The following is a 144,179-nucleotide window of genomic DNA, read 5'->3' as shown; positions in this document are numbered from 1 at the left end:
CATTTATATTGTACCTTCTAAATGCATTGTATATTTAAATAGGGTCTATTATTGTATCATCATTATGATTTTTAATCGAAGTTTGATTGATTGAAATTCATTTTCTTGCTTCTTGTCATTTGATCTGCCAGGCTTAAATTTTGTGTGCTTTTTACTCCTTGCTTGTTAAGTGTTTGGTTAATTCTGAGCATATCAAAGGCTGCCCTAGCTGCAGATAATGTATTGTACTCTGCCCTTAAGATTAGTCTTTTTTTTTTTTCTATTGTAGGGGTTCTATTCCTAAAGACCTGCTCTTGGAGAGTTTGGATTTCAGATTTTAACTGCAGTCTTTTCTGGTGTTCATTATGAGTCCCCTTAAAAAGGCCTTGAAATCATTCCACTTGATTCCTGCTATTGTTGTAAAATACTTATCTCTCTCTTTCGCCACATACCTAACAACATTTTCTTCTAGTAGCCAGTTCAGATTCTTATTCCATCTACCCATCCACATAAATCAGATAGCATGGTCCATGATCCAATATTGGTACGCTGCCATAAAATCAGTCTTGTTTTTTTGGAAACCAGCGTTGCTGAGGCTAAAAAGTTGTCTATGCATGAGTACGTCTGCAACTGCTGTAGTGGCAGGCAAGGCCAGTTTATCCATATACTGGACTGGGCAAGTGCCCAGGGGCACTAACCATTGGCTGGGCACTCTTTTCGTGGTTCTTGATGCTTTAGCAGTATTGTTGTTGTGGCATTCATGCCAATAAAGCAGATTTGAATAGAATTGAATTAATAAACCTTTAGATTCTTGCCTGTAGACTGATAAGTGTTGTGTTTACAAATGAGCAAAAAATCCAGATTTCTTCAAATTGTTATTGCCAATGGGAATTTAAATTTAAATGTCAGGCAATGTTTTCCTCACGGAAATTATATTTTTTTACAAGCTAGCTATCTCCCTCTGTCAACCACAATCTGCCTCCTCTGTCAATAAACTCTATTAAACTCTGTTTAATGACAGGTGTTAAAAGCCTTAGGTAACGTTAGGTCAGAGAGAGACTGAGACAGAGAGACAGACAGACAGGATCCGTGATAGCGCAGAGTCACCAGCTGGATTGTGCACCCACGGTCAATAGTATTAGTAGGTGTATAGGTAAACAAACAAACAACATCCATTACGACCATTATTCATTGTATTATTAGATTTGTGGGAAGTTATTACAGTAAAGATGTTCACTTCCCCACAAACTTAATAAATCCCTGCAAACGTTATAGTTATTACATTTGTGGGAAATTGCATGTTATAGGACAGCAGATCAGTAAAAAAAATTGTTCACTTTGGTGTGAACGATTTTGGCGGCCATTTTTCAAGATGGCCGCCATTGCTATTCAATGTTTATTACATCAATTATTCAAACAGTGATCCAAGCATAAAATTATACATACAAATACTCTCTAAAGGACATTTTAATGGAAGAAGACCCTTGTCCCTCAAAAATTCAAGATAGCTGATATTTTTAAAGTTGGCCACCGTTCCTGTCGAATATTAATTATTCCAATTGTTCAAATGGTGATGCAGGCATAAAATTAGGCAGAAATACTCTTCAAGGAACACTGTTTTGGAAAAAGGTGTGTGCCACTCAAAAATTCAAGATGGACATCATTTCTGTCAAATAGTCATAATGTCTGCTTTGTCTGTCTCCTCTCCTTTGACCTGTCCAGCTTAGTTAAACTTGACAGGTCAAAGGAGAGGAGGCAGACAGAGCAGACATTATGACTATAAAATCCCCGCCGGCACATCTCTCACGTTCATTTGAGTACTCAAGCCTCTCCATCACGGCAAGGTGCAGTCCACAGAGAGGAAGGGCCAGTAAAACTTCAGGATGGAAACCATTTTTCAAGATGGCTGCCATTCCTGTTCTGTGTTCATTGCCACTGTTTCCAGATAGTCATACAGAAAATATGCCACAGATACTCTGTTAACTCCACTTTTTGGAAAAATTGGATGGCCAATAAAAAAATCAAGATGGAGACCTTTTCCAAGATGGCCGTCATTTTGGTAGTATGTACACTGATGCACAAATGCATGTTAGTAGCATTGTAGCCATTAGAATATTTTTGCTAACTTTTTTATTCACATTTGCAATTACACAGTTCTGTGCAAGTGAAACCCAATCTAAAACATTTGCATCTTCCACGGCACTCTGATTTGCTGCCACACTTGGCTAGTTGTTCATAACTTTGTGCAACTGGTGCATTTGCTGTCCCTAAGCTTTTTCCATCCCCAGTCAGTAGGACTCTCTTCTTCTGGCTGACACTGGGTGGCTTGACCCTATATGCAGCCTGCCTGATATGCAGCACATTTATTGTGTTGAACCAGAGCTGCTCTTGTTGGAGGAATGGCTTCATATGGATTCAGCTTTCAGGCAAACATGTCAAGTCTAGCCTTATCTACACTAACAGCTGTGCTTGATCGACCATACAGCAGGACCACAAACTTCTCAAGGATCTCCAGGTCACTGTCAGTAAGAACAGGAGGGTATTGACTTAGTTTGCTGAAAATGAGAGAGGCCTCCCAGGTTTGCCAGGCAGTCTTTTTGCCTATGTTGTGAAAGGCTGATACAGTATCACAACCTGTAAAGGCGTGAAAGAATAGAATGCCTTTAGTCTTAACCTGCCCAATAACATGGTACAGGTCAAGAACACCAATCCACCAAACAGTCAGTGTGTAATAGTTGTCTCTTAGTCCTCTTTGTTTACTAATCTGGCTTCTTCTTTGATCTTGTTTATGAACTTCTGTGCCTCTGTCAGTTTGTTAAATGTGTGTGTCTACTCTCTGTAAGTTACCATCAGTTTGGCCATTATTATTATGCCATGTCTGAATCCCATGTTCCCTAGCTACACTGCAACAGCATTCAAAATCCCATCAAGTCTGCCTGCAAAAACTTTTGACCATAACTGTATGTAGATGTAAAACAGGATTGAAGAATGTGGATCTGGGAGGAATTTGAGCCTAGGTGGTCTAGGACCAGAGCCACAGGACTCTCCTCCTATCCTCAATGGAGACCTGGCAAAGGACAGGCCACAACAAACAAAGAGCAGCACAGCATTTACACCAATAAGCCTTACCCCCGTTCACACATATGGGCTAAGGCATGGGCGTTGCAACTGGCTGCCATTTACTTTGAATTCAACCCCCAAATAACATCCTTGTGTTGTCCACTGAAACTCAAGTTGTGCCTTAACATTCAAGGATCAAAAGTCCTGCAGAAGTGGAAAAGAGGATCAAACATCACTTAAAAACAACAACCAAAAACGCTTGAATGACAACCAATCGCAACCAATTTGCTATTCTCACAAACGTGTATTTCTATCATGTAGCTTAAATGAGCTTATTCACTGAAGCACATCAATCAGAGCTTAATATGTGTTCAGTGCCAAGCTTGCCTGCAATCTTCTGGCTTATTTGAATCGAGAGAAAGCTTGAAGAGTGCTCAATGTCCTCTGACTCTAACAAAGACCTGACTTTGCATTTAAAAAAAAAAAAAAAAGATTCTTGTGATGTCACCATCTTAATTTAATAAATGTTTGATTGATGTGTGCAGTGGTGTCCTCCATGTCGAGCCTTACTGCCTGAACTGAGGAAAGCTTCAATCCAGTTGGCAGGGCAGATAAAGTTTGGTACTCTGGACTGTACCATCCACCACAACCTCTGCTCTATGGTAAGCACATACATATTTGGCCTGTATTATTAATAATACTACAGCCCTGACAGGTTAATCATTTGTCTGTCTCTATTTCTTAGTATAATATTCAGGCTTATCCTACCACAGTGATCTTTAATGGTTCCTCTGTTCATGAATATGAAGGACAACATTCGGCTGATGGCATCCTGGATTTCATACAGGTACTACTACATACCAATTACATACTCTAACACGCTACAGCTGTTGCTTTTGCTTGCCAGGAATCTCTCTCAAAGAAAAATCACCGTTCTGACACTGTCACAAAAATGGTTTCAGCTAAATATGGTCACATCCACAGGTATTTGTGCTCATGCACACCTAAAATTTCACGGTGGAGAAAATGTCTATTAACTAGATGAATGAAATTCGGTAGACATGTGTGTCACACCAAGATTTACAAAAAAGTATCTCTTGGCACCATGACCTAAACCCGACAGGAAGTCAGCCATTTCAAACAAAGTTCTTATTTCTGGCAATTTGCACGTGTTGTACTTAACCAAACTTCTTGTAGGGTTTTTACCCAGATGACTTGAAATTTTGTCAGGGTATTCTTAAAGGTCAAACGTTATCAAAAGTTGGGGGTTTTTTTTGTTTTTTTTACAGCCTGGTTTGGCAAATTTTGAGGCAACACCAAGAAACAGGACGTTGTTGTAACTCATGCATACTTTATGTTTCACTTAGAAAGCAAAATCTCCTGACACTACTGCTCATGGGACTATTATCTTAACTGTCCACAGATTGAACTAACCACTTAATCACCAGGCGTTGATTATTTTGTGCCCTGTAACAGTACAGAAACCTTCTTTGCCTTAGAAATTTGGGGTTTCAACCATGAGCTATACAGTCACTGTCCCCATATAGCTAACCGTAGCTCACATGTTGCCAAACACCAAGCACCTTAGTCCAGCTAGCCACCTAACATAGCCAAGTCTGCTTTCCCTTTGGTTACACAGGAGTTTACAATATTTGAAAATGTACAAAACTTGGCACAAATGTCAGCAGTAGCAAAACGTGATTCTCATTATGGGAAAAATGGTTGAATATTGCCCCCTACAAAACATTTATGAAGTAGCCCTCAAATTTTGGCAGGTGCATAGAATACCTCAAGACATAAAAAAAGAGCAAATGCATAGACCCAAGAGGAAGTCAGCCATTTAGATTTTAGTGGGGAAATGAGTGCCATTTACAGGCATCATAGTTAATGAAGTCCTCACGGTCTGATCAACCTGAAATTTGGTTGCCCTTTTTGAATGGAAAGTCATCAACAAAACATGTGGGAGCTGAGCACCTCTAAAGGTGTGATCCTACAATCACTCCTGGTTGCATTAACACCTATTCAATTACCTCTCTCTCTGTCTCTACAGGATCTGGTCCATCCATCTGTGGTGGTCCTGGATCCGCCTAGCTTCACTGAGAGAGTTAAAGGTAAAACAACTTATTCCAGCACCAGGTACAGTGTGGCCCTGGTTTTAATTGGCAGGTTGGGGGCTGGTTGCACAAAGAAAGATGTAGAAGTCATTGGGTTGCTCAAAGCAGTCTAGTTCTTAAACTAACAGCTCTATTCTTGAGAAGGATTTATTCACCAGGTAATCAGGTAAAACCAAGTTTTCTCAAACTGAAAAATGTGTTTTACCAATCAACCAGTCATGCTGTTTCTCACTATAAGCACTTCAGCAGTAAATTGGAATTCTACAGTTACAGAAAATCTTTCTAAATGTTGTGAACAGAGCGACACGGCATGAATTCCAGTATTTTTAAATATTTGAGTGCAGTCTCTAAATGTACCCTGCTCACTCACAGTAAATATCACAGCTCTTAGTTAACAAAAAGTCTGGAAGAGTGTTGGATGAATTTAAATGACACAGTCTTCATTTTTGTATGACTAATCTTGCCGAGTTTAAGAGTTCAACTAAAAGGAAACAAGGAACTACAACTACTACTAAGTTTGTTTCTTGGTTGCAGGTCGAGATGAAGGGCAGATCTGGGCAGTTGATTTCTATGCTCCATGGTGCGGTCCCTGTCAGGCTCTGATGCCAGAGTGGAGACGTATGGCCAGGGTACAAAACATCAAACACAATTCATCTACACACACCCATATTTAACAGATATAACATATAAACTGTTCAAAGACATGTTCCAGTAGCTTGCCAAAACATTGCCAAGCAGTAGCTCTCCGAACCTAATCTTACCATTTATCATTGAGCAGGTGCAATTATATCCAAATACACTGGCAAGCTTTTCAAGCATTTGCAACCATCAGTCTGTGTTGAAGGCAGGCAGTTCTATGTTTTCAATGTTAAAATCCATTCTACCACATATAGTCTTTCCTTTTATCTTCCTTGTTTTTATGCTGCAAATCAGCACACAAACAACAATCGCGTGTCACACTTCCTCTCATCTTGAACTCAGAAATTCTCTGAGATTAAAGGGATATTCCAGTGTAAATTTAATCCATGGTCTAACACACTGTGACACAAAGTATGCTTTATTCCGTTCTTTTTCCCTGTCAGCTCTTGATAATAACTGTTATAAACTGTATATATACATATATACATATACGTATGTGTGTATATTTATATATACTAGTGCATTGCCCGTAGGAAGCATCTATTCCTATAGATAAGTGGGAGGTTAAGTACGGTAGCTTTTTCATGGATTGCCAAATGAGGCTGTGTTTGAAGGTGGGACGTCAGGGATAGAAGTAGCTGTTTTTTGTCTACTTTTGATTATACCATTATTTTTCACCTTAAAAACTACTTACCTTGCCTTGTTTGGTGTCATTATTTTCAGCACAACCTCACGTGTGACTGTACAGTTATTTTTTCATTTTGACATACCTTATTAACACTATGGACCTAAAATCACAAAATAACATAAAATCAGTATAGGAAAAAGTTAGATTTTTTACTGTGAAAACCAAAAAAATATGTTTAATGAACCAAATGCATTAGTTATAGTGCAAATATAAATTGTTGTTTGCTAAATTTGTGCATAAGTTTTTGAAATTTACAAAGTTATATGTAACTATTTACATTTAAATGCAGGAAGTGCCTCAGGCTCAGGGCTCCTCAGCTCATTCCTGCCTGTTCCACATTCAGCAGTCTCCTCCTTGTTTTGACTCACAACACAAAAAAAAACAACTACACTACACACTAAACACACTATACTAAACACTATATAACATACTATATACGTATATACATACACACACACACACACACACACACACACGTACAGTGCTCAGCGTAAATGAGTACACCCCCTTTGAAAAGTAATATTTTAAACACAAAAATTATTTCCAAAATGTTGACAGGACTAAGTTTCATTTAACATCTGTTTAACTTATGACATGAAAGTAAGGTTAATAATATAACTTTCAGATATAAATAAACATACATTTTCAGTTTCACTTGAAGTAGTGTAAGGCTAAGTTTTAGAATAAAAATGTCTAATTTAACAATAATCAACCACAGTTGAGTCTAATTATTCATTACACAGGTGTCCAGCAGACAGTTGAATATAAAAGGGTGCAGAAAACCCCTTCCCATTTCATGTTGTTAGCAATGGCACCACATGGAAGAGAAATGTCTCAAGACCTGAGAAAGAAAACAATTTATTTACACTGCAAAGGTGAAGGCTACAAGAAGGTCAGCAAAGCTTTACTTATCAGTCAGAATACTGTAGCAAAAGTGGTACAAAAACTTAAAAAAGATGGAACTGCAACCATCTCACAGAGATGTCCAGGTCATCCATGGAAGTTAACACCTCGACAGGAGCGTCTTCTGATGACAAGGGTCGAAGAAAATCAACATGCAAGTTCTCTGCAGTTATCCAAAGAAAGTAGAAAGCCAAACTGGGGTGACTATTTCCCGTGACACAATACGGCTTACACTGAAGAGGAATGACACGCATGGGTGCCGTCCCCGACAGAAGCCTCTCCTAAAGCCCAGGTACAAAAAAGATGAAGACTACCTCATACTCTATACTTTGGAGTCATGAGACCAAGATGAATATTTTTGGAACTGATGACTTCAAAACTGTATGGTGTCGCAACGGTGAGGAATACAAAGAAAAATGCATGATGCCTACAGTGAAACATGGTGGTGGCAGTGTCCTTATGTGGGGTTGCATGAGTGCTGCTTGTGTCAGGGAGCTGCGTTTCATTGATGGCATCATGAATTCACAGATGTATTGCTCTATACTGAAAGAAAAGATGCTACCATCACTCCATGCCCTTTTCCAACATGACAATGATCATAAACACACATCTAAGGCCACTATTGGATTTCTGAAGAAGAACAGGGTGAGAGTGATTCAGTGGCCAGGTGTGTCTCCTGATCTGAACCCGATTGAACACCTATGGGGAATTCTGAAGAGACAAGTTGAGCATCACTCTCCATCCAGCATCCAGTCTAGCATCATCAAAGTAGTTTTCAAGGAGGAGGTCTACGACTCACTAAATAATGAGCACTCGCGGAGATGTTTACTGTTTCAACAAAAAGGATTTGAATTTATTTACATAAACAGAAATATTTTCCGGGTTGACTTCAATCAATGAGCAAATATAATAATAAATGTAATATAATAAAAAATGTAATTTAGCAGTTGATAAAGTGTTTCAGTCCTCATTCCTTCAACACAAAAAGCAGACAAAAGACCAAACCAGCTGTCCTCTGATCACAGGAGGAAGATGGCCTGACTAGGAGGAGGGACCCTTGCAACAAAAAAAAATCATAATGAATAATAGTTCATGCGCAATATACATCTTGAATAGTCATCATTATTATTATCATTTTTTTTATACCATTACCATATACCATTTTCCAAATTATAATTATAATTATAATTAATGCAAAGTTTCAATAGGCTCCAACAACGTATATATGTATATAATAATCAGAAATCCTTTAATGTCCCGCAGACGGGGAAATTTGTTAATTATGTATGTATGTATGTATGTATGTATGTGTACATGTATATATGTATGTGTGTATATATGTGTTTATGTATATATGTATGTGTGTATATATGTGTTTATGTATATATGTATGTGTGTATATATGTGTTTATGTATATATGTATGTGTGTATATATGTGTTTATGTATATATGTATGTGTGTATATATGTGTTTATGTATATATGTATGTGTGTATATATGTGTTTATGTATATATGTATGTGTGTATATATGTATGTGTGTATATATGTATATAGATGTGTATATATAGATGTATCAGTGTTGTTTTTGTCGACGATGACGAAATTATTTCGTTGACGCCCCTTTTTTCATGACGATAACGAGACAGTGACGAAATAAACATGGCTCTTTGATGACTAAAACATGATGAGACGTGTGTGAGTTGTCGTTGACGAGACAAGAATGGACGTAAATGTTAGTGGGTGGTCTGTCAGATGTTCAAAATGCATGGCATTTCTGCTGTCTTGGTTGTCCGCTTGTAGTTGCAAGTGATAAAATGCATCACATTCTGCAAGAACCCAGTTCTAAACTCCAATGGGGTGCAACGTAAAGCTCTTATTTTGAAGACAAATTCGTTGTCACTGTTCACTGCCCAACTCCAACACATTGCAACACATTGTGAGCTTGTAGATCTTATGTACTTATTGACCTAAATTAATTTGTTAAAAGACTATACTTCTTTAGTTTTTTTTTAACTAAAACTGCCTAAAACTAGACTAAAACCTGTTTAAGTTTTCGTCTACTAGAACTGGACTAAAACTATCACATATAGAACTGACTAAATGGGGGGGTTCTTACTCAGTGACACAGTGTTTTAGACCATGGATTAAATTTACACCTGAACATCCCTTTAATGTCCCAAATTTACGAGAAAAAAAAATCTTATATTTTAGTTATTTTTATTTTCTTTGGCAAGGAACCACATCACTTCTCTTTGCAGGGTTGGCGCAACCTCATCACACAATTGATGCTGCTTTTTGCTGTATGTAATGCTCATAATTATCATTATATCAAAAGTGTCCTGACTTTATAGGTACAGTGTGTAATATGTAGTGGCATCTAGCCGAACAGACGTTTAGCTGTTTAGATCTATGTACAGAGTGGCTCCCCCTCCACTGATGTCCCATGTTGTACCACTATGTTGTTACTGTAGCTCAGAACAGACGAACCTGGCACAAGCAAGGGTCTTTTGCCTTTTTAAATTTAGTGGGTGGCCACTGGAAATGCATTGATTTGAGCATACCGTAGCCTCAGTTTTTGCCTCTCAGACAGCTGGTTGTAATGTAGTGTTTGCATGACTGAATTTACTGTTGCAGTAAGACAACATAACTAACAAAGATATTTAGGGCTGAGAGTGTGCCAAAGACAGTCAAAAGTCCATATTTTAAATCTGTTCCTTGTCCATGAGGGCCACCGTAACCCTTCTCCAACGTCTTAAGAAAGGGAGGTGTGAGCAAGGGAGCCTTGCATTCTAGAAATTCACTGCTAAATGCTGTTAAATTGATATCACACACTGTACCTTTAAACAAATTGCCTATACCAATGACCAACGTTGTAGTTCCTGTTGCACAAAAGCCTTTCCCAAGTCAGTATGTTGTTTTCTTGAGGATTGGCTTAATTCAACTCAAGAAGTGTTTGCCTATTTCTAGAAGAAACACAGTTTGAGGTTTAGCTTGTTATTACTGCTTTTTTGCGGTTTTATCTTTGTATAGTGACAAGCTAAGATTGGAAGCAAGCATTCTACAAGGTGGGCTATTGGGGACTCCTTGCACAGGGTGTAACTTGTATAACCTGTGTGTGTCTTTCTTTCTGTCTTATCCAGTTGCTGTCAGGTCAGATCCTGGTTGGTTCAGTTGACTGTCAGCAGTTTCAGTCATTCTGTCAGAGTCAGAATGTGAGGGCGTACCCTGAAATCCGCCTGTACCTTGGCAATACCTGGCAGTCAGATCGTTACATGTATGTAAAATACTCATTCTGCATGTACATACATTTTTACACACTGTAGGCAAAACAAAATGTTATTTAGGCACCATTAGAATCAAAAATGTTTTTTTCTAAACATCAGATTTTTGTCTTAAAATGGCTATGATATATTAATATTATTATTTTCTCTTGTAGTGAGGTTATCTCTTTATCAATCACCTGATTGTCAAGCTCTGCTCAGCTGTCCTTTTTTCAGTTGGTAGGGATAATAAACAAACAGTAAATATTGGACTTGGTTTCATCATGTGAGGACAAACACCCCTTGAAATGAATGATGATGTTGCTCTACAACTGTGTTATAAAGCAACTGCTTACGAGCAATGTCACTATCAGCTTAAACAGTGCGTTGATTATATGTTGTGTCTCACTCTCGTCAAAGTGGCTGAAAAATCTAATATGCAGGTTTAAGTGTTCAGGTGGAATTATAAAGCTCAGATATGTTGTGGAGTTCCTTAGTGACATGTGCTTGTCTAGCTCCTTTCAATTAGTGTATTGCTTTTGCTATCTGCTTTGGTGGGTCATTGGTACATGATGAATTACTGGTACTGGTGCTATAAGTAGCCACAGCCGTACGTAATGGTTGTGCCTAATGACAGCCGTTCTAATGCTGTTGGACAACCTTGTAGACTAGGGCTGGGCGATAAATCGGTAAAATCAATTAATTTGAGTTTGTGGTCTAGGGCAATTTTAAAAAAATGAAAAACAATTTTCTTTTTAACTTAGTCTGCCACCATTCCCCATGGGCTGCTGAAGTTCATAGTGGGCTCCGCCCTCCCCCCACATTGACTTTCCACAGAGAAACAAACACAACAACATGGCAGCAAGCCAAGAGTTCGTTTTTAAAAAGCCACTGTCTCGTCACTAGTTTTGTTCTGTAGCGTCAAACCTGGAACAAACCACAGTCCTCAGTCTCAAGACAGCGGACTGACCCATTTATTTCAGCATCTCATACAGATGCATGCATCACAGTGGGACACTTGTTGTTCACTACGAGATGTACAAGACTATGGCAGCCCACAAACACCCGCTATAAAGCAGCCAGTATTAGTTGAATCATTTAATCATTGTGTCCTGTATTAAAAGAAAGGGGCTCAGTGGACAGCTGTTACAGATGCGGTCACATTGCATATTGCTAAAGATAGGGTGCCCATATATACAGTAGGAAGTTCATCTACACGCTGAAAACTTTTGACCCCAGGTTTGAGTTACAAAGCCACAACGGGGCATGCCTCAAGCCAGAGGGATGAGACAGGTTCGTGTTCCTGACCAAACATGTTAAAAAGACAGCAAGCACACGCCTCATGTCCTGTACATCACCAACATGTCATGTTTACTATGCAATGCATGCAGATGTTTAATTTAGTTTACATATCGTCAGGGATACAAAATGTTGTTTGTGAACAAAAGGTAGATGAAACACAATGGGTTAAATTGCTCTGTATCTTCTGCACCATTCTTTTCCCTGACAGATCTAATAAGTTATGGTGTGGCACTAGTATAAATATGCAAAAGATATTTAATGATAGGCTTTCTACACCCATTTGTGGATAATTGTGGGAGTGGAATGGAACCCTGTGCTCATGCATGCAGTTCCACAACGAATGTGAATTGTGAAACAGAAGTAGGCATTTGCATAGCTTTATAAATCCGATGAGAAGAATACATATGCATATTTCTGTCTTTGTGCATACACACAGTTTAAGCCATGAGTTTATACACAGTTTTATGAATCTGGATCCAGGTCTTTCTGAAAAGATAGCTGCTACTGTATCTAAAGGTTTGTTTGATCCTGTTCATCTATTTCTCTGTCTCTACAGGAGATACAATGGTTGGCACAGAGATGCCCATTCACTGAGAGCGTGGGCACTGAGGTCAGACACAGTCAGAGTTTTCTGTTCTTCTAGTGTCAGAATAATCAGTGATTGGGTAAATGTGTAGTCCATTTGATGTGTGTATGTGTATGCCTTGTTTGTACAGCTCTTTGCCCAGAGTGTCTGTGGACCTGACTCCAGAGTCCTATCGGTCTCAGGTTCTATCAGGCCAGGATCACTGGATTTTGGATTTTTACGCCCCGTGGTGTGGACCCTGTCAACACTTTGCCCCAGAGTTTGAAGTCCTAGCTCGGGTGAGTTTATTTTTTGTAATGAATCTTTTATCTGGTAACTTCTATGGTTCCTGTCAGTCACAGCCCAGTAGAGGTGACATTCATATTAAAACAGACTTTCCAGTATGAAGGTATTATTGGTGCAAAAGATTTGAGCACCTGCAACAGTGGAATTTGTAGTTGTGTATCAGTGATTGTGTATGTGTATCAGTAAATGTGTGGTCACATACACATGAATTGTGTACTGATTTTTTTCTCTTGACAAATACAACACAATACTTACACAAATTCTTAATTACAGGTGCACAAATCCTATTTTACAAGTCACAGATTAAAAACCTGACACGCTCAAGTTTTTGCTTCAATTGTTGTAGTATATTTGGTGCAAAACATTTGTGTACCTGTATCAGACAATGTGAACTTGTGGACGAAATTAGAATATGTGCAAATCTGAATGTGAACTTGTGCTATAAATGTTCAATGTATGTAAAACAATTTCTCACAAAAATATGTGTGTTATTTTAAAACACAAAAACAAAGCGATAAGTACAAGTGCGCAAATCTTCCCCACGAGTCACAGATTCTGTTTCCTTCAACTACAAGTCACAAATTGCGCCCTCCACTGACATATATGGTGCAAAACTATCTGTGCATTCAGTCTATGGTGCAAAAGGTGGGTGCTGATTTGAGTTCATTGATCCCACAGCCAATCAGAGGAGAGGGGCTTTTGTCCCACAGCCAATCAGAGGAGAGGGTGGATTCAGCACATGGTAAACTATCAGCAGCAGAGACAGCATCTTCTGCTCGCTAGCAGGCTAACAACTGGTCAGCAGTGGGCCTCGCTTGCACTGTTTTGTAAAAGTGGACATGTCAGCTGGCAAACTTCAAGCAAACATGACAATTTGTGTTTCTATACTTTAGCGCCTGTCTTAGTAGTGAGCAGTTATTACAGCAACTACCTACTGCGGTCAAGCCAGCCGTAGTTCGCGTTAGCTTGGTCAAATCAGCCGCACATAGTTTTCTAGTGCGCGAATCTACTAACATTTATGGTAATCGTAATGAAACTGCTCTGAAAAGCTGCTAGTAGTGACTGTGGGGCAGACTGCAGTCTCACAGTCAGACCCATGAAAATGACAATACTTTTACAGTAATTATTCCCGGTAATAAACTGAAGGTATTACAAAGTTATGCGTCTCAATGTCAAAGTAAGGCACAACATGGGGGGGGGGGGGAGGGGGGGAGTTTCCATAAGCAGTTCAAAATTCATATACTGCTGGACTTAGTACTTACTAGACTACCTGCATGCATAATATGAAGTATTTTTACTGTATACTGTTCGAGTAATCCTGTGTCAAAATACTTGAGAGGACAAGATTAAGGATATTTCACCCAACTTTGACATGGAATACTGAGCTTATTTTCCATAAGTAGTCCAAGATTCATACACTACTGAACTTAGTACTTCCTAGACAATGTGCATGAATAATATAAAGTACTTTTACAGTGTACTTTTCGAGTAATCATGTGTCAAAATCCATTAAGGAAAGCAGGTAAAGCAGGGGAATGAGGACACAGATGAGGTCAGATTTATTATCTGACTGTTATGACACATGATGTTAAATAAATCATACAGAGAGTTAATCTGGAAAGGAAACTGTGAACCTGCTTTCTCCCATCCCTGAAACCCATGGACAGCAAGTCATTAAAAATGTACACTGCACTTCTATCATGTTGAGAAATAAAAGCTAATGATTTCATAGTGATAGATTTACAACATTATTTAAAAGTAAATGTTATTATCAGTATAATCATTACAAAACCTGCCCTCTCTCTATGTCTTTTTTGTCTGTTTTCTCAAACTTGAATTTTAGGGTTCTGCACAAACCCCTGATAAAAACTGCTAGAGCTACTCTCCGAGTTTGGGGGCACAGCTCCCAATGCTCCAATAATCACTGGGACCTTTTTGGTCTTCACCTTCAACATCAGTTGAAGTTGTTCCTTCAACTCCTGGTACTTCCTGATCTTTTTGTGCTCCATCTTCCTGATGAAACTGTCAGTGAAGATTGGCACATCTATCTTAATTGTTCTCTTCTGCTCCTAGTCAACCACAGTCAACATGTGCTGGCTGATGGTCAGCTCATTTCTCAAGTTGTATCCATGGCCTTATATGCTGGAGGTGTTGTTATGACTGGAAAAAGACCTACTCATGAATCCAAGTTTCAGAATTGCACACTGTTGGGGGAAATACTCCAATCTTGTGCTTAACAGAGAGTAATATGGTTACCGCAGTCTAATGATACTTGGTTACAAGTACATTTCTGCATCAAATTTGGGTGGAAAGACTTATTCTTGTTCTCTGTTAAGGATTTTGACAAAGGATTACTTAAAGAGTACACAGTAAAAGTACTTCATACTAGTTATTCACGTAGTCTAGGAAGTACTAAGTCCAGCAGTATATGAATATTACTGCTACTACTTATGGAAACGTTTTATTTTTTTTTTTCCTCATGTTATCCTTTACTTTGAAATCCAGATGCATACCTTTGTGATACCTTTAGTTTATTACCAGGAATAATTACTGTAAAAGTATTGTAACTTTCATGGGTCTGACTGTGAGACTGCTGTCTGCCCCACAGTCACTACCAGCAGCTCTTCAGTGCGGTTTCATTACGATTACCGTAAATGTTAGTAGATTCGCGCACTAGCAAACAATGTGCTGCTGATGTGATCAAGCTAACGCGAACCACGGCTGGCTTGACCGCAGTAGGTAGTTGCTGTAATAACTGCTCATTACTAAGACAGGCGCTAAAGTATAGAAACACAAATTGTGTTTGCTAGAAGCTTCCCAGCTGACATGTCCACTTTTACAAAACGTTGCAAGCGAGACCCACCACTGAACAGTTGTTAACCTGCTAGCTAGCAGAAGATGCTGTCTCTGCTGCTGTTAGTTTAGCATGTGCTGAATCCACCCTCTCCTCTGATTGGCTACAGGACAAAAGCCCCTCACCTCTGATTGGCTGTGGGATCAGTCGATCTCAGATCAGCACCCACCTTTTGCACCATAGACTGAATGCACAGATAGTTTCACATCACATATCTCAGTGCAGGGCGCGATTGGTGATTTGTAGTTGAAGCAAACAGAATCTGTAACTCATGGGGAAGATTTGTGCGCTTGTACTTGGCGATTTGTGTTTGTGTTTTAAAAGAACACATGTATTTTTGTGAGAAACATGATTTGTGTTGGTTTTTTAAAAGAACACATTACATTGAACATTTATTGCGATTTGCACATGTTCTAATTTTGTCCACAAGTTCACAAATAAAGAATTTGTGAAAGTGTTGTGTTGTATTTGTCGAGAGAAAAAAAATCTGAACGATATATTGTTACCGTACCTATATCTAGATATGAACATTCAAGATATTAATATCGAAAAAGAAACAATATAAACGATATAGATTTCGCCGCTCGCCCTGCATGTACAGCTCTGGTAGTCACAACAACATTTTTACGATTGCCCTTGAATGCACTGCTAAGGTCAGCCAACTACAAACCTCATTTCATGCTTGCTGTGGATCGACAGCTGAAGCCAACAAATGACAAACATGAGGGTGGGAGTGAGGGAGACAGAGATGCACACACACACACACACACACACACACACACACACAGTGTTTCCAACTTGGCAACTTTCTCGCTAGATTTAGAGACTTTTCAGACCCTCTTAGTGACTTTATTTCTAAAAAAGCGACTAGTGACAAATTTAGTGACTTATCCAGATCATCAGGGGAAAGATGAGAAATATATTATATTGTAATTCTCTGCTGCTCAGAGTCATCACAGTCCACGGCTCCTCTGCAGCAGCGCCGGGGTCTCTCCCCTCCCGAGCGGCTGTGCAGGCGGCAGGCCGGTGTGTTGGGGGCTGGCTGGGGCAGCAGGAGCGACACCGCGGCCCCTCTGCCGTTTACTCTGTTGATCCGTTAATTCTCTGACTTCTCTCTAGATTCCACTGGTACTTTACCGATAACCTGAAGCTGCTGAGTCTCGATCTTCACTTTCACTCTTCTCTCCAGATTAAGATGTCATCGTTCATCTTGTAAAAATGCGCATAGTTTGTTTGATCTTCTCCCTCCCTTTACTGTTGTTACTTCAAATATATTTGTCTCTGTAGAGAGTTTGTGATAATTTGGTAATGATTTCTCTATCAACCATTTGTATATGGCTTAAAATAATCTCTTTATTTTTCTGAAAAATGCTTGGTTTTTACCGAACCCGTAGTCATATTGTATCATATCGATATCAAGATATCTGGCATGAATATCGAGATATGAAATTTTGTCTATATCGTTCGGCCCTACCACACATTTACTGATACACATACACTATCACTGTACACAACTACAAATTCCACTGTTACAGGTGCTCAAACCTTTTGCACCAATAATACCTTCATTTTCCAGCAGCCATATGCTGTGACATGAAACACAAATGTACATGCTCTTTCCCTTATGTATTAAAAAGGATGTCCTTTGTGCAACTGACAGATTCTTAAAGGGGAGGTTCGAGCAGGGAAGGTGGACTGCCAGGCTCATCATCAGACCTGTCAATCAGCTGGAATCAGTGCCTACCCTACCGTCAGATTCTACCCATACCTGGAAACGGGGAGGGTGAGGACACTACCATTCTGATAAAGAGCTTAACCAATCAAAACTTAATTCTAAAGTAATTTTACTAGAACATGATGTAGCATTCACTACTTAAGTGAAATATTATTAGGCAGTCATTAACACATTAACAGGGGCACCGCCTCTATTGATGAATTCATCAGTTTATTAATTAATTAGGAGAAAGTTATCACATCAATTCAATCAGTCCTACACCCAAACTGTTTCAGTTCTGATTATATTGATGTCTACCTCTGCTATAAAAGAAAATGCACAGAAACAAGAACTGAGGGACTGACCACAGCGGAGACACACAGCATGTGCTCTTCGGTTTTGTTGCATTCAATGGCAAAGTGCAGATGTGGGATGCATGGAGCAAGAGCGTTTACAAAAGTCAAAAACTGGACTTAAGAAAAAGGGAAGATTACAAAATTATAGACTATTCAGCAAGTGGTGGGTGTTTAAGATTGTGTATGTTCTGTATACAATATTTGTTTTTTGTTATCCCAAACATGGCTGAAAATAGTCATTAAGTCTCCTTAATAACAAATAGTGGCTTCACAATCAATGTAGACACTTTATAAAGACTGGTGTGTAAATATTCTTGATCTGAAGAAAATTCTGAGGCTTTAAATTTTTTAATAAACAAACCTATAATCAACTCATTTCAATTTCAGGCGTAAAAAACTGATAAGTTAAGTCACACACACTTCCAGCTTAAGCCCTTTCCTTTCCGAGTACAAATGCAGATACAGATCATTTTGTAGTTGCTCGTTGCTACTGAACATGGGTGCACTGTCTAAAGCTGTATATGTTGTGTGTGTGTGTGTTGACAGCATGAACACAGTGGGGAACCTCTAAATAGCCGGGATGCTAACGTAATCGCTGACACCATCAGACAACGACTACAGCAGCTGTCAACGCGGTTTCACAACAAACAAAAGGCAACTCGCAGTTCACCTCAAGTTTAAATGCTGTAAAATGAACCAAAGTGTGACTTCTGTCTTTTTCATTGCAGGATGAACTTTGATGATCTTTCAGTGGTGATGGGAGAAAGACCTGTAATCTGATAGGTCAAGGATGGGCAGAAGTGGATTTGACTGGTCCAGCACAAACATCAGTCAGTTAACACTCCTTGAAAAGTAACAAACAGACTGACTGTTACCTGCTGTGCTAAATGTGCTAAATACTTCTGCCTTGTTTTATTTGTTTGGATTTTGTCTTCATTGGTTGTATTTACTCTATGACGTAAAACTGTGAGACACTGTATACTGGATATGTAATTGAACCACACACACACAGGTGTGTGTAAAAACTGGTGAACACAATAAAAAATGTATTTCTATTAAGATTTTGAGTCACATCAGTTTTACAAACTTGACAGCAGTATTTACCATTTTGGGGTTTAGGTTGGTTGGTCAGGCAACTAGCATTAGCTAGCATACTGCTGTTGGCAGGACCTTACCGCACTCAATCTCACCTAGAGTTCTTGCTGACTTCTTTAACTTTCTGAAATTGTTTTTTTTCTCAACACAATGCATAACTATAGCAAGCTGTTGCACCACACTAATCTTTAGTCTGCTTCTCTTTTTTTTCCCACTCATGGATTTTGCCTGGTTTTGTGGCAGAGTGTCATATGTGCAAAATGTGGGGCACATTTCATGTTTTTGTTTTATTTTTGTTTGGTAAGGTTGGCAGTTGTACAACACCCTAAATGGTTTGTATTAGGTGATGTGATTGACTGTGAAATGTGTAGGTTTTGGATAACTCTCTTATGCTGGAGTATAAATGGGCCTAAGATAGGGTTAATTTGGTAAGGTTTATTAGTTAGAATGTTAATGATCACATAACTCTGCTAGAAGGAAGAAATGTTTGTCCTATCTTAGATCAAGCAGATGTGGCCCTGTTACAGGAGACACATCTGGTGGATACATAAATAGCTAAATTTAAGATAGGATACGTGGGACAGGTATATCATAGCTCATATACTAGCAATAAATGTGGGATTGCAATACTTGGACATAAAAATTAAAATTTTGTCATGTTGAAACAACATAAGGATAATGAAGGGAGGATAGTATGTGTTGAGGCTAAAATAATGGAGTTAAGGTTAATATATGTAATATATATGCCCCAAATAAAGAAGAGCCAGCCTAAGGTTAATAAAATGATGGGCGATTATAACCAGGTACAAGATGGGGTTTTGGATAAAATGTACTTCACAAGTAGTGTACCGAGAGACAGAAGAGCCATACATCTGATGATGAGAGACTTGGGCCTGATGGATATTTGGAGGCTAGTACATCCCAGAGATAGAGAATATACGTTTTATTCAAATATGCATAAAAGTCATAGCCGCTCTCTGATATCCAAAGACCTGGTAGAAGGAACGGTAGACTGCTCAATTGGACCCATTGCATTAATGGATCATGCTAATGTGCAATGGGGAGTAAATTTGGGGTCAGATATTATTGAATCTAATAGATGGAGGATTAATGTGTCATTGCTTCAGGATGAAACCTTTACCAATTTATTAGGGGAATATCTTAAAATGTGTTTGACATTAACATTGGATCAACTGAGAGATTAGGTTCAGTGTGGGAGGCCTCTAAGGCTTATGTAAGAGGCGAAAAAAGACAGTAAAAAAACAAGTGCTGGGATTAGAATTCCAGCTGAAGGATACAGAAAAGGAACTGGCAAATAATCATACTGATGACCATCTGAGAAGAGTATGTGAATTAAAATTCCAGTTAAATGAGTTACACATTAAAAAGGTAGAATATGCTTTGTTTAGAATGAAAAGTAACTTATAAGAGTAGGGAAAAAACCAGTAAAATACTGGCTAGGCAATTTAAAAAAAAAGTTGCCAGCTTTAGAATACCGGCAATTAAAAATACAAATGGGGAAATAGGGGCAAGTACAAAGGACATTAATGGAGTGTTCAAAGACTTTTATGTGAAGCTTTATAAATCAGGGCCCATATTCACAAAGAATGTCTATTGATACGCATCCAATAGTGTTGAGCATTACAGACAGCAGCATTATATATGGCACAAAACAGGCAACCATTCATTGCACAACTTTGTGGTAGGCATATTCATATGTAGTGGGACACATGTTGCCTTGCCCAAATTCAGAGATCACAAACATATTGCTAATCGAAAGTCATATCCTCTTTCTATTAAAAGACTAAGAGTCCTGGGCCCATATTCACAAAGAATCTTAAGGCTAAAAGTAGCTCGTAACAGGCGAATTCAGGAGCAGCTCCTAAAAATAATGGGCGTGTCAGTCGTAACTTTAGGACTCCTAATTTTTGAAAATAAGCGTTATTCACAAAACATAAGCCTAAAAGTAGCATCTAAGTCTGGGAGACCTTAGAAGTAGTCCAGAGGACTCCTAACTCGCTAAGATCTAGTCACAGCCGAATGTTTTGGAGACGTTGAATGACAGGGAATTATTAAAACGATGTCGGATGGACCGCAAAGGGATTGAAGGTGTGGTTGAAACAATCCAGTAACACAGGAGTTAAAACGTTTGTCAACGCTCCGGTATTTGGTTACAGGGAAAATGCAGCTCTTCGCACGGGACTAGTATTACCTAGGTTTGGTGCGGCGCATTCGCACAGGATAAGCAAAGTCTGTGTATTAAGTCTAATTTACTGACATTATCCGCCGGGTTGATCGCACCGGAGCCCTTGCTGGAGCAGCACAACAGTTAGATATGGATATGTTTAATATAATAACTGGAGCCTGTTGAAAGATGGAAAAATGTTCCTTACCGCATGCTGCCATGCTTGTAATCCATCTAGTCATCTTTCGAGATTTCGGTCTTCTGATGAGCCTCCTGAATTTGCACCCAAAATGCTGTCAAAAGTTTCATTTACAATTCCCATCGCAGCCTCGATAATTCTCGACCAGGAAAAAGGCGGAAAAAAAGGTGTGGAAAACACAAAACAATCTTAAGAAAAACAAAAAAACGACCCAAAATCACAGAGATGTCGATTCGCATGGGGACTAATGTTTTAATTACTCTAATCCCGAAGAAAGACAGAGACGCTATGGACCCGGGGAGCTATAGACCCATAAATTTGATAGATGTTGATGGCAAAATTCTTACCAAAGTGCTTGCCACAAGAATAGAAAGATCTATGCCATATATACATGCAGACCAAGTGGGTTTTGTTAAAGAGCGCTCTTCATTAGATAATGTTAGGCGGTTATTACATCTTGAGTCGTGATGTGGGTACGCCCACTGCAACGCTCTCGTTGGATGCAGAAAAAGCGTATGACAGAGTGGTACTGGCTTACCTTTTGTACACATTAAGAGTGTTTTGGAGTGGACTTCATAAAATGGATAAAGATTATTTACTTGTCCCCAAAGTCATCTGTTCTAACTAATGGCCTGAAATCTCCCCTTTTTGGCCTCATGAGAGGCCAGAAACAGGGGGATCCACTGAGCCCGCTGCTCTTCACCACATTTCTAGAACCATTAGCTATAGCTCGAAGAGCAGATACAGGTATTAAATGGGTGTGGGGTGGTGGGACAGAACAAAAGTTGTTTTTATATGCAGGGGATATTTTGCTGCTTATTTCAGACCTGGCTAAGTCTATCCCCATAATCCTAAATAAGATTGAAACCTTTTCTCGAATATTTGGATAGAAATTTAATTCCTGTATCGAGGTCTTGCTCTCAGTCAGAGATCTGTAACTTTAAATTTAGATGGATTCCGGTGGCTGACCTGTTTGAAATAACAGAAATTAATCTAATGCCATACTTCAAGAGATGAAAAATAATTTTGAAAGATGGAAGATTAATCTCTCCCTGTGGGGTAAAATTAATACTATTAAGATGGTGATAGCACCACAATTTAATTATATATCAGTGATGCTGCCAGTAATTATTCTTAGCGGCATATACAAACAATAAAATCAAATGAGAAAAAGATTATTTGTGGAATGGGAAAAAAAACCTCTGTACTACTAGGGAAAATGGGGGCTTGGCCCTTCCAAATGTAGAAATATATAATTTAGCTTTGGCTAAGCTGGTGAGGCACTGGGCTAACTACGATTCTCAACCGGATTGGATAAAGATAGAAATGGCCACGGTGGCTCCCTCCAGACTCATACAGGCTCGCTCTCAGATTAAGGTGGTGGTGGGGGGAGGGGGGAATCCCATTCTGAAGCACTCTCAGTGGGTGTGGTCTGAGGTACATAGGTTGATGGGTAAATCACAATACAAGCAGGGGTATTCTTCTGTGTGGGATAACCCACGTATCATGATAGGTAAACACTCATTTTGTTGGGATCCATGGCAGAGGAGTGGTACGTATATGTGTGATTGGTGACTTAAATAAGGATGCAGTTTTTCAGTCATATCAGGAGGTGGTGGACCAATTTCTTTTGGAGGGAGGGGGTGAATTTTGGAAATGTCTACAACTAAGGAGCAGTGTGCGAAGTACAATGCATAGGGCTTCAGTATTCTACAAAAAAGATTATGGAATTACAAAGTGTGAATACTGAGAATCTTAGACTAGTATGGCAAAGAGATTTAGATTGTGAAATTAGTAAGGAGAAATGGCATAATATAGTTTCCAGGGTTGATTGGGCCACTAGGGATATTAGAAGTAAATATACCAATTACAAAATTATATGTAGATACTACTACACTCCTATGAAGCTTTTTAGAATGGGCTTAGTAGAAGACAAAAGGTGTTGGAAGTGTAAGAGAGAAAATGGCACATTTTTACATGCCATTTTGGAATGTCCTGTGGTATTTCCCCTCTGGAAAGATGTATTGCGGAAACTGGGAGATTGGTTGGGACAAAGGATACCCAAGTCTCCACTGTTCTGCCTCCTGGGAGATAGCACACTTTTGCCACAAGGAGTCAACAAATGACAGCATGCGCTAATAACTGTAGGCCTCATCACTGCAGCAAGGCTTATACTGAGGAACTGGAAGAGCACCTGTACGCTGGAGCTTGCGGATTGGACTAAACTGATGAAGGAGACTGCATGATATGAATATTTGATTGCCAGGAAGAACAATGCTAAAGGGAAGTTTCATTTAGTGTGGGACTATTTCTTTTTATATATATTAAGGGCCTGGTACATTAAGGATATGTTGAAACTCATCGCAGCTGTTATGATCACAAACAATACAGTGGTGTAGAGGGGTGTTGTCCTTTAAGTTTTGTTTCAACTGCCTTTTGTGTTTTGCCTTTTCTTTTTGATGTCTTTTATAAGTTATTTGTATTATCTGAAAGAAAACGAATAACTGTATGATCTGCCTCTCCAGATCATACAGTTGGGTCCGGAAATATTGGGACAGTGACACAATTTTCATAATTGTGGACCTGTACCACGATCACGGTGGATTTGAAAAGAAATAATCAAATGAAATTGAGTTGCAGACCTTCAGCTTTAATTTCAGGGTGTTTGCTTTAAATTTGGAGAAAGGGTTTAGGAATTGCAAAAAAAAAAAAAAAATCATACATAGTCCTCTCATTTCAAGGGACCATGACGAGGACTGCCTGAAGCCTGCAACCCATGGACATCACCAACCACTGGGTTTTCTCCTTTGTGATGCTTTGCCAGGAATTGACTGCAGCTGTCTTCAGAAGTTTGATTGCAGGTCTTTCTGCCTTAAATTGTTGTCTTAAGCGAGTGGAATGCATGCTCGATCAGACTGAGATCAGGTGATTGACTCAGCCGGTGTAGAATAGTCCACTTCTTTGCCATGAAAAACTTCTGGGTAGCTTTCATGGTATGTTCACTGGATCACTATACATCTGTGCTGTGAAGCACTGGCCAATCATCTTTGCTGAATTTGGCTGAATATGAGCAGACAGAATGTTCATGTAGACTTCAGAATTCATGTGGCTGCTTCCGTCTTCTGTCACATCATCAATGAACACTAGTGACCCAGTGCCATTGGAAGCAATGCATGCCAATGCCATTGCACTGCCTCCATCATGTTTTATAGGTGATGTGGTGTGCTTCGGATCATGAAGGGCTCCAAGCCTCCTTCATTTTGTTCTTTTCCGATCATTTTGGTACAAGTTGATCTTAGTTGCATCCATCCAAAGAATGGTGTTCCAGAAATGGTTTGGCTTTTTTAGATGTGTTCTGGCAAACTGTTATCTGGCCTTTTCTAATCTTGAGGCTTGTGAATGGTTTGCACCCTGTGGTGAGCCCTCTTTATTTGCTCTTGTGAAGTCTTCTCTTCATGGTAGACTTGTATAATGACACACCTACTTCCTGGAGAGTTGTCCTCACTTCACTAGATGTCGTGAATGGGCTCTTCTTTACTATGGAAAGGATCGTGCATTCGTCAATTGCTGTTGTTTTCCATGGATGCCTGAGCCTTTTTGTATTGCCAAGCTCACCAGTGCATCCCTTTTTTCTCAGGGTGCACCAAGCTGTTGATTTGGCCACTCCTAATGTTTCTGCTATGTCTCTGATGGATTTTTTTCCCCACAGCCTAAGGATGATCTGTTTAACTTGCATTGAGAGCTCCTTTGACCCCATGTAGTGGATTCCCATACAGGGCCAAAATTATGAAAATTGTGTCACTGTCCAAATATATCCAAACCTAACTGTATAAGAGTTGAAGGGAGCAGTGGGCGCATCTGGGTCTAATTTCAGATCTGAGCCAGTGCCTTGCTCAAGAGCAGTGACTGGAGAGTTAACATAATTTGCATGATTGATGGTGGGGAACACCAGAGTAACTGGAGGAAACCCCAGAAAGCATGGGGGAAAACATGTATACTCCACACAGCTCCACTCCCTTTCCCATTGGAATTTGAAAACCCACCATATTGCTATGAGAGAAGGCAACAGGATCCAATGAGAAGTTTCAGTGTTCAACATATAGGGCTCTATCTTAACGATCTGAAACGCAAGTATCAAATGCAAAACGCAAGTAGCTTTGTGGGTGGATCTCAGGCGCTGTTGCTATTATGCTGGCGGGATAAATGACTCTTGTGCCCGACACAAATCTAAAATGGGTTGGTCTGAAGTAGCTACATTACTCACAGGTGTGGTTTGGGCAAACCGTGCAATAAACCAATCAGAGCGTCATCTCACATTCCCTTTAAAAGCAGGCGCGCTTGTTCCACAGAAGATTGCTATTATAATGGCGGATTTGCCAGGCACACGCCAGGAGCGGTTCACAGCCAAGGAGACCTTAAAAAATCTTAAATTTGACAATCTCAATTTTAGGCCTTAAAATACATCTTAGATACATCCATGTTTATTATATTTTTGAGATTCACAGTTAGCTTCATGTGTTCGTCTGTCTGAAGTATCCAGGAACATAAGTGGTGTTTTACCAACAACACAGTCGGACTTGATCGGCGTACACTTCGCCGATTCTAGTGAGTCTTCGACTTCTGACTCTGCAAGAGGACCCTCAAATTGGGCACACTCAGTGTGAAAGCGCTGGTGCCACACACAAAATTGGAATAACACCAGTTAGCTTATAAAAGTCTCCCACAAAGTCACAAAATCACACCCCTGTACGACTTCGTCACCAGTTCCCGGTCCAGGTTCAATCCAGTTCTGCTTGACTTGAACTCTGCACTGCCTCTGCCGTCTCACAGTCAAGCGACATTCAATCCATCTTTGGCCTAGCTCCGATGTTGAAAGCGAAGATGTTTTGGATTTTGAACACTGTGTGTGTGTGTGTGTGTGTGTGTGTGTATGTATGTATGTTATAGTTAACTAAAATAAACTAAATTCCTAGATAAAAACTATACTTAAACTACTTAAATCATTTGTTAAACTAATTAAAACTAAACTGATATAAAAGAACAAACTGAATAACTAAATTAAAATAAAAACATGAACATTTTAAAACTATGATAACTCTGACACACACTCACTCACTCCATTCTTCATTGTTTGAGCTGCTCTGTGAATGGCAATAAATATTGTTATTTGTTTAAGTATTCCTGGGACCACATTTTTCCTTACTTTTTTATACTGTAGGTCTTGAATTTAGTTCAAAATGGTCTTAAAAGGGTCTTAGAAAGTCTTGAAGTCTTAAATCAAATCAAATCGAATCAAATCAAATCAACTTCATTTATAGAGCACTTTTCATACACGCGTGTGCAGCACTAAGTGCTTTACACAAGAATGAAAGAACAATAATAAAGAATACTACATACACGCACACAGACCTGCAAACTCTTACTACTGGCAATAGGGAGACATGGCAAGGCACTTAGGATTGAGAAAGCGTCACCTCTGGGACCATCCACACTGGGAGGCGTCACAGGCTGTGCCAGAGGGGCCCCATCCCTGGGGAAACTCTGGAGTTAAACCTTAAAAACTAAAAATTATAAAATAGGATGAAAACCCTAACAAAAGATAAGTTAAAAGGATAAATATATAAAAGATAATAAATAATGTAAAATAGTACCGAAGATGAATAAAACAGAGAAAATTATTTAAGATTAAAATCATCTTATAAAACAAGATAGAAGCAACAACATAAAATACCACATAAGAACTGAATAAGAATTTAAAATATTAGTTAAAAGCCTGATTAAAAAGGTGTGTCTTTAACCTTCCCTTAAAAATATCAACAGTCTCTGCAGACCTGAGGCTCTCCGGCAGGCTGTTCCACAAGTGGGGGCCATAGTGGCTAAATGCCGCCTCACCGTGGGTTTTAGTTCTTGGTTTTGGTATGGATAAAAGTCCATCAGGGTCCGCGAGGGTTGATATGGTAAAAGCAGGTCCGATAAGTATGAGGGCGCAAGGCCTTTAAGACATTAAAAAAACAGTAAATGAACCTTAAAATTGATCCTGAAGCAGACAGGGAGCCAATGTAGCGACTCTCAAACTGGTGTAATATGCTCCCGCCCTCTGGTCCTCGTCAGCATGCATGCAGCTGAGTTTTGTAATAATTGGTGATTTAGAATTGTCTTTTTGGGAAGACCAGAGAGCAGGGCATTACAATAATCTAAGCGACAGGAAATAAAAGCATGCATTAGCACGCTTGGCCTGGGAGAGAAACGGGCGGACTCTAGCTATGTCCTTAAGATGATCTTCGTCATATTTCTGATATGTGGAATAAAATTCAGCTCAGAATCAAAAATCACGCCCAGATTTTTTATGGATTGTGTTGGTTTAAGATTTTGTAGTTTCAATAAAAGTTTCTCTCTCTGGCCTTCAGGACCTATAACTAAGACCTCGGTTATGTCCTGACAATTGACCCTTGGGGAACCCCACATCCAATTTCACGGTATCCATACTTACATAAAAACGTTGGTCTGTGAGATAGGAACAAAACCAGTTGAGGACAGATGGCTGAGTCTGTTTAATAAAGTGTGATGGTCTACTGTGATCCAGTAGAACCAACATTGTGAGCTTTTTGTTCTAAATTCCATCTGATGTCATTTAAAATCTTTAAAAGTGCTGTCTAGGTACTGTGGTTTCTCCTAAAACCAGACTGATGTTTCTCTAAGATGTTATTTCTGTTTGAACAATCATTAACTTAAAAAATAGTTTTTCTAAAATTTTTACGGGTCGGTAGTTATTAAAAATGTTGCTCTTCTTAAGAAGGGGCTTCACCACCGCTGTTTTGAAGGCGGTGGGAAAGACACCCGTCTGAAGAGAGCAGTTCATGATGTTTAAAAACTGTTCCACAAAGAATCCATAAAACCATTTTAAGAGTGATGTGAGAATTGGATCTAAAAGGCAGGTTGTTGAGTTTACTTGGGAGGATACTCAAACAAGTGTCAACCAGGGCAAAACTCTCCAGTGTTTCTTCTGGCAAGGATAACAGTTCAGGTGTGTTAACAGATAAAATAAAAGCATTATTGTAGGTTTTGAGTTATTGACGTAAAATCTCAGAGTGAACTGTCAATTTACTTTTCCTCCATCTTCTCTCAGCACTCCTGCATTTTCTTCTCAGTTCATTGATTTCATCCTTTTTTCTCCATGGGGGTGTAGGTTTTATTTTTAGTGTTTTTGTTAAAAGTGGAGCTACTGATTCCAGGCAAAATTTCAGCAGGAGTGCTCTGTAAAATCCCCATGAAATTTGCAGCCACTTCAGAAGTTAGATAGCACCTCCTCACTGTTCTCACCAGGGCCTCATCTTGGTTAAAACTGGTGATGTTAAAAAATACACAGTAGTGGTCAGACACAGCCAGGTCGGCCACAGAGGACACACTGATGGACAGGCCATGGGTTATGACAAGGTCCAGGTTGTGTCCTCTGTTGTGTGTCGGCTGCATGACTTACTGCTTAAAATCAAGACAATTCAAAAGATTTGAAAACTCTCTGGATATTGGAGCTGAGGTAACTTCAACATGTAGACTAAAATCATCAGTTATTAAAATCCTGCTAGAAGAGGTGTGGATAATTGATAACAGTTCAGAAAATTCAGTGATAAAGGAAGTAGAGTGATGGGGTGGTCTGTATACATTAATGCAGAGAATCGGTAGAAGCCTTTGTAATTTAAATAGTCCAGCGTATGGAGTGATGGGGGCTTAATCCAAATGTGACAGCCATCAATAGCACCAACAGCTTTATTGAGGATGGGTGTCCCAGAAAGTTGACCAAATCCATGACCCACAGTGTCCAGATTTGCCGGGCTTGGAAAGGATATTGCTCTATACAAATTGTCCCAAATAACCTGGGCAACCTTGTGGACAATTCTATGGATGGTGGATCTAGGAATATTAAAAACCTGTGACACCACGCAGTAAGACAGACCATGGGCAAGCCAGTAAACATATATCAGAATTTCCAGCTCATGGCCCCAGCCATGGTGCTGTTCTCTCCCCAGCAGATGCTGCAGGGCATACATGGCATTCCTACTCAATCTGAAGTCCTGTATGAGTTCCAACTCCACGTCAAACCACAGGTGCAGGATGGGCACAATCCTGTCCAACCTACAGTGAGTTAGTGGACGGCCGCTCTGGAGCACAATAGGCAACAAAGCATTTAGACATAAACATAAGCATAGAATAAAAAAAAAAACAATGACAGCTTTTATCGTTATTTATGTGCATGCATCTTGAGAATTATACATGTGGCAGCCAAAGTGCAAGTTGAATAACATTCCCTAAAATCAATAGGGGATGGGGGCTTTACAGGGAAAGATTGTTAAACACAGGTAAGCTTCATGTGTGAGGTGGACTGTTCTTCTGTTTGTTTGTTTAGTTTCTCCTCGTGTCACACCCTAATGACCTAAAAGCTCTACCATGCCTGACATAATTAACAATACAGTACTAATGAGTTGTCATTTTTTCGAAACAAGCAACAGCTAGCCTATGGCTAATGTTAACTGACCAACACAGAATCATAATTAACGAGTCGACATACCTCAAACAGATTAATCAGGGCAAAATAGCAGTGAAGGCATCTGTGGTTTTGCACATTTCTTCTCCGTTGGTTAACCAGACGAAGAAAGACCATCAGCACCCACACAATAGGTGAGACAGCTGCTGGAGCCGGCATTTCCAAACCTGAACAAAAACTTGATAAAAACCCACCACAGGTTGTGGCTCTGACGTTGTCGCTATGTGTGACGTATGCAAACATGTTGCTATGATAAGTGTTGTCCCAATTTGTAGGGATCTCCTACACTTCTGACTTCATCGTTGAGGGGCGTCTCACTTTGGAGGGCACTTGAAACCAAGTGCTAGTGTTAAGTGAGGAGAAATGGGACTGGGCCATTGTCTAAAATCACATCATTCATTAAAAAAGGTCTGTTTAAAAGAAAGTGAACATCAAAAAGTGCCATGTTGAAGGTGACAGGTGGCTTGCTGACTGGAGAGGTCGATTGTTCTGTGAGCGGTCTGAGGTTATTAACGTTCACAGAGTGGGTATTGCAGTGTCTGATGTGCTGATGGAGTGTAATGATTACGGGGATGGGTGAAGTGTTGGTGAGACTATGAGGTCCAAGTCCGGTGTTGTGGTTATGGTGGTCAGAGGTGGAACTGAATGAATAGGAGCAAGGACCTGGGGGACATCAATCAGTGGTGTACAGAGCAGCTGGTGCGGGTTTGGGAAGATTAGCATGCTATACGCCGTGTGCTAGGTTGGCTGACAGCATGCGGGCCCCAGCTCTGTTCAGGTGAAGCCCGTCTGGCCCAAAAAGATATCGCCTTTCCCAGAACACATCAAAGTTATTTCTGAAGCCAATATGGTGTGAGTTGCAGGCCGAGGAGAGCCAGGTGTTGAGGCTGAGCAGCCTGCTGAAGCTGCCTATCCCTCTGCCGCAGTTAGGGTTGGGGCTGGAGATAAAAACAGTCACCTGGGACTGTGAGACCGTGTTAAAAAGGTGTGAGAAGTCTCGTTTTAAAAGTTCGGACTGTTGCCTGGTGATGTTGTTTGCACCTGCGTGGATGATGATCCTTTTTGTCTGTGGATGCGAGCTCAGGATGTCGGGTATTTCCCCGTTATGTCCGTAACGGTGGCTCCGGGTGGCTCTACTGAATTAAATGGAAGTTTCAACATCAACTTTTCAAGAAAATCTGGATTTATAGTGAGTTGGCATGGATGACCCATGTGCAAAATTTCATGAGGTTTGGAGCATGTTAATCTCTCAAAAATTCATTTGAGAGTATAAGTACTTACATTACAATAGCGCCTTTGCATCAGTTAGTTTTCATGCCATAATAATAAAATAGTTGGGGAAAGGGGGATATTTCTCTGATCTCACCTTGAATCTCAGTTAAACGACAAACTGCAAGCAGGATTGCTTTGCGTTTGGGGCCAAACGTGGTCTAATATGCAACTTACAGAATGTGATGTAGGAATTTCAGGCCACATACGCTGATATTGGGCCTAAGAGCAAAGTAGGAGATGTGGTCAATGGTTAAAGTCTAAAAAAAAATTTTTGCAAATGGATTTCTCAGAGAGGGACAAGGATGTGCAGTTTTAGAAGAAGTACTAAGATGTTTTGGGAAGCAAAAGTAAATCATAAAAATGCTCACTTACAAAAGAAATTTCTGCATTCAAATACTCACTGAATACATAAGTATTTGCATCAAAGTATCCTAAGGATACCAAAAGCAAAAGTGCAGAATTGAGCAAGTGTGAATAATATGAAACATTTGCTAACGGCATATGTGTGCACACTTCTGTACCACTTTACACACTTCTCCATTTTCATTTGTTCTTGTATGTCTTCTTATAAAATTAAAAAAGTGCAGAATTGACCATTTTAGAAAAACTAGTGCAGTGCCCGTAGGAAGTATGTATTCCTATAGAAAAGTGGGAGGTTAAGTAGCTTTTTCATGGATGGCCAAATGAGGCTGTGTTTGAAGGTGGGACATCAGGGATATTTAGATTTGTTGTGAAATCCGATATTCCGTACTTGGCCGTTTTTGATTATGTTTGATTTTGCCATTATATTTCTAAAAACTATTTACTTGGTGTCATTATTTTCAGCACAACCTCACATAGGACTGTACAGTTATTTTTTTTATTTTGACATACTATATTAACACAATGGACCTTAAATCACACACACACAAAAAATGTTCACTGTGAAAACCACAAATATGTTTAACAAACCATTTTTTATTACTTATAATGCAAATATAAATTGTTGTTTGCTAAATATGTGCATACATTAAAAAATGATAACAAAGGTACATGTAACTATTTACATTTAAATGCAGGCAATGCTCAGGTCTGCCTGAGCTCCTTCCAGCTGAATGAGGAGCTGCACTACCTGCTCCACATTCAGCATCTCCTCATTGTTTTGACTCATTAAACAAAAACGACTCCACTACACACTAAACACACTACATAACACACTAACTACTAGGGATGGATATCATTAGGATTTTATCGATACCGATACTTATCGATAGGATTGGGGTTAGGGTTAGGGGATGTAATTTGAGTTGAAAAAAATAGAGACTTAACAAGATGTCAAAAGATTCAACCTTTTATTACCACAAAGTAATAATAAAGCTTCAACAGAACAGAAACTATGCAATTACAAATACTCCTGAATACATAACCAGGCCCAGGGCCAGATATAAAAAATCTGGTGGATGCCGGAACATGATGCAGCAAGTCAGCTGAATTTAGCACCCAGCAGACAGGAAGTCAAGCACAGAAATAACCATATAACATCCGGTTACATTTCAAAATAAAACAGTCCGTGTTGACACCAGCACACAAATCTCAAAAAAGAGACAAACACAAGTTCTTCTAATGTCCTTCGGTTGGGAACACACCCTGTTGTTGTTTCTAACACACATAAGTATAACTGCGGTCGCGAATGATTATGTGATTATCGCGGAAACTCCTCGGCCTCGACAGCAGCTGTCTGCCCTAACGTTACTGCAGTATCAAAACCAACGGTGGGGTTAAGCAGACGGCAGACAGCGGACGGCGGCGCAAAGCCGGATCGGAGCAGTAATGCAGAGTATCCAGTGGAAATTCGGGGTAAGCAACATCACCAAACACTTGGAGCGCGTGCATAGCATGAAGCTAAAGGAGTGCGTTGTGTTTGATTGCTGTAACAAAGCCGGTAAACTTAGCAGCCCGGCTAGACTGCAGAGCCGAAGCAGCGGCACCCTGTTTCATTTCTGTAAAGTCAAGTCACAGAGTTTGTTGTTCAATTTATAGTCATTACGGTTGGGTAGACGTTCAAAAATCACCCATGTCAAAAATCGGTTAAAAATAATAAATAATAAAAGTAATAAAACAGATAACAGTACCTTTTGTCCAGAATCTTAACAGTACCCTGGTACCGACCCAATAAGGAGCCGGTACCAAACAGTACCGTTCCACGGTATACATCCCTACTAACTACACACTCCAAACAAGTCAAATGTCACTAATCTCTCAACTCTCAATATTTCTGGCTGTCTCTACACCCACCATCGTTGCCTGTCACTCATCCGCCTCCATCCCTCCCACAACTTCCCCTTCCTCAACAGCCAAACTTGCTGCTTGGACACTTTTATGACAAAAGCCTGTTTTTACCGTTTTCGCGAAAAAGCGTAGTGGACATTATTTACCCTAAGTCTGGTTTTGGACCTGCCGTTGCGTCCATTGACTCGGGAGGTGGGCCATGTGGGGTAACGGCTAGCAGCTAGCTACACACGAACATCCACAAATTCCAATTCCATTTTGTTGTCCGCGCGTCTCCGGATCTCCTCAGACCGGAACAGACTCAGTCCGGACTTGTTTAGTCTCATTAATCCCAGGCCCGGATTAAGGTGGATCTGGGCCCCGGGGCAAGGAGTTTGCAAGGCCCCCGCCCCGAGCCCAACCACCCAAGCGCCCCCCCCCCCCCCGAGCCCAACCACCCATCATCTACCAACTCATCAAAGTTCAGCTGTTGCACAAACTGTGATTCAATTGCAAGAAGAGAGAGGGAGTTCAGACGATTTTGGGTCATTTTCATCCGGAGCTCATTTTGGAGAATGACCGTTCCCCTTCACAGTTTGTAATGGGCAGAGTCAAGAACAGTCGAAGTGCAATGTAAAGACTTGGAAAAGTGGACTGCAAATCCAAATTTACCACAGTCTTTAGCATTGTATTTGGGCATCTTCGTTCTTCTGGAATGAATGATTTGAATTGAACAAGTTCATCTGCCAGGCTCGTGGTCAGATCAGTGGGATATGCTGCAGCACACCTTTGATTGGCATACCCCAGGGGCCCTCTGGTTGCCGTACCGCATGGCCCAGGGGCCCTCTGCTTGCCATATCCCGTGGCCCAGGGGCCCTTTGATTGCCGTGGCCCAGGGGCCCTCTAGTCACTGTACCGTACGGCCCAGAAGCCCTTTGATTGCTGTTTCCCGTGGCCCAGGGGCCCTCTGGTTGCCATATCCCGTGGTTCAGGGGCCCTTTGATTGCCGTCCCCCGTGGCCCAGGGGCCATCTGATTGCCGTCCCCCCTCTGGTTGCTGTACCACATGACCCTGGGGCCCTCTGGTTCCTATGTCCTGTGGCCGAGGGCCCTCTGACTGCTGCCACTGCCCCCCCTCCCATTTCAGTTCACCCTTCTCTCTCGGTTCTCTCTGTACTTATGCCATATAACATAGACTAAAGAGGTACAACTAAAGTAGATCCTAAAGAATAGAGGCCTCTGATATCGCAATCGGCATCGGCATCGGCATCTGCATTGTTGTTGGGCCCCCCTGGGCCCCCTGGAGCCACGGGCCCCGGGGCGCCCGCCCCACTTGCCCGGTCGGTAATACGGCCATGATTAATCCGCAACAGTCAGTTTAGATGCACAGAGTGTGACCGAGCCGCTGGCAAAATCCCGTTCCAGCTTGCACTGCTGCAGGTATAAATCCACTTGTTTCGTAAAGTATGTGGTGGGTTTGAGCTCTGGTGCGCACGTGACTGTGGTGGCTCAAGTGGACAGTCCTTGCAGAATTGGTAAAGCATTTATGTAATAATTTATTAATGGTATCATTACAGTCCAAACAAATACAACGTGGCACACCCTTGAACCACGCAGCAGCCATGTTGAAACTCTCAGGTCAGTCTGATCCTGATCTGCAGAGATATGAGGAACACACAGATTCCAAGCTTTTATAGATAGATAGGTATTAGTATGATAATACATCATGGTTCAAAAGTTGATTGGCATTTTTCATTCATAATGTGATCCTGCAGAGTAAATAGTAACCTCAATTGTGAAGTGTAGTAGAGTAAAAACTGCAATAATTGTCTCCAAAGTGTAGTGTAGTGGAAGTAATGTAGCAGGAAATGTTAATATGAAAGTACCTTAAAGTGATTACCTGAGGAAAAAGATTTCCATGTGTAACCTTCATGAATGTTCTGAGTACACAGGGGCTTCAATGAAGAGGGTGCAATAACCAGTGTGGGTCATACATGGCATTTATTTTATTAGAACGAAAACTCTAAGAACACAGGCAAGGAGAGACAAGAGGACAGACAGTCATACTATGGCTGGGACACCAACCACTCACTGCTAGGACACTGGGAGTATACTAAGTATTCAAAAAGAAATATAAACCCAACACACTTCAAATAAAAACACCACATTTTATTATATATATATATATATATATATATATATATATATATATATATATATATATATATATATATATATATATATATATATATATATATATATATATATATATATATATATATATAACTGATATGATACTAAAGCACAAGAAGTTTCAAAGCTGTATATAAGTTTGGCAGACCCACAATTAAAAAATGCTACCATGAGTATAAAACAGTGTTAAAAGTCCGTCCTACCAGGGCCACAGGGAATCAAACAGTCACAGCCCTGGCATGCACAGAGGACTTAAAAGAGTGACTGCTGCAATCACACCTGCTGCCAATCAGTCCCTCCTCCAATTCCTGTCCCTTGATTGGTCTCTGCTCTTTGGGTCCAAGTGACCTCCTGCTACACGTCTTACAACATGTCTGAAGGAAGGAAGATAGTCCAAACCACAGGTACTGAGTATTTTTAAGTATTTACAAATCAATTTGGAATCTCAGGTTTAAAGAGCCTTAAGTCAAACTGTATGAACTGCATAAAGACAATTAATATTTGTTTGAATCGCTGTTACATTTTAAAACAAGTCTCCAGCTACTTAATTTGTTTAGCAGAATGCTGCAATGCTGTTTTGCTGTGAAGATCCAGAAATGTTTTATGGACTATGGAATTTCTCCTTTATATGTATAGGAGGAGGTTAGATGATTACAACCGAATTTTAATTTAAAAAAAAAACGAAAAAAAAACACAAGTGCTGAAATAAACACAATTAACCCATACAAACAACACATCAAACAAAAAAAATAAAAAATCTAAGGGTTGGATAGTTGTACAATGTTATAGTTGTTACATTGTGTTTCCAGTTGAACCAGCAGTGGACACTGTTGCTCCTCTGTTCACTCATTCCTTTGGGAGTGAGTTCAGCAGGCAACAGGAAACACGTGAACATATTGTCAGAATGCTGGCTGGTGAAGGTGTGAGTCAATATTGAGAGCATTAAAGTGTTATTATACTGCTGGAAAATGAAATTGGAAATGGTTGCTCAGCTTATTACTGTGAAGACAGAGCTTGTGTGTTGCTGAGAAAAAGTTTGAATGTGTTTGAAAAAAGTTTAAAACAGAAACAGGCGGAAGTTCAAGCCATTGTTCAAGTCCGGGAACTGCCCACTTATTGGTTCTATTTGTGTGTGTGTGTGTGTGTGTGTGTGTGTGTGTGTGTGTGTTCAGCACACAGATGTGGACTCAAGCTCACTTGCACCTGAGTGGAAGTCAAATTATGTTTGAGTATTTGACTATATTTCCATTGATGGTTATTTAAATAGTGGGTGGCAATTCACACACAATCAGCCTAAGAACCTGAATCTGTTCGTAACTGAAATATTCTGAAAAAAGGTTGACAGACAGACAGAAAGCGGAAAACTGTGACTAAGTCTGGTGTAGTGTTCTGGCTGTCAATATCTGATATTTAAAAGTGTTGGAGAGGGTTTTTTTTATTGAGAGGAAATTAAGAAATAAATAAAAAAAGAGAGAGACTTAAAAGTGGGGCCACATGCTGACATATGCTCAACTCATCATGCTTAATTTACTACAGCATTTGGGAAGCCTGTAGTTGATTTTTATTATATAAATGTTTTATTTTACCAACATGTGATAGCAGGGACACTGTCATTCAAAACTAGCCTGCTACATTACTAACGATCAATGTAACTATAGCTGAAAAAGATACAAGTACAATAACGATAGAAACTATTCATCCCTGAACACCATGCAGTTCATGTAGGCTTCATGATGCAGCTGAATGATGTCTAAAGTCTTGAACAGCAATATTCTGCTCCTCTCTACAAGAAACTGTCAAAGACAGCTTCAGGACACACAACATGACAAATATGTCATTTTCTGCTGCATGGAATCTCTCAGTCAACATAGAAAAAGATCAAGTAAAATAACTTGGTAGTTAAACAGCCATTATTGCCCTACAGTTTTCTCTCAGACGGTGCTTTGCTGTCAGTTTCTGCAGCTTCTCATGTAGTGTACACACACAATTCTCTCTCTCTCTCTATCTCATCAGAATTTCCCTATCAATATTATCTGCAACCTTGTTTCAAGTGATTAAACTGTTAAAAACATTAAATAGCCTACAGCATCTTCACTTTAATAATCAGTGTTTATCATAGGAGCAGACAGCTGCCGCTGATGTATTGGGCCTCACAGTAACGTTAGTAGTCATGAGTTGTAGAGTTTCTTCAGTCTGCTGAGCGTCTACAGCCAGAGAAGGAGAAAGCAGACCGGTGGGTTAACGTTACACTAAAAGCTAATCAGCCTTCACCTCAACGTGCTTCCCTGCAATAAAACTGGACTGAATTGAGTTTATTAGGTTTTTACTCTCTCACTCACACACACAGACTATTTCCATAGCGAGTAATTAACAGGCTCGTCTGGAGGGACTGCGAATGAGCAGAGCTGCCACTTATATTTATATAACGTTAACGGGCTCACAGTGATGTTACTAGTAGTTGTGAGTTGTAGAGGACTGGGATGTTTATTACAATTTCGGGAGAGTCTGCTGCCTTAGCGTACCTTCGGAACCAAGCCCCCAGGAACAGCGCTGAGCTATGAAGCCAGTTTTACGTGGAGGCTAAACTTTTTCTGCTCTCGGCTGTATGTGTGAGCACTGTGCATGCACAGCTTTCACTACTGATTGGCTGTTACCCCCTGTAACCAATCAGATGGTGCTGTGGGTGGGACAATGCTGGAGACAGAGTAGGGGCTGCAGACAGAGAGGGTCAGCCAAAATAACCCAGTTTTAAATTGATCTCTTATCAGCCGTTGGATTAAAAAAAAGGCTGATGTCGATATGCGTCAAAATGCAGGATATCGGCGCCGATAATCGGTCGATCCCTACTCCTGTCTAATCACTGAGAACAACAACGTACGTCACCAAGCATCAGATATGTGCAGAAAAATTTCATATTAAATAAAAACTATCATAATCAAATTAGACCTTAATCCTAAGTGTTCAAATCTTAACTAATACTATGCAAACTTCCAAAAACAACATTTTCACCTGATTTGGCTCTTACATTTCCGGCCCCTAATTAGAAGGCAAGCAGACTGACAATAACTTAAACAACAAATAGAGTCAAATATATTTTTCAATGGTAAGTATTAAAATTGTTAATTTCATGCAAACGAGTATTGTTAGTAAATGCAAACAGAAAAACTATCACTATCTTCATCATAAATATTAATGTTCAAGTGTCTGTCTCACAAATAAGACACTTATTTACTACTTATCAACAGGTATTTCTAGAATGTTCGGCATGGATATGAGTCCTCGTTGTTAAATAATCCTGGTAGCAGGATGGGCTGTTTCTTCATCAAAAGCAAGTGATTACGAGTCAAAGCTTCAAGATCTGAGAGATCATCTGTCGATGTGGTCAGTGGTCTGTCATTTAAGATCTGCATACAAAGCGACGTACTGCATTCAGGCAGCAGACAGGTCTTTCATTTTCTGCTCTTGTGCCTCGCCTTTAACTTTTCTGCAGGTTACACATCTGAAGAAACTGTCACACCATTGAGTTTGCTGAGGGAATCCAATATCTCTGACGCAGCTGTGAGAACATATAGTTCCTCCCACAATGTCCAATCTTTTCATGAATATCTTGCAGAATCAATGTTGTGACGTGAGTTCTTTGGGATTATGACTGGGTGCTTTGCTCTGGCATTGCTGATGCACAGATACAGCCTCCTACTCTTATTACTCCATCTTGAATCCTTGGATCAAGCTTTGACAAATGACTACTCCTCTTCACACTGCTGCCTTTCTGTAGCATAAAGGATGAATTTGATAATCTCCATCTCTGCTTTCATCAAGTCTTCCACAGTTACACTTCTTTTCGCTGCTTACTTGTCATAGTGTTTCCTCTAATCCACCATCTTCCTTTCACCGTTGAAATCTGCTTGTGAGTGTGTTTTCTGCTTCTTGCTACGTTGAAGAAGCAAGTCCTTGAGCCAGAGAAACCATGCCACTGCTCTTTTCAACTGAAACCAGCTTGAGTAGTGATTGATCAGCTTGTTAACAGGATTTGTAACTTCAGCTGCCTGAGTGAGATACACCTTCACTGAATGTCTCACCTTGCTGTCTTCTACCTCAATTTTCACTTTATCAGGTCTGTCCGGTCACTTACACTCTGGACCTTTAAGGAACACTGGACCATGAAACCAGCTTTGGTTTCTCATGAACTTGGTAGGCATAAGCCGCCTGGATGCACAGTCAGCTGGATTAACTGAGGTGCTGACATATCTCCATTGCTGAGGCGTTGTTGTCTCTCTGATGGTGGCAATACAGTTTGCAACAAAGGTCTTGAAGCGAAGTGTCTCATTTTCATTGTACTTCAACACAGTCGTGCTGTCAGTCCAAAATATTGAATCAAGCAAGTCCATCTGAAGTTCTCTTTTTAACAGCTTGTCCATATCCACAGCTACTACTGCTGCAGTCAACTCCATGCTTGGAATAGTGGTCTGTTTCAGTGGGGCAACACGTGATTTTCCCATCATGAAAGCACAATGAACGCGTCCATCTTTATTTGTCAGCCTCAAGTAAGAAACTGTTCCGTAACCATTTTCACTTGCATCAGCAAAGTGATGAAGCTGTGTTGTAGCAACAAGTCCAAAATCCTCTGGTTTTACACATCTGTCGACACTCAGCTCTGACAGCTGATGTAGCTCTTGTAGCCACATATTCCATCTTCGGCCAAGCAGTGGTGGAATGTCGTCACCCCATGCAAGCCCTTCTCTACACAGTTGTTGCATGAGCATCTTGTCACGGACAATATTCCTGGTCTTGTAACTGGTTTGTCTTTCAGATTGATCCTGAACTTGAATAAGTCAGACTCAACACACCACAGCACTCCTAAAGCCTGTTCCACAGGAAGTGAGTCATGAATAAGATCCAGGTCTCTCACCTCTTTGGCTCTCTCACAATCTGGGACAGAAGCAAGCAACACCCGGCTGTTGCTAGTCCACTTTGTCAGGTGAAATCCTCCACTAGCACATAGTTTTGTAAGATTTTCACACAAAGTGATGATCCTCCTGTGACATCTCTGATTTATCATCACAGTTGCGTTCGGGAAAGTCATGATTATATTGCTGTATGAGTAGTTGTTCCACATTCTCAACGGCAATTCTGTTGACTACAGCACACAGCTGTGTGTTGTCATCCACTGTGGTGTCACTTGGCTCCTTGAGTGGTCCATTCAAAATCCATCCAACGGCAGTTTTTACTGCATATGGTCCATTGTTCTGGCTATGGATCACTCTCCATGGCTCTAAAACTTTAAGCTCTTTGGTTCCTATGAGAAGTTCCACTTCTGTAGTGGCACTCCGTTTCTTCTAGTTCTTTTTGTACCACTTTGCAGCCAGTCTAACAACCAGTATTTGAATAACGCGAGTGATACCAGTTCTTCTTTTTAAAGGTTTACTTAAAAACACAAAAATATACGGTACATATGCTCGGTACGCTCGGTCAAAAAACTGTGTTGCTTCCAACGTCTCTAGCTGCATCTGACCTTACGTGCATGCAATAACAAAAATGACGTATTGACGTACGTTACTGTTGGAAGCCAAAATACTTTTCACAGTAAAAGTTCTTTACATTTTTAACATTAAATTAGGCATTTTAGAAAATAAAATCATTATGAATTCTTATGAAATTATCTTCACTGTATTTTCACATTTTTAATTAAATTATTATTACACATGAATTAACCCTTAATTGGCTCTTACATTACCCGGCCCCTAATTGGGTAGGCTGGAGGACTAAGCAATTACAAACTTAAAACATTGAGAGCCAAACTATTCAAATTTCAAATGTCCATAAGGATCAATTTGTCTTCCTTGTTAGTCTTCCAACGTAGCTTCCTTCAGCAGGCATAACTTATTTACAGGCCTTTCCAAAGTGCTGGTTCTGGTCTTCAGTTTCACTCTTCGCACCGTGCCACTGGAGTCCGGCAACGTTTCGACAATCTTCCCCATGACCCAGGAGTTGCGGGGGGAAGAGCTATCCACCAGAAGCACTACGTCTCCTGTCATAAAGTTTCTTCTGGGCTTCAGCCATTTCTGGCGCTCTTGAAGAAGTGGAAGATATTCGCGCGTCCATCGAGTCCAGAATAAATCTGCAAGATATTGGACTTGCTTCCATCTTCTTCTTGTGTATATGTCATCTTTGCAGAAGACGCCTGGAGGCATGAGTGGCTGAGACTTCAGAAGCAATAAGTGATTGGGTGTTAAAGGCTCAATGTCGTTCACGTCATCTGAGACACTCGTGAGTGGCCTGCCATTGATTATACTTTCGACTTCACACATTACTGTATGAAGACAGTCATCGTTCATTGCTTGTTCTTTCAATAGGGAATTAAGGATTCTTCGCACACTGTGAATTTGTCTTTCCCAAACCCCTCCCTGGTGGGAGGCAGCTGGGCTGTTGAATATCCACTTTATTCCCTTTGGTTGCAGGAATCTGTCAATCTTGTCATTATCCAGCTGCTGGATGGCTTCCCTTAGCTCTCTTTCAGCTGCCACAAAATTTGTCCCGTTGTCCGATCTCATGATGGTGACTTGGCCTCTCCTGCATATGAAACGACGAATCGCGTTAATGCAGGAGTCCGCGTCGAGGCTGTCGGCAACTTCAATGTGCACGGCTCGGAGAGTGAGGCAAGTGAACATTACCCCATATCTCTTGACAGTACCCCGGCCCCGTTTAACGTCAAACGGGCCGAAGTAGTCAACGCCGGTGTTCGTGAAAGGTGGCTAGTCTGGGAGGAGGCGATCCTCAGGCAGGTTCGCCATCTTCTGCTCACCAGCCTTTCCAGTCATCCTACGGCACACTGTGCAATTATTGATGATCTTCCTGATTGCAGAATTGGCTTGTGGAATCCAATATCTGCTTCTTAGCTTTGCCAACACATAATTGCGTCCACAGTGGCCTGTTCTTTGGTGTATGTCTCTTAAGATCAAGGTGGCAACTTTGCTGTGTTTAGAAAGAATTGCTGGATGTTTAGCAGTTTCTGGCATAGCGGATTTGTTGAGTCTTCCACCAACCCTCAAAATGCCAACTTGAAGGATCGGATCTAGCTTAAACAGCGCACTACCGCGACTGAGCTGTGTGCCATTCCGCAAGACTCTGATTTCTTCTTCAAAATGCCGTCTTTGAATGAACTTTATTATTTCTGACTCAGCATTGTCCAGATCATCCAAGGTAAGTGATTTCTTTTCTGTCGTGGCTTTGAATTTCCTCATGTGTTGCTCTAACTTTACTCTTTGCCTTTCAGGATCCTTTTCAGCTTGCTTGATTGTTCTCCATGCCTCTTTGCTTTCTTCCTTTTGCTTCCACAGAGCATCCTTTACCTTTACAATCCAAGCCACTGATCGTTTCAGCTTATTCCAGTCTGAGTAATAGCTGATCAGCTGGTTCATTGGTTCCATACTTTCTTCAACTTTGACAGCGTTAACAGCGACTGTGTTCTTGACCTCTGGGTCGTCCTCAAGGCTTTCCTTCCTTCGCACAGGCTGTTCGGGCCAATCCTTTTCATTCAGAAGAAAATCTGGTCCACTTGTCCATGTTCCTTCTTGGACCAAGCTCTTCGCCTTCAGGCCTCTGCTGGCTTGATCTGCAGGATTTTCATTTGTTCGGACGTACTTCCATTGCGATGGCTTGGTTGCTTCTCGGATCAAGGAAATCCTGTTAGCAACAAACGTTTTGAAACGTGCAGTGTCGCTGTCGATGTATCTGAGCACCGTAGTGCTGTCTGTCCAGAAGACAGATGGTTGCAGTGGAACCTGAAGCTCTTGATGCAACATCTTGTCTACCTTTACAGCTACAACTGCTGCAGTCAACTCAAGTCTAGGGATTGTGACTCTCTTGAGTGGAGCCACTCTTGATTTCCCCATCAGGAAAGCACAATGCTTCTCGCCTTGATCATTTTCCACCAGTAGATAAGACACAGTGCCGTATGCATTCTCTGACGCATCCGAAAAGTGATGCAACTGTGCCGCAGTCGTGCATCCAAACTTGGTGTGTTTCACACATCTACTCACATGGAAGTTGGAGAGATGAGTAACATCTTCGAGCCATCTGCTCCAATCTTCAGCATACTTTCCATCAATGTGTTCATCCCATCCAAGATGGTCTTTGCAGAGATCCCTCAACAAAAGCTTAGCAGGCAAGATGACCGGAGCCAGAAAGCCAAGAGGGTCGTAGATGGAATTGACGATTGACAGGATGCCTCTTCTGGTCATCGGCTTGTCTTGCAGCTTTATCTTGTAAGTGAAAGTATCCCTTTCTGTGTCCCACTGTACACCGAGTGTTCTCTCTACGGGTAGAGTATCGTGTCGTAAATCCAGGTCTTTGACTTCACTGGCTCTGTGCTCAACAGGGATTGACAGTAACACCTTTCTGCTATTGCTCATCCACTTTGTTAAGGTGAACCCTCCTCTGCTGCACAAAGCTCGAAGATCATTGACTAATGTCACAGCATCATCCTCTGTAGCTACACTTCGCAGGCAGTCGTCAACATAAAAATTGCACAAGACCGTCTGGACGGCATCTGGAGATGCAACGTCTTTGTGATCCTCTGCCGTTCTTCTCAATGCGTAGGAGGCCACACTTGGAGAAGAAGTGGCTCCGAAAAGGTGCACTGTCATCCGGAATTCCTCCATGGGTTCATCCAATCGGCCGTTGGGCCACCAAAGAAAGCGGAGTAAGTCTGCATCATATTCTGGCACATTCACTTGATAGAACATTGACTCAATGTCTGCCATTACTGCTACAGGCTCCTCTCGAAATCTCAAAAGGACACCAACTAACGTGTTAGTCAGGTCGGGTCCCTGGAGCAACTCACTATTCAGACACCTATCCTGGTATGAGGATGTGCAGTCAAATACCACCCGCAACTTTCGTTTCTTCGGGTGGTAGACACCATGGTGTGGTATGTAGAACACCCTGTTGTCATCTCTGTTCAGTTGGTGTGTCGGAACCTGGACAGCGTAGCCCTTGCCAATGATGGTTTCCATGAATCCCTTGTAATCTTCAAAGAATTCAGGATTCTTCTTAAACTTCCTGAGCAAACATGCTACACGCTGCTCCGCCACACAACGGTTATTTGGCATTTGGAGCTTCTCATTCCTGAGTGGCAATCCAATGCTGTAATGTCCGTTCTCAAAAATTGTCGTCTTTTCCACAGACCTCAAAAATTGTTTATCTTCCTGAGACATCTCTTCCTTGTCGTCATAGTTGCGCTCAGGAAAATCAGCATTGTACTGTTGAACCAGTAGCTTCTCAATTTCCATCAAAGAGATTCTGTTTACCGACAAATGAGTCGGTTCATTCTCTGTATCATTCAGATCTTTTCTTATAGGTCCGTTCACAACCCATCCAATGGCGGTCTTGACTGCATAAGGACCTCCAGCTTGACCATTAATGATGTGCCAGGGCTCCTTTGCTCTTGAACAGTTAGCTCCAATAAGTAGGCCTATATCAGCTTCTATCTCTGGCAACCTCACTTCATGAAGGTAAGGCCACTTTTGAATATCTGACTGTTTGGGTATGTTCCCAGCATGAACAGGTATGCTGCTGTGAGTAAACACCTTAGGCAAATCAATGTACATGGTGTCTTCTAGCCCGCACACTTCCAAGTCTGATATCACAAAACTGTTCATGAGCTTTCGTTCTCCTGGTTTATCTTGGCCCATGGTGCTAAGAAGTATACTTGTGGGTTTCCCCTTCACGTTCAATTTCTTTTGCAGGTCTTCGGTGCAGAACGTTGCAGTGCTTCCCGGGTCCAGAAAGGCGTATGTTTCAATATGCTTGTCACTATTCTTCGACTTGATCTTTATTGGAACTATCGACAACACACATTCAGCTTCTCCGGCCCCCGTAAGACCACAAGACTCTTGTGTGATGGGAACTTCCGCACTTGACACTTCTTTGGCTTGAGCACCTTCTTTCCGTTCTGGTGAGACAGAATCTTCATTCTTCACTTTGTGCAGAATGTCAGGGTGCTTTAGCGCACATTCTTTACACTCTAATTTTCGTTTGCAGAATTTGCTGAGATGGCCAGGAACCAAGCATCCAAAACATAGGCCCTTTAATTTCAGAAATTCTACTCGTTCCTTATGTGGTTGACCTTTGATCTTACTGCATGAAGCAAGCGTGTGTGACTGCTGGCAGTATAGACATGGCTTGTCAAAGGCATTCACTGCTTTACCAGAGTTAGCAGGCTTGGCTTGCGTTTCCTGAGGTGCTTTGCCTTCGGCTACAACATTGGTTGCAAAACTGCTTCCACGAACCTCTTTCTTTGTCGATGGCTTTTCTTTTTGGTTCATCTTTCCAGCTGGGATTGAGTGGTTGTCTGATATATTACCAAAAAGCGGATCCATTGCTATCTTAGCTTGGCGGTCTATGAAGTTCACCAAATCAGCAAACCTTGCTCTTCTGCCTCTTCTCTCTTTGAGCTCGAAAGCTTCGGCACGCCAACGTTCCTTCATTTTGTAAGGCAGTTTGGATATCACTGTCCGTAGATTGGTAGGATTATCCATCTCTTCTAGATAGTCAATGTCTTCCATTGAGTTGCGACATCCTATCAGAAACATTGAGTAAGCGTTTAACGCCTTCGCATCATCTGCCTTCACTTGCGGCCACTTGAGTGCTTTATCGATGTAGGCGCTAGCAATCCGTAGCTCATCTCCGTAATGCTTATGAAGAAGTCGCTTTGCCTCTCGATAGCCCTTGCTTGGTGTCATATGAGCACAGCTACGAACCAGTTCTTGAGGCTCTCCATCCGTAAACTGTTCCAAGAAGTACAATTTATCTTGATCATTATCTGTCTTTTGTTCAATTGCATGCTCGAATGCTCGCATGAAGGACTTGTACTGGAGCGCATCACCCTTGAACACGGAAATGTCCCTTGTTGGTAGCTGGGAAAGCTGCTGTTGCTTTACAAGTAGCTCTGTAATAACATTCTGCCTTTGCATGACTGTCAAGATGTCATCACCTGTCTGAGCTCTAGGACCTTGATTGAAGACTTGTGGTGGCTGTTGTGGCATTCGTGAGCGCTGCACTTGTCTTGGCTCATGAACATTCACCTTAGCGGGCTGCAGTAGCGTCATGCTAGCTCTTTCTTTCTTTATGTCCCCACTTTGTGATTTCTGCATTGACACATAGCTACTTCTGCCATCCTCAGACCTTTCATACTCTTTAAGCACTCTCAGCTTTGCTTGGCTTTCAGCTAATGCAGTCTCCAGCACTAACTCTTCTTTTTCCGCTTTAATTCTAACTGCCTCAAACTCAAGCCTTTGCTTTTTCTTCAGCGCTGCTGCGCGTTCGAGCAGAGCTGCATGTTCTGCCTCCTGACGAGCAAGCGTGGATGACGCACGTGAACCGGCTGAGCTGCTCACATGAGATACACCTGAGCGAGCCTTTGCACCATTGCTGACCCCTATCTGTGAAACACTGTCACTGGGTAAAACAGCCTCTTCTTCCTCAATCACATTATCCTTTTCTAGTGGCGATGTTTCTTTCCCCACGGAATCATGCGCATCTGCAGCCCATCTTTTAACTGTCTTCATGAAGTCTTCTATTTGTGCCATTTTTGGTTCAAACCAATTATCGTGGTCATGCATCTTTTCTTCTTCAGACAACAGATTGCCAACTTCAGTATGAAGTCTATCAAACTCACTTAGAGATTGTACAAAATCACCCTCCATCATATCCTTGACACTTGTTACATTTTGGGCGTCACTCATCATTGCCTCTATTTCCTTCATTTGGCTGGTTAATGTGCCTAAAGTTCGTCTCCTCAACGCTATGAACCGTTGTAATCTCTCCTCCACACCCTTCTCAGTTAGCTTGCGTAATCTTCCCTGCTCCACTCTATCCTCTCCACATGTCTTTTCACTGTCTTCAGCCATCTTATAAGTCGTGGAGTTAATGCTCACGTTGCCAGCACAAAGTTTAAAGCACTTACTTCAAAGTTGCCTTTCTTAACAAACTGAGTGCAAACAAACTTTCCATAATTACAAAGGACTCCACATTGACCGAATCCAATCTTGTTACTTGCACATGTGTTCTCACAGGGAATTCAGCTCGCTATCTCGAACATGCGGTTACGTTTTACTTTCGTTTTCGTCCGTAATGATGAACAATCTTCATTCATCCATAAAACGTCCCTTCTTCACAATGTTCATAGATAAAGAGAACTTTTCGATACCTTTTCCTGGCGAATGCTTCAAAGGATTACCCGTTTCAGTCTCAACTTCTCTGCGCGAGCTCCTCCACTCCTCAGCCGCGTTATCCAGGCAATCCACCGAGGCTCCGTAACGTTAAGCTAGTTTTTTGACTTTAATGTAGTGGCACTCCGTTTCTTCTAGTTCCTTTTGTACCACTTTGCAGCCAGTCTAACAACCAGTATTTGAATAACGCGAGTGATACCAGTTCTTCTTTTTAAAGGTTTACTTAAAAACACAAAAATATACGGTACATATGCTCGGTACGCTCGGTCAAAAAACTGTGTTGCTTCCAACGTCTCTAGCTGCATCTGACCTTACGTGCATGCAATAACAAAAATGACGTATTGACGTACGTTACTGTTGGAAGCCAAAATACTTTTCACAGTAAAAGTTCTTTACATTTTTAACATTAAATTAGGCATTTTAGAAAATAAAATCATTATGAATTCTTATGAAATTATCTTCACTGTATTTTCACATTTTTAATTAAATTATTATTACACATGAATTAACCCTTAATTGGCTCTTACAACTTCGTTATCAGTGAAAGGCACCTCACTGAGATACGGCCATCTGTCAACATCTTTTTGCAATGTTATCAGGGATGCGTTTTTGTGTGAAAACTTTGGATAACTCAGTGAAATTGTTCTGACTCACTGACTTCTAAACCTGTGAGGATGTAACTTTTCACTCTCCTTTTGGAATTGATGGTGCTCACCATAAGGTTGGCTTTTCGACCTCTAACATTCAGCTGCTTTGCTAATGCTTCAGTACAAAACGATGCAGAGCTGCTGGGGTCCATGAATGCATAAGCCTCCAAAGTTTTGTTGCTCTTCTTGGATTTCACTCTGATAGGCACAATAGCAAGCACACAGTTCAGCCCCAGTGCAGGCACTTGTCTCTTGATGGAGAGTTGCGGATGCACAGGCAGTGTTTGTTTCATTGATGGCTCCCTCCACTTCATTCTCAGACTTCCTTTCTTTAGCAACTTTGTCCTGCTTCGAGAAGTGCAGCATGCTGAGGTGATGTTGAGAACAGATCTCACATGTCATCCTCTTCTTACAGTCTCTACTCTACTTAAACAAGGCAGCCAAAGCAGAATCCATTTTTCTTCCGAAACTTCACTCTTTCTTTGTGTGGTTGTTCTCTGATCCTTTGACAGTTTTCCAGGGTGTGGTTCTTTCCACAAAACACGCACAGCTTCATAAATGCACCATTGAATGATGCAGCATCAGTCTTTGGCCTTGATAATCCACTTTGTTTGTCTCCAATGAGCTCAATGTTAGTAGCAAAACTACTTCCTTTTTTTGCCTTAATTCCCTGTTGGAACTTCTTTGTGTCTTTCTTTTCAGCTGTTGCTGTGTTGAGATCTCCGAAGAGTGGATCAGAACTTATTTTTGCTTGACGATCAACAAAGTTTACTAAGTCTGCGAATCTAGCTCTTCTTTTGAGCAGCTCCTGAAGGTCAAAAGCGTGAACTGTCCTCCGCTCTCTCATCTTGAACGGCAGTTTAGAAATGATGACCCTCATATTTGTGGGATTGTTCATCTCTTCCATGTAATCTGTGTCCTCCATAGCATTGTGACAGCTCACCAGAAACAATGAGAAAGCATTTAAAGCCTTCACATCTTCAGCCTTAATCTGTGGCCACATGCCTTTTCCATCAAAGCTGCAGCAATTTTCAGTTCATTTCCATACTTATCTTGAAGCAGCCTCACAGCCTCAGCGTATCCACGATCAGCAGGCATATGCTGGCAGCTCTTCAGAGGTCCCGTGGCTCACCTCTGGTAAACTGCTCAAGGAAATACATCTTGTCAGTACTACTGTCAGCTCTCTCATCAATAGCATGGATGAAGGCTGTCACAAAGGATCTGTACTCCAGAGGGTCTCCATGAAACACTGGAACATCTTTTTGGGGTAAGAGAAACAGTTGCTGATTTCGCAAGTAACTCTGTGATATCAGTCTGTCGTTGCATCAGCTGGTACATCCCTCCATCACTATCCACATGATGAGATAAGTCTCTGGGTTGTTGAGACGTCAGTGGTGGTGTGTTTTTTTATTTTGGGTTTAGCATCACCAAGCACAGCATTGTCAGGCTTAGCTGCCATAGGGTTGTCCATGTTCAATAACTTCTGGCGTTCTTCACATTCTTCATACGCTTTAATCCGAGCATTAGCTGCTGCTAAAGCTGTCAAAATTTCCAATTTTTCCTTTTCAGCTTTGATGTGTGCTTCTTTTATGTCTAATGACTGTCTTTCTTCCAGGGCAGCAGCTTGAGCAATCAGGGCAGCTCTATTTGCTGCTTCTTCCATGCGTGCAGAGGATGCTGATGACACCTTTTGACGCATCTGACACAGTGTCCCTTGGGGTCACCTCTATGTCACACTGTGCAAATTGCATCCATGCTTTAACTTTACTCATAAACTGTTGACATCGATCCACTCTAGGCTGAAACCAGTAATCTTGATCAGCCTCCTTTTCTTCCTCTTTCAAGTATAACATCACAGAAGAATTAAGCTCAACAAACTCTTCATAAAGTCTCATAAACTTTCATTTCCTTTTGCACAACGTCATTAACATCAGACAGACTATCACTGTCCATAAAATGCTCAACTTCATTTGATTTAGCGGTCATTTGACCCAGTTTACCTCTCCCTTGGCCTATGAGGCGATGTCATTTTTCCTCAATTCCTTCGCCGTGAGCTCTTTCTGAGGGCTGGTCCGCAAGACAGCATCCTCCGCGCCCTCCTCACAATCCGCCATAATGTGTCCAAAGGTTTCAGATGGTTAAATCCACTCATGTTGGTAACGTGAAACAGCTCACAGTTCCATCCAAATAACTTCCAACTTCATACACTTCAGTGGCATGACCCGTAAAAGTTCCGTTACTCCAACTCCGTTGCGCAATCTCATCCGGCACGGCAAGTCCCGATGTCCTCAGGTGCGCTACAGTGCTGATGATCAGTGCTGATGAACAGTCTTACAGTCTTTACTTATTGTAGTGGCAAAATTTCAAGTTAGCGTTCATTTCATTAACCAAGCCACTTCTTTCAGCGTGCACAGTAGATGGTTTCTGACTCGTATCCAGCCCATATAAGAACATGACTCACTCAGACATGATTGTAGTTTGTCCTTGATTTTAATCCAACATAAAGGGTCCGTAGTGTAAGTCACATCAGTTTGATAAGGCTCGGACATGGTAAAAAGCTGTTAGCATCCATACTGCTCACACTTTCTCAATCACTGCACACACCTGACTCAAACAAAGGCGCACACCTGTCTAATCACTGAGAACAACAATGTACGTCACCAAGCATCAGATATGGGCAGAAAAAATTCATATTGAATAATAAACTATCAAATCAAAGACCTTAATTCTAAGTGTTCAAATCTTAACTAATATTGTGCAAAAATCCAAAAACAACATTTTAACCTGATTTGGCTCTTACAACCATTAAGGCTGGGAATCACACAGTAACTTACAAAAAGCTACATTTCATGATATTTTGCCTACGATAAAAATAATTTCATGATACAGTGATTCAGCAATAATTTCTTCAAATGATACATCACGATATGTCTAACTGAAAAATACAAAATGTGCCAAAAAGGCTGAATTATGTTTTTATTAATCTGCAGAGTCTTAGCGCCTCTTTATCATATTTACATTTAGCAGATGCTTTTGTTCAAAGTTCAACTTACATTGATTAATACATACATTCATACACTGATGGTGGTGGCTGCCATGCAAGGTGCCAACATCAGGAGCAGTTTGGGGTTTAGTATCTTGTCCAAGGACACTTTGACATGCAGACCAGGGGAATCGTACAAGATGCTGGCTCTACACCTGAGCCACAGCCGCCCCTCATGTACACTGACTGCAACTTGTCCATATTCATGTGTGCCAACATTCCAATGGTCCACATGTAATAAAAATATTGAGATTTGGTGCCTGCTTATCAATAACTTAAGTATCACAATATATTGCCATACAAATATGTTGTCTCACCCATTTGCCATTATAGTTTAGCATACTTTTATTTACACAAAACTCAAAGTACTCTGAGGCTGATGGGAATAATTCAATTGAAATTATGATTTGATGATGACTCTGTATGAAATGTCAACGAATGCCTATGTGGCACTAGAGAAAACATCAGGGAAATTCATTTTCAGTCTTGCCCAAAGTGAGTGACCCACTAACTTACCAACATTGCCATCCTTTCTCTGAACTCAGTATTGTCATTGATTATGAATCTTTGTAGGGAACTAAAACAAAAAACAATCTAAAACATCTTCAAAAGTCTAGTGTTTTTTGTACAAGAAAAAATCTCTATTGAGCTGGATTCTAACAATCATTCTAACCATTATTGTAATGAAAGACAACCTTGACACACTGGCAAAAGTTACAGAATAAGAAGCAAAAAAGAGTAGAGCACTACGTCCCCTGCTGGAAGCAGAAGGATAATTACATTTCAGGTTTCTGTTTGTGCAGAAAGGCTGCTGTGTTTTGGGAACAGATATTAAAGTTTGACTAGTATTTGCTGTGTCCTTTTATTGGCTTTGCCTTTGGACTGTGTGTTTATAAGCCAGTAAGTGAACATGATGGGATAGGATTTGCGTTTGTTGGCTAAGTTATACTATTCACCTGTGCCAAGGAAAAATAATGTGTGTTGAACTGGTTAGGCTGTGTGTGGAATGCCTTGCTGTTTAATTGCTTATTGCAATATGTGACCTTGTGTATCATATTTGATACATACGTTTCTGAGACCTCTATCTTATCAACTTAGGCCAAGTGATATCATTCACCTGTGCCAAGGAAAAATAATGTGTTGAGCTGGTTAGGCTGTGTGTGGAATGCCTTGCTGTTTAGTTGCTTATTGCAAATTAATGCTGGAACAGAGAGTCCAGAAATATGACCTTAGTTTTACCATTTTGGTTCTTCATATTTGAGTTGTTATTCCTCCATTATATCACTGTGTATGAGTTACCATTAGCCTCTGACAGTATATGTATTGCACTGTATACATGGAATAATGGATGTTACATTTTAATAGGATATAAAAACGACACAAATGCTTGGTGTGTAATAAGACTATAAACTAATAATGAAAATATGATGAGATTCATTCAACTTTACCGTCATTTGCAAAGCAATTCAGTCTGCAGTGCAAAAAGCAGTTAAAGTGCAGTGAAACTATGTGTGTGTTGCAAACGGGACTGCAACAGTACAGCATCAAACATGGGTTGCTTGTTTTACGTTATCAAACTATGCCTGACCTAATTTAAACCTCCCGCTTGCTCCTGTGGTTGTCTCTCTCTCAGGTGTATGTACAGAATGTGAGTTTGTGAACCTGTCTAGGTGTGTGTAACTAACTGAGCATGGGAGTTGCTTCACTTACCCGCTCTTTCCATACTGCTTCTGGGCCCAGTACGACCCGGCACGACCGGACTCGGCAAGGCCGTGGCTCAGGGCGTCCCTGTTGTGTAACTAACTGAGCATGGGAGTTGCTTCACTTACCCGCTCTTTCCATACTGCTTCTGGGCCCAGTACGACCCGGCACGACCGGACTCGGCAAGGCCGTGGCTCAGGGCGTCCCTGTCACAACAGGGCCACAGCAGCTCCACAGCCGGCCAGCTTGCTCGATTCAGCACTTGATTCTTAGTTCATTTTGGTGTGTCACTCCGGTGTGGTGTGTGTGTGTGTCGCAGGCGCGGTCTCCCTTTCTCTCCCCCGGGACCTCGCGGAAGTTATCTCCAACCTCCGCCTCAACTCCACCCCTAGGGTTCAGTGAGCTACCTTCCATCTCGTGACATGTTTCTGTGTTATGTATTTGTGGTCAGTCTACCTTGACCTCACTCAGCCCTCACACTTCACCTGCTTCACATCTCTCAGAGGAGTTCATAACAATATTTATTAATTAGTTAGTTAGTTCACAGAGGACCAGTTCAAATAAAAAGCAGTTACACATGTCCCAAAAACAAAGATGGGGGAGTGTCAACATGACTTTTGTAACAGAGTCTTATTCAATGGGGAGCTGGCTGATGTACCTTGCACTGCTTCTGCTGCTAAATGTTTTCTCACAAAGAATACAGACTTAATAAGGAAGGGCTAAAGGACTGGAAAAATTAAAGTCACTTGCTGAAGATCATGAGGATAGCCAGGAGCATCATACCCACATGGCAACATGGAAGGAGTTGGATGTCATTTTGCAAAGTGACTGACAATAGATATGCAAGAGATGGCACACTGAGGCTGAGAGATAACATGTTTGCACAATGCCTTATTTATATTGTATTTTTATCGCTTGTTTCTTTCCTCAGTTTTTATTTGGTGTGATATTTTTGACTTAAAAGAAATCAAATCTTGAACACATACATGCAGTTTCTGTGTGAGTGTATGACAATTGATTGTGAAATTGACTGCGATGCAAGAGGGCACTGGCTAAGATCTTGCCTAGGGCACCACATTGCTCAGGGCTGGCACTGTTCAGCACTGTGGCCAAGACCATACAGTGGTTTAAGAGGAGTTGAGTGCACATGCTCAGCGTCATATCCAGAGATTGTCTTTGGAAAATAGACGTACAAGTGCTGCCAGCATTGCTGCAGTGGTTGAAGTGCTGGGGGGTCAGCCTGCCAATGCTCAGACCATACACCGCACACTGCATTAAATTGGACTGTATGGCTGTTGTCCCAGAAGGAAACCTCTTCTAAAGATGATGCACAAGCAAGTCCTCAAACAGTTTGCTGAAGACAAGCAGACTAAGGACATGGATTACTGGAACCATGTCCTGTGGTCTGATGAGACCAACATAAACTTATTTGCTTCAGATGGTTTCAAACGTGTGTGACGGCAATCAGGCGAGGAGTACAAAGACAAGTGTGTCTTGCCTACAGTTAAGCATGGTGGTGGGAGTGTCATGGCCTGGGGCTGCATGAGTGCTGCCGGCACTGGGGAGCTGCAGTTCATTGAGGGAACCATGAATGCCAACATGTACTGTGACATACTCAAGCAGAGCATGATCCCCTCCCTTCAGAAACCGGGCCGCAGGAAGTATTCCAACATGATAACAACCCCAAACACACCCCCAAGTTGACCACTGCCTAGCTTAAGAAGCTGAGGGTAAAGTTGATGGACTGGCCATGCATGTCTCCAGACCTAAACCCTGATGAACATCTGTGGGGCATCCTCAAACGGAGGGTGGAGGAGTGCAAGGTCTCTAACATCCACCAGCTCTGTGATGTCATCATGGAGAAGTGGAAGAGGATTCCAGTGGCAACCTGTGAAGCTCTGGTGAACTCCATGGCCAAGAGGGTTAAAGCAGTGCTGGAAAATAATGGTGGCCACACAAAATATTGACACTTTGGGCACAGTTTGGACATTTTCACTAAGGGGTGTACTCACTTTTGTTGTCAGCGGTTGAGCCCTTAATGGCTGTGTGTTGAATTATTTTGAGGGGACTTATTTTGAATCGAGCTATTTATTGATCATTAAACAATGCTACTATCGTCCAAAGTAAGGTAGCAAGTTAACACTCAACAACGGTAACTACAATGCATTAAGCTATTAATTTCACTCACTTCATCACACTGATGTTACTGTACCTCTATCTTCTTCACGTTTTTCTTCCTCCTCTTCTTTTCTTTCCCTGGGCGCCGGATGGTTTTAATCTTTTGGACCTTGTGATTCCACTACAGTATCAATAAATCTCTCTCTTAGTCTTCGGGTCAACTCACCTCTCGACCCCATTTTTTCTCCCCCCATTTGTGTGTCTCCTTGTAGATGATGGCACCCCTCGCATTCGCCTATACAGCCTGTGCCTCGGGCCCATCAGGTCAATAAATCACCAAAGGAACATCGTGTCTTCAGTACATTCTAACTGATGCCCCCGTTGGTGTTACTAGACGTGGTCTGGTCCAGTATCTGTTGTTTTAGTGTCCTGTGAAATTGCAAAATCAAAAATGGCATTACACATATTTCTGCTTTCATAGAATGCTGAAATTAAATGATTCAGACCAATTACATCCAGGCGGGTTGTTTTTTCTTTTGTGCATTATTCACTGTAATCAAAACTGCTCAAAAAATCAGCCATCCACAGCAAAAACTTCCAGCCTAAAAATGATAAAAGTCACACACACGCAAACACACACACACACACACACACACACACACACACACACACACACACACACACACACACACACACACACACACACACACACACACACACAACCAGGTTGGTTGCCACAATACTTCCAATGGTTGCTCCATTTCACATCATTAAACAATAGTACACAGACACACTAAGTGGTTCCAGTGGTTTATGGAACAGTGTTGCGTCAATGCTGACCTCCAACTGCCCACAAAACAGAGAGGGTGAGAAGGAAGGAGAGAGGAATGTTCTGATCTAACAATACTCAGAGGTGGAAAGTACCTAATGTCATTTAGCTAATTACAGTACTAAAGAACATTTTTTAAATGTGGTCTTTGAGGATTTTCACACTGTGAGACGTTCTACTTAACCCTATAAAGCCTGACACATCAAAAAATTGTGAGAAAATTCTAATTTTTTGGAACTGAGATGTTTATAAAACCTTTTAACAAAATCAGTTAAAAAAAATTGCCATATCATTTTGTTTATGAGATATTTTTTGTATCACATTTGGTACATCGGCCATTTTTGGCAACTTTTTGCTCACAACAATGTTGATTTTAGATACAAAACAAATTATGCAAATAACATTTTGAAAATATAGAACATTTCAGGCAGTTTCTGTCAATGTTTTTTTTATATGTAAAACTTTTCACTGCCTATTTCTTTCACTTTGTAGTCGGCACAAAAACAGTATCTGTCCTTGTTCAGGCAAAGATGCACCTAACACCTTCACAGCAGATGTGAGAAGTGATTGCTGGTGCAGTGCTTGCAAAATAGTGTGTGTTTGTCCTTTGCCCTTTGTGGTAGGCATGATGTAGATTACATTACAAAAATGTCACATGACAATTCAGGGATAAAGAAACATATATACCTGCAGTATCGAATTTGATACACACATTTTTAACATGGTTTAACTGTAATATAAAGAATGAATCACTAAGTAATTATGCATTGATTCAATGCAAGACATATTTACTTGAAAAAATGAGCAACAATTTTAAATGTTATTTTTACTGTAACTTCTTGAAAATTAGCAAAGACTTTCCTGCCAGAAGTGGGTGAATGATTTAATGACAGCAGCCATCTTGAAAAAGCCAAAAAAAAGTCCTTCCACTGCCTGCAGTGGAATGATAATCCACTAGTGGGCAGGATACATGTATCAGGTGATACGCAACAGGTTTTTAAGGAAAGTATTGATTAAGTTGATAAGATAGAGGTCTCAGAAACGTATGTATCAAATATGATACACAAGGTCACATATTGCAATAAGCAATTAAACAGCAAGGCATTCCACACACAGCCTAACCAGCTCAACATCACCACATTATTTTTCCTTGGCACAGGTGAATAGTATAACTTAGCCAACAAACACAAATCCTATCCCATCATGTTCACTTACTGGCTTATGAACGCACAGTCCAAAGGCAAATCCAATAAAAGGACACAGCAAATACTAGTCAAACTTTAATATCTGTTCCCAAAACACAGCAGCCTTTCTGCACAAACAGAAACCTGAAATGTAATTATCCTTCTGCTTCCAGCAGGGGACGCAGTGCTGGTACTCTTTTTTGCTTCTTATTCTGTAACTTTTGCCAGTGTGTCAAGGTTATCCTTTGTCACAATGATTGTTAGAATCCGCTGGCAATGAGTCAGTGTTGACACTGTGTTCATGACTGTTGACCAATCAGAGACAAGAAAAGCAGAGCATCGTTCATTCTTGTGGGAAACAGCAATGCTCACCCTCATAAGTTGTAAACAGATATGTTCTGTTGCCATTAACCAAAAATATGAACATGTTCAATGAACGTGCTCATGCAGCACAACAATGAGTCCAGACCTGAGCTAATGCAAATATTAGATTGGCACTTAACTAGCAAACACAAAGTAGACTGCAATAGAATGGTAATACTCTGCTTTGGTTAAATCTCTTAATGTGTTAGTCTTCAGAACTGTATTAATTAATGTAGTATGTTAAGGCTTGTAGCAGCTTTCGTTTGGTCTACTTTCTGCCATCTAGTGTTGAAAAATCACTTAATACAGCTTTAACTGCTTTCAACGAAGTTGGTCATTATGAAAATATTCTGTGTGACTGTTAGCTGTGTCAGCATTTAGGAACATGAATGGGGCCACTCAGCCTGAAGAAACAGTTTACACCTTATAACAACACCAGGTGTGTTTTCAGTCAGCTAAAGTCGAGGAGAGGAGAGGACAAGACTGCAGAGGCAGAGAGCAGAGGGGGATAAAGAGGTGTAATAACAGTGAATCCATGAAAACATTTTTCTCTCTCATGGAAACTGCAGCTGACAAAACACTGCTGGAAATTAGTAGGCAGGAATTACTGGAAGCATGCCTACACACACACACACACTGAGCACACTAACACAGGCATACTGGCTATGTTTCATGCTGCTGCTCTGTTTTGCTAAAACAATCTTTACTTCCATCAGTGAAAAAACACTGACGATATGAGGTTCAGCTACTCTCTTATTTTAGTATTCCATTATGTAGGTCTATTTCAGCCGACATTAAAACAAATATTATGTTAACCATTTAAACCAGATTTTACAGTGTTTTCACAAATTGGACACATTTGTTCACTTTAATGTTGAGTAAATCAATAGGTATGCTAGTGGCCTTTTGAGGCTAAAAAACAACTTGGTTACACTGGCTCTCATAAATTCCTCACAGGATGCACCACTGAAGGTGAACTATTAATAATAACTGAACCCAGTAACTGTCATGGTTAACGAGGTAAGTAAACCAACTTACAAAGCTAATATTAGTTTGCTAATATATGGCCCGTTTGGACTGGAGTGTATCAGAGGTTGTATGGAATATTGTTGACATATCTGACAAGATGCTTGAATAACTAACAAACCAACTTTGCCTTCATGACTAAATAAACTGAATGAAGAAACTGACCTTAAAGGACAACACAACACTTTTCTAGCTTCAAACAGTATTCTGGGGACCTTATTTTTCCCTGAGAGCAGCTTGTTATGGGAAAGATAAGTATTTCTGTGTTTGTATTCCAGTTATGTAAATAGGGAAAATCTGAGTTTGAATTACTTCTCCAAAACTACATGTACAACCCTGATTCCTAAAAAGTTAGGTAGCTGTGTAAAACAACTACAAAACAGAATGCAATGATTTGCTTATCTTTTTGCACCCGTATTTAATTGAAAAAAGTACAAAGAAAATATATTCAATGGTCAAAACTATAAACTTTTATTGTTTTTTGTAAATATACACTCTTATTTTATACCTGCAACCTACCTACAAAATGAAAATCATGTCTCAACATCATTCAGAAATGCTGTGGACTTGTCTGGGCCTAAGTTCATCTGAGATTGGCAACACAAAGTGTAAAGTGCATGTTTCAATTTATTTTTGGATATCATATGTCACTTCCTCTGGGCTGAGGAGGAAAAGGACCATCCAGATTATTACTAGCACAATGCTCAAAAAGGCCAGCATTTGTGATGATATTGGGGTGTGTTTTTGCCCATAACGTGTACTTGCACATCTCTGAAGGCACCATTAATGCTGAAAGGTTTTGTAACTACCTCTGCAGCCATCCATATGATGTCTTTTTTAGGGATATCCCTGCTTTTTCCAGCAAGACAACACCAAAACACATTCTGCATGTGCTCCAGCATCATAGTAAAGAGTTCAGATGGACTGACCGCAAGAAAAAATGATGGAACACGGTGGTAAATCAGTTGTGCGTTGTTGTATTTTGTACTGCATTAAAATGATTAACTAAGCTAAGCTAAGATAATAATATAATAATATAATTTGGCCCAAAAACATATATATTTCGTGGTAGGTACAGTGTTGAACAACTTTTGATGCTACAGTTTCCTTGAAAATGATTCATTGAAATTTTCTTAGTTTATAATGGGGCAACCCAATTCAGTAAAGGTGGGTGCTCTTGGTACACAGCTGTTCATATCCAGTGATGCATGCAATGATCAGTGGAGCTGTTTGCGCTCATGTTTAAGTAACCTTAAGCAATGTGGTCTTGTTACCTAAACCTAACCAAACTATGACTGAGTCAACAAAGTCTAAAATTAGTAACTCAGCATTGACCTTTCGCATCAGACAGGACATCAACCCCACACATTAAACCAAAACTGTCACATCACGGTGAGGGATGTCCTGTCTTGGGTTTTTTGTCTTGTGAATTTCATGTTTTATTTTGAAAAGTAACTCTCCTCTCATTTCAGGTCACTTGCCCTTCCTCTTGTGTCCCTGGTCTGGCATCATCCCTAATCCTTGATTGTTTTCACCTGTGTTCCCCTCCCCCATGTATATAAAGTCTTTGTCTTCCCCTGCAAAGTATTTTGTCATCTGTTGTGTACTGAAGCCCTGTTCACAGTCTTGCCATTGATCTGAGATAAGTATTGCCAAGTTTTATTTTCTGTATTTGTACCTCTTTGGATGAGTGATTTTGAGTTTATAAATTTTCTGGTTAGTGTTTGATTTTTTTCAGTATAGTTGTTTGATAGCCTTTTCTTATCATTCAAGCTGAAGAGTTGCAATTCAGTCAATAAAACCTGACATTACTTCTGCCATTCTGCATCTGAGTCCTCTCTCCTTTGTCTGAGTCTGACAAAAAACAAATACATAATCTCATTAGGTTAGCATGATTGCACATCAGCCCAGTGTAACCTAGGCTGATTTTCCTTGCAAACTGTAGTCATCTTCAAATTGTTTCATCCATCGCAGTTAAATTTAAATTTGGACTCCTGGTAAACCTTGTTGGTTCACTTTTCTTCTGTGCTAAAGCTGTCATAACTGTTCAAAATGCATTTCAGTGAGCTATGTCTGTCAGTAAATGAATGCATCACTGCTAGTTCTGCCCTGATGCTTGGCAATGATTCTGTCTTCAGTTCAGTATGAAGTTCAGCTCATTACTTATTGAAGGGATTACATGCAGTAAAAAACTGTACGATAACTATGCATAACTGAGAGAGTATTATCATTTGGTCTGTGATCTGTCCCTGGAACCTAGCCCTCATTGACTGGCTCCTGGCTTGGGAGCAACAACTCTCTAGCAAAGCTTTCTCCATCAGCAAAAAAATTTGCAGGGAAGTTCTCCCTTGCAGATACAGACTCATGGCAAAATCATGAGGTGCCACGATACATAACTGAATCAAGAGAGACTTCAGAAAAAAGATGCCACACAGATTTAAGCAACAAACTTTATTAAGGACTACCGTTTCAATTCTTGGTGTGTCTTTATCAAAGTTAAAAAAAAATTTTAAATTTGACAGACCTCTGAATGTTGCGCATGTGTCTTTTTTGACAGTATTTCTTTTCCACCCTGACACCATATGTCATGCCAGCCAGTATTAAGAATAAAACATACAAAACTTTGTTGCATTGCCATCCACCCTCTCCATCCTCAAGGAGCAGAGAGAATGCAGGGGCAGAGAGGTTGTTTGGTTGAATATGTGTCTAGTCTGCCTCACTCATCAATCCTTTATCTGACTCAGGTTTGTGCAAGAGTCCATGTCCCTGACCGTGGCTCTGAAAACAAAAAACTAAAATGAGTCAGTTTGCTAGGCATTGGCTGATGACACAACCTGGCCTATCCATCCTGTCAAGAATGAACAATTGCCTACTGATTGTAAGTGTTGTGTCGTTTTTAGCTACATTCGGAGCAAAAGGCTCAAAGAACAATACTGTTGACCAGACTTTCTGCTTGTCGGCTTATGTGATTGGCCACATACTCATTCATTATGTTTAACTTTTAGTTGCAGGGCAGCTGCATTTTTCTGGCTTTCCCTCCTGTCTGCACCGTTGCAGCCTGAATGCATGACCCCCCCACTCAAATTAATGGAAGGACTTAAGGTTTTCACTGCAATGCCTGATTTGTTTTGAATGGGGCCGTACACTGTGATAATGAGAGTAGTTTATCAGTCTGAGCACAGACAAAACAAACTGCACTCTGCTCTTTCAAGTCAGAAAATAATGGAAAATGACTTGCTATAGGGCCTGACATTTTGACACTTCACTGTACAAAATCCCATGTATCCATAAATAAAATGATGAGGGTTGAAAGCTTTTAACTGCTTCACATCACTGTCACTTTACCATGACTTACTGAAACACTTGAAAAGAACAGAACCATTGCTCATAGTACAAGTAACATATCTGATTTTCCTACAATGACAAGTCAAAATTTCTGTTGTTATAAAAGGCCTCTTCTACAACTTTCTTAAATTTAAAATGAATGTCCATCCTGGTGTCTTCCAGATGGCCGAGTCTGCTGGACAGTTACCTTCATATCAGTGCTACATATTTGTTAAAAAGGAAATGTACACATGTTTTTGTCATTTTCAGTTGTCATGACATACAGAAGAGTTGCTGTATAATACAATACTGAACTGGTGTCTTACCCGGATGTGGGTACCAGAACAAGAGGATGCTCGTGTTTTCAAGTTCTCTGTCCTGACTGAATAAAGTGGGCAGGGTAGGAGAACAGACATGGCCTATATGTCCAGGTTTATTAAAGACTGTGACAAAACAGTGTAATGTACATATTGTATGGTACTACAGCTTTGAAGCTCTATGCCCTCCCTTGTCTTTATTGAGTGCTAGGTGTCTATACACACACACACACACACACACACACACACACACACACACACACACACACAAATGCATGCATACACATAGACACTAAACACACACACTTAATAATGTTCGTGCAAAGAAAATAAATGAAAAAAATCAGTCTGACAGATGAAGAGATGAACTACATTCAGCTACAACAGTCTGATAGTGCAATATCTACACACACATACACACTTTTTATATTCACAAACACAGCCACACACACACACACAAAGAGGGTCAGATCTCAGTGGCGATTCCGGCGCTGACTTGCTCGGCCTTTCCCCTGCAGGATCTGATCCCATCTCTGAACAGACAGACAGACAGACAGACAGATAGACAGATATGATAAATCACCTCCATAACCCAATATTGACCAAACCATGCATTATTATAACACTATGTTGGTTTACTATAACTTCCAGGTAGAAACCCACTTCATCATGCATTGGCTTACATAAAATGTATCTGTCTGTTTAATGATGCTGAATTATATACATAATCAGTCCAAAAAGCAAGTTTGATGCTGTCATATCTTATTGATAACAAAATGTTGCTAACATAATGTTGAGACCTAGTTTAATTGTTGGGCTACAGAGTGAAGAGAATGACAGTTTGAGTTTACCCCAAACTAGCAATAAAGGCATTTGCACACCTGTCAATCATGTTTACACAATGACTGAAACTTTCATGTGTCATACAATTTTTCAAACAGATTAAATTTTCTGTATTTTTTCGCATCTTTTCTTGATGTGATATATGTGTGTAGTATGCATGTGTGTGTGTCCCCACATGCTACCAGTCGTTGTTCATGATCATCTGGTTCGCGGAAATAGGCACATTTCTTTTAAATGTATGGTTCCAGTACAGCTGGCAGTGTATCAAACTGGACCACTGACATCCTGAAATTCCACTGCAAATCAATCTGGATAATTCTGCAGCTGCTTTTAAAGCTGCAGAATTATCCAGATTGATTTGCAGTGGAATTTAAAGTAAAACTCTGCTTGGTCTTGTCTTGTCTTCTGGATTGGATGGACACAGTAGCTATTTTCCTTTTATTTGTTCAAGACGTGAGAGGACCACAAATGATCTCCACTGCTTGACAGCTTGTCTCATATTGGGAATTTCTGCAACAATTACGATATCAAACACATCTGATTCAGGTGCAGGGTTTCAGTGTGCAATGTTTTTGGTTTTTTTTGGATGACGTTTTAAAAAAGTGCATATGAAAATAACAAACTTGGTCTGGAAAGGCCTTTTGACTGAGATGTGCTGCTGTTTATATAACAGAGACGCTAGCAAAACAACACAGCACATAACATAAGTACAGTAGAAGTGTCAGACAAGTGTGTTCAGCGGATACAGAACTTTGGCTGGGGTGGCTGGGGTGTTAAACCCACATCCAAAGAGCCGGACATAGCTATGAATGCTGTGCCACATCCTGAGCACTGAGTGAAATGGCTATTGTGAACTGGACTTTCTGTCAAATAACCTGTAACCTCCAAAAATGTAGTTAGTAAATTACATCTACCTTGGCCTTGGAGGTAGTTCTGGGTTAGGTTACTTTAGAAGTTAATAATGTGTTTAAAATCATATGAAAATCATTTTCATATGAAAAGCCAGGTGTGCCAGGTGCTCTGTGCTAAATATATCTCTTACGTTTTTTTTAGAGGAGAAGGCAAGAAAAGTGGCCAACTTCTAAGTGGCCTACAGCAGTGCCTGTTCTCAGCTATCTTCCTGTGTCCTCAAATCCCTGTGTGGAGGGAAGTGATTTGGCCAAGATGAATTTACTGTTCAATCACACCACAACGGAGACAAGAATTAGCTAGTTAGTGTGCTATTTCTTAACAGTATTTGTAGTGGTTGTCCAATGCCAATAGGTTGTGTCAGTATTTTTCTCACAGTTGGGTTGTAAAACAAACAGCTGGTGGTGGAGGCTATAAAGCAGATTAGGAACCATATTTTATCCGGTTAACCGCAGTGTCACTGGGCTCCTTAGTGGGCAGCAATGACAAGAAGCAACAGCCTATCCTGCAGGCACCTGACCTGGCTGCTCTGTCTAGCCATGAGACACAGCAAAGAGCTGCTTCAGATGATGAGCGACCACGTGAGCAGCTGCAGCAGACCACAAATGAAGCTGAAGAGGTCAGTGTTTTTCTGGGGAAACTGCATTTCAAGAACCACCGTATCAGTCGGAGGTGTCATGCTGGGTTATAGTTGCTAAGCTATGATTGGACAATTACTAGTTAATATGGATTTAGCAAAGGTGAAACTGTTTTATCTAGTGTAACATTTGCACTTTGTTTTTGACCAAATATGTCTGGTTCACTGTAATGTATAATCCTGAGAAGAACTGTATTCTTCTTAGGAAATACATTGTAGTGCAGTAAAAAAAAAATAACTAAAGTTCTTAACAAATGATGTCACACTAAACAAGTAGTTGTGTCATTTGTTTGCTAGTTTACACATGATAGCATACTAACATACTGTACAATTTTGAATAACAGACTAATATAGTCTCTTTTGCTCTGAACACAGTAGCTAATTCAATGCACAATTGAGTAAAACTTGTATTCTACTGTAGCAACAGGCTGCATGCAATACAGTGTCATTCAGTACAAATCAGTATGAACTTATAAAACCTCCAGCTGTACCACTGCAGATGTACACTGACGCTATCAGCATATACTCAGAAACGGCCGCTGTTTGTGTGTTTGAATTGATAAGTGAATCGCACCTTGACCTTCTTGCCCAATTTGTCCTTCCACTTCTGCGCAATGGAGCCATCAATCAGGAGCAATCTGCAACCACAAACACAGAGTGAGGTTTAGCCAGGGTTTCCTGAGCATTTTATAGAGGCAGCCAATCATGAATTGTGAGGCAAACAAGTGGCACTACATAATTTATTCATGAGGTGACTAGTTAATCATTGATCTAGCATTTTCATGGATGAGGTGATGAAATGTGTCCATTTCTGTATGATTCAAACATCTTAACGAGGGTTCATTAACCCTTAAAAAAGTAAAAAAAAAAAAAATAGGCATAACTGCTCTTCTTTGACCATCAGGTGCTGATATGTTTGAAATAGCCCATTTGCGCTGCACTGCAAATTATATTTGCTTTTTGACATGTGCTTGGTTGAAAACAGTACGAAGACAGTATATTTAATATTTTACCTAGTTGACTATACCGATTTTTAAAAACATAAAAATGCTTATTCGGAATTTGATAGCAGCAACACATTTCAAATAAGTTGGGACGAGGGTAACAAAAGACTAGCAAAGTTGTGGATTACTCCAAAAACACATTCCATAGGTATACAGGTTAATTAGGAACAAATAGTGTGAGGTGCATCCTCAATAGGCACAGTAGTTTGCAACTGAGGTGATGGTTTGATAACCCCCTGGACACCTTAGCAAAAAGAGCCTGCATTGCACTGCAGTTTAAATATCTATGTGGAGGTGAGCATGGTTGAGGCGCGGCTGTGGGAGAGAGAGCGGTGGAGAGGGCTCAGGAGAGCAGCGCCAGGTGAGTGATTGATGGAGCTGGCACCCGGTTAGTAATCACTGTCTCTCTTTATATGCAGTAGCGTGATGGAACTCAGATGGAGGAGGTATAGGTGATGCACGGTAGATCGGACAGGGAGCTGCAAGATGAGACGCAGGACGAGACACACGAACCGTTCAGTCCCCTGCTCACTATTATTGTGTCTTTGGTAGTATTGAGCAATAAAAGAGGCTTAAACCCGAGAAGTGTGTGCTTGGTGCGTGTGAGAGAACTCACGGTAGCCCAGAAAAGGCTAAACTCTATTTACCAGCTGGACTTGAAAGCTGGAAGAAAACTGATGTCAATTACAATCATTTTACTACAGACAGTAATGCTGTTTTTTTTATTATCTGTTACAACTACTGCTGCTCATACCTGGAAGTCTCCTCGTTCTCGTAGCCCATTATAAGGTACTCCTCTCCAGGAGTGAGAGGAGGACACAGGCAGGAGGATGAGTAGTAGAGTGTGTGTGTTTCTTTGGGAATGTTGACCAGAGAAGACTTGAGCACCTCCTTCACATCCACCACTGCTGTGGGCTCAAGACCGCGATTCCTCACCTCCTTCACCCTCACCCTGATCACTGAAGGAGAGCAACATCAGCATACACAGACACATTGGACACTGGACTTAATGTCTTATACAGTGGCAGGCTTTTAAAGTACTTGAATTAAAAAGAGCCAGAAAAAACAGCAGAACACCATGGATGCTTTCATGGCCACAACCTGTTTTATCATTAACAAGAACTGTTACTTGCTCAACAACCAAACAAACAAATTGGGAAAAAGATCCAAACCAGTATCCACCATCATCTACTGTCCTTACCTACAAACACATGCACGTTATTTTTTTTGCAGTTTATGAGAACATGAGTTTTTTATTGGGATAATTAACTGTGACAATACCACAACACAAAAAGCAGCACACAGTACATTCAAACATGTGATACACGGATGCTTTTACAAAACTTTAAGGCTTAACAAGTGCCTTGATCATTACAACAGTTTGTTTGTTATACAAACTACAAACCATGGATAGTTTGCTAGTTTACTCACTGAAAGCAATAAAGTCTCTGATGGACTTTACCTGGTGAATGCTGCCACGGATGAGCTGGACATTTTAATGCTTACTTTGATCACCTCAAAAATGAGTCAGTTACAAAGTCTACCCCGCTTCCAGAGGACTGGACTGTCAGTAACCGAAACGCATGTGAGAAAAATCTTGTTGAGAGTGAACATTAATAAGGCTGCTGTCCAGACAATATATCTAGCTGTGTACTAAAAACATTTGCGAATCAGCTAGCTGATGTTTTTACTGACATTTATAACATCTCACTCTTTCAGGAGACTGTTCCCTCCTGCCTCAAGACAGCTACCATCATAACTGTACCTAAAAAGTACACAGTGTCTGGTATTAATGATTACTGCCTTATGGCATTCACCCCCATGCTTGTGAAGTGCTTTGAGAAACTGGTTCTCAAGAACATCAAAGATAACATCAGGCAGGGGTGTAGCAAGCTTTTCAAAAGTGTGGGGGATGGATGTGGTGGCAGCGGAGTTTTTTGAAAACAATTTTGGGGCAGGTGGGGGTATGTAACGCTGTTAACTATTAATCTGTGTCTATAATAACCACACCCTGACATGTAAATGTGACATCTGTCTTGGTTCATTTAATTTAACTTAAAATATGGACAACTGACTACATAATATATAAATCAGAAACATAAATACTTTACAGCAGCTCCCATTCAAAGTCAAGAACATGCAGACAAATAATAACAATAACAATAACAATAACAACAATAATAATAATAATAAACTATACATATGCTGCATATTTATAATAGAAGCCTACTGCAACTGTGCTTTTTTTTACCATTAAATGTTATTTTATACATCATCATATTTTATAATGTTCTGTCATGGAGTATATCACTTCTGTGCTGAAGTAGCAGCTCACTGCCAGTTGCAGCTTCTTATCTTGATCTGCGGTCTTTGTTAATTTTTTGTCATGATTGTTATTATTAGTACTTAAATGATCAAAAATCACAGTTACATGTCAGGATTTAGTTATTATACACAGATTCAATATTTAACTGTCATCTATCATCACAATAACAGCATTACATACATTAGCAGCTGTAAACACATAAAACATCATAAAACACATCCTGTGGTTTGGTGTCGACCTGTATACTGAACACATCAGGAGTAATCGACGTTACAGATGTTGTGTTTGGTTCCTCTCTGTTTCCTGAATATATCCGTACGTGTGTGAATGTGTAAGACATTAACTTACAGAGACATTAACTTACAGCACTTTGTAGAACAAGCTTTATAAAGTTCACACCATTGACTTGTATTAGTACACAGGGCTGATCTGCCGGCGACGTATCGCAGCAACGGGCCAGCCCGCTCAGTGAGGCGTCCATGTCTAGGTGGATAGTGCCAGTGCCAACTATGAACCTAGCTACAGTATATTACCAAGTAATAGCTGGGTTTCAGTTACACGCAGGGTCCCATTTAAACGCCGGGTGCAGGTGTATATCTGGGTAAATAACCGCCGGTTCCAAATAAATGCCGAGTCTGATTTATTTATTTTTCTAAAAAATCAAGGAAGAAGACGTGACCACTGACACTGCACGTTTTTCCTCTTCGCCTTTTTCACATAGTGTGCTGCTTTCTGTCAGTCAGTTTCACACTTATGATCGCCATGGCTTTGGTGCAGCAAAAAAATAAAAAGTACGACTTGAAATTCAAACTTTCTGGCATAAAATATGCAGAGGAAAACTCGGGAGAAGCAGCCGCTAGACGTTTCTCGGTAGACCCAAAGAGGGTCAGGCTGACTGGTGGAGGGATAAAGAAGGCTAGTGAGGAGCCTGAGATAAACATGCGGGGATGAGTTATCAGCAGATGGGCATGCCATGATAGAGTGTCCCACAAAATGATCAGGGCGATGGAGAAACAAATGTGCGCCACCTTGAGTGACAGCAGAGATGAGGAGTTTGCTGCGAGTGCTGGTTGGCTTGTTTCCTCCGCCACAAAAACTTCACTTGCAGAGGACAAATATTGCCCAGAAGGATGCCAGAGAATTCACAGAGAAGCTGGAGAAGTTTGTGACATTTTCATCCCGGATTTTTGTAAGGAGGGAATTAAACACCTGTCCCAAATAAACGCCTGGTCTTTTAAGCGATTGAAACAAATAAACACCCCGACTATTATTTGGTATTTTACGGTAGTTCCCGTTTCATCAGCACGAGCTGAACAATAAATCTAACACAGAAAGAGAGGCGGGACATAAGGCAGAACAGCCGATCATCAGCCAGTCAGTCCCAAAGCCAGTGTCATGTTTAAATCAGCGACAGAAGAGAGGAGGCAGCTCTGCAGCGAGCAGACACAGAGCAGCCAGAGAAACTGAGCGACGGTAGTGATGTGTCTGTGTAAAACTACAGAAAATCTGCAGGAAAGGTGTGGGTGTTGAACCCTCTCACTGAAAAAAAGTGTGGGTGTTAAAACACCCACATCCCCCACGGGTGCGACGCCCCTGCAGTCAGGACCTTGACCAGTATGTTTTCAGAACCAATAGATACGCAGCGGATGCCATATCTACTGTCCGTCACTCAGTCTTGATGCATCTAGATGCACAGATGCACAAACAAAATGCCAGCTCACACAATATGCCATGCCTCAGTCTAATCAGCCGATGACACCAATTTTCAGCTTTTGTGCCCATACACATTTGTAGGATTGATCTATTGAGATGTTCTGTTTAAAAATGAGATCCCTGGTCTTTTAGTTTTCAAGTCTTTGATCGAATCAAATTGACTGAACAGCTTTTGTACAAAAATATTTCGTTTTACATAAATGGGAAAACATATCAACTGAGCAGCACAGTTAATGTTTGAAACAAGTGAAGTAATAAACATTCAGACTTGCTGAATACATGTGTTAGTCTTGATATATAGTGATTATTGACTGTCAGGAGTGGTGCTCAGACCACATTCTCATGAATTACATCACAAATTGCACCCATTCCCAGAAATGATGTGGGGATTCTAGTGAACTTTGTTGTCAACCCACTGAGGGCTGGATTCAAAATCACATCAAAATGAAAAGTTAAAAAATTCAAATCATAGGCTGATACAACTAGCGTTAATTTTATCACGGCAACTGGTAATGTGACTAGTGTGTATGGCCCCTGCGTGTCTGTATGCACTCCCAACACAACAGGGAATGCTCCTGATGAGTTGGCGAATGGTGTCCTTGGGTTCTCCTCCCAGACCTGGATCAGGGCATCAGTGAGCTCCTGGACAGTCTGTGGCAGTATATGGCAGCGTCAGGTGCACTGATATGTAAGGTCCCATAGATGATCCATTGGTTTTAGGTCAGGGGAACAAGAGGGCCAGTCAGTGGCATCAGTGCCTTCGTCATCAAGGAACTGCCTATACACTCTGGCCACAGAAAGTCCAGCAGTGTCCTTGCACCAGGAGGAACGCAGGGCTTACTGCACCAATGTAAGTTCTGGTTCTCAGCCTGATTGCCACATTGGCTATGACAAGGAGTTCTGTGCAGCCCTCCAAGGATACACCTCCCCAGACCATCACTGACCAACCGCCAAACCAATCCAGCTGGATGATGTTACAGACAGCATAACTGAGTTTGGTCAGAGACATGTACACCAGTTGCCCAATGGAGGTAATTTTGTAGGGCTTTGGTAGTGCTCCTCCTGTTCCTCCTGGCACAAACGGAAACGGATTCACCATCACTTGAGCCTTCTAAATGGACAGATTGATATCCCTGAACTGACTTGGTGTTATACTGTGATGATTAAGTGTTGGCTTGGTAAGTGAAGTTTTTTGATCAGTGTAATATAAAACATTAAAACAACCGGAGCATTTGGAGACCACTGATTCTCAGTTTTATGAGCAGGAATGGAAACACTCCCCAGATTATGTAGAAGGATTAAATGCTAACATCAACAATATTGTTATATCATCTCATATATACCTTATACGTTCTCATTAATGCTGTATATCTGTTTTCAACAGTGTCACAGCATCTAATCTAGAAGAATAAAAGGATCTTCTTAAGTAAAAACTGGAGTAAGTCCCAGATCACTCACCATAGTTGTAGTTGTTGCCCAGGTAGGTTCTCAAACACATTTTTACTGTCTTACATCTACAGCGATCTAGACAAACACACAAACACATATGCACACAAAGTAAGAGATCACGTAATCATAATTTTTAAAAGAAAAACAAACATACAAAAGCTGTGCACAGTTTCCACCTCCACTCTGCATTTCCAGACTGAATTTGTCATGTGTTCATATCATATCTGGTGCTAGAGACAGGAAAAAATCCTTTTGTACAACTAGAAAAGACATATACACCAATGAGCCAAAACAGCACTGACAGATGAAGTGAGTTACACTCATCATCTCTTGACTATGCAATCTTGGATCCTGGGATTCATGTGGATGTTCTTTGAGAAATACCAGCAATAGGCAACTGCCATCACGGGAGGGGCTAGCCATGAGGTGTATACTTGGTCTACAGACATGTCCCGATGGTTTGTATGGGTCAAAGAACATCCACATAAACGTCAAGACACAACGTTTCCGAGCAGAACATTGCATTGTAGAGATCACTGTTATTTACTTTAGCTGTCAGTGGTTTAAATGTTTTGGCTGATCGGTGTAGTGAGCTTTAGAGGCCTAGGTGGATGGATTTTGCTACCTCTGGAAAAAGCAGAGCTAGTAGTTGCCCTGCTTCTGCTTACTTCAATTTGTCTGAAAAACTGATGTGAAGTAGATTGAGCGATTATAAACAATTATGGTCATTCCAACAATGTATTTCACACACAATGCACTGCAGCAATGCATCTGGTGAACATCAGAAATCAGGCAGTATGTATTTAACTAAATTAATTAATTTTATTTTTGCTTCAAGCGATTTATTTACTTATTAACTGACCAGGAAAAATACACTTTATCAACATTTTACTTCATACATCAGTGTTAATGTGCTGTCATGTTTTAGTATATACTAGTGCATTGCCCGTAGGAAGTATGTATTCCTACAGAAAAGTGGGAGGTTAAGTAGCTTTTTCATGGATGGCCAAATGAGGCTGTGTTTGATGGTATCAGGTCATCAGGGATATAAGTGACCGTTTTTGACAACCTTTGATTTTACCATTATATTTCACCGTAAAAACTATTTACCTTGCCTTGTTTGGTGTCATTATTTTCAGTACAGCCTCACGTGTGACTGTACAGTTATTTTTTTCATTTTGACATACTGTATTAACACAATGGACCTAAAATCACAAAAAACATAAAATCCGAGGACGAAAAAGTTTGATTTGTTACAGTGAAAACCACAAATATATTTAACAAACTGATCCTACTTGTAATGCAAATATAAATTGTTGTTTGCTAAATTTGTGCATGAGTTTTTGAAATTTACAAAGTTATATGTAACTATTTACACTTAAATGCAGGCAATGCCTCAGGCTCAGGCCTCCGTCAGCTCCTCCCTGCCTGCTCAATACTCAACCGTCTCCTCATTGTTTTGACTCACAAAACAAAAAAAACGACTCCACTACACACTAAACCCACTAGACCAAACACTACATAACACACTAACTATACACTCCAAACACGTCACAGATCTCTCAACTCTGAAAACTCGCTATTTATTGCTGTCACTATCACCGTCACTGCTGCTGTCACTCTTCCGCCTTGGTCCCTCCCACAGTTTCCCCTGTTCCTCAGCGTGGTTTGCCATATCATTTGTGATTGGTTGATGTGGTGCCTTTTTCCACCGATAGGAAGGTGTTTTCTTGCTTGCAAACACTTCCTGCTTGCAGACATTTTTGTGACAAAAGCTCCCATTCCCTCCTGCACCAGACACAAAGCAAATGTGACGACAATGTTCGCGAAAAAGCTTGCTGGACATTATTTATTGTAAGTCCGGTTTTGGACGTGCTGGCGCGTCCATCCACTCAGGAGGTGGGCCGTGGGGGTGGGCTAGCAGGTAGCTACTCACGAACATCCACAGATTCCGATTCCAGTTTGTTGTCCTCGCTTACCTGGATCTCTTCAGACCCGAACAGATTCGGTCTGGACTCGTTTAGTCCACAACAGTCAGTTTAGATGCACAGAATGGGACCGAACCGCTGGCAAAATCCCGGTCCAGCAAGAACCGCCACAGGTATAAATCTGCTTGTTTCCTAAGGTGTGTCATGGAATGAGCTCTGCAGTGGTTCTGGTGCACACGAGGCTTTGGCATGCAGTGATTGGCTCTGGTGCGCATGTGGCTATGGTGTGCAGTGATTGGCTCTAGTGCGCACGTGACTATGGCAGCTATGATTGACAATGCTAGCGGAATTCATAAAGCATTTATAAAATAATTTATTAACAATATCATTGTAGTTCAAACTAAGGATGTAACGGTTACTGGTGTCAAGGTATAATAATAAGCATGGTAAAATTCCCGATGGTGAAGGTTACTGTTCAAGTTTTAACTACCATGGTAACCATGGTGGTCAATAACCACGGTGTGGAAAATTTGCGAGATGTGCTTTTTTTGTAGTGAAGAAGACATAGTGGTGGGAGGACATGACAGTAGCGGTGCTCAAGGCATTTTTCCGCCTTCAAATCTGAAGTCTGGCCATATTCTGGCTATTATAAGAATGCTCAGGGACAACTGGTCGAGGATGGCAAACCTATCTGCAGGAGCTGTGAGAAGAAAGTTGATGCAAGGAGATGCAACACATCCAATTTATGCGACTATCACTCACCTGTTCAGCGCATGCAAGATAAGCTAACCTTAAGCTCAGGTGCATGATGTATGTATGTCAAGTTTGAATCTTTTTTAATTGCTGGTGTCACTTACGTAAACTGACCCGATAGTGGTATAACTGAACAAAGCTGATCTGTGATTTGGCACGTTATCTGAACCACTTATTGATTGTAGATTTCACTTTTTAAAGTCGGCCTAATAATTCCCCAAATGTTGATGCAGAGCTGCAGTGAGGAGGATCTGAGACAAACACATACTGGGTGGACTGAGTTAGTGGACACAAACTGACTGAGATGACTGACTTTCATCTCAGCTCCATTCACCGGAGGAGCGTCTACCTGTGGCTCAGCAGCCATTTGACCAACCAGATTGACCGAGTCCACTGACAACAGACAAGATAGATAGATAGATAGATAGATAGATAGATAGATAGATAGATAGATAGATAGATACTTTATTGATCCTGGAGGAAATTCAATCATCCAGTAGCAATAACAAACATTGAACATACACTGAACATACATGCAATGTCAAATAAATAATAAAAATGGATGTGGAATAAAAATGTTATAAAAATGTTTTGTACAACTGTAGTAAAAATGAGGAATAAAAATGTTTTGTACAACTGTAACTATTTACATAAAGTGACTGTAGAAGTTTAAGTGTTCGATACATTTAATAACTCTATGCGCTATATTAAAAATATAAAGTGATATTAAAAATAATTATCTTCACAGAGAGGCTCTGCTGGCCAATCGAGTTCTGCTGCCACTACATATCAATCTACCTCTGTAACGCAGACATTAAAAAAGGACACGTTTCAAAAACAGGCTGCCTCATCTCAAAAAGCCAGTGATACAAAGAGTGATACATTCTTTTATACTTGTTTAATGTTGATTTTGCAGTGTTTTGTTAAGTTTTGGATCCTTATCCTGGATCCTGGATCCTTATTGATTGCATGATCTTTTACTGAAAAATGCCATACAACTAATTGCAATTAATATTTTCTTAGCCTGTTGTACTGTTAAGCTTGTGTATTTTTTAAATTCCCAATATTATCAGTAAACATATAGAAAAATTTAAGTTTTCCAAAATATCATAAACTCATAGCAATAATAGCCTAGCAATAATAATCATGATACTGGTCTCAAAAGTGACTTTTGAAACTGATGCAGCTAATTAACAAGAGTTTATCTATTACAACTGGCCGTTCATCCATGACATTTAGGGATGAAAACAAGTGTGTTCTTTTTAATTCCTCCACTTCTCCTCCCTCACTTCCCCACTGCTCTCTAAGTAGCCTTATGCCATTTTGTAATACCAAGGGTTGAGGGCATGTGAATTAGGGAAGTGGAACAACTAACAAAACACAGCAAGTAAAATAGAAAGTTTACCTCCAATTGTTCCTCTGCAATGGAGGTTGTTGGAGTCCATTGGAAAGTCTGGACTGGATTCTGTCAAAGAATCAGATCCAGAATAGATCAGCTCTTGAGTGAGTTGGTTCAACTAGTTCCCAAACTAGTGGTGTTTAAATGCATATCAGTGTGAACTACAGAAATACATGGTTTCTGGAGGCAGTTGCCACCAGTTGTGTTTCTATCTAACAGTAAAGCAATTTTCAAGTGAACATTTGAAATCCCACACACAAGGAGGGGGTAACTGATTGCTCTTTCATTTTGCAGTATAGGTAAAGGTGAAACGTCAACCTCACCTGGGTTACACCTGGCTGGGTCCTGGTAATATGGGTCTACAAAGACACAGAGAGGTAGAAGTCAGTGTCAGGACAGAAGGACAACACATTCCCTTGCTTCTTGATTTTATGCAATGGGAAAAGGGGAAGTTACATAAGCTGTTTCACGCAGTGGTTTAGAACACCAGTGTGGTTTCAAAATTACCAGCAAATTACCTGCCATTCAGTGAGCAGCAGATACAAAGAAAAAAGAATATTAAATCAACATTGAGTGGAGCTAAAAGTTTTAATTTTATCTTAAGGGTATCTTAAGGTCTTGGTTTAAACACAAGTTGGACAGGTGAATTGATGCTGCATCATCCGTGATTCTTACCAAATTTGATATGAGTTTCAATCCGTTGGACAGTGACTAAAGTCACAGCTCAGACATCCAGTAGGAGCTTGTGGTAAAACTGACCTTCATCCCAAATATAAATTAGAGAAAGCGAGCTGACATGGTTCTAGAATTTGGTAAGGAAGTTGCTTTCCTGGTTTTTCTGGGTTTGTGTAATTAAAAGGTGGACCCACACCACACTGGAGGACTGTATCCCATCTGGCCCAAGGATGTCTTGAAAATTTTTATGTCTGCCGCCACTGCAACCCCTAGCCTGTTAAATGGCCCAAAAATAATGCATGTATGTCTGGATGGATGACTTTTCCTGAGGTTCATCAGATCATTCAGAGAAAAGGCGAGCCTTCGCTGTAGCAGTAACACAGAGTCTGTGTCTCCTTCCACCATTGTGTTAGTTGTAGGTACTATCTTGACAAATATCACAGCGACGGTCAGCCCTCCAGACCGTGACTTCATAGAACTTTCCCCCAGAAAACAGCCTCCCTCCTGGCGAGTGACAGCGTCAGACAGCTTCCAGTTTACTGACAGTGATTATGTAATTATGTAATTTAGAGCTTTGTCACCTTCCAGGATATTCAGTGGGTCAGGGTCTCAATCACAACACATCAGAACAGCATCTATATGATGATAAACAGTCAACAAGTGCATCTTTAGATTAACAGGAGAACACCAGGGCAAAAAAAACCCATAGACGTCATCATCATTACGTGTACTGTCACGCCTCCTTAGGATCTGCAGCGCTGGCGGCTTGCTGTGTGAATTAAACACTGGTACGGCTTTATGTTGGAGCTGCTTGGTTCTGTGATAACAAAGAATGATGGGGAATTGGTGAACCTCTGATGCAGAGATAATGCGGCAAATCTGTGTGAAAAAGGCTAGCGCCACTATGTAATTTCACCCCTAACTGCATCTGAAACTTTCACACAGAGGAGAATGCAGAAAATTACTGCAGGATCCCCACAAACAAAGGGCAGTGTGACTGGGGCTAGAGTGAAACAGCTGGATTGGACATGTATCTGGTGGAACAGCAACTAGTTTAACTAAAAGTCATTGTAATGAATTGAGCGATATACCCTGACTGAACATGAGACATGCCGGTATATCTTTAGGGAGGTCAAGGGGATTGAGATTAGCTTCTTCTTCAGGACATGCTGGTTCAGGGCCCATTTAAGGAAGCAGAGGACAGTGAGGGTTTTATTGAGGGTAAAATGAGTGAGCCAAATGTATCAAGGCACTCTTTGAGAAAGTCCATCTCAGTAAAGTTGGAGGGGAAATGACTCAGGCTATCTGTTCACGAGGGAGCAGAGACAAACACGGTAGAAAACAGTGATAGGAATCAGTTGATCAGGGAGACTGCTTCCTGTTGGTCCATGTTTTCAGTCAAGTGAGTGAAATATCCTTACTCTGAAGCACTTCAGACATATAGGAGTAAATAACAATACAAAAGTAACTAATATGAGACTTGCAGTTTATAACTGGGAGATTCTGTGTGCAGTCCCTACATCTACCTGTTGCCTTTCAATAAACGTATTCAGTAATGAGAAGCTAACTTTCAATAAAGTTTGATTAAAAAAAAATCACTTCTCAAAAATAAGTAATATTTTATAATCAGGAGTTTTGTGTAGATTTTTCTTTAGCTACAGGAAATCACTTAAAACAGGTAATCTAGGTTACAGGTTAAAAAATCAAAACAAGTAACAAAACAATCTTACTGCAAGGTTATCAAACTAGTGCAGTAGGAAATATATATTTTTATAGAAAAGTGTGATGTTAAGTAGCTTTTTCATAGATGGCTAAATGAGGCTGCGTTTGAAGGTGGGACGTCAGGGATATTTAGGTTTGTTGTGAAATCCGATAATCCAGGGTATAATTGGCCGTTTTTGACTAGTTTTGATTTTGCCATTATATTTCACATTACAAACTATTTATGTGGTGTCATTATTTTCAGCACAACCTCACATGTGTGACTGTACAGTTATTTTTTCATTTTGACGTACTGTATTAACACAATGGACGTAAAATCACAAAAAAACATAAAATCCGAGTAGAAAAAGTAAAAAAAATTTACTGTGAAAACCACACGTTTAACACACCTGTCATGATGGCATCATGGCAGTCCTTCTCTTTCCTCTTGTGTCATTGTCTGTTTTCACCTGTGTGTGATCCTGCATGTTTGTATCCTGCTCAGTGTCTGTCTCTCTGAGTTGGTGGGCGTGGCTATCCGTGCAGGTTGCAGCCAGGTGGAAATCATCAGCACTAATCACCTTCCCTTCCCCAAGTATAAGAAGACCGGCTTGAGATTCACTCGTCGCCATATCGTTCAGTCAGCTAGAGTGGTATTTTTGTTGAGATTCTGGCTCCTTTAAATCTGTTGGTTTTTTCCTAATGACCTTAGCTTGTGAAGCTAACCCTCTCCTGTGTTACTTTGCCACAATTAGCCTTTTGTGCTCTACTCTCTCCATCTGGCTGCCTGCTTGCTCATCACCTCACAGCCCTGTTGAGAAGGGTTTGTTTTTCCACACAGAAGACGCCTTTGTGTTACCTCTGTGTTTGACCACCCCATTACTAGCAGTGACACCAGTAATCGGCTGCTTAGCTTGCGTCAGGGCTCCGCAAGCGCAGCAGATTACTTAGTGGAGATTTGCACTCTGGCAGCCGAAGTGGGCTGGGGTGACCAGGCCTTACAGAACATTTTTTTTTATTTTTAAAGGGTTAAATGAGGAGGTTGAGGGCAGTTTGATAGGGAGGTCCCAGCCAGATAGTCTGCAAGAACTAATCTCTTTAGCCATATAGACTGATAACAGGCTTAGAGAACAACACAGGGAGAGTTTTTCCCCTGCCAGGACTGCCTTATCAACTACCAATGACCCTGCACCCAGGTGCTCTAATCAGCCTGTGTCAAGCATTCCCCTGATTCTACCAAGGAGGAACCTATGCAACTAGGCCATAGTCGCCTTACCCCTGAGGAACGGAACCGGCGTTTCAAGGAGAAGCTTTGCATGTACTGTGGGGAACCTAACCATCAACTAGCCTGCTGTCCCCATCGGTAAAACGCCCAGCCTCACCAGTCTTAAATGGGGTTCTGGTGAGTAGTTCTGTTGTTCCAGCTATTCCCCATATGAAAGTTAATTTTGATGCTACTTTGTGCTTAAATGGTGGTGACACGATTCTGGGGCTGACTCTAACTTCATAGACACAGAACTGGTTAGGCAGAACCAGATTTCCACCATTCCCCTTGACACACCCCTAGTGGTCAATGCACGTCATGGCGAAGTCTTGTCTCACATTTCCCATAAAAATGTTTCCATTCCCCTGTTGCTAGCTTGTAACCATCACTGCCAAATAGACCTGTTGCCTGGAGCCCCTCTTCCAACCAGCAGCCTTTACAATCTGTCAGCATAGGAACACGATTCAATGGAACAGTACATGGGTGACTCCCTCAAATCAGGTATTATCTGTCCATCCTCTTCTCTCCTGGGTGCTGGTTTTTTCTTTGTGGTGAAGATTTATAAGACCCTGAGGCCATGTATTGACTACCGTGGGCTAAACAACATTACTGTGAAGAATAAATACCCTCTGCCTTTAATCAACTCTGCTTTTGAGCCCCCACATGGCGCCACAGTCTTTTCCAAGCAGGATCTCCGCAATGCTTACCATCTGGTCCGGATAAAGGAGGGAAACGAGTGGAAAACAGCCTTCAACACACCTCTCGGCCATTTCGAATACCTCGTCATGCCTTTTGGTCTGACAAATGCTCCTGCAGTTTTCCAGGCTATGGTAAACAACGTCCTCAGATCTACTTAACCAGTCAGTGTCTGTTTACCTCGACGACATCCTCATCTTTTCCAAGAATATTGATGAACACATTATCCACGTCCGCCAGGTTCTCCAAAGATTAATGGAGAGACAACAGTAAGACAAGCACTCATCACTAACCCTGACCCCCCCCCCCCCCTTCCTGCCCAGGAGTCAGAGGTAGTGGTTCCTTCCATCCAACATCACCTTCAGAGGTACTGTCATGATGGCATCATGGCAGCCCTTCTCTTTCCACTTGTGTCATTGTCTGTTTTCCCGTGTGTGATCCTGCATGTTTGTCTCCTGCTCTATGTCGGTCTCTCTGAGTTGGTGGGCATGGCTCTCTCCGTGCAGGTTGCAGCCAGGTGTGAATCATCAGCACTAATCACCCTCCCTTCCCCCCAGTATGAGAAGACCGGCTTGAGATTGACTCATCGTCAGCTAGAGCGGTATTTTTGTTGAGATCCTGGCTCCTTTAAATCTGTTGGTTTTTCTAAAGACCTTAGCTTGTGAAGCTAACCCTCTCCTGTGTTCTTTTGTCACAGTTAGCCTTTTTTGCTCTACCCCCTCCACCTGCCTGCATGCTTGCTCATCACCTACCAGCCCTGTTGAGAAGGATTTGTTTTTCCACACAGAGGACGCCTTCACCACATGGAGGGATGACATTCTATTTCACTGGGCACACTCTGGAGAGCTCACCACCACTCATCAACCACCACTGGGATTCCGGACACACCACCCCTCCCCGACCCTCGTGAACTTAGCCCTTGTGACTTTGTTGCACATTAAATCACTTTCACCTTGACTCCTTGTTGACGTGTCTTGCTCTTGGGTCCAGTTTCCACCGTGCATCGTTCACAACAGAACCTTTTTTTTTATTTCTTGTAATGCAAATATAAATTGTTTGCTAAATATGTGCATACATTTACAAGTTGTATACAAGTTATATGTAACTATTTACATTTAAATGCAAGGCAATGCTCAGGTCTGTCTGAGCTCCTTCCAGCTGAATGAAGAGCTGCACTGCCTGCTTCACATTCAGCAGTCTCGTCATTGTTTTGACTCATTAAACAAAACGACTACACACTAACTATACACTCCAAACATGCTAAATGTCACAAATCTCTCAACTCTCAATATTGCTGTCTCTACACTGACTGTTGTTGCCTGTCATTCATCCGCCTCCGTCCCTCCCACAACTTCCCGTTCCTCAACAACCAAACTTGCTGCTTGGACACTTTTGTGACAAAAGCCCATTTTTACCGTTTCTTCCTGCACCAGACACAAAGCAAACATGACGGCAATGTTCACGAAAAAGCGTGGCGGACATTATTTACCCTAAGTCCGGTTTTGGACCTGCCGGTGCGTCCGTCGACTCAGAAGGTGGGCCGTGGGGTTGGGCTAGCAGCTAGCTACACACGAAAAGTGAATCACAGCAGCAGCCTGTGCATGTTTGCAGCCCAATAATAACATTGGAAATTGGGTAAGCCCAGTCCACCTAATGATCTACTCAGCTGTAGGAGGGTACTACAGGTTCGAGGGTTCTTGCCTGCCATTATGAATGTGGAGATGATGGAGTCAACAGTTTTTAAAAAGGATCTGGGCAGGAAGATGGGAATACATTGGAAAGCATATAAATACCTTGGTAATACATTGATCTTAATTGTCTGTACCCTCCCCGCCAAAGAAAGAGGCAAATGGCCCCACTTTTGTAGATCTGTCTTAATTTTCTCTGTCAGGGCTGTAAAATTTTGTTCCTTTAAGGTATGAATGGACCATGTGATAAAAACACTTAAGTATTTGAACCCCAATTTAGAGAACTGAAATGGAATAGACAATGTTGATTGACATTGTTAAGGCTGGCTGGTTAATGGGGAAGTATTCACTTTATTTTTTGTTTAACTTGTACCCAGAGAATGTCCTGAAGGAGTTCAGAATTGACATTATATGTGGTATTCCAGACTCTGGGTTATGCACATACAGGAGTAGATCATCTGCATATAACAAAACTTTATGCTCCATTCCCCACCTCTGGATACCAAGGAATCTTGTTTCGGATTTCAGCGCTATTGAAAGTGGCTCGATGGCAATTGCAAATAAAAGTGGGGAGACAGCCCTGGCGTGTGCCACGTTTGAGAGGGAATAATTTAGAGCAAGGATGGCAAAGTACCCTGCTGGTCCGATTGTTGAAATGTCTCTAGCTATTGCTATTGCTATTGGGGACAATCTTTACACTGGAAACCCGTCAGGCCCAGGTGAATCGATCAAATTGCTTCTGTAATCTCTGAAAGTTTTAAAGGGCTGTCAAGTATTTGATCCTCTAATGATATTTTGGGCATGTCTAGCTGTGACAGTTCAATCCCACTGTCCAGGGACTCTGAATTGTAAAGCTGGAAGTAAAATTCCCTGAAAATGTGGTTAATCTCACCAGGATCAGAGATAATTGCACCTGTATTATTACAAATTTGTTTTATCTGATTTGAAGCATTCCTAGATTTCAACCGTTGGGCAAACAGATGACCAGCCCTGTCTCCTGATTCATAGAATGTGCCTCTGGAAATGTAGTAGTAATTGTTCAGCCTCTCTTGTTGACAAAAGGTCAAGTTCAGTTTGAAGTTTCAGTCTCTCCCTATAAAGATCAGGTTACTAACAAACTGAATGTTGGGCATCTATATTAGCGATAGAGTCTTCTAATTCCTTCAGCCAGGCTCTGCGACACCTGTTAGTATGAGCTGTTAGAAATAATTTTGCCTCTAATGAATGCCTTCAGAGTTTCCCACAACAATGCAGTAGGTGTGTGTTCTGATCTATTAGTCTCCAGAAAAACGTTGATGGCTTCAGAGACCTGTTTACAGAAGTTGGAGTCAGATAATAAAAGAGGATCTAGGCGTCAAGACCAAAAACTCTTATGTTTCAATTCAAATCGGAGATCAAGAGTTATAGAAGAATGATCCGACCCAGCTTTTGACAAATATTGAGTGGAAACTATGGAAGAGATAAAAGTCTTGTCAATGAGTAATAGTCAATGTGCGAGTAAGTCCAGTGTACATTTGAAAGGAAAGAGTATTGCTTTGCTGAGTGGCTCAGGAACCGCCATGGGTCAATGGTCCAAGCCTCTTGGACCATAAAGCTCCATCTACTTAGATTTTTTGCTAATTAGCATGATGTGAAAAACAATAAAATTAATAGAACTTTTGAAAGATTGACTCTATCAACACTAAATTTGGTATACAGCTTTGTGGGATCAGAAGACACATTTTAACGATAAATGAGTCAGATTGGTCAAAAAACATGAACGCCACGGACCAGTGAATTTTTGCAATGGGCGTGGCTTAGAAATTATTGGCCCTAATTCCGACACCCTTTGCCCTATCATCACAGAACTTGGTGGGTAGGTTCACAACTGTACTGGCAATCTACCTATGAAAGCATGTTGAGCTCAACCTATAAATGCTACACATGCACATCTCAAAGGCCATCAGACAGAAATTCACTAAATTTGGTATGCATGCTCTAGGGGTGAGTATTAACTAATATCTTGAGTGCCATGTTGATAGGTGAAAGTGGGCGCAGCCTACTCGTCATTAACCATCATTGTTTGCGTCTTATTAATTTATTGGGAGCTGGAAGGACCCAGAGACACGAAACTTGGTACGTTGAGTGTAAATGACGTCCAAATGCTGCTCCAAAAATTTGATCCCAATCTGTCAGATGGGGGCGCTATAACATAGGGTGTGAAATTCAAAAGGCTCTCCCTGTCAAGCCATAAGTGCTATTGACTTGAAATTTTTCATACACGTCCTCCTGATAGTCCTCTACAAAAAAGCCTCTTGCACCACAAAAGCTAATCTGCATAACGTTAAAAACGGTAAAATGAATAGAAGTTTTGAAAGACTGACTCTATCAACACCAAATATGCTATACAGCTTTAGGGGATGAAAAGACAAATTTCTACTATAAATGAGCCAGATTGGTCAAAAAACATGGCAACCAGGGACCCATGTATTTTTGCAATGGGCGGGGCTTAGAAATGATTGGCCATAACTCCCACACCCTTTATCTTATCATCACAAAAGCTGGTGGGTAGGCTGACAACGGGACTGGGAATCTGCCTACCAAAGCATGTTGAGCTCAACCTATAGGGGGCGCTATAAATGCCATTAGCATGTAGCTGAAAAACCAATCTGGAGAAATCTGAGGCTTATCATGGGTATGTTTTGCATAGATCTTTGAGAAACACGATGGCCGAAGTCATCAACTGCGGCGGATGAGGGTCAGGGTGGCCGGTTTAGGGCAAAAGAGGTTAGAACCCACAGACTGCCGCTTGCAGCTACATTCTTATCTTATTATTATTTTAACAACACCATATGCCAGTGAAGCAATCTTATCAAGTGTATGATGCCTCTAGAGGGCAGACTCAATGTGACTGCATAGTACAAGAGCTTTAGAGCAGGAGTGCTCAACCAGTCGATTGCAGTCTACTGGTAGACCTTGGACTGATCCCAAGTCGACCACAAGGGGTGTAGTTAAAAATGAAGGAGGAAGATTGTTTTTTTGTTTGTTCTCATTCAAAGCCTGTTTGTTCTATCTACAATGTAACAGTGGTGTTGGCAAAGACAGGGAATCTGGAACAGCATTTTAAAATGGTACACAGAAGCTACAAGAAGCAAAAACGCCTTTACGCACCACAAAAGTGCAGGATTTGAAAGCACAGCTTGTAACACGGCAGTCAATCTTCACCAAACCGAAGACCCAAGGTAAGGCTAACTATTGCTTCCTATTATGTCAGTCACATCCTTGCTAAACACAAGAAGCCATTCAAAGACAGCGACATTGTGAAGGAGGCCTTTCACGAGGCAGCAGATAGCCTCTTTGACGACTTAAAAAATGGAACAGAGATTGTGAAGCCCATTAAAGAATTGCAACTCTCCCACAATACTACTACAAGGCGATGTGAGGGAATGGCTGTGGATGTGGAGGAGCAACTGAGGAAGGATACTGATGCACGTGAGTGCTTTTCCCTCCAATTTGACGAGTCGACTGATGTGGTGGATGTGGCACAGTTGTGTGTTTTCATCAGGATGATTTTTGAAGACATGAGCGCCAAGGAAGAGCTACTCACCATTTTGCCATTAAAAGGACACACCAGAGGTGAGGATATTTTTAATGCTTTCATGGAAATTATTAGCGAGACAAAACTGCCGCCCTTCCAGATGATCTCCATCACAACTGATGGGGCGCCTGCTATGATGGGCCGCACCAGTGGGTTCATCGCGCTGTGCAATTAAAGTGAATCTTTCACAGATATCATGAATTATCATTGTATAATTCACCAGCAAGCGTTGTGTGGAAAGATTTTAAATATGAAAGAAGCAATGGATATTGCGATGAAGACTGTGTGTCAAGTTCGGGCCCAGAGTCTGCAGAGAAGGCTTTTCCGTGCTCACTTGGAGGAGAATGATGCTGAGCACACAGACCTGCTGCTTCACACGAATGTTAGGTGGTTAAGCAGAGGTACATTTTTGGGCAGATTTATGGAGCTGTTGCCTGAAATCAAGGACTTCCTGAAGCTTTCAAAATATGTGGATTACCATACAAAACTAGAGGACCACCAGTGGCTTTTAGATTTATCTTTCCAATTGATCTCACTGGTGAGATAAACTAATAGTAGTAGTAGTAGTAATAAAGTAATATGCACTAAGGATGGAGAAAATAACTGAAAAGAAAGAAAAATGGATAATGGAACAGTCCCAACAGAGTATCAGTAATGTAACAACTCCTGATTGAGCTTACAGTGAACATGTATGATGCCAAATGACATCACTAAAGTCGGCTCTTAACAGCCATTCCTGGACCAACTTTCTAATAAACAAGTCACCCTTGTCAGAATACAGAAAAGTGTCCGAAGAGTTTACCTGTTAGGGCTTCCATACATAAGAGTTCCCTATGATTTTAATGTAATAGGTGAGACCACGTGATATACCAATCGTGACCATTCTCCGTCTTCGGCTCATGGCATGTTAGGTTGGGTTTGGTGATTCCCGTTGATAAGAGTCCACAAAGTTGGAGGCTTCTGTAGGAGAGGAGAATCCCTTATGAGACCCATCTTTCAGCGTGATCATTAGCCTAGCTGAGAACAGCAGAGGTGGCTTCAGGCCCCGGTTGTACAGGCTCGCCATAACTTCATGGTATCATGTGCGCTGCTCAAGGACCCAAGGAGTGTAATATTCGAAGATCCAGATCGGCTACCCTGCGCTGTTTGCAGGCTTCTCGGACGACCAGCTCCCTCTTTTGGTAGAGGTGAAAGTGGATCATGACAGCCTTTTTTCTTTCCTCCTGGCGGTTTGGCAGTGAGTGCTCTATGCGCCCTGTCCAGCTCGGGGGGAGACTGTAATGTTTGTCTGCCAAATACCTCAACAAGCATATCCGAAAAGAAGGCTGTAGCTCGGGGACCCTCGATAGACTCTGGTAAGCCGATGATTCTTATGTTGTTCCTCCGGCTCCGGCCCTCTAGGTCGACCACCTTAGCTGCTAGTTTGGTGTTGCTATCAGCCAGTGCTGCACACTTCTTCCCCAGCATGTGCATCCTCTGCTTCAATGTGCGACTGAGGCGATGCATCGGCCGTGGTCTTCTCCTGTGGCCTCGGTTTGGATCAGTCTCTCTTCCAGCTGAAATTGCCGCCCTGTGTTCTTCTAGCAGGCTAGCTAAGCTAGCGACATACGGGCTACCACATGCAGCAGGAGTTTCGCCCTTTTTAGTGTTGTCTTTTAGTATGTTTAGCTGCTTTAGATGTCATCTTGTCGATGTCCTCACTTGGTTGTTGACATGGAGTACTTTTAAAGCTTCGGGGTGTTAAAGGCGTAGTGTTTTTGTTTTTTTTAAGTATTGTTTTTGGCCTTTTTTATCGCTTCATATGATAGTTGAGCTGAAGAGTTGACAGGAAACGGGATAAGAGAGAGGGGGAGTGACACACAGCAAAGCGACAAAGGCTGGGAGTCGAACCCGAATCCACTGCAGTGTATGTATGCCCCAAAAGTGTAGTGATTTTTAAAAGACAGTGGGAGAGTGAGACTAGTGCAGCCACTACATACTGGATCCCAACCACTACAAAATATTTTCATAGTGTGCTCTAATTTTGATATTCTTCTACCTAACGTGCTGGTGAGTCTTCTCTAATGCCACATAATACAGGAAGTCACATGAACTCCTTTTGTGCAGTGCCCAAGTCACATTTTGGAAGTGTGTCAAACAGTTGAAGTCTGGCCACTGGGTTGTATGAGGGCACTGCTTACAGTTTTGTAGTGCATTACTATCAACAATGCTGATGGCCCACCACCAACATTTTAGTCCTGTCTCATCTCACATTGTTTGTCCTGTTAAGGAAAAGGAACATACATTTTGGCATAGTTTTTTCTATCAAAGATCTATTTCTAGCTCATCATCATCTTGTTTCCAAAATAAAGAACAACAATGGTTGTTAAGGAAAAAAAGCTGTTCACAGTTTTTTTAATCATGATTTCATTACTGAAATAAACATTGCCAAGCTCAAGAATCAACTTTAAACTTTAATTAACATCAAAGATATGAATTTACGATTTTTACACTCATACATCTAAAAACAACTAGATGCTTGGTATATATTTTGTTGAGTTGTGTACTTACATATCTTAAATGTTTCCAACAATATTACAACGGGGGTTACTAATTAATGAAGACGACCGTTATCCCACTGTACTTATATCTTTTGTTTTGACTGAGAGTATGTTTAATTGTTGGACTTATTCATTTAAGCAGAACATATGTTACATTGAAACAAATAATACCTCAGCTGCCTTGGAAGAAACAAAAACAGTAATTTAATTGATTAATGACAATTAGCCATATACCTGGTCCCTCTGCCTTGACGATAGCCTCAGGTGAAATGCAGACTCCACGGTCGTACAGTGGCAACTCGCTGCAGGCCAGGCTGTCGGGCCAGCTGTGGTTGTAACGCTTCATCACCGGCTCACAGCCGTACTTGGCCCGCTCGCACACAGCCTTACAGGGTTTGATGGGCTCATGCTGGAAATCAATGGTGCAGATAGGAGCATACATGGCACATAGGAAGAAGAGCAAATCTGGACTGCAGCCAGTACCTGAAAAGGCAGGGAAATACAGAGGACAGTTCCTTTATTTATTCAGTGTGAATTATTGGTAAAGTTTTAGCTGAATCACTTGAGGTGGTTTTAGAATAATCCAACTGAATGTTTTGTGTAGGGAACTATAAACTATAATGACACTTTAACTACATTATTGTGCATATGAGAAACAGTGTCTATTCTAAAGGCCCCTTTGGTGGGTGTGGCCTATGTAGTTGAATGACATTTCAGAGTTGGCTTTATTAGGAAATGTTCTGTCAACTACCATGGCACCCTACTAACTAATGCATGTCATCGGATACTAAAGATTATAGTGTAGAGAGAACAGACAATACATCCAGCGGCTTAATTCTATTTGGTTTCTTCTCTATGGCCATGATTGCTATGGCTTTTGGACATTGTAGGTGCAAGGGGCGCCAACTCTACCAGGGCTCATTTTTCTGTGCCAGTGCATTCAGGGTAGTCTGGGTAATCACTTATAGGACTTGTACTGACTTTCATTCCACTGCAGGTTTCACACATGATGATACAAGAAAGAGTTCAACACTGTGTACGAGAGCAATCAATGTTTTTATTACAGAGCAGTACTGAGGTTTGGCTGCACAGCTCCACAGTGAAGTCACAGAAATACTTAAACTTGTGACCTGAAACTGCTTCCTGGTTTTTGGCCTGTGGGTCTTTCATTAGGACATTTTTTATGGTTAAAGCTCACTGCCTTTCCACTTTCTCTCCACACTGACTCCACTCTGAGTCAATCCACCCATGTCTCACTGGAGCCTCAGAGATTGTTTTTAATTGAGATATCACTCAAAACATGAACATCAACTTCATGGTAGAGCTAAAGGAAAAGTCAGGGGATCACCAAAGACATAAGAATACACCATCTTTGAACCATGTACCACAAGTGTCAACATTATGGCCCTCAAATTTGAAGGGAACTTAGGATGAGTCTCTCATTAGACTTAATTCTCATCAGGCTTCACAGCCCGAAAAAGCTGTATTCAGGGCAGCCCTCGAAAATGTCAATGGTAAGTTTGAACACAATTTAAATAATAGGATCCCTTTGGAAATGGTGCTGGCTTTGTTACATTTTATGTAGGCTTGGTTGATTGAGCCCTTCCATTATATGAATTAGTGCCAAAGACATATAAATAAAAATCTGCCAGGACAATACTAGCTATGTTATATCTTGGGGTTGCTGGCTAGTTAGATCTAGACTTCTGTGGCTAATACAAATAGTTGGGCATTAATTTAATTAATTCATCATCTTCTGCAAATGCTGATAAGGCAAGGTATCAAATTTCTTTGTTAGGCTTTTTGACGTTCTCAATGCATGAAACTAATTTATCATTAAGTTAAGCTTTTCATGTGAGCAGTGTGTTTTTGGCCTAGATTCAGTCAAATAAAAATGTTATTTACCAAAGAAGCAGAAATAACAGTGATAATGATAAGTGCTATTATGACAGATTATTATAATAGTTTGGCTGTAATGTTTTGGAAAGACCTTAATAAACTTTTATTTATGTAAACTAAATCTAAATTTAGTGGTGTATTGTAATATTACTTTGCAGTTAATACAATTCCCCCCAAAAAAAGCAGGTAGCAGATTTGGACCATTTAAATTTAAATTTGTGTGCTGATATGACCAGCTTGGGAAGTTGGCACCAGTAGGCCTAACCTGAACACTTTGAAGCTTCTACTACTGTCATGGTAATCTACATTTAAATCTAAATTCAAAGGAATTAGACATGGGGTCAGTGGCACCAAAAGAGGGACAAAGCCCCAAAACTGGTAGTCAGAACAGCCCTAAGTACAGTGAGTAAAATTAGTCTGGAGCCCTGGGGTAACATGGATGTCTGTATAAAATGGCATAACAATCCATCCAATAGCTGAGATGTTTCAGATATTTGTTTGGACAAAGTATTGGACGGATCAACATTACCATACAATTACAACAAGCTGATGCAAACAGCAAAAATGTCCAAAAACAGCTTAAAAACTACGGCCAAACCAAAATAATATTTGATATTCAAAATGAATATGTGGCATAGTCTCAGTGCCTTTAGGCTCAAATACTATTTTACAGTTCATAGGTAGAGACACTGTATGTACAGAACGTGCAGATTAACAGAATGCTATATTAGCTCAACTTATCAAAAACACACAATTGTGATACTGTGTATCAGCTGGTATGTAGAAAAGCTTCTGTTGGAGGAAAAATAACAAAAATCAGTTCAGATCTCATTAGCAAATAGAGAACAGGGTTGCCAGCTCCAGTCTATTAAAGTAATATTTTGTCATTTTTACCTGAAAATAACAGCTTCTCAATCCTTTTGCTGCTACATTGTCTTGTAATTGGGTGAACTGGGTCTCAGTCACAGTCACTCCACCCCACTCTCACTTGTTTCTGCACTGTGTAACTTCAGTGAGAGGGTAGGATCACAGCATTACATACATGTTTACTTCAAGATACTAAGTTTTCAAGACAATGGACCCTATTTAGACAGTCTATAGCACAACTTGAAACTAAAGCGCAGTGCGGTAGTGTGTTTAGGGCGTGTCCAAGTCCATTTTGCTAGTTAAACAGCAGATAATCCGGACGCAAAGTGTGGTGCATATGACTGCATATGAAAAAAGCAATTGATATTTAATTGAAGAGTAGGAGAGCTGCTGCATCTCTCTGTCTGTGCTTGATTCTCAGTCTGTAGATCAAGTGGGACGGGTCATAATCCTGATCAATAGCTGTTGGGATGAGGGGGGAGAAATAAATCCTTAAAGAGGAAAGTATTAGTATATATGCTATATATATATAGTAGTCTCTGAATTATCATCCACATTTGCCCATGAGGAACAGCTGATAAACTTCATTGATTATTTAAAACTCCTGAGTCCTTTACTTTGAAGGTTCTCAGTCATCCAGGTCATGGTAATTCTAACTGCTGTATCATAGGTGACTGGACTGGACTGGAGTTAGTATCAAAGAAGCCTCTTGGATGAGAGGTGTAATGTTTTCAAGAAACTTAAAGAAGTCTATTTGTAACGATACAGCACTTAGAATTACAGCCTCATCGTTTCATCAGCCGCTCTGTCTCAGAAGAGTCATCAACCACCGCCACCACCAGTGTATGGTAAAGTTTCACAGTTAATCGTAAAATAATCACAATCGCAGTATGACAAGTGCAATATCCAAATTGCAAGAACTGCAATTATTTTATAAAGGTAAAATGTGTCACAAAACAAACACAAACAAGCTCTGGCCTGCAAAACTTGTTCTCCAGATGTTATTAAACCTGTGTGTTTGGCACAGAATGGGATAAATACCACATTATCATGATTTCACTACTTTTTCAATGATGATGGCAATTGTTATTCAAAATGTAATCATCCATAATAATCATGAATTATATCGCAGCATCCATCAAAAATAATTACAATATCACTTTTTCACCATATCGTGTAGCCCCAGTGTCTGGACTTCATGGGGGGATTCTATTTGCTGCTGCTGATCAATAACAAAATTGATCTTTCAAAATATTTATTTGTTTTTAAATTATTTTCTAACACATTATGCAGCCCTATTTTTGAGTAAAGTAAAGCATGGAACAAAGAGGGATAGACTGCTCCTCCAACCCAAAAAAAAGTCATACAGTACAACAACCTCAGCACAAAAGAATGAAAAATAAAGAACAAGAAAATATGCACAACTTTATATTTACTGAATTTATTTTTTAACTTCAAACATACACTAAGTTTAATTATGCAAGTGCCATGGCTGAATGGATGGTCTGCTATTTTGGTCCAGATATAAATATCTACCGCCACTGGATGGATAGCAAAGTAAGTTTGTACAGACCATTGTGATCCCCAGAGGGTGAATCACATTCAGTGATCCCCTGACATCCCCTCCCTTTTTTTTGCCAAATGTTAGATTATTAGCATGCTTAAATGTCTTGATTAACCTGGTCAGCACAAAATGGTTGCGTCCCAATTCAGGGGCTGCATCCTTCGGAGGACCTAGCCTTTGCAGGTCCTTCGAGTCCTTCAGAGATGCTCCACCAGGGAGTTACACACTTCCCAGATAGCAAAACGTGATTGAATCAACATTGGGATATTGTCAGACTGAAGACTGCAATCAAAGATTGATGTCAGATATTGAAATATACATTGAAAGTGCTCGCTATGATCAACATTGAAATAACGTTAAATTTCCAATCAATTCTGACAGTGAATCAACTATGATATGATCAACATTGAAAGAATGTAGAAATAACATTAATACAACTACATATATGCATTGCATAAATAACATTGATTCAACTACATATATGCATTGTATAACACATTGGAACAAGGTTATTTTTAAAGGGCGATTTCAACACTTTTCAACCTTCCTTTGTATGTTTCTAATATGCCTCATTAAAACTCCCATTAGATATTTCAATTCTTTTTAAGAAACCAAGGTTGAGAACATCTGCTTTACTGCATGCTCTATGAACAAAAAAACCCCTAACAAAATGGACCATTATTCAAAAAGTTATTTATTAAATATTCAAAAGCAATTACGCTTTTGTACTTTTTTTTTAGCACACACCTTTTCATGTAAGGTTTCCTGCCAGGCTTAGGTGGAGAATTATGTATTTGCCCTGAAACTCCAAGGGACACAAACATGGCAAATGTCCCTCAGAAATAGGACCCCAGTTCAACATGAACTGAACATAAGAGCATAGTAGCTTTAAAGCAGGCATGTCCAAACTATTCCACAAAGGGCAGGTGTAGCTGCAGGTTTTTTCTTCAACCAAGCAGCAGCACACCAGACCTGAATCATTTAATCAACTGATCTCAGTCTTCAGAAAGTTGTCTTGACTGGTTGGAACAAAAACCTGCAGCCACACTGTTCACACTGGTTCGGTTCTCCAATAATACGGCTCTGATACTACCTCCAGAGGCGGATCAGGGCCAGAGTGAAATTTCATGCCTTGCCGCCTCCGATAGATTCACACTGAGACAGAGGCAGGGAATTGGTGTACGAAAGCCGCACCCAAAAGCCAGTGTGAATGGGGCTATTGAAACGATGTTGATTCATTGTAGGGCATTTCAACATTAAAAAATCATCATCTATACTACACTGATTCAACAACAGTTTTTCAAACGTTGAGATAGCAACTGTAATTAAACATTGAATCAACACAGATTTTTCAACCTCAACCAAAAATAACCAATCTGACCAAAATCCAACATTGAATTAATGTCTTTTGCTATCTGGGATTGTTTGTCAGCTAGTTTGTTTGTTTGTTGATCATAACTGCCTAATGTAGTTTTACCATGAAATGGTTTGCATGAACCAAATCACAAGAATTTAAGCTTTCTAACAATTTACATTATGACTTTACACTTGAGGTGTTAGCCTATTTGCTTAACTATGTTTGTATTATTTGGGGAACAGCTGCATAGCAACAGTTAGCAGTTGTGCTGCCTATACATCAGCAGTTTCAGGTCTTAAGGGAGTCTTAAAATCACTGAATTGCAAGAGAAACCCCAGTGGACACACATTCCTTGTATTGTAAAACTGCGTGTGCATAAGCCTACGATAAGTAACCTACAAAGGGCTCGACTTTCAGTGTTTAAAAATTAGATAAATGAGGTAAAAAAAAAAAAAGTGATTCAATTAAATTACTCTGTCGTTAAGAGGCAGTGTTTTGAGTAGAAGCTATATTGATTGTGATTTGGTCTTTATTTTTAGAAGCAGTTGTGAAAAGATCTGAATGAGGTAGTGGAGAAAACTGGGCATGATAACAGATAGCTATGATCTACATTGAGTGAAATGTTATACAGGTTTGAGACTTTTCTCAATACTGTATACTGTGGCATTCAAATAATTAGATTTATCTGTTTAACTTCTTTTTAATCTGTCCCTTTTTATGTTGCTGTTTGTTTCATTGTCTTTAAAATGCATTTTCATAATGTCTTTTTTTTCTTTTCTACGTCTCTGAAAAGCACTTGGAATTACCTTGTGTCTGGATGGTGCTCTGCCATATAAGTAAACTTGATGAATGAAATGATGTGATGGAATATGGTTGGGAAGAGTCTATCTAAATACCTCTTTGGAAAATCTTACTTAGCCATTATCTATGGATATGTTGCTCCTCTGCCTGTCATGGTTACTGGTATTGTTACTATTTTTATACTGCTATACTGCCTGTCTCTCATTTTTGCTTATATTAAGTCATATGTCAGGAAATGTTTTGTAAAATATTATGAAAATGATTAAAATTAAGAAATAAAAAGCAGATTGATCTTAAATGAACACAATGGTTAGCTACAGCTCTAACAGATATAGGCTATATTATAACATATTGTAGTCTTGGTACCTAACCCAACAGTATTGTCTTGGCACTACAATGAACCAAAGTGGATTAATTTTGACCACTGATCTGGTGAAATGACACATATTTTGGCAACAATTCCTGGGAAGTACCAAGATCTCAAGTCCCAGTGTTTGACAGTCAGCTGAGGTTCACTTAAGGTAAATAAGTCTGTGATGATACCAAGTGTGAACAACATTCATATTTATCTGATGTTCATAAATTTGTTTTTGAGTTAGTGCTCAAAGACTACTACTATTTGTGACTTTAATGTTCAGCTTTCTCCAGTTCCCACCCAGAGCAGTGATATGTAGACCTTCTTGGATCAGGGCTTTAGTCAATCCAGAAACCATTTAATAAGTGGTGCTGAATAAGTAGTAGTTAGTTGTCAGTTGTTAAAAGACAAATATCAACATTATTATGTATCAATTAGGCTATGTAAGTATTGATTTAATAGCACCATATACATATATGATGACTTTATAAGGCAATTAAGCAGTTATAAGAAAGTTTTTAACTGTTAAGACTGCTTAAGAATGGTAATAAAAGCCTTATGGGTTTCGTATAGATAGATGGAAGAAGGAAAAATCTTGGTCTGCCCACATGTTTGACCCAGATTATCTTGTAATGAGAGGGGTCTACAGGGCCAATCCTGAACCTCGTAGCATGCTCATGTTACTTAGCATGCTACTGTTGACATAAATAAATCTCACTTTCCATCCTCGCTCAAGAATAAACAACTCTTTATTGCATCTCCCCAAACATTTTCTCAACCTTACTCTTTTCCCTTACTTTAGTTTTTTTTTCTGTTCAAAATATTAAAGTTACTACAGCAATTTGTTGTACTGGTCTCTTACTTACTCATTGGGTTGTTAACTTTTACAAGGCTTTCTTTGTTAAGTAAGATTAAACATACTTTAAAATAGCTGTAGAATAGAGTTAATTAATTCTAAAACATAGAAATGTTAATAAGCATCTTATATCTACAAGGGCCTTATTACCCATTATGTCACACTTACTATAAGAAGCTTAATATAAATCATTACCATTTATTTTGTACTGCCTCAACTCTGACAAAATGGAGGTAAATGGAACCTTATTTGTGGTGCTTGCAGAACTGAAATGTCACATTTGAACATTTATATTTAAAGAGTAACTGCAACCAGTCTGATGATCCTGTTTTGGCTATCAACTTGTGGTGACACTTTCCACACCCTGCACAGCAGAGCTGTATTGTTGCATTATAGACCAATATGACATCACAGCTTAGTATGGTAAAACCACAACTGACAAAGCCTCACTATTTTAGGTGTAGTCTTGTTGTTGATATGATCACACCCACCTGTGATGTCCCATGGTACTAAAGTACAACTCTACATCACTGCTACAGAGGGTGTGGAGAAACCTATCCATGACCTGGCAGTGCAAGAAGGAATATTAGACTGGCTAAATTATTAAAATACAGGCACATTAGCTCTCGGCTGCATACACATGCCTCAGTTTATCATGATATAAAAAAGAGGGGGGGGAAAAATCATATAATGGTATGATAGTTGCACTTTTCTTTTCTGTTGATAAACTAATTGATTATTAGATTAATAATTTAAAAAAATATGCCTATTAAAAACACTGGCACGGGAGGCAGTTGAAATAATTGAATTAGTTATTTTTTAGACATTTTTGGTTTGGAAACAACCATATTCACAAAGCAACCACTACATTTTCTGTCGATTAATTGACATATATGACTTAAATGTGCCTTGTTTTTATTTTCTTATTGCCTGCCTATGTCTTATGCAAAGAACTTGCCTGTATGACAGATAAATACAAACAAGCCTAATAAACGTAGCCTATGGAATAGGCTGTATAAACCGCAGACTGTACAGGAAGAACAATCATTACAGAAAATGATCTGGGATGCTTAAGAAAGAACCTCAATAATTAGCTTGAGCTGAATTTTTCTGCAACGTTGTCTGTGAACAAGTTGTCATTCCAATTAATTGGCCGTACTTAAAGGTTATTGAACAATTAATTAGCGGATTAATTAGTGAACAGACAGTAACTCACCCAGCAGTCCTTCGAACTGCTCGATGGCCAGCACTGCATTGTCCTGCGTACTGTGGTGGAGGTGGTTCGGCATCTTGGTCATGTTCCACGGCATTGACCGGCACAGAGGGATCCGCACCGACTCACAGGACGCCGCCTGGACCACAGCCGGCCACAGCGCGCAGGACATGGCCAGTAGAAACAGGGAGAGTCCCGGGGAGAGCATGTCGTTCGGTTCAGAGAGAGGACACTGAAGTCACGGCAGCGCTGCTGGTGAAGTCTCGGTCTTTCACATTAAGTGAAATCCAAATAATGACGTGCTTTTGCTGCTGGTTTGTGCCCTTCTTCTTCTTCTTCTTCTTCTTCTTCTTGTCCTTCTTCTTCTTCTTCTTCTTCTTCTGCTTCCTCTTCTTCTGCTACTGCTGCTGCTGTCCCGTCTGCGTGCAGCTCGAGGAAGCGGGAGGGGTCAGCTGCTTTCTTATTCTGCTTCCACCTCCTCCTCTCCCTCTATCCCTCCATCTCTACAACTCCCCTCCTCTGCTTTTCTCATCTAACTTCTTTCCTCTTCTCCTCCTCTTCTTTTTTTGCTCTCCCTTCGCTTCTCTTCTTTTCTCCCTCCTTTATCACTTCGCCTCCTCTCTTATCCTCCATGCTAAAAGTTAATTCCTTTTAGATGAAAAGTCAATACCAGTAAAGCCCTTAAGAGCTCATAGATGTGTGTCATTACATTTCATGAAATCAGCGGGTTTGTTCTCACATCATTTTTTGAAGTGGGCTATAAGTAAACTACCAACAGAACAATACAGACAAATACAGTCAAATAAGCCTATATAGCCTACTTTTAGTTAAATGTAGTTAACACATACAAAGTCAAAATCCTGTTCTTGTAGTAGCCTGTGACAATATAGGCTATGTTCCTATCTGACACGATTCTATTAAACCAAGGTTTATATGTGTATGCAGCATTTTACAGCTGCTTAAGGTGGAGATAAGGTTTGGCTTTGACTTAAAGCCACAGTCAGCTGGTGGAATTTAAAGGTCCTAAATGCCAACTTTAAAGGTCTTAAATGCCATTTTAGACCAAAACAAACCAAGGTGTCGGCCAAACATGCCCTCTGCCTTCGCTCCCAACGCAATGGCTACTTTTGGTGGTCAGCTTGACCGATTTTCGTGCAAAAGTTTACTTGACTCTGGTATTTTCCCCAAGAGTGGCATAAGTCAGAGCACACACACAACCCTATTTGCTCTGTCTGTAAATAAGGTGGCCAAGGAGTTCTGAAGGGAAGGGACTCACATGCACATGAGTCCAAAACAATAAACAGAGAAGCTCGATGATAATAACAAATAATATTAATAATAATAATAATAATAATAATAATAATAATAATAATAATAATAATCTCGCTGTGTGTGTGTGTGTGTGTGTGTGTGTGTGTGTGTGTGTGTGTGTGTGTCTGTTCCTCAAATATCTCTGCGGATCAGGATCAGACTGACTTGAAACTTTCAACATGGCTGCTGCTTAGTTCAAGGGTGTGCCATATCGGATTTGTTTGGACTGCAGTGATACTGTTAATAAATTATTTCATAAATTCTTTACAAATTCCGTGAGCATTGTCCACTGGAGCCACCACAGTCACGTGCGCACTAGAGCCAATTACCACACACCGTAGCCATGTTCACACCAGAGGAGGACAAACAAAATAGAATCGGAATCTGTGGATGTTCGTGTGTACCTCCCGAGTCGACAGACGCACCAGCAGGTCCAAAACCAGACTTAGGGTAAATAATGCTCACCACGCTTTTTTGCGAACATTGCCGTCACATTTGCTTTGTGTCTGGTGCAGGAAGAAACAGTAGAAACGGGCTTTTGTCACGAAAGTGTCCGCAAGCAGCAAGTTTGGTTGCTGAGGAACAGGAAGTTGTGTGAGGGACACTGGCGGTGATACAGACAGCGACAGAGATGGCGAGTTTTGAGAGTTGAGAGATTTGTGACATATAGCTTGTTTGGAGTGTGTAGTTAGTATGTTAAATAGTATTTAGTGTAGTGTGTTAAGTGTGTAGTGTAGGCGTTTTCTTTTGTGTTGTGAGTCAAAACAAGGAGGAGACTGCTGAATGTGGGACAGGCAGGGATGAACTGAGGAGCCCTGAGCCGGCATTGCCTGCATTTAAATGTAAGTAGTTACACATAACTTTGTAAATTTCAAAAACTTATGCACAAATTTAGCAAGCAACAATTTATGTTTGCATTATAATTAATGCAATTGGTTCATTAAACATATTTGTGGTTTTCACAGTAAAAAATCTAACTTTTTCCTACTCTGATTTCATGTTATTTTGTGATTTTAGGTCCATAGTGTTAATATAGTATGTCAAAATGAAAAAATAACTGTACAGTCACACATGTGAGACACATCTGAAAAATAATGACACCAAACAAGGCAAGGTTAATAGTTTTTAAGGTGAAATATAATGGTAAAATCAAAAGTAGTCAAAAACAGCCAATTATATCCCTGATGTCCCACCTTCAAACACAACCTCATTTGGCCATCCATGAAAAAGCTGCTTAACCTCCCACTTTTCTATAAGAATACATGCTTCCTACTGGCAATGCATTAGTAATGATAATAATAACAATAAGAAGAAGAACAAGAAGAACAAGAAGAACAAGAGGAACAACCACAACAACAACAACAACAACAATAATAATAATGATAATGATAACAACAATAATAATAACAATAATAACAATCATAATAATCATAATCACAATAACACATAAAAAGGTAGGACTCCACTATATCATCATATCGCAAATATTTTTATCTGGTTAGGCTGAATGATATTGAATGTATATTGGACCTTTAAAGGCACAGTCAGCTAGTTGAATACAGTGGTTTTCAACTCTCAAAAGGAAAACTAGACAAAAAAGCTAGCATAAAATCACAGATCACATTTTTGAAGATATTAAAATGCTAAGAGTGTATAAACTTATTTGATGACTGGTTTATATTAGCTTTGTGGCACAGGCCCCTGATATACACTGATCAGGCATAACATTATGACCTCCTGCCTAATAATGTGTGGGGGACCAACACAATATTAGGCAGGTGGTCATAATGTTTGCTGCCAAAACAGCCCTGACCCGTCAAGGCATGGGCTCCACTAGACCCCTGAAGGTGCGCTGTGGTGTCTGGCACCAAGATGTTAGCAGCAGATCCTTTAAATCCTGTAAGTTGCGAGGTGGGGCCTCCATGGATCGGACTTGTTTATCCAGCACATCACACATATGCTCGATTGGATTGAGATCTGGGGAATTTGAAGGCCAAGTCAATACCTCAAACTCGCTGTTGTTCTCCTCAAACCATTCCTGAACCATTTTTGCTTTGTGGCATGGTGCATTATCCTGCTGAAAGAGGCCACAGCCAACAAGGAATACTGTTTCCATGAACGGGTGTACATGTTCTGCAACAATGTTGAGGCAGGTGGGACGTGTCAAAGTAACATCCACATGGATGGCAGGTCCCTTGGTTCCCCAGCAGAGCGTTGCCTAAGGCATCACACTGCCTCCGCTGGCTTGCCAAAAAGGCAGGCCAATGGAGGCAGTGTGATGCACTATGGTGCAGCCTGGTGCCATGTGTTCCCCAGCTAAGCACTGACATGCACCTAGCCATCCACGTGATGTAAAAGAAAACCAGATTTCTTAGACCAGGCCACCTTCTTCCATTGCTCCATGGTCCAGTTCTGATGCTCACGTGCCCATTGATTGTGCTTTCGGCAGTGAATGGGATCAGCATGGGCACCCTGACTGGTCTGCGGCCATGCAGCCCCATACGCAACAAACTGTGATGCACTGTGTATTCTGACACCTTTCTATCTTTAACTTCTTCAGCAATTTGAACATCAGTAGCTTGTGTGTTGGATCGGACCACGCAGGCCAGCCTTCGCTCCCCACTTTGCATCAATGAGCCTTGGCCACACATGACCCTGTCACTGGTTCACCGCTGTTCCTTATTTGGACCACTTTTGATAGGGTTAGATACTGACCACTGCAGACTGGGAACACCCAAAAAGAGCTGCAGTTTTGAAGAAGCGCTGACCCAGTAATCTAGCCATCACAATTTGGTCCTTGTCTAACTAACTCAAATCCTTATGCTTACTCATGTTTCCTGCTTCTAACACATCAACTTTGCCTAATATATCCCACCCACTAACAGGTGCCATGATGAAGAGACAATCAGTGTTATTCACTTCACCTGTCAGTGGTCATAATGCCTGATCAGTGTCTACCGTATTTTGGCCAGAAATATAACTTCCAGCTTTTAAATAGCAATTGACTTAAAATCCAACTCATAGAACCAAAAGAAAATCCAATTTCTTCACCTCATATAGTAACCAGATGCCCAGTTATGTCAACTAATATGATGGTAATCCTGTAATAACAGTTAAAAGATTTATAGATTATAATGAAAAATAAAAAAATCACAGCTAGAGCTACCTCTACCTTGACCTTTTTTTTTTTTTACTTTGTTCCTTTGCACCTTTTTTCCTCTTATTTACATCTATTTCTCTCTGTCTCTTTTAGTCAGATCTCCATCTTACTTTCCTCTTTCCTGTCGTGTTTCCTCTCTTCCTACCTGCTATACTCTCTTTAATCAAGGCTTTTTGTAGTGACCATGTTTGACCAACCTTAACCCAGCTGCCTGGCAATCTGGCATTCCAATGTAGCAGCAGTAGTGAAAATGCATAATGGAGTTTCATTGATTTGGGAATTTTCCTAGATTTAAAAAAGTGTTCCCAACCAAAGGATAGGAAGAAGGGTGGATTTGTCTCTTTTCTGAGATTTTTGTGCTGACAAAAGGGACAGTCATACCACACATAACAACAAAAAAACATTTAACATTATACATAACAGAGAATACATAATAAGTATTATGTTCCAACAATGTATAAGAGCTGAAGATTTAGTCTGTGGAAGTAAGAGGTTTTTGTGTTGTATTTGTTGTGTTTTCCCTACCCGTTTCCCCCGCTGCTTTTCCCCCACCTGCTCTTTCCCTGTGTGTGTGTGTGTGTGTGTGTGTGTGTGTGTGTGTGTGTGGTGTGTGGTGTGTGGTGTGTGTGTGTGTGTGTGTGTGTGTGTGTGTCTCCTCTCTTGTCTACTTGGATGACGTTCTCATCTTCTCCTGGAGCCTCAAAGAGCACATTCAACAGGCTGGTAATTCAGAGACTGTTGGAAAATAAGTTGTACATGAAAGCTGAGAAATCACCATCCGTCAGCTTCCTGGGTTTTGTGAAGGGCAAGTGAAGACTGATCCTGCCAAAAAATACTAGCCTTAACTGACTGGCCAGTTCCTGGTACTTGAAAGCAACTGCAGTGTCTTGGGTTCGCCAACTTCTGGCGGTGGTTCATCATCAACTACAGCCATGTTGCAGCCCCCCTTACCCAGCTCACCTCCACCAAACCCCTTCCTTCTCTCTTTTGTCCATTTAAGAAATTGTTTTTCTCTGTTTCTGTCTTCTCGCACCCCAGTCTGAAGTTAGTTGTTGAGGTAGATGCCTCTAACACCAGTGTGGGCATTCCTCTCTCAGCATTAAGCTATGGATCAAAGACTTCATCCCTGTATCTTTTTCTCCCACTGTTTCTACCTGGCAGAGAGGAATTACGACGTCAGTATTAGAGAGTTGTTGGCCATCACCCTTCAGGAGTGGAGGCACTGACTGGAGGGAGCTGTAGATCCCTTCCTGGTATGGACGGACCACAAAAACCTCTCCTATCTGTGTTCAACGAAATGTTTTAACCCCCACCAGGCTCGCCTGGCTCTGTTTTTAGGTTTTAATTACACCTAACTTATCATTCTGGCTGCAGAAATACCAAGTCTGATGCCCTCTACTGTCAGTTTGGCCTCTCCAAGTAGGAAGCCCAAGAGGAGCCCATCATCTTTCTCAAGCATGTAGTAGCTACAGCCAGGTGGGAGATTTGGTGGTCTATTTAGGAGGCTCAGCCAACATTTTGATCATCTTTGACAGATTTTCAAAGGCTGTGCATTTTGTCTCTCTGTCTTAGCCCCCCTCAGCACTAGAGGCTCCCAATCTCCTGGTCCTTCATGTGTTCAAGCTTCTCCGTATCCCCAATGGACATCATCTTGGATAGGGGAACTCAGTAAACTTTCCAATTGTGTAAGGCTTTCTGTCAGGCATTTGGTATATCAGTGAGTCTCTTCTCAGGCTACCATCCACAGACAAACAGGCAGACATCCACCTCCCGTGGACAGAATATGTTCATAACTTCCTGGTCAGCCCTCTGAGATTGTTATTATGTTAAATACAAATATACATTGAACAAATTCAAATGTTCAATGAAAAAAAGTTCCTTGCAATATTATAAATCTGCCTCCTGGATCAGTGTAAATATTGATGACCTGAAAAATGAATATATTAATGAATAAAGATTGCCACATACAACTCTCTGCATGTTAATCCATCATCTCTTATAGACTACAGCTCGTGCAAAATGCTGCTGCTCTGCTTTTAGCAAAGGCCAGAAAACATGAGCACATCCCTCCAGTTTTAGCCTCACTCCAGTAGCTTACTGTCTGCTTCAGAATTGATTTTAAGATTGTTTGGTTTTAAGTAAGTAAATGATATTTAAACTGTTTTGGAAGTGTTGTAGTGGGTTATTGCTTATTCCTCATTTTTACTATTGTTCCTGTTTTTGTAATATTATGTCGCTGCTGTGACAAACACATTTCCCCATCTGAAGGACATTAAAGGATTTCTGATTCCATCTAGCAAAAAATATGTCTCTGAATCCTTTTAAAATAAAATATATTCCCCTAAATTATATTGACATTGTCTGCTACACAAACTGGGGTTTTTTAGTGGTATCACTGTAGGCTGAAAAAAGATTCAATTGCAAAGTTGATCAGGGCTGTGTGGTGTTGCGACCACTTAGGTGTCCACCATAAGTGTATTTTCCCAGTATGAAAGCGGAATGGACCGACCCCTCAAATCTTGAAAAAAGGTTCACTCCCACATCACAAGAGCTTTGTAGTGTGCACGCACTTGATCAAATTGTCTATGCAAAGACACAAAGACCCAAACTCAGATATCTTCTCTAACTTTTTTTTTTTGGAACGCAACCTAGCCCATCAGGTCCTCACAGGTGCCAGCAGATCATAAAGCTGCTGCCTTTCAGAGGTGACACAGTGGAATACGCAACAAAGGCTACAGCTGACAACCAACAAGTTTATACATTCTGTGCCTGTGCAAGAGAAAAGGGCAGTGTAGTATCTTGGCAATCTAAGGCGTGCACATGCTAGAGTTATCTTGAGGTACATCTCCAAAAGGGGCAGCCATTTATTTCATACTTTTGTTTGTCTGAATAATTACTCTTGCGAAACAAACGTTAATTATGCCACATGTTTGTGATACTTTCTACATCATTAGCAGACTAAATGTTAACGTTAATGAAGCCTATAATGACATGACAGGAGAAATATTTTAGTCCACAGAACAAGTAATGCATGGGCATATGTGATTCAAGAATGTAAGGTAAAGTGCACTCAGAGGATTAGGCTTCATAATTGGAAATGTAATACAGTTAATGTCACACAGTTATTTATCAATTATAGGCTCAACTATTTTAAACTTAAACTGAGTCTATATTAATATGGTGATGTCTGGTGTATATGGGTTTTTTATAAATCAACAATAAATGCTTCACAATGTTCAGTAACAGGGATTGTAATTTGTTACATGATGTGTCAGGCTGTGTCAGGCTCAGACAAAGGAGAGAGGACTCAGATGCAGAATGGCAGAAGTAATGTCAGGTTTTATTAACTGAATTGCAACTCTTCAGCCTGAATGATAAATCAAATGCTATGGAACACTATGGAAGGACCAACAGGACTAACAAACATAAAACACAAAAACTGCTCCCGAAGGAGGAAAACCCACACTATTGTTACATTCTTAGCTATGAAACTTTAACAGAAAACAAAATCACTCCGAAGAGGTCAGCACACAGGCTATGAAACTTTATACTCTGAATAATATAAAAACTTAAAACAAAAAGTGCTCCACATAGAGGAAACAAAAAGGCTATCAAAAAACTATACTGAAAATCAACTCTAACCAGAAACTTATGAACTCAAAATCACTCATCCAAAGAGGTACAAATACAGAAAATAAAATTTGGCAATACTTATCTCAGAATCAAGACTGTGAACAGGGCTTCAGTAGACGACAGACGACGAAATACTTTGGCGACGCAGACAGGGGAAGACAAAGACTTTATACACATGGGGGAGGGGAACACAGGTGAAAACAATCAAGGATTAGGGATGACGTCAGACCAGGGACACAAGAGGAAGGGCAAGTGACCTGAAACGAGAGGAGAGTTACCTTTCAAAATAAAACATGAAATTCACAAGACAGAAAACCCAAGACAGGACAACCCTCACCGCGATGTGACAAACTGTAGTAATATGTATCTGAAATATTATTAGTAACGTGTTATTTTTGTGACACACTGCCCACTGCAGCCCAGTATGCTGGCCAAGAATCCACCATGCAGCTTAGGCAGGGTTCAGTGCAAGGCTTATCTACACTGGGATTTTTTTTTTTCATCTGTTTGATGTTTTGCCATTATTGTGTCTACATCAGAATGTGATCCAAAATGGCCTTTGGACTTTCTTGTTTGCAGTTTGGCATAAGGGCTCTCTGATGGACCAGACACATCCATGTATGCATTAGGCAATTTTACCAAGGGGGAAGCTATTAACTGCCCATGGGAAGAATAAAAAGTCCATTCTTGATTAGAGCTCTTTTTTTTCCATCTTATTTCCTCAGACTATTGACTCTTGTCTTGTCTCTTGCTTTGTGTATGTATCTATCCAACTCGAATCACCAGCTTAACACAAGACAAAGATTTGATTTACTAAGTAGCATCAGTTGAGTGATTTACAACGTATGCATTTGGTCTTTAATTTTTCTGGATTGCTAGTCCTGTAATGTTTACAAAAGCTTTAAAGGTTTGAATTGAAACATTGAAAAACATGTATATAGGCCTGTGTCCATGTAAAATAGCATCTGGGACTGGACTTGGACAGCCTATCATTGATCTCTTGGGAGATGGAGAGGGAAGGCATTTTAACAAGCAAAATGCATTTTGGTCATTTTGATAACAAGGAGGACAGCGTCCCTCCTCATCTCGCCCACTAGCAATCACTTTTAAAAGTTATAGTTATAGTATTGGCCCCTGCCTCAATAGTTTTTTAATGCATTTTTGAGTTTTTATCTGGAGGAGCGCAAAAAGCAACAACAGACACTGTACTTTAATTAACTTTATCACAGAATACTTTATTAGTTATACTCTGGAACCCTCAAATTACTTATGTAATGGTGTTTAAACAGGAAAGTTTATGCAATCTTACTTGTGTAGAGGATCTGGGTACTTATTCCATTGCTTCACGTGACCAAAGCCCATTTAGCTACAGTCATGTTATAAGAAGACTATATCTCTCAGCATGTCCTGCAGGAATGCTATTGACATTAACACAACCCTCGTCTTTAACTCACAACTAAGTGATCAATGAAGTGTCAATTGTTTCATTTTAACAGATGAATTGTCTACCTAAATAACTGTTGATAAATGAACTGACTGACTGATTGAGACGCAGCTATTTTAAAGATGGAAAAGTTCAGGTTAGTGTTGACTTTTAACCCTGCCAGGTTTGTTGCATTAACAGTTCTGTTACTGGTCCATTAAAGCTGAATATGGCACTGCACACTGCAGTAAGATTGAGCGTGTGTGTGTGTGTGTGTGTGTGTGTGTGTGAGTGATAGCAGTAATGGTTGTCAGATGTTGGAGGAGCTTCCCATGTTAGGGTTGAGTTACATCCAAGACACACACACACACACACACACACACACACACACACACACACACACACACACACACACTCTGGGTTTTCTGACTCATGGATCAACAAGCAAAGATCTTAGTCATCACTTTTCCTTCCCTCCTCTCTTTCTTTCTTTTGTTTTTCTCTCAGTTCTCATGATTCAATCTGTGAAAAGTCTCTCTCTCTCTCTCTCTCTCTCTCTCTCTCTCTGTGGAAATGTTCTTGGAAACTACCAGAATCTTTTCCAACATAAATAAGACTGCAGCTGTGTACACACACACACACACACCACACACACACACACACACACACACACACACACAGTATTTTAAAGGACTGAAAGTAAACAACAATTACCGATTATACTAAAGAGCCTTACTGTAGAGCTAAAAATATGAAGTCTGTCTAGAGGGCATTACGAGCACTCCAGCGATTTAGTGTTGCACATAAACAACATTTTTTTCACTTCTGCATGTTGTGGCACCATATATGCTAGCCTCTTGGGGCAGATTAATCTGGCAAACTTCTTTATCTCCATCTCCACATCCCCATACTTTTTCATTTTTAATCTTGTAGTCTTCAGACCAGACTGACACTGACTCAAGTGACAAATTAAAGTTTTTATTCAGCCTTTATGTACTCACCCATATGCCAATGGAAGGGTGGGTGAAGTTCCGTAATTGTCAACAAATTATGTTGCAGCATTCTGATTAACAATTGAAGTAGCTGGAGACTTTGAAACCCCAAAGAGATTTGTATTAAAGTAGACTGGACATATGAAAATATGAGGGAACTCAATTCTTCATAAACATTTTGATGGTTTTATCGAACAGATTAGTGTGCCTGTGTTGGGTGCATACAGACATACACAGACTAAATGACTTCTCACCATTGCATCTTCATTCTTATGTCCTAAACCTATCTAGAGTCATGAATATACCACATTCATAACTAAGTTGGTTCCTCTTTCTTTCTTCTCCTTCTATAGCCCCAAGATACTGAAATGGTCAGAACTATCTACTTAGATGTGTAAATATATGTATCTTGTGTTTCACAACATTTAATCATTTTCATATTACTAGTGCACTGCCCATAGTTAGTATGTATTCCTATAGAAAAGTGGGAGGTTGAAGGGATAGTTTGTGTTTTTTGAACTGGGGTCATATAAAGTACGTATCTATAGTCGGTATGTTCCCTACTGTAATCACCGATCAGCGCAACCTCAGTTTGGAGAAGTAGAGAGCTGCTCCAGCCCAGCTTTGTACTGCAGTGAACGGGGTCCAGAGAAAAGCAAAATAAACCACCTAAAACAAGGCTTACCTCAAAAAATCTATAACAGTTCAAGTGTACGTTGTATAGGGAAAATTCACTCCGCTTTACATTGCTGCAGACCTGCCTTTCTTTTGGCACTACATTTTTGTCAACCGTAGAAGTTCCATAGAGTCATTTTATTTGACCCTGTCTTACCCCTCTCGCCTAATTACTATATTTCACAAGCTCAAAAAATGTGTACTTTTAGTCTTACTTATATATTATGTTTTTGGTTCAAATTCTATTTTTATATGTTGAGCAAAAAAGTAAATTGAAATCTTGAAACAGACTTTGTGCGTGATGTGGTGCACAGAACTGAGTCCTCTGATCGGACAGGACAGTTTATAAGTGTTATCATTCTGATTATTTAGGGGATGGAGTGTAGGTTGGTTTGTTAACATTAAGTGCTTTTCCCCCAATTAACACAGACGCTGTGTGCATTTATGTATGAGAGTATGGTTCAACTTCAATGACAACTGAAATCTCCCAACCCCTGAGCTCCATCAATACCGTTTACTCTGGAGAGTATCGTCTGTACTGTCCTGTTTATAACTAAGTAAATAAAGATTTTGTTTTTTTGCAGCTTACATGAGCCATGATGTTTGCTGCAGTGACATTACTACTTACATGGAACCTAATACCTAGACAGGAAATCAGGTATTCCTGTTGGGGATTAAAGGAGAATTTCAGTCGATTTAATCATGCAGCTTCATTGCTCAAGCTACCCTTGGCTTGCCAGTACCAAAGACCCGAATACATTTGGTCTAACCATTACAGGGCTCCGTGAATGGAGAGTTAGCATTGACAGCTAACGGCATGGGGTCAGAACTTTACACTGTGTTTTAAGCTTCTTAACATACTCCACATCTCACCCCAAAAGTTATGCAACATCAACAGACACCTTAAAACACAGCACTGTAGCGTGTATGACTCAAAATGAATAAAAAGTTGTTAAAACAGTGTGTTTGAGCAAGGAGCTACATACCTAGTCAATCCATCGAGCGTGTGCTTACTCCCTCACTGGTGGAGACAGAAACGTATTCCAGCATTTTGGTTTTTCTGTTCATAATGTACATGTCTATGTTACAGCCTGTCATGAGCCATAAGCCTTACAATAGCCTGTTAAGCCTGTTGAGCACACGCTCGACGGATTGACTAGTTCGGTCTAGCTACCGGAGGACACGGATGTCAACAAACCGGTATGTGGCTACTTGAATGAACACAAAAACTACTTTTTAAATTCATTTTGAGTCATAAACGCTACAGTGCTGTATTGTAAAGTGTCTGCAGATGTTACATGACTTTTGGGGTGAGATGTGGAGCATGTTAAGAAACTTAAAACACAGTGTAAAGTTCTGACCCTATGCTGTTAGCTGTCAATGCTAACGCCCCGTTCACGGAGCCCTGTAATTGTTGGACCAAATGTGTTTGCGTCTTCGGTACTGGCAAGTCAAGGATAGCTTGAGCAATGAAGCTGCATGTTTAAATCGACTGAAGTTCTCCTTTAATAAAGCTATCTATCTATCTATCTATCTATCTATCTATCTATCTATCTATCTATCTATGGAAAGGAAGCATTTAAATGACTGCAAGCAGCCTTTCTTATCATTAAAGCACAGTGTACATGCATTGTGAACCTGCCTATGAAGATGCATCTAACTAGAATAACACTGAGCCATCTAAATAGCAGGTAGGAAACTGCTCCACTGACTTCAAGGGGCCAATCGTATTACAGCAAACATTTTGTGCTGCTCGAAGATGCACCAGCAAAGCCCCAGATCACACCTCATTTTATGCTGTCGGGCTTATACTAGCAAGACGCTTGCACAGTAAATATTGTTGCTAGAGGTGCTCTGTAGATCCGGACTGAGTCAACGAGGAAAAAAACAGGGTGTCCTGTCTAGTTCCAGAAAGGGAGAAACTCAGGGCCCTGTTATGTTCACTGTAGTCTGGACTGCTAACATGTGCTTCCTGGTGGTTGTAAGTGCTCACTACAACTAATGCAAAATCGGTTGGATAAAAAAAAGTCCCCCCTCCTTTTCTGCTGTGTAGCAGCACCTTTAAGACTGCAGCAATGACACACTCTGAAAGACAAAACATCCGTAGGTGGATTCTGCATTTGGAGTCCTGGAGAATGGAGAGGAGCCATTTCTAGAATTTCTCTGTTCCAACCAAAACAGTGGAGAAAACCTGCACACCAGGGCAGACTTTGGAGCCTCACTGGGATCATTTCTAGAAGGTGTGCTTCTGCTGATAATTCAAATGACCAGCATGACCAGCAGAATGACAGTTCTTTAGGAGCTGCTGGGATCACAACCTCATTATGGGTCTTCAGTTAATCTGTCATCATTCCCTGTACCCCTCCTACTGCTGAGAACTGAGAAAGACCAATCAGCAAAGCTAGACAGGATGAAAAAACACTTGGGAACCACAAAAGTCGCTGCACATGCACATTCCATCTTTGATATGGCCTGCTATGATCCTGAGCTTGGCCCATCACTTTACACTACACAGAACATTGTTTCCAAGCTTGAAAAAAAGGTAGGAGAGCTAACAAAACAAGTGGAAAAATAAATCAGCCCTCTAATCTTTAAAGTAAGATAACTGACCTGACAAAAAAAGTTGAGAAGCTTTCATAGAATTTGCTTTCTGTACTTACCAATAACAACCCCTCACTGACACAAGCTGATGCTAGATGCTCCTGGACATAGCTGTCTGGCTGTCTCTACTTACCAGTTCTCCATTGTTTCAAACATCCCAAAGCAACTGTGATGCTGATGCTTCTGTGATGTCACGACAACCTCAAGCCCCTTCTCATGAGGATGAAGCCTTCCTTAAAGAGAGAGAGAGAGTTAACTAATGATGACATGGCTCATAGGCAAAGGAGATGAAATGGGTGGTAAAGTGTTCTCAACCTTGTGTCAGGGTTATTTGTAACATTGAAAGGACCACCACACTGACCCAGAACAGACTGTTGCTGCATAATCTCTTGTCATCAGTCCAAGAGTGGCAGATGATGGTTTTGGTGAGGACACTTTGCCATCAATAACAATATCTGACTTGTGTAAAGCTCAAAGAGATTAACATGTCACAGTGTGTACAATTTTGTTTTTCCTGTTTTCTTACTTTGTTGTGTTTGTCCATACCAGTTTTCCCCCTCCTTTTTTCCATCACTGGATCATTCCTAGTGTGTGTGTGTGTGTGTGTGTGTGTGTGTGTGTGTGTGTGTGTGCTTGTGGGCATGACGTCATTGCTGCAGCACCTGTCTATCATCAGCTCAGCAGATGCCTCCACATAACCCTGGTTTTCACCTCTCTTCGGTGCCAGATTGTTCAGTCTCATCTGGTGACCCTCTAGCGCTTTTCAAGTATAGTATCATGTGCCTTTTGATCTCTTGGATTATTTCATGTTTATTATAACACAGTGTTTTACTTGGCTCACATGCAGATACCTCAGTTGCCTCTCTGCTCAGCAATCAGCTCAACTGCCTTCACCTGCTCACCTTTGATTCCTGCTTCTCTCTGCAAAACAAGTGATATTGCTCAACGTTGACTTAACCCATTCATCTGCCTGCCCTCATCAGATTCCCTTTTATAAAAATAAATAAATAATTTATGTAAATAATTTATAATCACTTTCCGTGCTACCAATCCTTGACAGATCAGGTTTCTTCCACTGTGTTTCCAAGGGCATATTTTGCTGAAAACCTGAACATACTAAATACAGAGTTCAAAATCAGTGATTTGCCAACTTTGGAGCCTAGAAAATTAAGTTTGAACTTTACAGTAATCCCTTTGCGCACACAATGTAGTGACACACTCAATGCAAAGTACTGATTGATTGATGGAAATGTTTATTCGACCATGTGAATTTTTGTGCTTTGTTTATTTTTTGTTTGTTTTTTCAAGACCATAAACAAACCAAAAAAAGAAAAGTGCATAAGAGCATAAGAACAGTCATTTATAATGTTTGAAAAGGAGTGGGAAGAAGTGTGAATCTAATCTCACCCCCTCACCATTAATAACCATTATAAACACCTAGTGAATTTTAAAGCTCTTCTGCATCCCTGTACCTTGTGAAAATCATGTCCTTGTAAAAATTTTAAATAAAAAAATAGTAATTACTGGTTTGTGTTTGTACATTGCTTCAAACTCATCAGTGCAGCAGAGCCGAGTATGCTTAAATGTATTTTTGCAAGAGCTGCATTTTAGACTTAATAGCTGTTAAGTTTGAAATATTTGCACATTTTCAACATATTGACCATCAAAAATATTCAAATTTTATGATTTTAGATTTTCATTGAAGAAAATTATTTTTGGGTGTTCTGATTGCCTGCGATATAATGTCTTCATTGGAAATGACTGAAACTGAAAAACTGCTGATATAGAGGAGGACATAGAAAATTGTTATCTTTGACAGTTTGTTACTTTTAAAATGAAGATTGTACACGATAGATAATGGTTTTCCAACCTTTTTGGCAGCTGACATCTTACAAAAAGTAGTTTTGTTTTTTTCAGATGCACAGTATATGAGTTGTTAACAGTTTTCCCTCTGAAGTTCTTAAAATGCTGTCTTTTGAATGAATGTTAAAATGTTTAAAAATTGTAAAATGTAAAAGTTTTAATCATATTTTAGTGTACTGTCTATCTACATTTTGCTTTGTAACTTTCCTTGGGTGTGGTGTTCATGGGTAGATTATTGAAGTGTCAGCCTCAGGCTAAAGTCTGTTCAGCGTGACTCTGTAATTCTAATGTAATGTTCAATAGTTTTAATAATGCATCCTCTGTGCAGTGCCTGTTCAACATGTTTTTATTAGGCACTGAACTATTCTCTATAAACAAGAAATATTTAAAATGTTTTCTCTGCTGTTGCTTTCCCTGAAGCACTCTGAGATTTGTTTTGAAGATTTGAAGTGCATTACAAATTAAATGCATTATTATTATTATTATTATTATTATTATTGTTATTATATAATACAATATAATATAATTATTAATAATATTAATGATAATATAATAATATATCATTATTATTATTAATAATAATAATAATAATGATAATATAATAATATATCATTATTAATAATAATAATAATAATAATAATAATAATAATAATAATAATAATAATAATAATAAATAGGTTTTCTACATGTATTGTCTTAAGCAGGTACGTGGCTCCCTCTTGTGGTCCACATAAGAAAAATACTCCACAAGTGCTGCATTGTAGGCAACTGGACGTGTTTCAGTTTCTTGAGGTCGTTTCACCTCTCATCCAAGAGGCTTCTTCAGTTCTAACTAACTGGAGGGCAGTTGCAGGCTTTTAAACACTCTGTATGGGAGTGTCCTTACAGAGTTAAGAGCCTCTTATGGGTTGTTGACCCCACCGGCCTTCATGCAGGATGCTAGGGCTAGGTGAGCCCAGGTGTGAATGGTTGTTTAGCTGTCTAGGGAGGTAACTCAGTTCTGCATTGTAGGTGGATGATAAATAATGTTGTAGGCCACCTCCTCAAAGACTGACACAGATGGATTATTTTACACGTCTTTCAAACCATCTGTCTTATCTGGCCAATATGTTTACATTGTTGTCCTCAAATGAATTATTGTTCTCCTTCAGATGTAAGTGAACAGCAGATTCTTGACCTGAGGAGTTGGCCCTCCTGTGTTGAGCCATTTGTTTATAGGACAACACTGGATGGCCAACTCCTCAGTTCAAGACTGAGTCCGAGTCCTCACGAGCATAGGGGAGGAGAGCCAGGAGGAGGAGTGCATCGTTTTCATCACAACCTCTAACTACATGGGACAGGGAAGTAGTATAATACAGCAGGCTATAAATAAGAGCAGAGCCACATGAGCACAACCTATATTCAGAAAAAAAAAACAGGTCGTATATCCAAAACCAATATTCTTAAAGAGAGCAGCTCATACAAGCTGCATACACAGATTTTTAAGAAGATAAGGAACTCTGTTACAGCTCTGAATACCATGTAACAAACTGCAACACAAATCTGTTGTTACTATACATTCACAAAGTAATGTGATGTTCTGATTAAATACAATTGATTCAACTTTGAAATTAGAGTTTATTTATTCATCTATATTCACATTTAATAATTGCTATGACCAAAAAATTGTAATGTAAAAAAAGGGTATTTTGTAAATTTTGTATCCACAATGACTAACAGCCATTTGCATCTGGTTTTCTTCATTTTGAACAGTGCCCACCCAGACCAATCTTGGTCGCAGTCAATTTCACAATCAACTGTCATACAGTCACATAGAAACTGCATGTATGTATTCAAGATTGTATTTATTTTAAGTCAAAATATCACACCAAATAAAAACTGAAGAAAGAAACAAGTGATACATTTAAAATACAATATGAATAAGGCATTGCACAAAATAGAAACAGTGAACACGAAAACAAGTGACTGCTGTGCTGAGGTAGAGGGGACAAGAGCACCTTATGGTGTCACTGGGTGTGGTGGTGAAATATTTTAAAAGTGCAGAGAGAAGAGAAGTATATGTGACCCCTGCATGTTACATTTGAATAAAAAACAGATGCGTGGTGTGTGCTATACACAAGACTAATTATAGACTAATAATGAAAAAATGATGAGATTCTAACTACAGTGCAAAAAGTTAATACACACACACACACACACACACACGCACACACAGAGGGCATGTACAGTGCAATGAGCCAGCCAGGAGCCCAGAAAATTATTTAATTATTAGGATTATTATCCATTATTTAATAGGCTTGGCTATGAAGTTATGTTTCTGTGGGTTTATTTAATATTTCAAAATATTAGTAGTAGTTGCACTGGTAAAAAATAGTCATTTATTTATTTTTTCTCTTGTTTGCGGCACCCCCTGTGGATGACAGCTCTGGTGGTGCTGGTTGGGGTGATTGGTGGTGGGGGTGTTATCAGGCAGGAAGGTGAGATAAGAGAGTTAATTTCTCCTTTGGTAGATAACAGAGTAGCTGGTCTCCTTCAATGGAACATTTAAACCTGGAAAACAGTGCTTGGTGTGACATGAAAAGGTTACGGCGTACTTTGTCTGCACACGTTTGGCTAATCTAAATTGCAAATACGATGGGCATTTTTTTTCTTGATATGAAGTTTTAAGCTGATGATTTTTAAAATAAGCCGTGGTTAGTACCTTCCAAAACTTAGCAGTAATGGCATGTGAAATATGCTTGCATGAGGAATGTTTCAGGGATTCGTATATCATGTTTTATTAAATTAGAAAATCCACTGAATCACTATGAAATTCCCCCAAATCATTTGTTGCAGTCCTAATTCTGCAATTCTCGCAGTGAATTGGATCTAATTTGATCTATTAACAGGGGTCACAGTCTAGCACAATATGTTATTGTAAGTAATGTTTTACCATTGTACCCTGCAGTATAGTATCCTACAAGACCTTTTTGGACATGGCTGTAAAACCCGAAAGAAAAAAAAAAAAGAAAAAAATCAATGCTATAATCATATTTTTTGTCTGATTTGTATACCATCTTACAGTAGAGAACAGCAGACTGTTAAGCAACTGTGTATTTTAGCCGGCGCAGTTGTCTTAAACTACTGGCTAAAATTTTTATATTCCTAGCTTGATACATTTTATTTTAAAGTAATCACTCAACAGCATCACTGTACTCTTTTCCAGCCAAGCATTTAAGGGACCCAATTACTTCCACCTTTTATTAACACATTAACAGTTCTGTGGGACCAAACAATTCAACTTTATTTAAAACAAAAATTAAAATCAGTGACTGCAAATAACAATATACATTGAAAGTTTGATCTATCAGATCAAGAAAAAGCTTTAAGTCCCATCATCAAATTGAAACTAAACTTTGGACCAGGAAATTTAAAAACAGCTGTTGGATATTTGATACTCAAGGGCCAATCAGAAATATCTACCATCTTCATCGACACCCACACTCATCCACCACCATATCCTGATAATGCCGGAGCACCACATTGTCATTGTTGTCATAGTAGAGCATGGATATGGGGGATAGACGGATGGGGACGCAGCAGGGTTGTGGGGTGCCATGAGGGTCCAGGGAGTGCACCAGGGTCTGCAGGATAGCATGGTTGGTGCCATTCAGACTCTCACTGAGTGGGAACGGGCACTCACCTTGGCAGTAGTTGGCCATGTAGCCCTGTGGAGCAATGATCCAGTCCTGCCAGCCTACGTCTTTGAAGTCGATGTAGAGGCGGCGTGCCTTACACACATTGCTAGGTGTCACGGGGAGGTGGACGGCGCTTCTTCTCTGTCTGGAGCGACACTGCTGGGGGTTGAGGGACACGACCACCAGTGAGGCCTGGCTCAGTGGCAGGGTGAAGGGTGGCTCCAATGGGAGAGAGTTCCCTGGTCGAAAATGAAGTTCCTCTGGGTCTGTGCTAAGAGGCAGCAGCTGTAAAACCAAACCGTAGTTGCGTCCCAGTTTGCGCCAGCTATCTGCCAAGGAGGTGAGGTCCATGGTGATGGATGTGAGTTCAGGCTGCAGCTGGACTGACTTGGACAGCAGGAGTCTGCGGTTGGCCTGGGGATTGGCTTCCCTCAGTGTGGCTCGAATCACTTTATACAAGGACAAACTAAGGGCCCGGGGTCCCTGCAGGAGCACTGCAGATCTGAAGGGTTTCCAGTGGAACTGAATCTCGAGCTGAGCAAGGGAAAGCAGCTCCATAGGTTGCAGGACGGACATGTTGAAGAAAAGCTGCTTGTCCAGACAGGTCTGAGAGTTGCTGCTCAAGCCAGACACCAGCTGGCCTGCAAAGCATAAGAAGATAGAAAAACATTTTAACAAGGACATTGACATTTTTTAAAGGATTTACCAGGGTTTTTATTGAAGTGTAGCCCAGGTGCATGAGTACCTAAATCATGGAGAGGAATAATTTGTCTTTACTTCTCACTCAAACACACACTGTGGTGGCACTTAACATATTTTAGAAGAGGTACGTTATATCACTAACTAGCACTTAAGTACAATTAAAGGACGGAATCTAAAAAGCATAATTTATTTTAAAGAATATTGGATTTATGCCTTTATTTGCAACTCTAAACCAGCCAAAGTTAAGGGTTAAAAGACGAACACCTTCATTAGCCTATGGTACTGTGTAGACACTAAATCTAATGACACTACCTTGGTCCTGAACGTATCGAATGATGTTGCCGCGGACTCCGTATTCGGGCACTATGCAGGGGTCGCTCTCCTGGACCTGGATGTTCTCCGACCTCCGGAACATCCTCCACAGCGCAACGGGGACGTGGCGCCAGGGCTTTTGACTCTCTGTGGTCCTTGGCCGTTCGGAGAGGCCTAGGGAGCCGAGAAAGAGTCGCTCCTGGCTCTTCATCTCCTCAACACGTGAGAGTGCACAAACACCAAGGACACATAACGCAAGTAGCGGCAGGGGAGCCATGTTTAGTCTCATTTTAAGTTGTATAAACTGTATCGGTTCCTCACCTGAAGCACTGCCCCCAAAAAGCACAGGACGTGTGGTCGAACATGTGAAAGCTCCTGCGAAGCAGCTGCATACCGTAATTATGCTAATCAGGAGCGGCCAGATAGACAAAGATAAGGTGAGGGGGGCGGCCCAGTCCAACAAACACACTTTTAAACAACACTCTGCTCTGGAGTTAACAAGGGATAACACTACCAGTCGTTTCAGTAAATACTCCTTGCAAGTGTCACAAGATTTATTTACACCCGTCATTGGCCTGCTCCATTTCGTTTATATATTAATAGATTTTATAGAATTTATATATATTTTAAAAAAATAATAAATGAACATGCCTTCTCATAACATAGGCCTACCATAAATGATTAAATCACATCAAAGATTCCACTTTGGTCTGCAGCACTGCATATACAGTGCCAGAGGTGGCAAAAGTACTCACATTTGGTACTTAAGTAGAGGCATAGATGCTTGTGTAAAAAAAATACCCTCATTCAGGGTACTGATTCAGCTCCTTTACTCAAGTAAAAGCAAGATACCTCTTTTGATAACTCAAAACGAAAAGTTCTTGGAACACAAAATAGGATTTTTTTTTTTTTTTAAACAACCTGTTAAAAAAATAAATCACTGGACACAGTCTGTTTGCTGCAAGTTAAATTTCAGACAGAATAATCAAGACTGAATTGACCAGAGGTCCTGGATGAGCACCTCAATAATTCAGCTTTATAACAGCTTTGGTGCTCTCAATTCTATACTTAACATATTACTTTTAACAGAATTTGGGACATTTTTACAGAGGCACTGACCCCTGTAGACCCCCGTGTAGAACCGCCACTGTCCTTTGGACATACCTTCGAAGGCCGCTTCAACCACTGTTAAATGGGACGGTCTAGACTTTGGATCATTTCCTGGTTTGGTCACCAGATGTTCCCGTCTTTACCCTTATGGCACGATTTCTGCTGCACAGGCCCAAGCACCCCTGGCTGCAATGCCCCATACAAATGCTTTTTATTTAATTATAAGGTGAACCCAGAGGTGTAACATATCAGGAGAGTTGATGAAACAATGACACCTAATACATTTAACTTAATTATCAGCTCTCTCTGTGTATTCTAATGAAATCCAGCTAACAGGTGAATTTGGGATTGTATCGTTATTCTACATATGCAATCAATACATGGGATTTACGCCACTCTGTCTGTAGGTGCTACATTGATGTTTGAGAGTGGGCTGCCTGGTCTCTCCACCACAGGACGGCACATGTGCAGTGGGTGGAGTCAAACATGGGCGGAGGTACTGGCTTCAATGTGGGGACATGTGGATGGGGTCAAATGTTTAACTCCGCCCCCACACCAAGCCACTCCCCGATCTGCGTATGGCAACCAGGGGCTTCTCCCTGGGCCCATGAAAGTGACGATCTATGTCACGCTATATTGCCATCTTTCTTTCTTCTTTTTCAGTCGCACAAAGAATCTTGGGATATGTGAGTCCACGAAGGATAGTAGCAGTGCATCCCCCTGCATATGCAGGAGCCTTTGAATTGGGACAGCCTTAGGACAGCCATTGTGACGTAATTGGCCTACAAATGTGGCCTATGAAGGATACTAGAGTTCTCAACTGGCCTGAAAATTACAACCCGACCCGACCCAACCCGGCCCACCCTACAGGTTTTTAAGCCCGAACCCGATGCAGCCCGACACACCAGCATGAATTGTCTAACTGAACCCGGCCCGAACCCGACCCCCCGTGCGTCTGCATTGTTTTCCTCATGCACCTATGGCAAGCCGTTTTAACATTTGATAGCTAGACTGGATATGTATTGCAGATATTTGTAATTCAATTCTTCCTAGTCAAAAGGAACATTTTAGATGTCCACAATGACATTCTTCCTATCCACAATTGTCATTTCAGATATCCACAATGACATTCTTCCTAGGACAAATGACGTCACTTTTGCCATTCATGTGGCTTTCAATTTCAGATATCCACAATTACATTCTGAATATCTAGAATGAACATTCTGGATATCTGCAATTGAATTCTTACTAGGAAAAACTCCGATAAGATATTTCAGATATCTTCAATTCAATTGTTACTAGTCATAATTTTCATTTCAGATATCCAAAATGAAAAACTATTCCAGATATCCAGAATGTAATTTTGAATAACCAAGTCATTCGTCCTAGGAAGAATGTCATTGTAGATATCTGAAATTTTGACTTTTTGACTAGGAACTGACTAACTGACTTAAAGATATTGCAATATATATCCAGTCTAACTATTAAATGTTAAAACGGCCACTTATACTTTTTAAGGATTTTTAGATATGTTAAATTTAGTTTTGACTAGTACAATCAAAGTTGTAGATATCTTGAACTAACATTTCTACTGGTAAGGATGTTATTGCGGACATCTTTAATTACCATTCTGACTAGTGAGAATACAATTTTGACTAGGAGAAATGCTATTAAGGCTAAAATGCAATTACAGATAGGAGTGTGGTTCGATTAAATGTTAAAACGGCTTACCATATGCACTTGTTTTCATGATCAGACAGACAGCAGACGGAAATTCAATAGGCATGATGAGTACGTCACACTGCGGCGTCAGGTCAGGTCTGCGTCTGCCCCTCCCCATGAAGCAGGCATCCAGACTTACTCTTCACCACAGGTGAACAGCGATGATTCACAACAAACATTATATAATTTACAACCTGCAAGAAATGTGTTTTATGAAATGTGTTTTATAAAAAGTCCCGACCTCATTTGCTAATTTTTTCGGCCGAACCCGGCCCGAACCTGCGGGTCCGGTCGGGTTTGTCAGGCCGGCCCGACCCGTTGAGAACTCTAATACAGACCCTGAATTGAGACACGGCAATGGACTACCATAAGTAAGATTTAGCATTTAAAAAAAAAAAAAAAATGCATAACCAAGTACAAATACAACTAAAATTTGTCTAATTTGGAGAAATAGGCAGACATATTCAAAGTGTTGTCCACCAAAACAGGATACAGTCATCATCTGTATTGGGCAGCTTAGTTTGTTTCACTCCTGCCTCTGTGAAGTGTTCGGTCAAAACGCATTTGCGCATGGCACTGACATCACTCCGCCACCAGCTTCAATCTGAGCAGGACTGAGAAGAACCTGCATAAACCTGAAGACTGGGCAGGACCTGAGGAGAACCTGTTTGCTGTGGATACTGGAATAACTGGCTAGGAGTTGGGAGGACGCGGCGATTAGTGACATGGATTTATTTGCTGCCATACGGTCTGTCTTCTTCGCGAGGTAACTTTATTGTGTTATTTATTACTGCTTTCACGAGTTAACATTATTTTTTGGCGGGCTGTTTGAATTGAACAAGTATAGCGTGAGCAGCTGTAGTTAAGTAACGTTAGTAAAAGAGTTTTCAAACGTTACCACTAGTTTGCAAGCAGAGACTGTGAAAATGTGTAACTTGTTTAACCTGCTAGCTAATACAACCAGACTCTGCTGAATTATATCTAAAAACCTCAATTCATTGGGTCAGTGAAAAACTGATGTTTCATCCCTGCCATGGACAGAAAAGGCAAGCAAGACTTGTAGACAAATGTAATTGTTTTATGATATGATGTGGAAATGTAAATTGTGTGAGTTTTCTAGTTCCTTAAAAATGCAGTTATTGTGACATTACAGGCATGCCTGAATTAACCCCACACTATACCTCAAGTGCCCCCCCCAAACGTAATACACCACAAACGTAATAAAAAGTCTGCAGCATTTAACATAATAAACCCACAAATGTAATACATTTTCCATGAACGTAATAGCCTACTACAAAGGTAACACGCAATTTCCCTCAAATGTAATAACTATTACATTTGCAGGGATTTAATGGTCGTAGTGGTTGTTGTTTGTTTGTTTGTTTTCCTATACACTTAATAATACTACTGACCGTGGATGCAAAATCCAATGGTGACTCTTGCTCTGCTATCACACAACAGGTCATCTCTCTCTCGCTCTCTCTCTCTCTCTCTCAATTCAATTCAATTCAAAGGGGCTTTATTGAACGTTTTAACAACAATATCGCCAAATCATCTTATCCAAACATTTGGACATCTCTCTGTAAAAGCAAGGAATCTCTGTCTGTCTGTCTGTCTGTCTGTCTGTCTGTGTGTGTTCCTCAAATATCTGAGTGGATCAGGATCAGACTGACCTGAGAGTTTCCACATGGCTGCTGCTTGGTTCAAGGGTGTGCAACGTCGTATTTGTTTGGACTGTAATGATAGCGATAATAAATAATTTCATAAATTTACCAATTTCACTAGCCTTGCTAACCATAGCCACCATAGTCACGTGTGCACCAGAGCCAAACACTGCACACCAAAGCCACATGCGCACTAGAGCTGCACACTGCAGAGCTCACTTCCACGACATACCTTAAGGAATGAGCAGATTTATACCTGCAGCGGCGCGAGCTGGACCGGGATTTTACCGGCGATTCGGTCCCATTCTGTGCATCTAAACTGACTGTTGTGGATTCATGAAACTAAACGAGTCCGGACCAAGTCTGTTCCGATCTGAGGAGATCCGGATACGCAAGGACTGTCAGACTTGGGCAGAAAAGAGGACTCAGATGCGGAAATGGCAGAAGTAATGTCAAGTTTTATTACTCTGAATTTGTAACTCTCCAGAATGAATGACAAATAAAACTCTATGAAACTCTGCGTGACGAACAAAACAAACAACATGAAACACAGAAAAACTGAAAACGCTCCCGCAGGAGGAAAACCTACACTATTCTTGAATATATACATAAGTATCAAAGTTAACAAAAATAAATACTCTCCGAAGAGAAAGCTCAGAGGCTATGAAAATTAACTACTCTTTCTTAATGAAATTATCCAACAAAAATTCACTCGTAACGAGGAAAAGAAACGCTATCAAAATTCAAACTACAACTCAAAACTCTAACCAGAAAATACAAATCAAAATCACTCTTCTCGAGGATACAAAATACAGATGAATAAAACATGAACAATACTTAACCAGGATGTGAATCAAACACTCAACAAGGCGTGGAACAAGGCTGTGGTCAATGGCTTCGGTAGACGACATAAAGACGAAATACTTTGGCACAGACACAGGGGAAGACACAGACTTTATACACATGGTACCATCTTGCTCTCTTTCACCAGTTTGATCTGACTGACGTGAAAGGTGGGATGTACTCGTAAGGACCGAGGCAGGCGTAGTCGGACTGCTGCTGGACCTGTGTTTCTGGTGATGGGGAATGGACCTACGAATCTTGGAGCCAGTTTCTTGGACGACACCTTGAGATTTAAGTCTTTGGCCGAAAGCCACACTCTCTGTCCTGGTTGATAATCTGGAGCTGGTCGTCTTTTCCGATCGGCGTTTCTCTTCACCCGATCTCCTTGTCGGATGAGAATCTGTCTCGCTGCTGCCCAGACCCGTCGACAGCGCTGAACCATGGCATAGGCCAAGGGTACCGACGCCTCCCTTTCATTGTCTGGAAACAGGGGTGGTTGGTAACCGAAAGCACAATGAAAAGGTGAAATACCAGTAGCGGATGTAGGTAATGAATTATGCGCATACTCTACCCAGACTAGGTGTTTGCTCCATGTCGAGGGATTCTGGTGTACCACGCATCGGAGGCCGGTTTCCAGCTGTTGGTTTAGGCATTCGGTCTGGCCGTTAGCTTCTGGGTGGTATCCTGACGTCAGACTGGCTGTGGCTCCAATTAGACTGCAGAATTCTTTCCAGAATTTGGATATGAACTGAGGCCCCCGGTCCGAAACAATGTCCTTAGGAAATCCGTGGATTCGGAAAACTTGAGTCATCATGACTTCTGCGGTTTCTTTTGCTGATGGTAGTTTCGGTAATGCAATAAAACGTACCATTTTCGAGAAGCGATCTACCACTGTGAGAACTGTGGTAGAGACCGGGAGCCCAGTGACAAAGTCCACAGAGATATCCGACCACGGTCTGGATGGGATGGGGAGTGGTTGTAGAAGTCCTGTGCGAGCCTTGGATGATGTTTTGTTGCGGGCACAGACCGAACACGCCTCTATGTACTCCCGGACCTCCGATTCCATCGCCGGCCACCAGAATCTCCGAGAGATGACATACATAGTACGTTTGATTCCCGGATGGCATGAAAGCAGCGAGGTGTGAGCCCAATGAATCACCTGTGGCCGTAGCTCAGCGGGTACATACAGACGATTGTCGGGACAACCACGAGGTGACGGGGCTCCACCGTTAGCTTGCTTTACCTCATTTTCTATTGGCCAAGTCACCGCTCCAACCACACAGTTCAGTGGAAGGATTGTTTCGGCTTGCTTGGTCTTCGGCTCGGGATCAAACAGTCTGGACAGCACGTCAGGTTTTACATTCCGGGATCCCGGCCTGTAAGACAAGGTAAAAGAGAATCGGTTAAAGAAAAGCGCCCACCTGGCCTGGCGAGAGTTTAGTCTTTTGGCTTTGCGAATGAATTCCAGATTTTTGTGATCTGTCCAGACAATGAAAGGTAGCTCGGCACCCTCCAACCAATGACACCATTCCTCCAAGGCTAGCTTGACTGCTAGCAGTTCTCGGTTGCCAACGTCGTAGTTTCTCTCGGCTGATGACAACCGTCGTGACAGGAAGGCGCAGGGATGCATCTTACCATCCTTTTCTGATCTCTGAGATAGTATCGCTCCTACCCCTTCGTTCGACGCATCCACCCCCACCACGAACTGTCTTTGTGGATCCGGTAGGGTGAGGATCAGGGCTGTGGTGAAGCGATGCTTGAGTTCTTGAAAGGCCTTTTCAGCCTCGGGATTCCAGACGAAGGGAACCTGAGTGGAGGTAAGAGCATGGAGAGGGGCAGCTGTCGCGCTAAAGCCTCTGTCAAATCGCCTGTAAAAGTTAGCAAATCCTAAGAATTGCTGAACCTTTTTGCGACTGTAGGGAGTTGGCCATTCGGCTACAGCGCTAACTTTAGCCGGATCCATCTGAACTCTTCCAGGGGCTACAATGAAGCCCAGGAATGAGACAGTCTCGGCATGAAATACACTCTTTTCAGCTTTTACATACAGTTTATGTTCCAGAAGACGGTTGAGAACCTGGGTTACGTGAGCTTGATGTGTGGTAATGTCCGGGGAATAAATCAAGATGTCGTCCAAGTAGATGTAAACGAACTGGTCCAAGAAGTCCCTGAGAACGTCATTAATCATGGCCTGAAACACAGCAGGTGCATTAGTGAGACCAAATGGCATAACACAATACTCATAATGTCCACTGGGAGTGTTAAAGCCGGTCTTCCATTCGTCCCCTTCTCGAATCCTGACCAAGTGATATGCGTTGCGAAGGTCGAGTTTGGTAAAAACCTTCGCCTGCTGGAGCTGGTCGAAGACCGATGTCATCAGAGGAAGAGGGTATCTGTTCTTTATGGTAATGTCATTCAATGGACTATAGTCAATACATGGGCGTAATGATCCGTCTTTCTTACCCACAAAGAAAAATCCAGCTCCCGCGGGTGATGATGATGGCCGAATGAGTCCTGCTTGCAGAGAAGCGGAGATGTAATCGTTCATTGCTTTCTTTTCAGGTCCGGAGATGGAATATAGTCGCCCCTTGGGAATGGTAGAACCGGGGATCAGGTCGATGGCGCAGTCGTACGGATGGTGAGGAGGGAGAGACAAGGCTTTAGTTTTGTTAAATACCTCTTTTAGTCGATGGTAACAGCTCGGGACTGAGGTCAGGTCCGGGTATTCGGGGTCTGTGACAGGGTTAGTGGAGAATAGATTTATCTCGGTAACAGATTCAATCAAACAGTGTTTAGTGCATTCATCCCCCCACTCTCTAATCTGACCGCTCTTCCAGTCGACGTGAGGGTTATGTAGGAAGAGCCAGGGTTGTCCCAGAATCAAAGAGTGAGAGGTGGAGTTGAACAAGTGGAACTGTATAATTTCGTGACGATTGCCAATTACCATTTCTATCGGTTTGGTTATGTGAGTTATCATAAAAATGTCTGCTCCGTTAAGGGAGCGTGCCCGAATGGGCCTGGCTAGATGTTCACAATCAATGTGTAATTTCTTGGCCAAGTTCCAATCCATGAGACTTTCATCTGCTCCTGAATCTACTAGAACTTTCATGTCCCACTTAGCGTTTAGCTTGACTTGGGTAAGCACACGCACAGCCGACTTAGCAATCTGATTAGAACTCACCGCCGGGGTTTTTTTGGCTGGACAGGAGCTGACGAGGTGACCGGTCTCTCCACAATAAAAACACCTTCCTTCTTGGCGTCTCTTCTGGCGTTCATCTGGAGATAATCGAGCCCGTCCTAACTGCATGGGCTCTTCGTCAGCGCGAGTCTGGAAGTTCTCTGAAGCGATTCGGTGCGTTGTCGGCCATTTTGATTCCTGTGGAGTCGCAGATCGCTCTCGGTCGCCCCGTCTCCCTTCGCGGTATTTCCTGAGCTGTGTGCGTCGGTTATCTGTACGGATGGCAAGGGCAATGAGAGCATCCAGAGTTGAGGGAAGATCGAGTGGCACCAAAAGGTCCTGGATATCTGTCGAGAGACCTTTTAAGAAAGTATCATAGAGGGCGGCGTTGTTCCATCCACTCTCCGCTGCCAGTGTCCGAAAGTGAATGGCATAGTCACACACAGAGTCTCTACCTTGTCTCAAGGTGCTTAGTTCCTGGGCCTTTTCTCTGTCGGAACAAACCGGGTCAAATGTTCTAGTTAGAGCCGTCTGAAAACCTGCGATAGTGTCACATACCGTAGAATTGCGGCTCCATTCGGCCGAAGCCCAAGCTTTGGCTCGTCCGGTCAGGTGAGATATCATGAACGCCACCTTTGCTCGTTCTGTGGGGAAAACTTGTGGCGTAAACTCAAAATGGATCGAGCAGTCGATCAAAACTGATCGCCAAAGACCTGGCTCACCGGCATATTTCGTGGGGGGCGCCAGCTTGCAGGAAGCTCCTCCGGAAGTCACTGGTAGTTCCGGGGTGACTGGAGAAGGTGGAGCCGGAGTGGTCGGGTTTTGTCGACAGAGTTGCCCGATAAGCTCTTGTATCTGGGAGGAGAGATGTCCCATGTTGGCAGCCATGGCGGTCTGGAACTCCTCCTGACGGTTCAAGCGAGCTTCCTGGGTTCGCAGCGTTTCGGAGAGCCGTTCTGCCTCCGCTGAGTCCATTGCTGGCCAAAGTATACTGTCAGACTTGGGCAGAAAAGAGGACTCAGATGCGGAAATGGCAGAAGTAGTGTCAAGTTTTATTACTCTGAATTTGTAACTCTCCAGAATGAATGACAAATAAAACTCTATGAAACTCTGCGTGACGAACAAAACAACACTATTCTTGAATATATACATAAGTATCAAAGTTAACAAAAATAAATACTCTCCGAAGAGAAAGCTCAGAGGCTATGAAAATTAACTACTCTTTCTTAATGAAATTATCCAACAAAAATTCACTCGTAACGAGGAAAAGAAACACTATCAAAATTCAAACTACAACTCAAAACTCTAACCAGAAAATACAAATCAAAATCACTCTTCTCGAGGATACAAAATACAGATGAATAAAACATGAACAATACTTAACCAGGATGTGAATCAAACACTCAACAAGGCGTGGAACAAGGCTGTGGTCAATGGCTTCGGTAGACGACATAAAGACGAAATACTTTGGCACAGAGACAGGGGAAGACACAGACTTTATACACATGAGGAAGGGGTTCACAGGTGGAAACAATCAGGGATTAGGGATGACGTCAGACCAGGGACACAGGAGTAAGGGTAAGTGACCGCGATGTGACAAGGACAACAAAGTGGAATCGGAATCTGTGGATGTTCGTGTGCTCGCCCAACCCCACGGCCCACCTCCCGAGTCAATGGACGCACCGGCAGGTCCAAATCCAGACTTAAGGTAAATAATGTCCGCCACGCTTTTTCGCAAACATTGCCATCATGTTTGCTTTGTGTCTGGTGCAGGAAGAAACGGTAAAAATGGGCTTTTGTCACGAAAGTGTCTGCAAGCAGAAAGGTTGGTTGACTGGCTGAGGAACAGGAAGCTGTTTGAGGGACGCCGGCGGTGATACAGACAGCAACAGAGATGGCATGTTTTGAGAGTTGAGAGATTTGTGACATATAGCGTGTTTGGAGTGTATAGTGAGTATGTTATATAGTGTTTAGTGTAGTGTGTTTAGTGTAGTCTTTTTTGTGTTGTGAGTCAAAACAAGGAGGAGACTGCTGAATGTGGAACAGGCAGGAATGATCTGAGGAGCCCTGAGCCAGCATTGCCTGCATTTAAACGTAAATAGTAACGTACAACTTTGTAAATTTCAAAAACTTGTGCACAAATTTAGCAAACAACAATTTATATTTGCATTATAACTAATGCATTTGGTTCATTAAACATATTTGTGGTTTTCATAGTGAAAAAAATCTAACTTTTTCCTACTCTGATTTTATGTTATTTTGTGATTTTAGGGCCATAGTGTTAATATAGTATGTCAAAATGAAAAAATAACTGTACAGTCACAGAGGTTGTGCTTAAAATAATGACACCAAACAAGGCAAGGTAAATAGTTTTTAAGGTGAAATATAATGGTATAATCAAAAGTAGTCAACAACAGCTTATTATATCCCTGACGTCCCACCTTCAAACACAAACTCATTTGGCCATCCATGAAAACGCTATTAACCTCCCACTTTTCTATAAGAATACATGCTTCCTACGGGCAATGCACTAGTATATATATAAGGACTGTAGTGATACACCAAACTCACAATTTGGTTTCTATCACGATTTTTACAAACCTCGATATTTTTTAAAAATTAAACATTTTATTTTTTGTAATATTTCAATAACTTCTGTATATGACACTTGTCTGATAGTATCAGAGGCGCAGTATTGGCAAGAGAGAGAAGACGCTACAGAGCCAACATGCTGGAAAGGTGGGAAAATGAATGATGGCTGGAATCGCAGTAAAACTGAGTGTAGAGCATGTGAGGTTAAAATCTCATATGTAGCATTCTCTACAAATAACCTGCACAAGCACATTAGAACTATGCATCCATCAGTGCAGAAAAACGTAACTTTGTCACTTTCCAGTAATGCTGTGTGACATGGACAATAATTTAAAATCTTGATATAGCTAATTTTGTATCCCAATAATGATATATATCCCGCTGTCTCTGTACTGTTTTTCCATCATGTGTCTTTAAGTGGTAGAAAAGATTAGATGCGTTTGAGTCGCTAGTAACAACTTGTTGGCAGCAAGTTTTGCAGATTATGTTACCATTGTCTGAATTTTTAAACCCAAGCCAAACCATGGAATTCCTTTGCACCCCAGGATATGAGAACCAATTCAATAAAGGGCACAGGGTCAAGACTGATGAGGCAAAGACAGTAGATAAATAGAACAAATGCTTTTATTTATGATGCTGTAAAGGAAACCAAAAAAAGAAAAGAAACTGGAACTGTTGAAAAGAGACTCCCAAACAGTATAAGAATATATATTTTATTGACACAAAAGCGCTAAAAGCAAACCATAATAACTAATGAAATAAGTATAAACTAAAATCAGTGGGCTGGGGCCACAGTGGGGGCGGACTGGAAAATACCCATGTCTCACTAGTCTGGGAAACAAACAATGCACAAAAAGAGCCCCAGTGACTACTTACATGCAACAGGGGTGGGGTTCCAGCACAGTGCCTAGACTCCCAACTGAGGACACCCAGGCCGTACTGACAAACAAAAAGTGTCATGGCTCCTGTTTGTGTTGTCCTTGTATCTGGTTTTTGGTTTTTGATTTATGTCTTTTTTTCTATGTCTTGTTGTGTCCCATGTTTTGTTTTTCCATGTCTTGTGTCTCATGTTTTGATATTCCATGCCCTCATGTGTCCTTTAAGTTCTCCTATGTTCTCCCCACTGGCTCCCTCTGTCTGTTGTCTTGTTCCCTCCTGGTCTGTTCCTCTGTGCTCCTCCCCCTCATTATCACACCTGGCTTCCTTCCTCCTCTCTCCTCACCTGTTACTCGTTATGTCATTAGTGTCAGTGTTTCCCTCTCTCCATGTCCAGTCATTGTTTTCTATATGCTCTTGTCCCTGCTTGGTATGTTTTGGTTTTAAGATTTCCATGTTTGATTTGAACTTTGCCTTTTTCTTTTGCACTTTGTTGAACTGTTTTATTTTGCTACTTTGTTTTGATGTTTTGTTGCTACTTTGCCTTTTGTCCCATTTTGTCTGTTTTTGCATTTCGGCTTTTGTCAATAAAAGCTCGCCTTTTGTTTCCCTGATCTTGCCTCCGGTGTAACTGCGTTTGGGTCCACCTCCCCTTCCATAGTTTTTCCTTTTACCCCAACCTGACAAAAAGGGTTCCTTCTGAAACAAAGAACACAAAAGTTAACAAAAAAACAAAAACAAAAAACCCCCCAATTGATAAACAATTTCAACACACAAAGATAAAATATATTAAAAATTAAGCAAACTTAATAATTCTGGACCCAGAGAACTGATCAAAACCAAAATGAGCAAAATAAGCAGATAAGGCCAAAACAGATGAAAAAGCTGGTCCAAAAGGAAATTAGGGACAAAGCAGAACAGGTGACCTAAAACACAAAGACACATGGTTAGTAGAAGGGATAACTTTAAACTACCAGGAAAACAAACATAGAGGCCCTACGCACCACCTTCAGCAGGCAATCACCAACAGGGACCAGCAAGAGGCTGAACTGAGCCAGCTTAGGCCTTTTATACTGCACCTGGACAGGGAGGAGGAGCTAAATAACGTTACTTGTAATGTTATTTTTCTCTCTCTTCCAGTGCGATCTCCTCTGTCTCTGCCTTGCTGCTTTGCTTCCGTTTACTCCCAAGAGACCAGTGCTGTAAACCAGTCCTTGCGGATGACGTAAAAATGCTACCACAATTTTTTTTTTTTTTTTTTTTATATCGCACTACGATATATATCATAATATTGCACAGCTCTACTTTCCAGGATGTTTGGTGGGTCAGGATCTCAATCACAACAGATTAAAACAGCATTCATATGATTATAACTTATACGTGGGTTTAGATTGACATCGGGGAAACACTTTGAAAACACACAGACATCATCATCATGACGTGTACCGTCACATCTCTCAAGGAGCCGCAGCGCTGGCTTTCTGTGTGACAGCGGTTCATCTTTACTCCGGCGGTCCTTTGCTCTGAGTGAACGACCAACAGGGGAGAATTGAAAGAAAGAAATGGTACCGTGTCCATTTACAGCTTGTTTTAATGTTTACACAATGCACACAAATGCAGAGAACATCAGAATGCATGAGATGATGATGCAGCAGTTGTAGTACAAAACGTTCCAGATGTTTCCTGGATAGTGACATTGAACATAAGCCTATGGAGCATTCAGATGATGATGAAACTGCCGGTGGGCAGCAGGCGGTAGCACTGAGAGATTAGCAGAGCAGTTACAGTACAATCTTGCTGCTTTCTTTTTGAAAATACAAACTATTTACAAAGGGCAATACAGGAAATCAGTTGCTTTCACTGTCAGAACCTGCTGTCAGAGAATCTGTACCCAAGATACTGAATAAACATGATTGTACTGTTACTGACACACTTGTAAGTGAAATTGTCCTGGCAATTTCAGAGAGTAATATTTTGCAATGTGTTATCACTGAAGGACCACTATCAACAGCTAAGAGGAGAAAATCCTTTTTTTAGGAGAAGATTCCATATGTTGAACCTATAGAATACCTCACTGACTCATCACAACGAATCTACATGTATGTGCCTATTCTCACATCTTTACAACTGTTGTTGCAAAAACCTGATGTACTTGAGTATTGTGTTAGATATGTGTCTATTACATGCGAGAAAATAAATGATCTGAGAGAAGAAAAAAAAATTGAGAGAAAAAGTTATCACACTGATAGCAAAAAAGCATTTTATAAGAGAAGAAAAATGTTTGAGAGAGAGAGATTTCATACCAATAGAAAAAATAATAATATTTGAGACCAAAAAAAAGTTTTGAGAGTTGATTGTTGATACACATCCAATAGTGCTGAGCATCACAGACAGCAGCATTATATATGGCACAAATGTTGCCTTGCCCAAATTCAAAGAGATCCGAAACATATTACTCATTGAAAGTGATATCTTCTTTCTATTAAAAGACTATGAGACCTGGGCCCATATTCACGAAGAATCTTAAGGCTAAAAGTAGCTCCTAACAGGCGAATTTAGGAGCAGCTCCTAAAAATAATTGGCATGTCAGTTGTAACTTTAGGACTCCTAATTTTTGAAAATAAGAGTTATTCACAAAACATTTTAGGCCTAAAACTAGCACCTAAATCTGGGAGACCTTAGAAGTAGTCCAGAGGACTCCTAACTCACTAAGACCTAGTCACAGCCGAATGTTTTGGACATGCTTAATGACAGGAAATTATTAAAACGATGTCAGATAGACCGCAAAGGGATTGAAGTTGTGGTTGAGTTGGTGAGGGACGCAATAACGTCCCCAACCAACAGAAACAATCCAGTAACGCCGGAGTTAAAATGTTTGGCAATGCTCTGGCGTTTGGCGACGGGGAAAATGCAACTCTTCGCATGGGACTAGTATTTCCTGGGGACCTCAAGTGATTTAGAAATTATGCCACCAGGTCTGTGTTTCGTCCAGCGCATTCACACAGGATAAGCGAAGTCTGTGTTTTAACTCGAATTTACTGACATTATCCACCGGGTCGATCTCACCGGAACCCTTTCTGGAGCAGCACAATGGTTAGATATGGATATTTTTAATATAATAACTAGTGAGCCAGTTGAAAGATGGAAAAATATTCCTTACCGCATGCTGCCATGCTTGTAATCCATCTAGTCATCTTTCGAGATTTCGCTCTTCTGATGAGCCTCCTGAATTTGCACCCAAAATGCTGTCAAAACCTTCATTTAAACTCATTACAAATTATGAAGTCCATCACTCAGTTTTTTTCAAAACCTGTGGAACTTATAAAACCTATCTCCCCCCACAATTTTTGTTCAATTGTCACCAAACTTGCAAGAGAGCATCTTCAGACCATCCTCCACAAAACTTGTTTCTCGGATTTTTGATTCATCAAAAATTAAGCCTACAGCTCATCAAAATGTTTGACTGTAAACAGTACTGTAAACATATATTGTCAAATTCTTGCTAAATACATTTTCTTTTTTTTAATACTCTTTTTATTGGCTTTTCAGTTTTATAAGTACAAACAGGACACAACAAGAAAGAAAAAAAAAAAAAAAAGAAACAAGGAAAACCCACCCCGAACCAACAGTGAGCGCTGCACCAGGCATATGCATAGAGTGAAGTAAATAAATAAGTAAATGTTTAGAAAAACAAAAAGGGAGACAGGTAAATGAAGAGCACATACATGGAATAAATTAAAGAAAAAATTAAAGAAAAAACAGGCAGTCCTCATCTTGCAGGGATAGATGCTGAGTTAAAGCTTCTGTAAGAAGGAGTGCAGTGGTTCCCAGATCCTCCGAAACATGTCCGATTTGTTATTGAGGTCATGAGTCAACTTCTCGAGAGGAATAAGTTCAGAAATCTGTGATGTCCACATGTCAACCGTGGGGACCTTGGGAGTTGACCACTGCAGCAAGATACATTTTTTAGCCAGGAACAAAAGAATTATCAACAGAGATTTGGTGTCTGTGTCCAAAGAATTGTCTGGAGCATCATAGTTAAGTAAAAAGAAAGAAGGAGTCAGCAAGAGCTGTTTACCAGTGACCTCCTGGATTACAGAGTGAACCCCCTTCCAGAAAGTCTGGATGTGGTCACATGACCAAAACACATGGATAAATGTACCTTTGTGTGTCTTACATTTATAACAAAGGTTGGAAGTGTCAGGAAACATTCTCCGGAGGCGAACAGGAGTGTAGTAAGCTCTGTGAAAAAATGCAAAGTTCTGTTCATGTATAGAGATTGAGGTACATTTAGGAAAAATCGCACTGCAGATCTTGTCCCAGTCTACAGGAGCAAACGTCACCTCCAGATCACGCTCCCACAACAACTTCAGAGAGTCACAACCAGAAGAATCAGAATAAAGTAGTGAAGTATAAATCCTGGAAATCAGTCCTTTAGGAGACTTTGCCAGAACTTTAGTGTTTTCCAGTTTAAATTGGGCAGGGACAAGCCTCCCAGGTCTTTTGGCTTGGTAAGTAAAGAAAACTTAACTCTTGGATGTTTGTTATTCCAAATATAGCGAGAGATATGGGAATTCAGTGACTTAAAAAAGGCAGGGGTTAAATGGCACGGGAGATTTTGAAATAAATAGTTCAATCGAGGGAGGACATTCATTTTTATAGTGTTGATTCTCCCAAGGAAAGAGGTTGGAAGGGAGGCCCATTTTGTCAGATCATTTTTAACCTTCTGAATTAGATGTGAATAATTAGTTTCAAACAGGTTGTTTAAGTCAGGGGTGACGAAGATGCCTAAATATTTGAAACCCCTCCTGGACATTTGAAAAGGAGATTGAATTGACATATCCTGGGGAATATTAAAGGGCGTAGCGACTGATTTTCCAAGGTTAATCTTATAACCCGATAAGGCACTGAATGTGGCTATAGTATGTAAAACCGCCGGAATTGATTTCTCAGGTTTATTCAGATATAAAAGGACATCATCTACAAATAGGGAAATAATGTGGTTTTCTTCACCTACCCTAACTCCAGATATATCAGGATTAGCTCTGATGACCTCAGCCAAAGGTTCAATAAACAATATAAATAATAAAGGTGACAGGGGACACCCCTGTCTGCAGCCCCTACGCACCGGGAAGCCATCGGATAGCAGGCTAATGGCCTGCTATCCGATGGCTGCTATCCGTGTTAACTGTGGCTATTGGGTCTGAGTAGAAGGACTTTATTATATTAATGAAGTTAGAGCCCAGACCAAATTGCTAAATACATTTTCAATCTTCCTGAAAAAATGAGAATATTTTGGAGTCATTGTTGATGAAGTTTGGCAAATATCAGAATTTTATCTCAAAAACTGAATTTTTGTGAACATTTTGAATTCTGTGGTCATGTGAACAACTGGAGTCAACGGAAGAGTGGCATTCTTAAACATCAGATTTTCTCTTATGAAGCAAAACACAGAGTTAAAAACAAATCACCAACATTTCCATGCTGTCAAAATGCAATTTATGTATTATCTAGGGCTGTCAGTTTAATGCATTAATTAGATTAATTACACTGCAAATAAACGCTTTATAAAAAAGACTGCACTGTAACGTAAGAGTCCAGTAATGAATCGCTAGCAACATTTATATTAAAGATGTTTGGTAACTAACAAGCCGGATTTACATGTATTACTAAGGGGTTTTATTTATTTTGGCTTTTATCTGCTGATCCTGACCATGTCAGACATCATTAGTCAGTTTTATGTGTGTTGTAGCTGCTAGCAATTGTAGAAATAAGGGGGCGTTTGTGATAAATAATTCATTAAATATTTCATTGAATTTGGGGATATACTACCTTTAATATGTGATGTTTTGTTGGCTGCATTTAATTTTGTGTACTGTTCTGTGGTCAATTTAACATGGTTACTGTCATTACTTCATGTAGGCTACTGCGCTTTATTTTAAGCGGCTGCTGCTTGAGGTCACGACGGCGGCTGCTGGTGGTCACGGCGGCTGACGATGGTGGCAGTGGCTGCTGCTAATGGTCTGCGAATTGGCTGCTAATCTGGTCCTTCTCCTGAGTTTTTTTTTTCCATTTGGTTCTTCATGGTTGCGATGTCATGATTCACCAGCCCCTGGTTTTTTGTTTTTCTTGTTCACACACAAACACACATTCTTGTTGTCTGTCATTGTTTGATAAAAAAAAAAACTTTCTTTGAAAACACTGATTTGTATCAGCCATCCTTACACTGATGTCTCAATTGTCAGGTTGGGGAAAAAGGGAAAACTATGGAAGGGAAAAGGTGGACCCAAACGCAGTAGACACGTGAGGCAGAGATGGGGATGAACAAAAGGCGAGCTTTATTGAAAGCTGATTACAAAAACAAAACAGACCAAAACAGGGCAAAAAAGCAAAGTAACAACTTAAAGGGCAAGACAAAGTAGCAACAGAAAACAGCTAGACAAAGTTCAAGCAAAAATTCAAAGTTCAACTTAAACATGGAAAAACTCAAAACCAAGACATACCAAAACGGGACAGAAGCGCATGGACAGGAGCATGGATCAGGAACATGAATCAGGAGCATGGATCAAGAAACAGAGAACAGCAAACAGAATACAAGACAGAATCCGATGACCAGACAAAGAGTGAGGGGAAACACAGAGACTAAATACACAGACACTAATGACATGACAAGGCACAGGTGAGGAGAGAGGAGGAAGGAAGCCAGGTGTGATGATGAGGGGGAGGAGCACAGAGGAACAGATCAGGAGGGAACAAGACAACAGACAGAGGGAGCCAGAGGGGAGAACACAGGAGAACTTAAAGGACACATGAGGGCATGGAAAAATCAAGACATGAGACACAAGACATGGAAAAAACAAAACACAGAACACAAGACATAGAAAAAAGGACATGAATCAAAACCCAAAAACCAGAAACAAAGAACAACACAAACAGGAGTCATGACATCAATAACTGTAACATGAGTTACAAGTGTTTTGTTATTTGCTTAAGTTATCTGAGTTGAGTTACAGCTACGAACCCAGAACCAGAGAGAAAAATCTTATTAGCTCTGCACTATAGACCCAAGCATCCAGTTAGTTTTTTATTCTGTAATAGTTTTGATAATATGTGTATGGCTTAATCTTAAATATTGTAGTAATATTCTTAATCTTAACATGACCAAGTTTCACATTGTGGTCCTGGGGTGGCCACTTTCATCAGAAGTGAGCTAGCAGCTCGATGAATGCTGAATGGACCACGGCAGACCTCTGCTACAACGAAGGTAAGCTAATGGCTGAATCGGAATTTATAAGCCAAATCACGGGAATCAATAATACAGACCAATTGCACTAAAATGAAAATCATGAGACATCTGTTATCAGATGAATGATGATGAAAAGAAAAGGTAATGTTAACAACAGTAAATTGTTTTGGGCTGTCACCTCAGCCTCTCTCTGTGCGCATCCTCACCTGTGCGCATCTCAATCGCCTTCTCCTTTGTCTCTGCTGGGTTGGCGCTGCATCTGTGCTGCTGAGTCTCTCCTTTGCCTGGATTAACTGTGGTACTCCGAGTAAGTTTGCTTTGAACCATGTGTTGTAATCACATACCATCTTTATGTTGATTAGGTTGCTGCAGTCTGTTTTAAGTTATTAGGAGGCAGATGGCTTTACAAACAGCACAACATTACAAACAATTAACTCCCTTGGTAAAGTGGAACGAGGTATGTGGAACTCAAATTTTGGGCCATTACTTTTTATCCTTGAGGTGTCTAGATTTATTTTTGGTTGATTAAGTTTTAACAATGAGTTTAAACATTTTCTAATAAATGTATCTCTTATTTTATTATTGAATGGTGGTGACACAGCCTACAACCTTCGCATATGGACAAATAAAGTGCAATATAACTTTTTTATGCTTACAACAATTGTGTGTTCATTTTGATTACAGTTTATGATGTATTTTTTGTCAAGGATTTTGTGATTGTGTAACAAAAAAACAAGCATTCAAATTGTCACTTAAATCACAAAGGGTGGATAACATCAAGGGTCAACCATCCAGGTCCAGCTCCCGTGAAAGAACTGTAACAGACAAGGGCCGAGAGTTGCGGGAAGAAGAGGCTAAACAATATGAAAAAAACTTCAGTAAGGCGTACAACTCTTGGAGACAAACAGCAAGGGACCCCAGAATGAAACTGAAGGCATTTTGACCTTGATAATGTCCAACAAACCATAAAAACCAAACATGACACAGTGTGTGAATATTATGAGCCTATTAGGCGCAACTGCGTTTCCACCCCAGAAATTACCAAGAAAATGGATGCCTGCATCTCCCTCACAGCTGAGATCTGTGACCTTGTGTGTAAAAGAAAAGAAATTATTGAGGAGGCATTTAATGATGAATTGGAGAAAGAGAGGGTGAGGGAGACACTTAAAAAATATCATCACTCCATTTTTGGATACACCAACATGGAGACAGTAATCTCAGAGGCATCCTCAGTCCATTTCTCTACTCAATCCAAACAAGCTGAGGCCAAAGCAGAGCCTTCACTAAAACTGGGAAAGGCAAAGCAGAAAACAGAGACATCCTTAATCCACTCCGCTCTCTCCACAGTCTCTAGCAAACGAGCTGAGGCTGAAGCAGAGCTTGCAATAAAACTGGAAAAGGCAAAGGCAATGCAAAAGATTCAAGCTCAACAAACAAACTGTGCAAAATGGAAAATGAACGGAAACAGAGGGAAGCAAAAATGTTGGCATAAAAAAAACAGAAGCAGGCTGAAATGCAATTAAAACGAGAAGAAGAGAAGTTGAGGTTAAGACAGCTAGAAGCTGAAAACGAGGTGGAGGTGGCAGCAGCCCGGGTGAGAGCCTAAAAAGATCTTGAAGGCAGTGTGCAGAATCATGGAGAAGAGGGTCAACCGGCTGAGAACCTCTCTGTGCACCAAAAGGTGGAGTCCAGCCATTCACTAAATCCACGGGCTGTGTCATTCCAACCTCAGGCACCTCCTGAAATAACAAGTCAAGACACATCTAGCTCAAGCCATTGCATGCTCTTTAAGTGTAAGCAGGCTGTCTCCCCCTGAACCGCTAACATTGGCAGGTGACCCTTTAAAATTCATTGACTGGGAGATCTCCTTTATGGCCCTTATTGATCAGAAACCCCTCCCAGTTTGTGAAAAGATGCTTTATCTTAAACACTATCTTGCAGGAGAAGCACGCAAGGCTGTGGAGGGATTCTTTTACAGGACTTCTGAAGATGCCTATTACAGCGCTTTGACATTGTTGCAGAAAAGATATGGAAATCCTTTCATCATTCAAACGGCCTTTCGTGACAAGCTTATGAAATGGCCCAAAATAAGTGGAAGTGACCCTCCAGCCCTCAGAGAATTTGCAGATTTTTTAAAAGGCTGTGCTGAGACTATCTTAAATGACTGTGAGGAAAACCATAAATTACTGAAGAAATTACCAGACTGGATCGTGTGCCAGTGGAGTAGGATTGTTGTTGATGAGTTGGATGCATCTGGTGAATAGCCAACCTTTTCAGATTTTACAGATTTCATGCAAAAGGAAGCCCGAATAGCACGCAATCCCATCGCCTCCCCATTTCTGATGAACTCCAAAGCCATGGATGACAGAGTAGCAAAAAGAGCAAATACTAGCATATACTGAATACTAGCACCCAGTCTAATAATTCCTCTGCTGGGATGAATAGAACGGCCTATTTCAAATCAAAACCACCTTGCCCAGTCTGCAAGGACGAAACACATAGCATAGCCAAGTGCCCCACCTTTGCAGAAAGACCCATTGAAGAGAAAAGGGCATTCATTCGAAAAAACCAACTTTGCTTTGGCTGCCTGTGGAAGGGACATTTCACAAAGGATTGCAAAAGGCGACATACGTAGTACATGTGGCCGGCGTCATCCAACCTGCCTGCATGAAGAGAAGGGGAACGCACCCATGGTAGCCTTGGAGCAAAATCTTATTCCCACAGAAGATGGCAGAACTCAGGATGTCCACAATGTATTGTCCCACGCCGTCACTCAAAGTTCTTCCTCCACCTCTATTGTACCTGTATTTTTGTCATCAGTGAAAGAGCCACACAGAGAGATGCTCACCTACCCTTACTTGATACACAGAGTGATTCAACTTTTATTTTGGAAGATTTGCTCAAGGTACTTGATGTGAACGCACCCTCTGTTCAATTGAAACTAAGCACAATGACAGCTGTCAACACTATCATAGCAAGCAAGATTGCACACGGTTTGCAAATTAGAGGAATCCACTCTGAAACTCATGTTCAGCTGTTTAAGGCTTACTCTAGGGATTTTATCCCAGTGGACAGATAACACATCCCAACTGACAAGACAACGCTGCAGTGGTCACACCTGCAACACCTGGCTGACAAACTCTCACCACTGCAAGACTGCGAAGTGGGACTATTGATCGGATATGATTGTCCATTGGCATTAGCACCTCTGGAGGTCATCAGAGGGGATGGAAATGATCTCTTTGCACAGAGAACTGAGCTTGGGTGGAGTATAACAGGATCATCTAATCCCTGTCTCAACAGACCGGGAAGCCAGAGCTTTGCACACAGAGTTGCAGTGAAGGAAATGCCAATGCCATAAGCTGCTGACATTCTTAAAATTCTTGAGTCAGATTTTAATGAGAGGGGATACGAAGACAAGTATGTGTCACAAGACGATGTTCACTTCATCCAACACCTTAGCGATAACATAAGACAGAGAGAAGATGGACATTATGAGCTCCCCCTCCCCTTAAGAGTGGCACTTTACCCTTACTACCAAACAACAAAAGGCTCGCCATTGTTCACCTGCAACATTTAAGAAAGAAATTGAAGAACAATAAGCAGTATTATGATCATTATAAGGCCTTTATGGAGGAAATTATCAGCAAAGGTGATGCAGAGCCAGCCCCTCCCATGGCTGAAGGAGAGACTGTGTGGTACATACCTCATCATGGTGTATACCACCCGCAAAAAACAGACAAGTTGAGGGTGGTTTTTGACTGTTAAGCAAAGTTCCATGGAGTCACCCTCAGTGACACTCTCCTGACTGGTCCGGACCTCATTAACTCACTGGTGGGAGTCCTTTCTCGTTTCCGAAAGGAAACTGTGGTTGTGGTATGTGATGTTAAAAGGATGTTTCATCATTTGTTCCATCCAGAGTATGGAACTATCTGAGGTTTCTCTGGTGGGAGCATGGAGATTTGGAAACAGAACCCCAGGAATATCAAATGGCAGTTCACCTCTGTGGTGCTGCCTCATCCCCTGGTTGTGCCAACTTCGGCCTTAAGTATTGAGCACAGCAACATAAATCTGCTCATTCTTCAGCCTCAGCTTTTGTTGAGAAGAACTTTTATGTGGATGACCAGTGTTCCTTCAATCAGTGAAGCCAAGGACTTGATTGTTGAGCTCTGTGCAAAAAGACAGGTTTGCGTTTGCATAAGTTTAACTCAAACAGGCAAGAAATTCTAAGCTGTGTTGATCCCTCAGAAAGGGCAACAACTGCTAAATCCTACGATCTCAGTCTAGATGTGACATAAGTTGGGTGTGCGCTTGGCATTCAGTGGTCAATGGAACATGACACCTTCAGTTTCAATTTCAACTTAAAGGGAGCGAGCTGCTACTCACCGTGGTATTCTTTCGGTTGTCGTCTCTTTGTATGACCCACTGGGCATTGTCTCCCCTTTCGCCTTACGTGGAAAGTATATTTTACAGGAATTGTGTCGCATGGGTAAGGGATGGGATGAGCCCCTTCCTGAGGATGTATACTCACAGTGGGAGGAGTGGAAGAGTGGTCTCCAGAAACTGAGAGAAGTCACGATAGCCAGATGCTATCACCAACACAAAGGATGGAACTCCACCACTTCTCAGATGCCAGTAGTGTTGGTTATGGTGCATGTTCCATTCCAAGACTGGAACTTTCTGCTACTGTAGTCTCTGCCAGAACAAGTGCCATGCTGAAAAATGAACTGGAAATGAAAATCGATGAGGAGTTCTTTTGGACAGACTCTCAAGTTGTGCTAGCCTACATCCATAATGACTCAAGACGGTTTCACATGTTTGTCGCAAATCGCCTTGAAGTGATAAAGGAAAAAACAGATCCTGGTCAGTGTCATTATGTTGATACATTAGAAAACCCAGCCGACCATGCCTCTAGAGGGCCTCATGTCTCTGGCATCTCCTCAACAAGCTGGATGTCAGGACCCAAATTCCTGTGGGAGCAAGAAGTGAAACCTAGACCTAACTTCTCTACTGAACTGCTGGTGGGTGACCCTGAGGTTAGAGCAGTTCGAGTGAATGTAGCCTCTACCAGCACCAGTGACCCGAACAGCATGCTCAGCAGTTTGAGCTGTTTTTCATCTTGGATTAGTTACTCAAGGTTGTTGCAAGAATCAAGAGGCTAGCATCCAAGCGAGGACATCAAGGTAATCATGTGACTGTCGAAGAACGAGAGAGAGCAGCTGAGGTGGTCTTTAAACTCACTCAGCAGCAAGCATTTCCCCAAGAGATGAAAACCTGTTGAAAGACAAGGTAGTCTCCCTAGTTCCAGTCCTCGTTTCCGCCTTGATCCTATTGTGGATAAGGGTTTACTTCGAATTGGTGGGAGGCTAAGGCAATCATCTCTTACTGAACTCAAACACCCAGTCATCCTTCCAAAAAACTCTCACATTACCAAGCTTATTCTGTCCCATTACCATGACAGAATTTGTCAGTAAGGTCGAAGTCAAACTCAAATGGAGCTCAGTGCCAGTGGGTTTTGGCTTATTGGTGGGAGTAAATCTGTCGCCAAGCTGATATACAACTGTGTGACACCCATTAGAGGAGCAACGCATGGCTGAGCTTCCAAGGGAACGAGTTGAGGTGTCAGCACCATTCACACACTGTGGTATGGATGTGTTTGGCCCGTTTATCGTCAAGAGAGTACGCAAGGAATATAAGAGGTATGGACTGATCCTTACTTGCCTCTCTTCCCGAGCTGTTCACACTGAAATGTTGGAGGATCTGTCTGTCAATGCTTTGAGGTGTTTCATTAGCCTCAGAGGAGCGGTACGTCAACTCCATTTCGACCATGGAACAAATTTTGTGGGAGCCAGGAACGAGCTCAGAGATTTTGTTCAATTTGTTCTATAAAGCTATGGCCATTGTTTACAGCTGCCCACTGAACATGGATGGAATCAATGATCCCACATCACTAGAGCCCATGCCGCCCAACCATCTTATTCTGATGAATTCCAAAGTTGCTCTTCCACCTCCTGGGAAATTTGTAAGGGAAGATATGTATACGACAAAACGGTGGCAACGAGTGCAATATTTGATTGAACAGTTTTGGAGTCGCTGGAAGAAGACATACCTCTTGAATATTTCTACATGGTAGAAGTGGCATGCGCCTCGGTGCAACCTCAAAGTTAATGATGTCGTTATTATCAAGGAGGACTTTCTCACCAGAAACCAGTGGCAGTTGGGATGGGTGGTTGAACCCATTCAAGGAAGTGATGACCTAGTTCGTAAGGTCAAAGTGCAAGTGGGAGATCAAAAATCATCAGGGAGACTTTCAGTTATTGAATGATCCATTCAGAAGCTGGTGCTCCTTTTAGAGAATGAGTGACTTACTGTTGCTATTATTATGCCAACCTGTTAACATCTGTGGTTCAGTACAAGACTGTCATAAGTTACGAACCTGAGCTTTTAAATTTTGTCACTTATTATTTAACCGAGGAGTTTTAAAACCAAGAAACAGCTGATCACAGCAGTCAGTCCATCACTTCATCCGCGGACATTAAGATGAACAACTGGACAGCTGCAGAGATACAGGAGAAGCAGCGTCTCCTCGGTCTCTGTTGCTGTTTGGTTGTGTTAGCTTTTTGCTGTGAGGGCAAGCTAAGGATGGTCGCTACTTTCAAATTAAGCCCCCCCCCGCTAATAACCCAGTTCTAAATGGGTTGCAATGTAAAGCTCTTATTTTCTACGTCACTGTTCACAGCCTTATACTTCTTATACTAATTTTGAATTGCTTTATTGAGTCAGCTTTAGTGCTCATTTTGAATTGAGAGTCTGCTTAAGTGCCTATTTGAGACTCAGCCTTATTTTATTTCTGAATGTTATTTAAGTGTATTTGTATTGCATTTTTGAATAATGCACCTGGCCTAATTGGTTTGCTGGGATGTGCTTGACCATTTTCGTTTAAATTTCATTTATGAAACACACTTCACCAAAAAATGTGGATTTCAAATCTTCTCTTCTTAGTGTATTCAATTGATTAGTCATGCAGCACAATTTTGTAATGTCCTAGAATTTGAATTCTTTATTTGGGTACCTTTATTAGATATGAGATTAAAATGTGATTAATTAGATGAATTAGTTACAAATTCTGTAATTAATTAGATTATTTTTTTTAAATTGCCTGACAGCCCTAGTATTATCAGATTTTTGTTCAGGTAACAGAACTTCTGACATTTTGACCATTTTTGAAATCTACCTTGACAACAGCTGCCCAGACAGTGACTCCCTGAGTCGACAAATGAAGCTACACAGCAGGTCTCACTTCCAGCCAATTAGCTCAGTGAGTTAGGGGTTGGTTCTTGATGTCAGGGGTCGTGGGTTTGAGACCCAGCAAGGATGATGATCATAGATTAAAATGTCAGATGTCCTCAACATGAAACACAGGACAATTGTCCTGATGGTGGCATCACAGCAAGCCACTAAATTAAATGAAAACAAATAGCTTGGACTGGCCTATGGGTGAAAGCTAATCAAATTTTGCTTAAAGGTCCACTCTCATGCCAGCTTACCTCAGCTGTAAACCCAAGCCAATAGTCCTAATGGTGGTGCTACAGCAAGCATCTAAAGTTCAAAACTTTGAAAATTCATAACAAATCAACCCCCTAGAACTAGACTTATGACCATATGATATTTCAGTTTTTCTTTTTTTTAATAAATTTGCAAATATTTCTGCATTTCTATTTTTTTCTGTCAAGATGGGGTGCTGAGTGTATATTAATGACAAATAAAATGAACTTTATTGATTTTAGCAAACGGCTGCAATGAAACAGAGTGAAACATTTAAAGGGGTCTGAATACTTTCTGTACCCACTGTATTTATTATTACTTTTTATTATTATTTTTTAATTGTATGCATTACATTGGTGTTGAATGTGAATGGTGAACACTAACATCCTCTATGAATACACTGTCTTTGTGCAACAGGACAAAAGCAATATCAGTGAAGCTCAAACAGCAGCCCTGGCCAACCTACCACTGTAGTTAAAGGAGGATTCATCAGAGGTCTTCAAAACTTGCAAGGTATTTGTTTGTTCTCATTTTCCCATGAAGTTGACATCCTAGCAATTAGGGATCACTTTCAATTCCTTTTGAAAATGTAATGAAACACTACATTGCTGAATTAGTACCTTGAATTATTGTTTAATTTATTGTTTTAATAAGCTTGATCTAAAGGATCAAGTTGTAATGTCTCACAGATAATGGACTGATTCACTTGTCTGGTCTATACCCTTCATTTGAGGTACCCTGAGAAGCTAAGTGGCGTCATTGAATTCATGCACGTTGTCCTTTTAGATAT

At 40.8% G+C, this 144,179-nt stretch overlaps 3 protein-coding genes and 2 long non-coding RNA genes across 9 annotated transcripts in view; 2 read left to right on the top strand and 3 right to left on the bottom strand.

The window, feature by feature from the left end:
- dnajc10 (DnaJ (Hsp40) homolog, subfamily C, member 10) overlaps positions 1-18,803 on the top strand; it is a 54,928-nt gene extending 36,125 nt beyond the window's left edge. For all 3 annotated transcript variants that reach the window (XM_037110516.1, XM_037110517.1, XM_037110518.1), the window contains 10 exons: positions 3,585-3,701; positions 3,785-3,886; positions 5,090-5,150; positions 5,688-5,782; positions 10,526-10,659; positions 12,504-12,557; positions 12,664-12,811; positions 17,333-17,455; positions 18,289-18,396; positions 18,471-18,803. In XM_037110516.1, coding sequence (XP_036966411.1) covers positions 3,585-3,701; positions 3,785-3,886; positions 5,090-5,150; positions 5,688-5,782; positions 10,526-10,659; positions 12,504-12,557; positions 12,664-12,811; positions 17,333-17,455; positions 18,289-18,396; positions 18,471-18,482 — 954 coding nt within the window. In that variant the 3' untranslated portion in view covers positions 18,483-18,803. The remainder of the gene's footprint in view (positions 1-3,584; positions 3,702-3,784; positions 3,887-5,089; positions 5,151-5,687; positions 5,783-10,525; positions 10,660-12,503; positions 12,558-12,663; positions 12,812-17,332; positions 17,456-18,288; positions 18,397-18,470) is intronic.
- A 42,245-nt stretch (positions 18,804-61,048) lies between these two features.
- frzb (frizzled related protein) lies at positions 61,049-96,764 on the bottom strand. Of its 3 annotated transcripts, XM_037109796.1 has the most exons (8): positions 96,271-96,761; positions 87,590-87,838; positions 75,538-75,573; positions 75,221-75,280; positions 71,144-71,209; positions 66,401-66,605; positions 65,217-65,280; positions 61,049-62,786 (listed from the first exon to the last, which is right to left on the bottom strand). In XM_037109796.1, exons 1-8 carry the CDS (start codon positions 96,473-96,475, stop codon positions 62,727-62,729), a joined length of 945 nt encoding a protein of 314 aa, XP_036965691.1. In that variant the 5' UTR covers positions 96,476-96,761; the 3' UTR covers positions 61,049-62,726. The 3 variants fall into 3 exon arrangements, with proteins under 3 accessions (XP_036965691.1, XP_036965692.1, XP_036965693.1); XM_037109797.1 differs by lacking the exon at positions 75,221-75,280 and having other exon boundaries at positions 96,271-96,764; XM_037109798.1 differs by lacking the exons at positions 75,221-75,280; positions 75,538-75,573 and having other exon boundaries at positions 96,271-96,764.
- Positions 96,765-101,572: 4,808 nt separating this feature from the next.
- LOC119025835 lies at positions 101,573-103,016 on the top strand. Its single transcript, XR_005076929.1, has 3 exons — positions 101,573-101,991; positions 102,113-102,214; positions 102,311-103,016. It is a non-coding gene; the product is annotated as an uncharacterized LOC119025835 (long non-coding RNA).
- Positions 103,017-113,752: 10,736 nt separating this feature from the next.
- On the bottom strand, positions 113,753-117,026 carry gdf3 (growth differentiation factor 3). Its single transcript, XM_037110905.1, has 2 exons — positions 116,617-117,026; positions 113,753-116,243 (listed from the first exon to the last, which is right to left on the bottom strand). Exons 1-2 carry the CDS (start codon positions 116,903-116,905, stop codon positions 115,393-115,395), a joined length of 1,140 nt encoding a protein of 379 aa, XP_036966800.1. The 5' UTR covers positions 116,906-117,026; the 3' UTR covers positions 113,753-115,392.
- A 15,139-nt stretch (positions 117,027-132,165) lies between these two features.
- Positions 132,166-135,200, bottom strand: LOC119026149. Its single transcript, XR_005077055.1, has 3 exons — positions 135,102-135,200; positions 132,776-132,840; positions 132,166-132,545 (listed from the first exon to the last, which is right to left on the bottom strand). It is a non-coding gene; the product is annotated as an uncharacterized LOC119026149 (long non-coding RNA).
- Positions 135,201-144,179: the final 8,979 nt, after the last annotated feature.

Source organism: Acanthopagrus latus, chromosome 9 (assembly GCF_904848185.1).
Source record: "Acanthopagrus latus isolate v.2019 chromosome 9, fAcaLat1.1, whole genome shotgun sequence".
Classification (NCBI taxonomy): domain Eukaryota; kingdom Metazoa; phylum Chordata; class Actinopteri; order Spariformes; family Sparidae; genus Acanthopagrus; species Acanthopagrus latus.
Note: the sequence above shows the minus strand (reverse complement) of the source record. Positions and strands in the feature narration are given on the sequence as shown.

What these genes read in the sequence shown, in the direction of transcription:
- frzb (XM_037109796.1), bottom strand. Translation starts at nt 96,475, where the DNA reads ATGCTCTCCCCGGGACTCTCCCTGTTTCTACTGGCCATGTCCTGCGCG. An exon ending in GCAGTTCGAAGGACTGCTGG is followed by an intron (nt 87,839 to 96,270) that starts GTGAGTTACTGT and finishes CTGCCTTTTCAG; the next exon opens with GTACTGGCTGCAGTCCAGAT. An exon ending in AATTGGGCAAGAAGGTCAAG is followed by an intron (nt 62,787 to 65,216) that starts GTGCGATTCACT and finishes CTGTCTGTTCAG; the next exon opens with AGATGGGATCAGATCCTGCA.
- gdf3 (XM_037110905.1), bottom strand. Translation starts at nt 116,905, where the DNA reads ATGAGACTAAACATGGCTCCCCTGCCGCTACTTGCGTTATGTGTCCTT. An exon ending in TCGATACGTTCAGGACCAAG is followed by an intron (nt 116,244 to 116,616) that starts GTAGTGTCATTA and finishes TATGCTTTGCAG; the next exon opens with GCCAGCTGGTGTCTGGCTTG.